Below are 132,080 nucleotides of genomic sequence, written 5' to 3'. Positions count from 1 at the left end.
CCCCCCCCCAAAGGAAAAAAAATAAGGAAAAGGGCACTGTTTTCTTTTCTTTTTCCCTTAAGCGCTAACATGAATAAGTGCAACTAATTTCTACATCTATGGAGTGGTACAGTATATTCTAAATTCAATGAGATTTCGGCATAAACATATATCAGAGATCAAGAGAATTCAGTGAAGGACATTTCACCATAATGACGATGAAATACATAAATTTACAAGGATGCTGTATCTAATGAAGTATACCATTGGGATGAAATACATGAATTACATCTTATATGTATGATAATAATGAAAAGAAAAGGAATTTTACTTGTAGTTCTCTTTTAGTTCTCAGAAGATTTTACTATAAAGTGTAATCAAAAGTTCCTGACTCTTTTGTATGTTTGTAGCAACTGTGATCAGAGAAGATAGTGGACTGACTTTAGAAAAGACCGGCAACGAGGTATTGGGCTCTGCTACTAAGGTTGTTATAACGAAGGATTCCACACTAATAGTTACAGATGGGACTACTCGGGAAGCAGTTCAAAAAAGGGTTTTACAAATTCAAAAGCTTTTGGAGGTGCTGGAATCATCCCTTATCTATGCTGAGATATCCTACATTTCGAGGTTTTCTGCATTGCAGGATCCATTTCTAAGTAATATAAAAGAACGCAAATTTTCATGCTGAAGTATATTGCTTTGACGTTTAGTTGAATTACACCAAGAGACATACTATCATCTATTCTGCAGAATACTGAGGAAAAATTTCCAAAGAAGATATTGAATGAGAGAATTGCTAGACTATCTGGGCGAATTGCTATACTTCAGGTATAATTTAAGAACTCAAAATATTGCCTATATCAACATAGGAAAATAGCAACTTACGCCACCTTGTTTTATTGTAGGTAGGAGCACAAACTCAAGTTGAATTGAAGGATAAACAGTTAAGGATTGAGGATGCCTTGAATGCGTCAAAGGTGCTTGGTTGGTTTGTTTTCCTTGTGATATGAGTTCCTATCATCAGTGATAACCTTATGTTTATTGTAGGCTGCAATTGAAGAGGGTGTTGTCGTTGGTGGTGGTTGTTGTCTTTTAAGGCTGTCAACCAAGGTGGATGCTATAAAGAATGTCCTGGAAAATGAAGAGCAGATGGTATCCCTCTTGGCTTACTTCAAAATTTTCTGCTCTAATATCTTAATATTATATAAAGTTGTTTGCTTGAATATGATGACTGCACAGTTAGACTTAGTTTTGATTAGCATTATCAACTAGAATATTACCTGAATTAATATGATGGGTTCTCTAAATTGTTCATATTGATTTCACTGGTCAATTTACAGATTGGTGCCGAAATTTTCAAAAGGGCTTTGAGTTATCCTACAAGACTAATTGCGAGAAACGCCGGTGTTAATGGAAGTGTGGTTATAGATAAGGTTGCTGTGAACAGAGGAATTTGCTTCTAATTTGCGTTGTATAATTTTCTCATCTTCACATATCGTGTCTAATCAATCATGGAAAAATAATTTCATATCTCGCAGGTTCTAATTAACAATGATATGAATTATGGATATAATGCCGCCACAGACCATTACGAGGATTTAATGAAAGCTGGAATCATGGATCCATCGAAGGTTATGAACTTTCTTCCGAGCTCTTGAACTTTTGAAGAATTTGATCGAAACATAGCAGAGTAACATCCATTTCTTTGATGAAATATGAAATTTAGTATTTAAAGGATCTTGAAAGAAATAGATTGGGAAAAGGTTGGTTGAAAATATAGTGAAGGAATGGTTTTTCATCAACCAACAACTTGTTGCACTAAATTTTAGTTATCTGGGGCAGGTCGTCAGATGTTGCTTGGAGCATGCCGCTTCTGTTGCGAAAACTTTCCTGACATCCGATGCTGTTGTAGTTGATATCAAGGAACCAGAACCCTTTCCAAGAAGAACGCCGTTGCCCATCTCAGGTATTGGACGAACAAACTATATGGCCCTTCATTTCTCTGACATCCATTCGTTTGGTTAACAATAATGCCTTTCATGTTGTAGGCATCAAACGAAATGGGTCTTTAGCTTGACGGCCAAGATCAGAGTATATGGGGGAATTCTACGATGGCTGTTTTCAGACACAGACAAATGGGTCTCAAGCCACCATTAAGAGTAAAGTTCTTGCCCAATTTGTAGCAATGATTTGATTGATACAAGGCAGGTTGAGCAGCAAGTGAAGGACAAGCAGGCCAAGAACTTGTCGAGGTAATGCTCTCTTCACTAACAATCTTACGATTACAGTAGAAAATCCTCAAGTCGATTAAACTTATTGGTAGCTCATAATGTCCTGTGATGTATTTTGATTGCAACTATGATGAAGGGCAGAATCTTAAAGACTCCTTTGTCTTTAAGAAGTGTCTGCGAGTTAAAGACTCTGTCAAACTGATGCTGTGATCTAACATGCAATTGGATGACGAATTTATAAATAGAACTTGAATTCAATGTTAGATGTGGTTTGGAAATGGCTGTCCTCAATGCATAGTAGGGAGAAAAGGCTGCAGTTTTGTTAAACGTACTCCGGCATCAGTTTACGGAGAAAACAAATAGTGTCTTAGGCCTGCTAGGCGTAAGCTCGAGTCTAGCTTTTTAGACTGGACTTGTTAAACATACTCTAACATCAATTAGAGGAAGAAAACAAGTGATAGGAGAAGAAAACAAGTGATAGGACTTGTTAAACGTATTACAGCATCAGTTAGAGGGAGAAAACAAATAGTGTCTTGGGTATGTTAGGCGTAAGTTTAGGTCCAGTTTTTTAAATCAAACTTGTTAAACGTCCTCCAACATCAGTAAGAGGAAGAAAACAAATAGTGTCTTAGGTCTGCTGGGCTTAAGTTTGAGTTGAGTTGTTTACGTCAGGTCAGACCGACTCTTACGAAGATTAAACATATCTGTAACGACCCAGATCCACCACTAGCAGATATTGTCCTCTTGGAGCTTTCCCTTTTGGGATTCCCCTCAAGGCTTTAAAATGCGTCTGCTAAGGGAAGGTTTCCACACCTTTATAAATGGTGGTTTGTTCTCCTCCCCAACCAATGTGGGACATCACAATCCACCCTCCTTCGGGGCACAGCGTCCTCGTTGGCACTCTTTCCTTCCTCCAATCGATGTGGGACCGCCCCCAAATTCACCCCCCTTTGGGGCCCAGCGTCCTTACTGGCACACTGCCTCGTGTCTACCCCCTTCGGGGAACTGCGAGAAGGCTGGCACCTCGTCCGGTGTCTGGCTCTGAAACCATTTGTAACGGCCTAGATCCACCACTAACAGATATTGTCCTCTTTGGGCTTTCCTTCCGGGCTTCCCCTCAAAGCTTTAAAACGCGTCTGCTAGGGGAAGGTTTCCACACCCTTATAAATAGTGGTTTGTTTTCCTCCCAACCAATATGGGACGTCACAATATCCATATTATCTTTTTCCCCCAAGAAAAACATGGAGGTTTAGATTTTAGGTCTTTAGGTGTAATGCTTTTACACCTCTACCTAAGTAAAAAACTCTATTTACCGAACTTGCTCTATTAAGATAATCATATAGATATATTTCGAACAAAATGTTTAAAATATACCAATATAGCATTTTTTTTTTCTTAGCTCTGTTCAAAGGATCTTCGTCAAAGGAGCAATGGTAACCACATTTTTCTTACTTCAATCGACACGACTTTATGTTCATATTATTAGCATAAAGTCGAGAAAATGTGTAAAAGCATATGCATTGATTTGGACAGATAACAAATGAATTGTGTAAAAGAGTTAAGAAAATGAGGAGAGTTTGGCAACCCTTTTTGGTGTTAATATACATATGGTTCATGGTCTACTCATTTTTGTAACATTTGTGGATAAGATTGTGACATTTGTGAGAGAAAAAGCTATATGACTCCAAATTCAATGAAAGAAAAACTAGCTTTGTAGAAAATGTTGGGTTATTTACATGATTGGATCACTCGAGTAACCGTGATTATTCAACTTAAACTGTAAGGATTGGTTTGGTTAGTTTTTTTTTTCCGGTTTAAGTTGGATTGATTTTTTTTTAAATCGAAACTTCAGTTCGGTTTTTGAGTTTTTTGGGTTGGTTCAACCCACCAACACGAAAATAGGGTGCACAATCCAATCCAACCTAACCCGACTCAACCTTATCCTAGTTTTAAGATTATTACAATAATTAAGAATGTTTAGCATTAGCGATGTATTTTGACTTGTGAATGCTTAATACTGAATTTTGATGTATTTTGACTTGTGAATGCTTAATACTGAATTTTATGAGATTTTAGTTATTAATATGACATGTATTATGGATAAGGAATTTTTTTTAAAAAATAATTAAGAAAAAAACTCGAAAATAAAGAGTGAGATTAGGTCAGGTTGAATTATGAACTATCACCAACTCAATCAATTCAAAATTATTCCATTTTGGAATGATCGAGAAAAGATTTCCAACTCAACTTGCCCGAGCCTAATTTTGTCGATTTGGTTGTTTCATGGTGACACTTGTACAATTTTATAATTGTACTTGTGTATAGAGTTTTTTTAATGTCTTTCCACATTGCGTGGTTGAGAATTGAAGTTTGCGTAAATTCTCAAACAAAGTATTAGTTGAAAAAGAGACTTTTTAATATTTTATCATAAATAAACGTGTAATAGATTTTCGGATAGTAATATTATTTAGTTTGGCTCAGAAATTTACTAATAATGATATCAACTTGAACATAGTTCAACTGACATAAAACATATAATATCGATTAAAAGATTAAAAGCTTAAATGTGAGATCTCACATCAGTTGGAGAGAAAATAAAGCATTTCTCATAAGGGTGTGGAAATCTCTTCCTAACAAACATGCTTTAAAATCGTGAGACTGAGGGTAATACGTAACGGGTCAAAGGGAACAATATTTGCTAGTAATAGGTTTGAGCCATTACGAATAGTATCAAAGTCAATCATCAGACAATGCGAGGCACTAGTCAGAGTAGAGCTAGATACTCTCCATAGCATACATATTTTAAAACCGTGAGGCTGACGGCGATACATAACAGACCGAAACGGAAAAAATTTGCTAACGGTAGACTTGGGCTATTACAAATGGTATCAAAGCCAAACACCAAGCGGTGTGAAGTGGGCAATATTTGTTAACAGTGGGTTTAAGCTGTTACAAATGGTATCAAAGCCAGACATTGAGTAGTGTACCAGTAAGGACGCTAGGCCCATAACGAGTGTAGATTGTGAGATCCCATATTGATTTGAGAGGGAAAACCCTAATTTTTATTAAACTTTTCTTATATAATACGATTAAAACAAGTCCTAATACGAATAAGTTTAAGCTATCATGTCACGAAAGAATTGAATATTAGTTAATTTGACGAGAAACCGAACCACAAAAACAATGAAAGTTTGTTTGGGGACATAGCTCATTAACTTCGAAAGCAACAAGTAAATGTGAACATCATGATGTGAATTGCATGAGAAAGAAATTGATTAAAGTTGAAGTACATAGAGAAAGATCCCACTTTTATGCTTAAAAAAAAGTGAAAAAAAAAAAATTGAGGGATTCTAAGTCTTTGAAAGCAACCCTTCAACAACCACTCTCATTATGTTCCACGATGTTTTCGACAAAAAAATGTCAAGCCAACCGTTAGCACATATTGTCCGTTTTGATCCGTTATGTATCGCCGTCAGCCTCACGGTTTCAAAACGCGCTTATTAGGGAGAGGTGTCCCTACTCTTATAAGGAATGCATGTTCTATTACGATATTTTCGACAAAAAAATGTAAGCAGCCCAAGTCAACCATTAGCACATATTGTCCATTTTGATCTGTTATGTATCGCTGTTAGCCTCACAGTTTCAAAACACTAAGGAGAGGTTTCCATACTCGAATGTTTCGTTCCCCTCCCCAACCAATGTGGGATCTCACAATCCAGTCCCCTTGGAGACCCAATGTTCTTTCTGGTACACCGCTTAGTGTCTGGCTCTGATATCATTTGTAACAGTTCAAGCTCACCGCTAGGAGATGTTGCTCGCTTTAGCCTATTATGTATCATCGTCAGCCTCACGATTTTAAAACGCGTCTACTAAGGAGAGATTTCCACATCCTTATAAAGAATGCTTCCCTCCCCTCTCCAACCGATGTGGGATCTCACAATCCAATCCCCTTGGAGTCTCAATGTCCTTACTGCTACACCGCCTAGTGTCTGGCTCTGATACCCTTTGTAACAGTTCAAGCTCACCACTAGCATACATTACTCGCTTTAGCCTGTTATATACCATCGTCAGCTTCACGATTTTAAAACACGTCTACTAAGAGATTTCCACATCCTTATAAAAAATGTTTCATTCCCCTCTCCAACCGTGAGATCTCACAAGATTCTCTTCTGGGTAAACTCTGAAAGGAAAGAAAGATCGGGATGCCAACAACAAGCATCCATTACTGAATTCACCCGATCAAATACTACCCCGTTTTCGAAACGCCCAGTGCCGTAGTCAAATTTAAGATAGATTTTAAAATTCATAATATTTTAAACAACCTTATTTAATTCAAATAACTTCAATAATATTACATGGAGTGAATTTATAAGTGCATTATTATTGGAGGAAAAAAAAAACAATATCGAACTATCCATAATAATTGAAATTATGAATGAATTAATTAATTAAAAGTAAACGTGAACAGTCAAAGTCAGATGAGCTGTCAGACGTTAAGCAATATTATTGTCCACTTAATAATTAATTAATTAATTATAAAATATGAATATTCGATTATATTTTGAACTATGTGAAAATAATTAGTACAATCCTAGATTCGTAATTATTTGCATATCTCAAACGTGCCTTCTTTAACCTATTTAATAATAATAATTACTATTATAATTATTATTATTATTTACGTATAAGTTATGTAATAATTATTACTATATATAATAATATATATATATATATATATATATATATATATATATATATATATATATATATATATATTAAATTTGTGTTTAGTAAGTTTATCATTTTAAAAAAAAAATTAATTTTTAATTTTAACAAATCTTTAAAATTGTTAATAAATTTTAAACTTTTTAATTTTGTGTCTAATAAATTTCTAAACTTTAAAAAATATTTAAGAGAGGTAACACTGGAAAAGCAATTTTAAGGATAAAATAATTAAAAATTAATTAAAAAAAGTTTAAAAATTTATTAGATAAATAGAAAAATGAATAAATTTATGATTTAATTAATTCCTTAATCATAATGTCTGTCGTTTACACAAATGACAACAATGAATAGAGCTCCAAAATTATTCAAAATCCCCCTTTTTTTTTTTTTTTTGTTCCTTCACTTTTCCCCATGATCATATTTATTTTCTCGACTTTATCTTATATAATCGATATGAAAATAATATTCTAGTTTTCGATATCTAGTTAGTTACGTTACACTTCGATGCGTTTCAAAAAGAGCCACCTATCGTTCTTAAAACTTAGCTGGTTTGAATTAATCAAGCTCGTGTCGATCTCTCAAATTTATATAACAATTATAGTTATTTTGTAAAGATTCGTTGAATCATTAATGATTACTGATGAAATGGTTTTTTTAATAATTTTTTTCCTCCATAATTTTGGCTAAACAACTCGAAATTCAAGAGACCCGCAATTTTTCTTTTTTCAAAATTGAGATCAAATTTTAAAAACACCATAAAAACTGTTGGATGAAAGTCCAATCGACTAATTTAGGGAATGATCATGAGTTTATAATAAAATAATACTATCTCCATTGGTGTGAGGCATTTGGAGAAGGTTAAAGCAAAGTCATGAGAGCTCCTATTCCAAGTGAATATAATATCATATCATTGTAAAGAGTCGTGTTCGTCTGACATGTTATACTCAAAGTGGACAATATCGTACCATTGTAATGGAGAGTCTGTTCGTTCGATTTTTTTTTTTTAAATCTTAAATTTTGTAAAAAAAAGAAATTGTATTATTGAAAGCATAGGACTTTTGTGAGTTTCAAGTCCCAATGCCAACCAAATGATACAGACAGCCAAAAAAGACAAAGAGGGGAAGGGTTGGAGACAGTCCATTAAAGGCATAAAGCTCTACAAGATTTTCCTGCAAAATTAATCAAATTAATATTAATAAATAAATAAATAACAAAAATTTCCACCTAATTTTTTGTTTCCATAATAAATTAAACATAAATTCAAACACGACCGACATCACACCAACTTGATAAAAACGCTCAACTTTCTAAACCCAACCAAGTCTCGTTCGGTTTGACCTCGAAAAGCTATTGATGAACCATAAGAGAAAAAAACTTGGATCGACTTGAATATGAGATACCTCGAACAAAGTATGTCTCCCCTTAATCGAGACTCGACTCCTTTGTTTGACATTCGAGGATTTGCCAATCTATTGGCACGATTAAGTTTAGGGCATGGCTCNTCGAACAAAGTATGTCTCCCCTTAATCGAGACTCGACTCCTTTGTTTGACATTCGAGGATTTGCCAATCTATTGGCACGATTAAGTTTAGGGCATGGCTCTGGCTCTGATACCATGTTAGACGAACACGACTCTCCACAATGGTATGTATGATATTGTCCACTTTGAGTATAAGTTCTCCTGGCTTTGCTTTGGGCTTCCCCAAAATGGCTCATAATGTATTTTTTGATTATAAACCATGATCATTCCCTAAATTAACCGATGTGGGACACTTTCATTCAACATCAAGCAATTCAGTACGTAGTCAGAAATAGATAATTATACAAAAAAAANCTTATAAAAAATAAAAAAAAAAAAAAAAAAAAAAAAGCTACTTGTTACTGTTCATGAGAAATGTCTCACGCCCCGAAGATGTCAAGTATGCCATCAGAGAGATTCACGTATGATTAATTTAAACCGTTGTTTAAAATTAGTATTAATTTTTTTTTAATGTACAAATATTATAATGAATTAAAATAATAATCAAATTAATAAAAAAAATAGAAAAGTATAAGAAAAATAATAATAAAGACCATTTATTATTATTATTATTATTATTATTATTATTATTATTATTATTATTATTATACAAATCTAGACACACCGCCGATTACTGCACTGCTGGCACTTTCTTCCACGCCAATTTACAATTCATGAGTCAACTCCTCTAACAATGCGTCGTATCTCTGATGCTTTCCTGACCGTCCGATTTGTTTACCTTTTTCCCTTCCATTCCACTCCTTTGACTCCCTTTTGAAAATTTTAAGGTTTTTTTTTTTTTACAATTTAAGAATATTATATATTATTATGTCTCATGGTTTAATTATTATTAATAATAATATAAACTAATTTATCACATTTTTATTTTAACCAATCAATCAATTTTCTTAATTACTTGAATATTAAAAATAATGAACGAAAAATGGAATTTTGGTTAATTAGAAAAAATATTACAACAATTTTATTATATGACAAAATATTTATTAATGGAATAATAACAATTAAGGAATAATTGTTGTGTATTAAACCTTAGCTTATAAATTATATAATATCATATTTATATAACATTTCAACCTATTACCTTTAAATAATATTTATGTCATAGATCAATAGTCAAATAATGCATAACTATAGAGGTACTATTTTCGAGGACGTACACATATATAAAAATCATATTATTTGTGTAACAAATTTATGATTAGGTCAAGTTCACGGTCAAACAGGAAAAAAATCATCTCAAAAGTCGAGAAAATGCTTTTTTTAGTCATTTGAGATAAGAGATTCAAATTTTTAACATCTTGGTCGATGGTACGTGTTAACTAGTATTTAGCTATACTCGTTTCGACGTTGTGGTCTTTTGTCTTTCGAGAAATAAGCTCCTTTTTGTTTAGTCCCGATTCTTGATTTTTGTAGTGTAACACCGCTAATTTTCTTAACCTAATTAGTGACGTCAGTCCATGCATGTGATTGTAAGATCCCGTATTGGAGAGAGGAACAAGGCGTGTTGCCCATGGCCGTATGCCCATGACAAGCCCAACCCTTTATGTCTTTTTCATATTCTAGTGTTTTACTCTTGTATTTCTAGGAAGTATGACGTTTCAAAAATATCATGTCTAGGTCTGTCATACATGAAATGCCTCAAAATGTACTATAGCGGGATACGACTAATTGTCAATTTCTCCCTATCCAAGGTTATATACAGTAAGCCGTTGTTATTTTCTCTATTGCTTGCTTATATAACGTCTCTTTCAAAAATCTCTCTTTCGAAAATCTCTCTCTGCCCTCACTTTCTAAAACCTTCTCTTAAAACCGAGGCCAGAGGCTCGAGCATACGTCGCTTGGCTATAGGCGACGAAATAACGAATTGGCTTAGCTCACATGTCGTTGGAAAGTGAGTGCCGCACAATCGCAAGTCCACTGCCATTAAAAGTGCGATTGTGACAAGTGGTATCAGAGCCAATTCGTTCGGATTGTGAGTGCCAGCAAAGACACTAGACCTTGAAGGGGGTGGATCCTAAAATATTAATTAACCATTAATTAACTTAAAATTAATAAATAAACATGACTATCATTTTTTTATTCACTTTAAAATTATGAAATGAAATCTATAATAATTTAAAATATAAATTTTTTTTTTTTTTTTTGGTATTTGTTGAGGATGCATGAGTATCAGGCAAAACTCGTGGCCACGTGGCGAAATTCAATTTTTTCGTGTCAACTGTTATTTTATGCTTCATTAAATCACCAAGAAAATCCAACAATATCGATATATCCTTAATGCAATTCCTTTATTTTTCAACAAATAAGTCGGTATAATTAAATTTTCAAATATTTTGGCCCAAAATTTTAATTAAATTTATGTAATTTTTATTTATTTATTAACATATTATTCTTATTTTAACAATTCAAAAATTATTCTATTTTTATTTATTAAAATGAATTAAATTTTTATACCTCATATAAATATATTTTCAAATTTTAGCGAGAAAAATTTGATTTTTTTTTTTAATAACTAATTTTAAGATTTATTGAAAGTATACGGAAAAATTAAAATAAAATAATTTAAAATTAAAGAAATGAAAATATGGATGTGCAAGGATTTGGGTTGGGGTAAGTTAATAAATGGCCACAATAATTTATATTATTGAAATGAATTATGAGTGGTACATTTCAATGATATTTACTGTCTGCTGCCTGCTACCTAGCCTGCTGCTACTGCTACTGCTTAGCTAGCCAGTCTCCTCGGCTACAGTTTCAACTAAACTCAAACAATCAATTTTCATTCGGGCCCCAGCGTCCTCCCTTATACACCACTTTGTGACCATCTTTCTTCGGAACTCAATCTCATCACTCGGTGTCTGATTCTGATATCATTTGTAACAGGCTAAGTCCACTACTAGTAGATATTGTCTTTTTTAGATTTTCTCTTTTGGGTTTTCCCTGAAGGCTTTTAAAATGCGTATACTCGTGTAAAGAATGCATTTTTGTGAGATCTCGTTTATGATTTGAACCGTGAGGAGATGTTTTTGATGACCCATTTGTGATTTTAGCTTTGGAATGCTTAAAGTTTCAAACTTTAATTATTGGATTCTCATTGAGCTTCACACATTTAGGTTATGTCAGTAAAGTGATAATATAGATAACAAAATATTTAACCCTTGGGTGTCTTTTTATGATAGGATAGCAAAAGGGTTTGTGATTCAATGAAAGTTGGAGGCTGAAAGTTAAGAGATTTATAACTTTTTTGATAAAGGGAGGTGAAAATTTGAGATGAATTCAGATTCAAAACATGAGAAAAACAATATTATTTTATTCATATAATGGTTTTGGTGCGCAGCTGCAGCAGCAGCAGCCGTGGTTTAATGATCAAGAGCGCTCATTTTCATGCAAGTCTTGTTATAAATGCACAAAGCTTTACCATTGTGGCTTCCCTTTCACCCATTTCTTTGAATATATTTACACACTCCCTCTCTCTCTGTTGCTATAAAATCTTCCTTTTTCTGTGTGAGCATCTCTGTGAGGCGCGACAGAAGCAGGGGCTGAGAGGCTCTGAGCTGAAAACTGAAAAGGGGGTTCGAACATAAAGGCGAAATTCAATGGAGTTTATTTGAAGAACAGTTTGAATGAGCTATGGAGTACTGAAAATGGTACATTATCTGAAATGGGTATCTTTCTTTTGCTCCTTTTGGTGCCGTTTTCCTTTGCTTCTTCTGCTCACTCACTGACTTAGGGCTTTGAACGTCTATTTATTGTGCTGAAATCAATGCCCTCTTCTTTGTTTTTATCAGTTGACTGCTCTTCTGCTTCTCTTTGAACTGTCGTTTTTAGCTTCTCTTGCCTTTTGGGGGCTTGGGAAATGGTAGCTTCATAAATAATGTCTTCGTTGCTTCATTTTTATGCTCCCTTCTGGGTTTGTTTTGTTCTTTCAGTCTCAAGCTTCACATTCTTCCACCACCGTCTCTGATTTCTTGAATTGGGTGCGTTTGTTTAAGGCTATTTCTTGTCAAAACCCCATAGATTCTGCTTGGTGTGAGTAGCAATTGTAAAGGTTTGGTGGCTTATACGTCTAATGGATATTGGCGGCGGAGATGAATTTAGAGTAGTAAGTAGCCCACAGGATTGTATGTCTTTGGATATGGCTGGTTGTTCTTCTTCCACTGCTCATGTGGTTGAGTCATTTAGCTCTACCATTTGGGAACAAGCAGCTAATTCTCAAAACTTGGGACTCCTCGAAGAACATAACATATGTAGAACTTCAAACGACATAGCAATTAACAAGACCATTGGCTGTCCTGTTCCTTTGAGCAGTGACAATGACAAAACACTTGATATCAGCTGGAGCTTGTCCAATAATATGTTGAAAGGGGGAGGTTACCTTAATGCAATCCCGCCGAGCTTATCTCAACTTCCAGCTGATTCTTCGTTTATTGAGCGTGCAGCCAGGTTCTCCTGGTTTAGTGGTGGAAATTTTGGTGATGTTATTGGCCATTTTGATATTCCTGAGCCTATGGACGTTTTTTCTAGAGGTATGGGAGTAGTAATGCCTGAGAGACAGGAGGATGTTCCTAGACGAAACGGGTTAGGTTCGGTATCTCGAGCTGGAGGACGATTCCAAGGAAATACGGTTAATAGTGAAGCTTCCAAGCCTGTTTCTTTGCATAATGCAGCACATGGAAGCCTTTTGAAATTGGACGATTGTTGTAAACATGCTGTTGATGGTTCTGCTAATGAATCTGATGAAGCTGAGGTTAGCGGTGGCGATGGTTCGGGTGAGCCATGCACGTTAGAGGTTGCAGGTAAGGAAGTTTCTGCTAAGGGCCTCGCTGCAAAGAAAAGGAAAAGGAGTGGACAGGTACTAATTAATGGTTCTTGTTCTTTTTCGCCCGTTCGTGTTGGTGAGGAGAGTTTATCGATAATTAGCTCGTTAGTTTTGAATCTTTGCTGTCCTTTATTTTGAGTAGAAGGCTGAACTTGATCAAGTCAATGGACCTCTGCAACAAACTAAGGATAATACTGAATCTCAGCTAAAGGGAGATCAAAACCCGAGCTCGACCGCAAACAAGGGTACAGTAAAGCACGGTAAACAGGCGTCTCAACCTTTAGATCCACCAAAGGAAGAGTATATTCATGTTCGAGCTCGAAGAGGCCAGGCGACAAACAGCCATAGTCTTGCAGAAAGGGTAATTTATATTGCATTTACTCTTCCAAAGCATATTAGAGTAACTTTTCTATGCTGACTTTGAGTTCTAATACAGGCAAGGAGGGAGAAAATCAGTGAGAGGATGAAATTTCTTCAAGAACTAGTGCCTGGTTGCAGCAAGGTTTGATGGTTAAATTTGTACGTTAGACAGTCGAATCACATCGATATCTATGTTCACACGATTAAAGTATTCTTTTTCAGGTGACTGGGAAGGCAGTGATGCTCGATGAGATCATTAACTATGTTCAGTCTCTGCAACGACAAGTTGAGGTACGAAAATCCGTTTATATGCTTCACAGCTTTAGTATATTCTCGAGATAGATATCTTTTCTGTTGGTCTTTATGAGATTTCTCTGAACCTTGAGGAAGTTGGTAACATATACTTCTTCTGAGATCCCACATCGGTTGGAGAGAGGAACGAAGCATACCTTATAAGGGTGTGGAAACCTCTCCCTAATAGACGCGTTTTAAAACCGTGAGGCTGACGGCGATATGTAGCGGGTCAAAATGGAAAATATCTGTTAGCGGTGGGCTTGGGCTGTTACAAATGGTATCAGAGCCAGTCATTGAGCGGTGTGCCAGCGAGAACGCTGGGCCCCAAGGAGGGTGGATTGTAAGATCCCACATCGGTTGGAGAGGGGAACAAAGAATACCTTATAAGGGTACGGAAACCTCTCCCTAACAGACACGTTTTAAAACTGTGAGACTGACGGTGATATGTAACATATACTTCTTCTAAGATCCCACATCGGTTGGAGAGAGGAACAAAGCATCCCAAGGTGTGGAAACCTCTCCCTAATAGACATGTTTTAAAATCGTGAGGCTGACGGCGATACGTAGCGGGTCAAAACGGACAATATCTGTTAGTGGTGGGCATGGGCTGTTACAAATGGTATCAGAGCCAGTCACCGAGCGGTGTGCCAGCGAGGACGCTGGGCCCTCAAAGAGGGTGGATTGTAAGATCCCACATCGGTTGGAGAGGGGAACGAAGCATACCTTATAAGGGTGTGGAAACCTCTCCCCAATATACGCATTTTAAAACCGTGAGGCTGACGGTGATACGTAGCGGGTCAAAACGGACAATATCTGTTAGCGGTGGACTTGGGCGGTTACAAATGGTATTAGAGCCAGTCACCGAGCGGTGTGCCAGTGAGGATGCTGGGCCCTCAAAGAGGGTGGATTGTGAGATCCCACATCGGATGGAGAAGGGAACGAGCATACCTTATAAGGGTGTGAAAACCTTTCTCTAATAGACGCGTTTTAAAACCATGAAGCTGACGGCGATACGTAATGAGTCAAAGCGGACAATATCTGTTAGCGGCAAGCTTGAGCTGTTACACTTCTGATCTCGAAATCTTTGTTTAAACATCCATGGCATTTGCAGTTTTTATCAATGAAACTCGCTACCGTCAATCCAAGGTTGGATATTAACATCGATGAACTTCTAGAGAAAGATGTAAGTGCGAGTTCGAGTTCGTAAGGAAATCAGATCACGAATGTTCTGGCTCTAACACATAATTTTCTCTTAGATTCTTCAATCTCGAGCTGGTCCCTCGTCGACATTGGGATTTTCTTCACATATGCCCGTTGCTTGTCCCCCGCCTCATGTCTCTCATCGTGGACTTATCCCAGTCAGTTTCCCTGCCATAGCGAGCTCGGAGACGTTAAGAAGAAGCACAATAAGTTCCCAGATGATGCCGAGGTCCGGGGTATTTAAGGAGCCGACTCAGGTAGCACCTTAATTACCTTAATGAATGAAAATTTTATGCATGTTTATCAATAAATGTATAAAAAGTTGTGTCTACAGATCAAGAACATGTGGGATGGTGAACTCCATAACATTGTGCAGATGAGCTTTGGGATGTCCACTGCCCCTAATGGTTTAGCAGCTGAAGGTACAACAATCGCTACTCCTTACGATATCGACATCGAAAACGCTATCATAAAGTCCTTGAACTGAGACATAAATTGGTCTGTTCTTGCAGGATCTGATTCACCAGGCAATACAAAAGTTGAACAACACTGAAATGTCTTTTTAAATGCCATGAACCATTTCTGCTTCATGTACAGGTGCATTACTATTAGTACTATACGAGATACTTCGCCACGAACTATTTCTACTTCGTGGTAGTGCGAAACATACCATTACCGTACTTGAAGCTGTGATACTCGAGCTGGTAACCGAGGCAGAACATCAGCTCCCGAGTCCCGACAATCGCCAAGAACTCAATGACCTGATAGAGAAGCAGTTTATGTTCTTGTTGGTTCGGATTCTAGGCGAGTGCTTGCCTTGGTCAATGTATAGAGGCCGATGTCTGGAAACCGAGGAACAGCTGATAAACACAGCTGATAGTGTCTGAGCTGAAGTGGGTTGGGTGTAATTTTTACAATTCTGTAGAGGGAACAACTTGTTTAGTGTTAAAGGATTTGAGTTTTGAAGTTGAGATCAACGAAATGTCTGTATCTTAGTAAAGAACTTGATGGGTTTGTTATTACTGCTTTTCTTCTGCATCAAGCATGAAAGAATCTTTGGCTTTCATGGTGGATAGTCGTTCGGTCCGTTGCTTGAATGAAGACACTCGATTGACCCGACTTTCTCAAATGCCCACCGTTGGCCTTGATCCTTTCTGGGTTTGGATTTTGTGCTTCGTTTCCGTGCTTCTTTCTGTGTCCTGATGTCATTTACTGTCATGTCTTCAATTTGTTCTGGTTCGATGTAACCTTCCAAAACCATGTCTTGTACGTGGTCGTAGATTCGAATCTTTCACTCGTGAGGATTGTTGTTATCATGCTTAAGTCGATAACGATATAAAAGATGTTGTGAATAGAGGAAGTCGATAATGATATAAAAGAATCTTTGGCTTTCATGGTGGATGGAGGAAGTCGTTCGGTCCGTTGCTTGAATGAAGACACCCGATTGGCCCAACTCTCCCAAATGCCCACCGTCTGCCATGATTCTTTCTGGGTTTGGATTTTGCGCATCATTTCTGTGATTCTTTTTGTGTCCTGATGTCATTTATTGTCATGTCTTAGATATGTTCTGGTTTGGTATAACCCTCCAAAACTATGACCTATATGTGGTCGTAGATTCAAGTCTTTCACTCGTAATGATTTTTGTTATCATGCTTAAGTCGATAACCATATAAAAGATGGTGTGAAGTGAGTTAGGACACGAAAATATTTTATAGATTAAAATATCATTTTGGTCTCTGTACTTTCAAATATCTAAATTTAGTTAATCTACTTGATGTAGATGTGGTCGGTTTTGAATTAATTTTTATCAAAATTGGTAAAATATTAATAATAAATTTTGTTTAAAAAAAAAAANTTTTTTTTAAAAAAAAAAAAAAAAAAAACTCAAAATGTTAATATATTTTTAGCGGGAAGGTTAACAAAGGTTGCATTATTTATTTGAAGAAATGATTAAATCTGGGTCCGAGACATGGGCGTTCGAAGTAGCGCGCATTGGATCAATGGACTTGGACTGGGCTTGGTGCCGGATCTTGCGAGCGGAAAAATGAGTTTGGAGCGCTAATGGTCGACAGTCCAAAGGAATTCGGGTAATTCTTCTTCGGATTAGTACCTTTTGCTTTTGATTGTTGGAGAACTGTTAATCTAATCGCAACGCTCTTTCCCGCCAAGTTCTTTTCTTTTTTGGGGGGTTTTTTTAGAAGGGAATATGTCCTGTTCATCAAATCACTACGCTGCTGTGCTTAAGTTTTGCTGCGAAGCTCGGAATCAGGCTCATGTTAAGAAGCTTCACTGCCGCATCATCAGGACTGTACCTAATCCAGAAACCTTTCTGTTTAATAATCTCGTCAATACCTACGGGAAACTTGGCAACTTGAAGAATGCACGGAATGTGTTCGATCAAATTCCTCACCCAAACCTTTTTTCATGGAACACGCTGCTTTCGGCGTACTCAAAATTGGGTCACCTCCACGAGATGCAAGAGGTCTTCAATCGCATGCCGACGCATGATGTGGTCTCTTGGAACTCGCTTCTCTCGGGGTATGCGGGTAGTAATTTTGTTTCCGAATCGGTTAGAGTTTATAACATGATGTTAGAGGAAGGGTCGGTGAACTTGAATAGGATTACATTCTCTACTATGCTAATACTCTCGTCTAATCGAGGATTTGTTGAATTGGGTCGGCAGATTCATGGGCAAATTTTTAAATTTGGTTATCAATCGTATCAGTTTGTTGGCAGTCCTTTGGTAGATATGTACTCGAAAACGGGATGCATCAATGATGCAAAACGGATTTTTGAAGAGATGCCTGAGAAGAATACAGTTGTGTACAATACTATGATCACTGGTCTTTTGCGGTGTGGATTTATCATCGAAGCTGATCAATTGTTTCACAAAATGCCAGAAAAAGATTCTATTTCATGGACAACAATCATAACTGGACTAACCCAAAATGGTTTGTTCAAAGAAGCAATCCACAAGTTTGGAGAAATGAGAACAGAAGGTTTGGGCATGGATCAGTTCACTTTTGGGAGTGTGTTGACTGCTTGTGGCGGTGTTCTGGCACTAGGTGAAGGTAAGCAAATTCACGCCTATATTATTAGGACTGATTATCAAGATAACATCTTCGTAGGAAGTGCTCTAGTTGATATGTATTGCAAGTGTCGGAATGTAAAATATGCGGAAGCAGTGTTTAGAAAAATGAGGCACAAGAATGTAATATCATGGACAGCAATGCTGGTTGGTTATGGCCAGAATGGTTACAGTGAAGAAGCTGTTAGGATTTTTCGTGATATGCAGAGAAATGATATTCATCCTGATGATTTTACACTAGGGAGTGTAATTAGCTCATGTGCAAACCTCGCAAGCCTAGAAGAGGGAGCCCAGTTTCATGCCCAAGCTTTAGCTACTGGTTTAATTGGTTTTCTTACGGTTTCAAATGCTTTTGTCACTCTATATGGTAAATGTGGAAGCATAAAATATGCCCACCAGTTGTTTCATGAAATGAAAATCAGGGATGAAGTTTCTTGGACAGCTTTAATCTCAGGTTATGCACAATTTGGAAAAGCCAATGAAACAATATCTTTGTTCGAAACAATGTTGGCCCATGGTTTGGTACCTGATGGAATTACTTTCATTGGAGTTCTATCAGCTTGTAGTAGAGCAGGTTTAGTGGAGAAAGGTTATCATTATTTTGAATGTATGGTAAAAGAACATGGAATTACGCCAATCCCTGATCACTATACATGCATGATTGATCTTCTTAGCCGAGCTGGGAGATTAGAAGAAGCAAAAAACTTTATTAATCAGATGCCTTTCAGTCCTGATGCTATCGGTTGGGCAACATTGCTGAGTTCTTGTAGACTTAATGGGAATTTGGAAATTGGAAAATGGGCTGCTGAGTCTCTTTATGAACTAGAGCCACAGAACCCTGCTAGCTATGTTTTATTATCAAGCATTTATGCTGCAAAAGGAAAATGGGATGATGTAGCAAAATTGAGGAAAGGAATGAGAGAAAAGGGCGTAAAAAAGGAACCAGGATACAGTTGGATCAAATATAAAAACAAAGTGCATATTTTCTCCGCAGATGACAGGTCGAGTCCATTTTCAGATCAGATATATGCCAAGTTGGAAAGTTTGTACCAAAAAATGATTGATGAAGGGTATGTGCCCAATATGAGTTTTGTTCTCCATGATGTTGAGAAGTCGGAGAAGATTAATATGCTTAATCATCATAGTGAAAAACTTGCTATTGCCTTTGGTTTGATATTTATACCTGATGGCCTTCAAATACGAGTTGTAAAAAATCTCAGGGTCTGTGGAGATTGCCACAATGCCACGAAGTACATTTCTAAGATCACCCAGAGAGAGATACTTGTAAGGGATGCAGTCCGTTTCCATTTGTTCAAGGATGGAGTGTGTTCATGTGGGGATTTCTGGTAGCTTTTTTTCTAATCTAAAACCTCACTCGAAGATGTTGAAACCTCAGAATTGTTATGCAAGTAACAAACTCAGTTTTATGCGAGTGTGAGACCTACCATCCATCTCGAATGTGTAGAATTGTTGTGCCATATTTTATGTTATGAGCCATGAGTTTCACGCCGTTCAGTAAATCTGGAAGTGGTATTGAAATGAATTCATCTGATAAATATTGGAAATACTTCTAGCTCGTGTAAAATCTGATGGTTGCTTTAAATGATGGAGGCCAAGTGCTCTATTTCGGCTGCAAGCCTGCATGTAGGATGGCGACACAACTATTTGATCTGTGTTTCTTAAGTGGTTTTGACACCTTTTCTGCCGATTGATTCCCATGAGGAAATGGGTTTGGAACAGGCCATTCTTTGCTGCATCTCCACAGAAGATTATTTACAATAATTCAGGAAACAACTTCCCTCACTTTTCACTCTTGTTCTCAAGGTAATATTTAATGAAGTTATATTTTTCTCAAACATCATTTTTCCTTCGTTAAAGGTCGAATATGATTGATGCACAATTGTTTGGAATTGTGATATTCTTCCCAATTGATATTTTGTTTCTTAGACACTTGTAGCTTCTTAGTGGGTTATTGTCTTGTTGTATTGTACCTTTCCTTTACTCATAAGTTTTTTTCTTCAATAAAGACGCTTTTATCCGTTCCTCCATTACTGAAGGTTTTAGAATAATGCATAGCAGTATGTTGCAAAGTATTCCTGGGTTCCCCTGTTAATTATCAGAGCAGAAATTGCTTTCAAACTAAACCCGGTAGGTACACATGAAGTTGTCAAATGATAAGAACAAGCATAGCAATCATTAAAGCTCTTCTGTACAACACAGCCAGGCCAGATAAATTAATTAAAGCACATCTGAGAAAAAGGAACGATGAAAGATGGCAACATTTCTTATATGTTGTTGAAAGTATCAACTGCGAACCATATAGAAACTCCAGATGAGAATTTGTAGTACACTAGGGATAAACTTCGGTTATCTTATTGGGATGTTTCGATGGATGACCCTGGAACTTGTGATTGGCTCTGTATCATGTGAAAGAATAGGTGATTACAATATGATCTTAATACTGGATAGAAGGTTAGAGACAGCAGCAAGAGTTACCTGTAATTTTGTACAGATGTTAATTACTTCAGAAAGAGGTGCCCAGTCCCCAAAGTTCCGCTCAATAAACTGGTAAGCAATACCACTCTTCGCTGTGCCAAGAATGAACAGACCACCCTTAATTTCTCCTTCTCCGTTGAAGTTTTGCTTCACTCCCATAGCTTTTGCACGCTTATAATTTGCTATGGCTCGAGGGTTGAAAAGAAATCCAGATAGGAATTTGTCCTTCATTAATTTGCCACCACCTAGGGCTTTGAAGAATCCTCTACCATGGTCAAAGATTACAGTGCCTCCCCAGTACCTGGGCCAGAAGTCCTTCACCTGCATCACCACAATTTCAGCCAAACAGATTTGATGGGTAGAAGGAGCTTGAAGTTTTATGAATACCTCCGATTCTATGTGTTCGTGAATTACAGCAAATAGTTGAAATCCCAGTGCATCAAATACCGGTTTTCTGGTATATAGCTGGTGAGCTTCTGCTCTGCACATGATGCACCTGTTTTCAAACTCAGAGATTTAAGTTATCACTTTCCCTCTAGATGGCTCAAACACCATTAACAATATAGAAAGGTGACACAAAACACATCTACAGGAGCTAGGGAGTCTCTTTTCGTTTGTGCCTTTTAAGTTTATGTGTCAAAAGCTAGTGGTCTGCAACTTAAAGTCAGGTCTAGAAGAAACATGTTTAAACTTACCCAGGACGTCTAATACAGAGGATTATGGCAGGCTTATTCTGCCATAGTGCTGAAGCTTTCATTGGGGGAGTCTTAGTTTTCACCAAACGCTCCATTCCAATCTTATACTCGGGAGTTAATTTCTGAATGGAGATGTTTTCAATGGCAGAATAAGGAGCAACTTTGTCAACAATAGGAGGAGGTTGCACACAAGCGCAGGCCCTATGGCCGGCTGGTTCTGCTGCAACAATCCCCTTGAATACATATCCTTCTTCAATCTTGAAATCGCTCAGAGCTTCCTCAACTTTTCTGTCCTGAAATGTTCGGCTTCTCATACTCTGCATCCGCTTTGAGCTGTTAGACTGATAAGTCCTTTTGATGCTGGTAGATGGAGAAGGTGCATCAGACTTTTTGGTCAAGGGATCCGCACATGAACTGTTTCTGTCCTTGAAACGTGCTATGTGGCCTCTCTTCATATGGAATTGAGCTGTTAAATCTTCAACGCTCAAGCTTAGAAGTTCGGGCAAACACTTCCCTGAGGACTCTAGCCTGTCCCCATACTGCATCAGAGATCTGTCATGCAGGTAAGTTCTGATCTCCACTGCTTCCTGTCATAACAAAATGAAGGGCCTATGAATTGTTCAAAAGGCTTTTGATAAGCTATGCAAATTCATTACTTATATGAAATATATGCATGTTTCTACTTACAGAAATCAAGACAGACATAGACATCTGAAATTGCTTATATTGTTGGAGTGTGTTTCTGTATTAGAACAAGAAAAAGTACTGATTACCAACCTTTTGTTGTTGTGTCATCTTTATGGCATCCATATCCTCAGAATTCATAACCTTCAAGGTTGGTACATCATCCCAGCCTTCTTCCAGCAAAGTTGGAAGCAGATCCTTGAGAACCCCATTCCCCACAAAATCCTCCACAGAGAAAGAAGCCATTTTCTTCAGAGGAAGATTAATGATTCCAGCTGCTAGACACTCCCAGGATATAAATATTGTTAGTCTTACAAACTTATCCTAGTAGACTGTTTTGCCTTTGTAAGCAACAAGATCGACATGGGAATTTGACTTTATATAGAGGAGAGTTCATAATGTGAACAAAGAACTCACCTGGATATCGAGAAAAGATCAATTTTGAGAGTTATTCAACTTTGAACAGTTCTACTTTAGGTGGGTTTTCTTTTTCACCACCCTGTCTTATCTAGAGACAAGGAACAAAATAGTGTGGTGCATTTGATTTCGTCAATATCAAAGGGTTTTTTTTAGAACTGTTCTTGATGCTGTCATATTCATTTCCTTAGAGAGGCTCTACAAATATTGCCCAAGTGAATGATGAAAAGGACTGTCAAATCTTGAATATCAAGAAAAGGGATATCCCAGCGAAATGAGAACGAGTCAGCAGGCACCTCTAAAAGACACGATGATGGGAAAATCATCAGAGATTGGATGGAAAGGATGGAAGCCTTTCCAACTGCTACGGCCAAACCGAAGCACTTTTACAAAGAACACGACAGAGATTACTAGAAATTAATACAAAGAAAGAGGTGGTGGTTGCAATGGGTCGCTATTGCCGGCCTTACGCCTGCTCTGTTATGTTATTATCTGGTACAGATGAAGTTGAAAATGCAGGTTTTCAGGCTTTGGTCAAGCAAGGTGACATCCAAATGTTTTGTTTGTTTAATATTCATTACAAGCCTAAGATAACTATTTTTAAATCTTAAGTATTTTTTTTTGGTGATTATTCTAGCCAGAACGGGTATGGATTCAAAACACAAATACGACAACAAACTTAGTAACACGTTATTTCTTAAAAAATTTAGAAGTGGGGTCATAAAAATGAAACATGTATTAAAATATATAAACACATATCTCTACATGAATGAAATTCAAGGCAAATAGTTGGGTAGAGGAAAGGTTCCTTTTTCTAGGGTGCCTCGGAAACAGATTCAGTGGAGACGGGGTGCGTGACTACGAATCATGGTGTCGGGGGTTCGAATCCATCCTCACTCACAACCGGCTAAAAATGGTAGGACTTTTCCTTCTACGATTATGCATTTATATGCTTCAAAAAAGTGTGTTTGATGTATTTTGCTTCAAGACATATTTGACAAATATTGAACTCATGGACTTAGGACTTAGTATAGCTCGAGTCTAACACATGTCTATCATACTAACAGGTGTGTATATGATCCGACCAGTATTGAAATGCTCAAGTGGTGTAAAACACAAACTAAAAGGTTCATGTTTCTTAGGGATTATCGTTAGATCTGATTTTAAAATAAACGAAGTTTTTCCTTTTAAAATTATGATCTTCGCCTTGATTAATATATCCAGACATGCTGCAAGCAAGATGACGTTGAAGAGAAAAGGTCAGCCTTCTCCCTTTTATTTGGGTTCTAGTTCGGCATGCATATGCCGATTGTTCGTACAAATTTACCTCAAATTATTATGAATTCATTTCCATCTTGTTCGAAGGACACCCTTTTGATCGCACGATGATATATTGTAGGTGATGTCTGAAGTTACCCAGCTTCGCAAACGCAGCCAGCAGCTTATTTCGAGGAGCTACGAACTGGGTAAACTTACTTTTTCCTTCTCATTTGTACAGTGTCAATATACACTAATCATAGAGTATAGTTAGGAGAAGAGAAATTTGGTACCATATTCAAATGGGTCAATATCTTCTCAGCTATCTGCCTTGTTTCGCTGCTCCCTTGATGTGAAGCAGCCGCCAATATTGCAGGCAATGATCTGTCCTGTGATATATTGGAAAGTGAGACTTCCCCACCTTTGAGCAAGAACTTCTCTATCAACCAGAAGGATTTATGCCATAGAGATTCTTGCTTGTGCATTCTCACCACATTCAGGACATGCTTTATTGTGTCAAATTCGTTTAGTAGGCTCACACTTCTGTCCACATCCACTTCGTCATCCACAAGCGTACAAATGGCTGACAGAGCTGCCTCAGCTACCTCTTCCTTCTCATTGTCTAAACACCTCAATAGCCTTTCAATTGCTTTTGCATTTACTAAACAGAATGTGTTTTGTGAAGAGCAAGCCCCTTTATGAACTGGGCATACTCGTAACTGACCCTTCTTTGATGAACCTAGCGATAGAAGCTTGGGTATGTGGAGAAATTTTATGACCCTTTTTCTTTTAGTGTCTAGGGGCTTTGATAGACTCATGGATGCTGATGAGAGTTTCTCCAACCCAATGGCGGATAGCTTTTGAACTTCATCACTTGATGTTTGCGCCAGCAGGTTAGTAAATACTGATGTAAAATTGTGAAATTTTGCTATAAACAACATTTGTGGATCATGAAGTGTTGATGTGAATCTGACAAGAATCCCCACCGAACCCTCTAGCAAAGTACTTGCATACCTGTTCATTCCCATTCCACCGCTCGGTATTTGATCGATTGTTTCCATGATCTTGGACACAATGTTCTTCTTCACAAGAACGGTGTTTAGAGCCAGGCTCTGGTGAGGTAGTTTTGCTAAGAATGTTGCTGAAAGTGCCTGCCTCTCTGTGACTTGGTCTGTCCAAGTAATGCTACTGATAAGATTCTCCACTTGATCACTGGTTTCACAGAGTCTTTCTGCCATTGTGAAGCCCATGTAAGGGCACAGTGATATAAGCAGTTTTATTGCCACAATTCCAAGTTCTTCATCTGGGCTATTGAGGAACTCTATGAGGGTATCACAAGCTTCAGTGCTTTTTACCCCTGAAACAATGGTGTCCATTGCTTTTGGAGATTTTGTCAAGCATAATAGTATTCTAATGAGGCTCTTGCTAAATTCATCTGGGGTCGAGATATCGAGCAAGTCGATGATGTTGTAGACTATATAATCTGAGCTCATAGTGGAGCCATGAGCATTAACTTGAAGTGTCTCAAGATCGAGACTGGACTCGCATATATTTGCCAGAATTTCAGCTGCTTCTGTTTTTGGATCATTAAGTTCATCACAGATGATACGAGTGAAAATCTCTTCAGCCATGACTTGTACAGTTCCAGCTTTTGCAAGTATTTCACCATTAGGTCTGTGAGATGAAATTTGCAATAAAGCTTTAAATGCCGCATTTCGGACAAGTGTATCTCCTTCGTGCACCATATCGACAAGAGCTGGAGAGGCCTTCTCAGCTACATATGCCATACAATCTTGTATAATAACAATCTCCCCAAGATAGCTTGCCATTTCTATTCTCATCCACTCATTACCTGTATTTAAATTACGTAATTGTTTTGAAATTGCCCCTATTTACTTGCTTCGAGTTTAAATGCAACAAAAACAATATTAAATTCTGAGGTGAAGTGTGTTGAGGATTATTGAAAGGAGTAGTCCCACATTGGCTAATTAAGAGGAAGATCATGAGTTTATAAGTAAGGAACACCATCTCCATTGGTACGAGGTCTTTCGGGGAAACCAAAAGTAAAGCCATGAGAGCTTATGCTCAAAATGGACAATATCATACCATAGTGGAGAGTCGTGGTTCCTAACATGGTATCAGAGCTATGCCCTTAACTTAGTCATGCTAATCGAATCCTCAAGTGTCGAACAAAGAAGTTGGTAGCCTTGAAAGTGTAGTCAAAAGTGATTCAAGTATCGAACAAGGGGTGTACTTTGTTCGAGGGCTCCAAAGAAGGATCCGAGCCTCGATTAAGCGGAGGCTATTCGAAGGCTCCATATGCCTCAAGGGAGGCTATATGGTGTACTTTGTTCGAGGGAAGGATTATTGAGGATTATTGAAATGAGTAGTCCCACGTTAGCTAATTAAGAGGAAGATCATGAGTTTATAAATAAGGAAACTATCACCATTGGTATGAGGCCTTTTGGGGAAACCAAAAGCAAGGCCATGAGAGCTTATGCTCAAAGTGGTTAATATCATTCCATTATGGAGGTCATGGTTTCTAACAAAGTGTGATCGTTGAATTAGCAACCAATTTCCATGCTACCTGTTATGTACATTTAATGATTTTTAAGTTGGGAGCGTGAGAATTTTACACTTACCTTCAGTAAGATGCCTTACTAGGGGCTCCATGAGTCCATATTCTGCCATGAGCTTGATATTAGTTGGAGATGTCTCTAAGTTTCTCAAGGTTTCATCTGCCTTTTCTGAAGCAAATTCATCAGACCTATCGTCCTTCATAACGATCAGCATCGAAATCCCCCCAGTTACTGAACCAATTTGATCAGTCAATGACTGTGTTCTTGAAAGCTCATGCAACAGAAGCAAAGATGTGTTCCGGATTGACCTGTGACCACTTGATAGTAGATTGACCATTCTTGACATGTCCAATTGGTTACAGATTATCTTCTGCATAATAAGAAATAGTAAAAGATGTGTCCAAACTTCTGCACTTTTGTTTGTTTTATATAATAATAAGACAGTTGTAGTGAATTTGAACCTTGTTGTCTTCATTGATTTCTGCCATTTGATGCAATAACTCAAGAAGTGCATATCTAACATCTTTGTTTCTGTACTCCAGACACTTGACGAGCAAAGGCAACATGTCAAAATTGAATATCCGTTCTATGTTGAACTGCTTTCCTTTGCTGATGCTCGACAGGTCTTTGATTGCCTCGAGCACCATTTCATCTGAACTGGCTAGGGACAGAGCAGCTCGTGCGACTTTGATTGTTGCTATCTCATTACGTTCCTTCCATTTGTCTATTGTAGACTTCAGAGCTCTGTTTGAATTAACAGCTTTGGACACAAGCTTTTGCCCTGTGACTGGGCAGAAAACTTCCTCAGATTCTTCAAACTCTTCAAACCACTCGACGATTGCTTTTCTTTCGTATGTCACTCCCGTTTCAAGGCTAACCGGATCATCCATGATGTCTTTCGTCAACGGACAGATGAAGGTCTCGAAAAGAGGCTCTATGTAGTTAGCTGTCGAGGGTCGTTTTGTCGAAACTTCTGTGACATTTCTATACTTAACAGCTTCACTCAACTCTGACTCAACTGGTGATTGTGTATTGTTTGTGTCCCAGTCCATGTCAATGGGGTATAGATCATTTTCAATAACTTCTGGTTGTTCATCCGACGAAGAAGCTCGCATCTCTTGCTCGTTAATTACGGCTTGAGCTGTGACAATTTTAGAGGATATATTCTGCATCTCATCTGAAAGTGATAGAATAGCCATTTTCACATAATTCTGATCCTCAAAACTATAGGTTGCTACCTTGTTCAAGCATTCACCCATTTGTTTTATCAGCTCTTTTAGTGGATCTATGATGCTAATGGGTTCAGAATCTGAGGCTTGTTGAATGCCTGTCAAGAACTTCTCCAGAAGATCCTTTGCAAGATTGATGCTTTTGTTTAGAGATTGGAGGATTTCATCAAATCTTATTGGGTCTATTGCTTGTAGCTCTATAATGGCCATAGATGCTCGATAAAAGTAGCTTCCAATCTCAATAAAATGTCCATGTTCTTCAGTGCACGTTGTGGAATCTATGATTTTTGAGATGGAAGCTAAGATAAGTTCAGCCATAGACATATTTGGGTTTGTTTTCATGGTGGCCATGTGATTTCCCTTTGAAGAATACACATTTGCTATCATATGCCACTGCTTGCTGGCTTTGATGCAGAATCAGTATCATTCAATAGATACAGAACTTTGGGGATCATACAATCATATGCCAAATCATGCGCAGTTCTTCCAAACTCTTCTGGTTTGAAGAAAGAAAAACTTCAGAGTATGTGTAGAAAAAGCAGATAAGATCAGATGTTTTGTTATGAACAGTGAATACAAAAGTCTGAGATACCTTGATTCAAGCTTGTTGATATCATCCCAAATCACTGTAGATCCTGTTAACTTGAAGCTGCTACTTGCTCAATGATTACCATTGCAGACCAGCTCGCAGGTACTTTTATTGAATCAAATTCCCAAATTGGCACTTATATTGCCTTCGATCGAGTAAACATACGGTTGGCTGTGGGCATATACCTGAAACACAAAGCTGATGGCTCTATCGAGAGGACTCGTCTTGTGGCAAAAGGTATCAGACAAACCTATAGCATGATTATCTCGAGATGTTTTCTCTAGTGGCCAAACTCAAAAAAAATTTATACGAGTCATTCTGTCAGTTGCAGCATAGATCTTGGAGACAACATTAGCTCGATGTCAAAAAGGCCTTTCTTCATGGAGACCTACACGAATTGGTTTCTGTCCGTCCTCCATCTGGGTTTCGAGCTCAAGGGGAGAAAGGGAAAGTTTGAAGGTGAAAAAAGACGATATCTTAACGTGAAGGTTAGTGGATTTAGTTCCTTTATGTAAATGATTTTATATTGTTGGTTGAAAAACTGATAGGGAAGACTAAAGTGTTAGAAAAGAAGACTGGGTCAGATCCAGCGGCAGATTGAATAGAGTAAATTGAGATTTATAATGTTTCTTTACTAGAAGATCACCCAATTAAGAAAATGACAGTTGAATTAATAATTGAGTCCCATGATTCTGTTTTCCTATTGGTAGATTGAATGTGGTTAGAGATCAGTGTAGTTTTCTGGAGATTTGTTCATGGTGTTCTCTCAGAACAAGGTTCGTTTCTTTAAAGTCATTGCAGATTCAGGGATTTCCATGCCATGGATTCTTATCATCTACAGAAAGTTCTTCAGCCTTCAACGTGCTTCAAGTTTCAAGTCAAGGCAGGTTATGGTAAGCAGCCAAATAATGGGAAACTCAACCATCTAGATGAGCAACTAATCTGGGTCAGCCTTGATGCACATGTCCAACAGGAAGTGTAGGCCCTCTTTTTTTATGGGATTCTGTCGCATGATCTGCTGCAAAACGAAAAACACCTTGAATTCTTGCACTCACCATTACTTCTTGAATTCTTGCACTCACCATTACTTTTATAATTCTCGACCTTTAAATGCCCTAATAAATAGGCACAAGTCATTGATTCTAATCCGAGAAAGGTGCTATATTTTCTACAAAACTCCTCCTGTCTTAGTCATTTCTCAAAAAACTCCAAATCATAGGACACGAGTGATAACAGATGAATTATGTTTACAAAACCAACCCTAAAATTTGAAAACCTGAAAAGTTACATGGTATGGAAGAAAATTTTATTCTTTTTAATCAGGTTCATATTATAATTTCAAGTCAAAGGGACAACTTATGCATTTGATTAGCTTTTAGGTAGGAGACACCATTGAAACTTCTTGGACCCAATCATCTTCTTGTAATACAATCTAGAAAGGACAAAAGTTAAAAGAGAAGGTATGGCACATGGCCTCTCCTCTGCCCCAAACTTGAGACCCCTAACAAAAGTGAATATTTTGTTTCTTCCTTGAAATAGTGAATAATCAACAAGTTTAAAGCGAAGAAACAAAACAGACCTCGCTACCAATACTTTCCTTCAACTTTACACATAATATGTAATAATCAAAAAAATTTGATTACAGTTATAACTACATGGCAAAACTCCAGCTGATCTTTGGGAGATTACTCCGAGATCTTACTTCATTGATCACACTTTGAAAGCCATGTCTCTCAGCATCGCTGAACCTCTAATTGGTTGCAGTGTCAGAACTTAAGTCTGGATCAGAGTACAATGAAGGTAGAAATTCCGTAGCTCCCAAATATAACCTATCTTTATTTTGTAAGGTAAAAGTTGAATACGTGAATGGCAGATTGAACTTCCAGGTTCTAAGATTTAGACTACCAATGGTTGGAGAATATGTTATGTACAAGTAGCTGGACAGCTCTGACCTCGAAGAAGCAAACTTGCCTCCAGAGTCTGATTTCAAGAGTCGTAGACAGGACTGTATGCCAGCCACAGACGTGTAGCACATATGAGAAAGAGCATCCGACTGAAGTATCTAGGCTGCACTAATTGAAGAAATAGGAAGATTGCAGGACATCCTTGAGATCAAAGTCTCCCCGATCGGGTAAGGGCGGAAACTTTAAAGTGGGGAAGGACTTTTGGAAATTTTCCAGTAACTGTGAAGGCAAAAACCGTTCAATTTGTAAGTAAAAGAAATTCCAGGACAGAAGAAGACAACTAGATCTTTGTAGCTACAGGATAGTACAGTCAATGTGTTCTATTTTGCCTCTAATAACCAGGATAAGTTAACCGATCAAGTACACATGGGGCGAGATACTTACATTCTCCAGAATAGGAGCCTCGTATAGCTCAACAAATTTCTCCCTTAGTAGCCTGTTCATTACGTCAACATCGCATGCATGGGTCCAATATGAATCATGGACACCTGTAATCAAACATGGTAAGAAGAGATATGGCCACGATTGAACACTTAAGAATTCACATAAGTTCACTGAGATAAAGGACCCAATCAATAGAGAAGTAAAAGAAAAATGAAGTGAACCTGCAAAGTTAAGGCCTGCCCTTCTGCAGGCGACAGCAGTCATCATCATATGAGAACCATCAAGGGAGTGTACAAAATTTGGAGGAAAAGCTGTTTTCTGACGCTTAGCCATGACCTACAGAAAATAATAGGAATTATCCGGCTAGTAAACATATGCAACCAATGAATTGCACTACTGCATAAGTGACCCTTCTCAAGAGAGTTAATAAACTTGAAGCGTCTCAATTTCAAAAGGTTTTTAAACACATCGAGTCTACTCAATAATTCCTGATTTGGTTGGCTTTACCTTGTCAGTTTCTCGTTGTAGAGTCAACATTTGCAAGGAAGTCTTGATCTGCAATAAGTCAATTACAGTTTCAGTTTGTTGGAGAAGTCCAAATCATTGTTAGCTTAAATTTCACAAATTTATTAGAACTTTACAAAATGTCTTCCTAGTTGCCGGTAAGGTTGTACCACTGGCAGACCAAGAGGAGTTGTCCATCGAACTGGCTGATTTTCTGAAGCTATTACCTGTTGAAAATTAAATGTGTGAAAAGCTACACCTTAGTCGAGTGACACAAAGGCAGAGGAACGCTTGCTGAAATGCACATAATATCAGATATCTATACTTAACTAAGATAAGAAACGTAACATTGCTAAAATAACCCACTCCTCAAGATGTTATAAAATCAAATTATTTGAATTACCTACGGTAAGAAGAGGGAAGATGAGTCTGAAAATTGAAGAAATATATGTACGAGATCACAACCCTTGTAGTTGTATTTCAAAATTAAGATCTTTGATCGAAGACAATATTAAGCTCAATAAGGGTTTGGGTAAAGGGTGAGATTCTAGGAAATATGGCTGGTCGCCCAACCATTGATGTTAAAATTTCTCAATCTCCACGTTGTGGCTCTATGTCGTGGTAGGGGGTACGTGAGAAATTGAAACGAAATAGAGGAAAATCTTGACTGGAAGAAATTTAGTAGGATAGGAAACTGAGGAGTTGGGAGATTTATCGAGTGAAGATGGAAGGTCGATGCATTAAGGCAGTTTTCTCCTAAACATCTATTTTTGAAGCTGGTAAGATCTGATGGGAAGACTATCCAGTTCACTTATGGCTGGAGAAAACCAAATGAGCCTAAGTAATGTAAATGATGTTGAAAAAAGTGGGTTAGTAAAGACTCTGTAAGTCCCATGTGGGTGCATGTTTATGACGGCTTCAGCGTGAAGGTTTCACCAATCAATGAAAAGTCCTTTCTTTTTAGGAAGGAACACAATTTACAAGAGGAGGGGAACTATCGAAGAATTCCCACTTCAAGCTAGTGATACTACGAACTTTATCAAAATAACCAAAATAATGACAATATCAACAATTAAGGACCGCACCTTTGCACATTCACCAAGCCAGCTCATGATACTTCTTGCTGCTTCAAACATTTCCCCCAAGGCAGTCAAGGTAGTCTGCACGATAAGTCTTCGAATCAGCAGAACGTTCATTTCAAAATAATAATAATTGTAGTAACACATTTTTCTTGTAAATATAAAAGAAAAAGTTGTGTAAAAAAAAGAAACAAAACTATAATATGCATGCAAATAGGCATAAATGTGCTACATTTTTCTCACAAGCAAATGGCAGTTTATTGACTCACTCTAGCTGCATAGCAAGAAGCTGCAAATAATTGTGAATCATCAGCAATGGATGCTCGTTCTTTCAACCTTTTCTTAATCTGATCCCGTGCACCCATATACGTGACACCATACACGGATGTCATGACTGTTTGTTTCACCAGTTTACGATCCACCTAATTGCAGTCACAAATATGAATCCATTAGAGGAAAAACATACAAGCAGCTATTAGAAACAGTTCTAAAAAAAATTATTCTCATAGAATTATTAGTAACCAGACCTGATTGATTAAAAGTCTAGCATGCAACGCATTTGGATTAGTTGCAGGATCTTTCTCTGCATCACTTCGTATTATGTCAAGAACTCTGCACCCAGAAAAATATACAAATAAAAAAAGAAACTAGATCCCCTCCGAACGCCAAAAATATGCTCTAAAACACAAGTCATTTGCAAACTTTTATACCGAAAGCATGGAGAATACTGTCTAAATAGGTATTTTTCCTTTCATACTAGTTGGTAAACGAAGCTTCCAAAGTTGAATGCAGAGAGCAGAGTCACTTAAATTTTATCTAAAAAATATCACTTGCATTGAGCATACTTTCGATTTCTATAGTTCATGGAAAGCATATATTAGCTCCCTTATCATAATGACCAGGCTTCAAAATACTTTTCAGCTTATTCAAACAAACATGGCATTGACGCCTGCCGGGTTATTAAGACTCAACTTTCATATGTAAAAAACACCAAAGAGCAATTTTAAAAAAACATTAAAAAAAAAATGAGGAACACTTAAATAATCCTCCCTACAATCAAACATGCAAACAAGAGATGCAGTAACCTGGCAGCAATTCCTGAGTACACATCTGCGGGCTTATCTCCTGCTACAAGGTTGACTGCCGCTGCTCCCAACTGAAGAAAAATGACACAATATTAAATGCTAATTAAGAAACAGACCGTGTCATCTCAAAGAAGACTTTTTTTGTAAAAATTAAGGAGTTCCTAAAAATAGAGATAGTTAAAAGAAATATTTTTAAAGTTCTTCGTATGTGTAGTACAAGAAGCATTATTTAAATTCAGGTGCTTTTAGCTTCGAATAAGCAAGCATTGAGGTATTTTCAATCCCCGAACACGCAGAATAAGAAATAGCCAAGTAAAAATGGAAGTAGCTTCACTTCTCAGCTGACTTTGTATCTTAATCTTATCTAACTAGAGAAATTAAAAGTACCTTGTCCCTCCCGAGAGCTGCATAGTGTTGCAAGCCATTGCAGGAACCATCCTGCCAAATCATGGGGAAATAAATAAGGATAAACAAAGATATATACTGCAGAATAGCAATATGATTATGGTTTCGAAAGGGATAAAGTTGCAGAGAACAAAAATGGCATCCATAATTTGGGGACGAATTGCAAGAATAATGTAAGTAGTACCTGGTGTACAGGCATATGGGAAAGAGTTGTTTCCGGCGATGGACTTCTTAAAGCCTCTGAGAGATTAATACACACTGCCAAGCACTGAAAAGGATCCTCTGCGCCCAACCACCAACGATTTCCTTCTAGAGGCCTGTCTGCCGAATCAAAAATCTCATCCAAATGATTCTCAGTAAATGATATTCGATCCTTGTAAGATAACTTGTCCACACCACCAGCGTATAGATTTGCCAAATGTATCTTCAACCAGCGTAACCCTGACTCGCCAAGTGGCCGTCCCTCCGCAAATTCTAGAATTCCTCGACACATATCAGAACCAAGATGATTCAAATGTGGATGCATTGGGTATGCACGACCTCGAAAATCTAAGTTGTGAGGATAGTAAAAGCCCTCCTCTTCTTTCATTTTCCTGGCCACCTGCTCACAATAAAAGTAAATTCAAATGTATTTGACAAGAGTATTCAAATTTAAATTCTATTCATTCAATAAGTTCTTACTGCAAGCTTAAGCTCAATGTCACACCGCTGTGAATGCCTCTCACTATTCTCTTTTTTTGCAGCCTTGAGTTTCCACTTCCATTTTCGAATTTCTGCTTCATCTTCCACAGTTGGCTCCTCTGGTAGAGGAACCTGTAAAAATTGAAGTTAAAGTTACAAAAAAAATAAATTTCATAAGATAGGAAAACATGCAAATAGGACCAACTAGCATTCTTCTTCTGTAACATACATCTTCACGGTCAACCAAATCAGCAAGACGACCACCACTGGTCCATATCCTGTCAATAATGCTAAGGACTCTTTTGTTCACCCTCCACTTGGTTCTTCCAAGAGTATCAAGTGCCTAAAAATGCAAAAATTATCATATATTACGAATTCTTTAGTAACTGAAGTTCAAAAAGAAACTGCAAGATGATTTTTTCTATGGGAAAATCTTAGGAGTTCCTTCTAAGATGGTATCGCAACTTCAAAGACAAAGCCCATGAAACATATAGTCAAATCAAAAACCTTCTTCGACAAAGAGGAAGTACCAGAGTCCTAATATCTTATGATCGTCTCTAGAGTCCAGTGATATTAATTTTTCAACATGGTATATGGGAATGGAGGAAGAGGTCAGGCAAAACCAAAGGTGTGTATGTAAATCATTAAACTAGGAAACAATCATCAGAACTCTCAAACCTCAAAAACAGGCTCTAGTTGTTTCTTTGGAACCCTTTTAACTGCTTCACGTTGCTGCTTTGCCCCATGTATTCGCATAACATATGATGGTAGGAATAAGTGTGCTCCTTTATCATACCTACACATGAATAGCAGACATCAAACACCAAACATAACAAGCATACAGCACAAATGAAACTTAAGCTTCAGAGAATACGCATCATTCAGATATATATTCTCTTCAACAAATGAACCAGTAAATATCGTTACATGAAACTAGGTTTTCAATCTCTGAATAGTATGGAAACTATTAGAATTTATTGAAATAGATTAAAATATAGAGTAACCTACCCTGTCCAATTAAGGGGAGGCACCAGCATAGGCATATATGGTATGACCATGTGTCTTGCCTGAGACAAAACTGAAGACAATCACTAATCCAAGACATAAACTGAGTAATTTTGAGAGAGAGAGAACCTTGCAGAACTACAGAGTTGCATAATCATACAGCAAAAATAATGTCTACAAACTATTTATAGAAAAGCAACCAAATTCACACCGAGTACGGAACAGCCCACAATGTATGATTTTACTTACAGTTTTCTCCAGGCCTCTGCGAACAAGTGGATCGCATTCAATAACACCATATCTTCTGCTAGTCTTTCTGCGGGAAGAAACAAAATGGTAATAATTAGTAGTAGTAGTAATACAGATCAGACATAGAAAGAATATGTAGAAAAATTGAAGTGAGATAAATATGAAAAATAAACAACGAGAGCAGAAGGCTCATTAACTGTGCTTCTTTTGTGATGGTTTTAAGAGTATGGACAAATGCGGGACGAATATCAGGAGGACCCCCTCCTAACTGATCCATTGGAGGTTGAATATACGCTGTTTCAATCAATAGCTGAATCAAACGACAACCAACCTGGAAGGCAATAGAAACCAGAATTAAACAATTTCTCGCTGTTAATATGTGTACATCAACATCTACAGTAGCTCACAGCAAGTACACCAGAATTTACGCATTACTTCACATTGAGACTATGGGCAAAAAATTAAAAACAGAAACCTTCACATGCGCATCCTGGCCCCAAGGCTTTAAATGGTCGTGTTCCTTGACTATCATCCTAACTTGCCGCAACTTCTGTTTTTTCATCAGGTTGGTGACTTTTTTCCTCAATTTGTCTTGTTCTTTGGCCACTTTCTCCTGGTCTTCGACCACAGGTTCAGTGTCTCCTTCAGTAGTTTTTTCATTACTGTTCCTCTTCTTCTTCTTCATATTCTCAAAGAACTTGTGTATTCTAACCTATTTCGTAGAAAAGAAAATTGTCCAAACAAATATTTCAATTACTTCAACACTTTTGTTAAAAATGTCAATCAGAGTTCAGATGTTCATTGCCAAACAAGAACAAATATATCACATATCTAAATAAGAGAAAGAAAAACTGACAGAATGAGGTAAGAAACCTTGCTATATGATCGATAGCTCTCAATATTGGAAAGAAAACCATGACTGGTTTTTTACTTTGATACCTAGCGAACTTCATATCAATGGGAAATCTAAAACAAATGCAAAATTTTAGACAATAAAGTAAAAGAATTTGAAACTAACCAACCTCGTGTTCAATGGCTTCTCCTATCTGACAAGCAGCTTGGACTACCCTGACACTACTGTTTCCTCCACTGTTAGTCATCAACAACCCCATTAACTTATGCATTGTAATCACAGCCATCATATCCGCCGGCAGAAGATCAAAATAAGGAGCATGAGACACTCTACTCTTCTTCTTGCAAAACTCCTGGTCTGCAGCAATTGCATCACGCAAGGGTTCAAACCAACCAAGGAATAAAGACTTTATGTAAGGTAAATTGGGCGCCAACTTCTGCTCACACATATCCGTTAATAGCTCTTGATACTCTCTGGCAGCCTCTTCCCAAGCCTCCGTCTCCATCTTTATCTGTCTCTTCCGTAGAATATTGTACTTACCTACCCTCATTCCATCCACCATTTTCTTAGGCTGCTTAAAGTGAGACTCCACCTTATCTTGTTTGCTTAGTTCCTCCATCAATTCCTGAATTTCTTCCGACCCTGATAAGTCCTCCTCGGAAATCGCAGCCTCCGCAGCAGTTGCGTAGCCTTTGGCATGGTTTAGAACCCCATAAAAAGCTACGGGCTCGCTTGAATGTGCGAAATTGGATTTCGCAAACCCAACTTCACGGGAATGGAAAAAGCTGATTCCACGAGAGCCCTCTAACAGGCAACATGATTTCAAGCTTCCAAGTGTCCTGGAGGATCTAATTTCCTCAACAGAGATAGAGTCTTCAATAACTTTTCTGGAGAAGAACGTATCCCTCCTTGAAGCAGCTCTTTTGACAATGTTTCTCCACATTCTCTGGTAGTAGGGATTCCGAATTCCCACAACAACAAGTTCAAGCAATTCAAAACGCAGCTGAAGGAGATGGAAAATGCGAAGAACTGATAGTCGGAATATGCAGTTTCTCCGAAATGGCAGTGAGAAACTAAGAACACAAACTTGAAAAAAAAAAGAATTCAAACGCGGGAAGGATGAGAGATGAAGGTAGAGATCTCAAAATGGTGGGAGAACGGAGAAGAGAACCACAGCGGCGGCCATTAAACCCTCCTAAAACCTACGTTTTCTCCAACATTTATTCCTTCACCCATTCTTCAACCAGGTCAAAACCCGACCCGTTGGGTCACCGCACAATGTTAGCCCGCTTGTTCTCTTATTGGGCCTAATGGGCTTACTCGGTTTTTTTTTACGCACCATTGATCGACGAATATTCGGCCCAAATTTCGGAATAAACATTAATGTATAATGTAATTACACAACTTGGACACACCCAATAATCCTCAACAATCCTCCCCTCGAACAAAGTACACNCCAGGTCAAAACCCGACCCGTTGGGTCACCGCACAATGTTAGCCCGCTTGTTCTCTTATTGGGCCTAATGGGCTTACTCGGTTTTTTTTTACGCACCATTGATCGACGAATATTCGGCCCAAATTTCGGAATAAACATTAATGTATAATGTAATTACACAACTTGGACACACCCAATAATCCTCAACAATCCTCCCCTCGAACAAAGTACACCATAAGCCTCCCATGAGGCTTATGTAGCTCTCGAATAGCCTCCCTTAATCGAGGCTCCTCCTCTCGAACAAAGTACACTATAAGCCTCCCCTGAGGCTTATGGAGCTCTTGAATAGACTCCCCTTAATCGAGGCTCGACTCCTTTCTCTGAAGCCCTTGAACAAAGTACACCCTTTATTTGACACTTTAGTCACTTTTGACTACACCTTCGAGTCTCTCAATTCTTTGTTCGATATTTGAGGATTCTATTGACATGGTTAAGTTTAGGGCATGGCTCTGATACCATGTTAGGAATCACGACTCTCCATAATGGTATGATATTGTCCACTTTGAGCATAAGCTCTCATGCCTTTGCTTTGGGCTTCCCCAAAATGTCTCATACCAATGGAGATAGAATTCCTCACTTATAAACCCATGATCTTCCACTAAATTAATGAATGTGGAACTCACTCCCAATAATCCTCAACCGAGAATGGGATCTTGATGAGGTATAAGTGGCATTGAAGGGGATGTTGGAGGGTCAACGTGCCCGTTGTAGCGGAGGTAGAGGAGAGGAGGAAGAGGGAAAAAACAAGTCATTAGATAAGGCATGCTTCTTAGCGTTCTTGCTGGCACAAACACTGCTCAAACTCACCACTAATAGATGTCATTTGTTTTGACCCATTATGTATCATGTCAGTCTCAAGATTTTAGAACGCATCTTTTGTGTCAAAGCGTTTTTGCTAGCACCAACGCTACCAAACCCACAGCTAATAAATATTGTCTGCTAAAGTCCGTTATGTATCGTCGTCAACCTCGCAATTTTAAAACACGTTAAACCCTTAAAAAAGAATTAAAAGGTCAATAGTGCCAATTTTACTTTTATAATTTAATAAATATATTTTTTAAATAAAATACTTTTCAACAATTTATTATTTTTTTATTTTTACAGAAAAAAAAAAGTATTTTGAGTGGAAGAAAAACCAGGTCCACTAAAATTGGAGGCACTTCTGAGAATTGGTCTTCGTCTTCCTCATTTCGCCGCCGTTGAAAAGATGTCGTCTTCACCGCCTCCGCCGCCGCCGTCGACCACCACTCCCCACCTTCTGGTTTTTCCATACCCAGCTCAAGGCCACATGATCTCACTCCTCGATCTCACTCATTATTTAGCCTCCCATGGCGGCTTCACCATCACCGTCTTGATTACCCCCAAAAACCTCCCCCTCCTTCAGCCCCTTCTTCAAGCCCACCCTTCAATTCACACTCTCGTCCTTCCCTTCCCGGCGCACCCCAATCTCCCCGCCGGTGCCGAACACGTCAGCCAAATCGGCAACCACGGCAACTTCCCCATCATGGTCGCCCTCCGCCAACTCCACGACCCGATCGTCCACTGGTTCAACTCCCACCCCGCCCCTCCCGCCGCCATCATTTCCGATTCCTTCCTCGGCTGGACCCAACACCTCGCCGACCACCTTCAAATCCCCAGGATCGTTTACTACTCCTGCGGCGCATTCCTCGTCAATGTTCTTCACTACTCTTGGCTCCACATTAAAACCGACCTTTTCCGTTCTTCCCCTGTCTTCCATTTCAACGAAATCCCCAATTCCCCCTCCTTCAAAAAGGACCATTTACCGTCGTTAATCAAGCGGTACCAGGATTCGAACCCGGATTGGGATTTATTAAGGGACGACGCGTTGGCTAATACATCATGCTGGGTTAGCGTCTTCAATTCCTTCGAGACATTGGAGGGTGAGTTCTTGGAGCACTTCAGGGATTTGAATGGCGAAGGGCGTGTGTTTGGAATCGGACCGCTAAATCTCATCGGCGCAGCCGATGGGCGTAGCTCAATTCGTGATTCGACCTCGGAGGTACTCACATGGCTCGATGGCTGCGCTGATAGTTCGGTGCTTTACGTTTGTTTCGGGAGTCAAAAGCAGCTGAATCAGCAGCAAATGGAGGCACTGGCTTCCGGGCTTGAGAGAAGCGGCGCTCGATTCGTGTGGGTGGTTAAGACATTTAATCAAACAGTTGGTGGGTGTAATGAAATACCAATTGGGTTCGAAGATCGGGTGTCGGATCGGGGAATTGTGGTGAAGGAATGGGTTCCACAAGTGGCGATATTGAACCACCGAGCGGTCGGGGGGTTTTTGAGTCACTGCGGGTGGAATTCGGTGCTTGAAAGCGTAACGGCGGGGGTGCTGATATTGGGTTGGCCGATGGAGGCGGACCAGTTCGTGAACGCTAAGCTATTGGTGGACGACATGGGGGTGGCGGTGCGCGTGTGTGAGGGGGCGAACTCGGTGCCTGATTCTGATGAGTTGGGGAAAGTGATCGCTATGTCTTTGAGCGGAGACTGTCCGGAGAAAATGAAGGCAGGAGCGCTCAAGAGAGCGGCGGTGGACTCTGTAAGGAGTAATGGAAGCTCCTGGAAGGACATGCGAGGCTTTGTCGACAAGCTGAAGCAGCTTCCTTGTCGGAATTTCTAGTTACTTTTGTGAGTAATATTTCGATCCTCCATAGAAACCAGAGCATTGTATCAGTGTATGTTGTTTGTATGCTTATAGTGTATGAACTGGAGGGATTCAGGCATCCTATTCTAAAGCAGAGTCCTTTGAATCAGTACTGTGTAAGTTGCATGAGTTGGTACAACAGCTTTCACTTCCATCTCATGAAAGAAGGGGGAAGATCAAACATTTCCCGTGTGAGATCTCGTATTGATGGAAGAGGAGAACGAAACATTCCTTGTAAAGATGTAGAAACTTCTCCCCCTAATAGACGCGTTTTAAAACTGTGAGGCTGACGACATCTACTATGTTGACCTTATCTCTTGTCACTAGTGAGTTATCTCCATATGCATTACAAGTGTATCATGAATCCTAGTGCACGCTAGGGTAATCTCAAGCGAGACGGGATGTAAGAAGGCAGGAAGTTTTGAGTATAAAGAAGCCAAGACACCATACGTAACGGGCCAAATCGGACAATATTTTACTAGTGGTGGGCTTGAGCTGTTACAAATGGTATCAGAGACAGGAATCGAATGGTGTGCCAGCTAGGACACTGGACTCCTAAGGGGGTGTATTGTGAAATCCTACATCGGTTGGAGAGGAGAACAAAACGGACAATATCTACTAATGGTGGGCTTGGATTGTTACAGAAACTTAAACATCAACCTCATAGTAAATATATAAACACTTCTCGTTGATCATAGGGAGGCTTTTGGTGGATATATATGGAGCTATATGAACTTTAAACCAATAATGAACCGATTTAGATATCCAAGAAATGTTCCCCTTAGAACTCCCAAGGCAGAAACTTTTAGCAAGGACATGGTGAAGCGCGATTTTCGGTTTGTCGGGCTAGTGATTCTCTATTCATTCATGCAAGTTGCAGGGTGGACGATTGATCATCTTGTCGATTGTTTTCGGCATGGTTGGCTGAGAATCAAGTTGGCCAAATGCCTTGAGAAATGTCGACAAATGCCTTTTGTCGATTGAGTTTCATGATCGGACTCTGAACTTGCTCTAAATTGGCTGAGAATCAAGTCCAATGACCCTATTTGATATGTGGAAATCACTCCATGGAGAGTAAGATTCGGATTACCTTGTTAATCGAATATCTCAAGGCAAGAACATTGTTTGAGATTCGAATCACTCCACAAGCAAAATCGATCATGTCTAGCTTGAATGATTCTTGTTGATTAAATACCTCAAGACAAGAATACTTGATTGAGATTCGAATCACTCTACAAGCAAGATTGATGTCGAGCTTGAATGATTCTACATGCAATCTAAACTACATAGAATTGCAAAGAAACTTAGTCATGGGCTAAAGAAAAGCACAAATGCTTCTTTTATTATATTTTCTAAGTCTACTTACAAATACAGCATACCTGGCTTGCCTCAAAATGAAACTATTCTAAGTCTACTTACAAATACAGCATACCTGGCTTGCCTCAAAATGAAACTATTATAGCCATTTCAAGAGTGGTAACATTCATACTGTCATAATTAACCATTGTAACCTAGAGTAAATAAAAAGTCTTAAAATACATTAATGAAATATAATAACTCTCCATTGTAATCCACCCAAAATTTATAACATGAAACTTCATTTTTCTTCCATGTGTCATGAATTGAAATATATTGTATGATTGATGTCTCTAGGTTCATATCACTATTTCTGTTGAGTTAGAAATAGATCTGTTTCAACTATAATATGTATTTCTACTGTTTCAAGAGGTCATATCAGTAGCCCTTTAATCAATTACATTTGGGCTATCGTTCGAGATGGTTCGAGTTCTTATCTTATTCAAAAGATTCTTATCTTACTCAAAAGAATATGATGAAGTGTAGATTAATAAATCGTGTTATCATATTATACTGGAAGATTTCCTACCAAGATTTGAGATTCCTTACACTTTGTTCCCACTTTATCTAAGTCACCGTGCTCGAATGATTCCTCTAAAAATCTTTCAAATTGTGTTGGGACCAATATATTCTCGTTTCTTTCTATACATGTGTAATAGTTGAGCCCACTACTAGTAGATATTGTTCACTCTAATTCGTTACGTATTGCCGTCAGCCTCACGATTTTTAGAACGCGTCTGCTAGAGAGGTTTTCACACCCTTATAAAAAAATAATTTGTTCCTCTCTCCAACCAATATGGATTTCACAATCCACCCCCTTCCGGGCTAGCGTCCTCGCTAGCACACTATCTGATGACTGACTTTGATACCATTTATAACAGTCCACCCCCTTTGGGGCTAGCATACTCGCTGGCACACTATCTAATAACTGACTTTAATACCATTTGTAACAGTCCACTTCCCCCTTCGGGGCCAGCGTCCACGCTGACACACTGTGTGATGATTGGCTCTAATACCATTTATAACAGTCCAAGTCCACCGCTAGCTGATATTGTCCACTTTGGCCCTTTACATATCGCTGTTAAACTCACGATTTTTAAACTGTATCTGTTAGGGAGAGATTTCCACACGCTAGTAAATAATATTTCATTCCCCTCTCTAACCAATAATCTCACCACATACCAATAATCTCACCACATAATTCCCCCGAATTGGAGCGAGGACTTCAAATTTTCTGTTGTATGAGACTGCTTAAGACTTGTGACCAAGGAAAACAGGTTCAAAGCCCAAATTCATTGCTAGCTAATATTGTCCGTTTTGGCCCTTTACGTATCGCCGCCAACCTCACAATTTTTAAACTGCATCTAAGGGAGAGATTTACACACGTTGACAAATAATATTTCATTCCACTCTCCGATCTCACCACATAATTCCCCTGCGTAAAACTTGTGACCGAGGAAAACAGGTTCCGAGCCCCACAGTTGTCTCTATCCTTTTCCTTCCCTATTTTATGAATCATTTTAGCTTGGATTACAAACCATTCAAAGAACAAAACAGGACCCCCACCAAATAGACAGCCTACCAAGAAAAACAAAACAGGTCAAATCACAAAATCTGGCTCCACCTCATCCCTTCTTTCACCTGTTACAATCTCTATGCGCACTTTTTCTTTCCCTTCCACCATTTTTCAACCTAACTTCTTGATTAGTTTCATGCTAATCCAAGCTATGGTGACTCCTGAATTGTGTATGCGCACCAAACTTCAACCTGATCAAAAAAGGGAAATTCCAACAACAACAGAGCAAGCTTTTCACCACACACAAATCAACTAACAGCATTCAACTTCAAGTCATTATCTCAGTCTTCCAAAAATCGAAAAAGAGACTATGATCCGATAGGATCGATGATGAGATAAAGTCTTAAAGAACGGAAGAACAGTTCAAAAGCTTAGATATATTTCATGGAATCTAATAATTCATCCATGGGGTCCAAACGATCGATGATATTTCTTTACTAATTATCGCGATCCTTCTTTGTTTGTTCTTTTTATGTAGTAAAGAATGGCTTCAATCATTTCCCCAATAGCTAATACAAAAGAAAACATTACTGCTGTCCTTTGTCAAATTATACAAGTTCAATGACTAGTGAAGCATTATTAAAAAGAAAAGAGAGACACAGACATGACGGCACGAAAGAGAGCAAAAAATAATCAATCTATGGACGGCAGCCACCTGTATTGAAAGGAAAACAGAGGCAATACAACCAAAAAAGTCCTAAGGTGGTCATCAACTATGAAGAACAGCATTTGAACTTACAGAAAGTTTCACCTTAAGATAACCAAATTATTCTCCAAATAGATAGAATCATGAAATCAGCAAGAACATGGAGTCAACAACAAAAGAAGAATGATATCATACTGGCACATCGCGTATGGCTGAAGAAGGAAAAAGAATAAAAGAATCAAGTTAAGGCAGGTATAGAACATAGAGTACCTATTTACATTGCACCTTTTTGAGGGTTTCAAGTTGCATACAAATTATTTATCAAACAAGTTCACAAGTCAAAGGGGAAGAAAGGGTAGGAGAGAAATACCAAGGAATACAAACAATTCTACCAGCAAGACTATCACTTAGCTGATGAGAAGAATATATACAGCAAGCTCCTCTTACTGAGCTCCAACTATGAGTAGCTCGATGTCGAGGATGAAAACCCACAATGCAAGCCAATCCTAATAGTGAGTCGTCGCGATCACTTCGATAATTCTAATGCGCTATTATTTAATAAACTATAAAGCTCTCTATCACAGCAACATACTGAATCTCATCATCTCAAAACTGGCAAGAAGTACCAAGCCTCTGCCTCTGCCTCTGCCCGAGCGCTGCAGATTGGCGTTTGGCAAATGCTGGACGGAGCACCTCTGGAAATTTATCCAGAAACAGTGTCCATTCTTCGTCGTTCATATCACCGAGCTTCACAAAGCTGACACTTGGAGGAAACTGCTCATTTGCACTCCTGTGCCCTGCAGAAGTGTTGGTAATATATCCATATTCAGGTTTTGAGACCTGGTACTTCTGGTGTTTCTGGTTCTTATCGCCCAGTATGGTGTTCTTGAGGGACATGGAAAGCTTTGTCACAGCAGAAATGGGTTCAGAAGGTGGAAAGGTTGCTGTTTCTCCTTGCTCCTCCCCAGCACTATCTTCTCCCTCTTCTTCAATGCTTTCCTCTAACTTAGAGAGTGGATTGCGGCCATGCATGCCTCCAAGTCCACCAAACTGGTAATGAGACCAGCCCAAACACTGATCCGCTGCCACACTTGAGTTGTAATCTAATTCTCGCTCCTCGCAGTCTAAGTCGAATTGGAATTCATCGTTGCCCCAGTCATCAACGGGAGAACAGAGCTCCCTTTCTGCTATGATCTGCCTAGCCTCAAGACAGACTAGCTCAAGTTCACTGGGTTCCTCCTCTCCACTACGAAATTCCCTGCTCATCATCTCACCAATCTCAGCAAGACAGAGACCACAAGCAGCAGCTTCCTTCAGAAAAATTGTACAGAGTACCAAAACCCGAAGGCAAGCATCACGAATCATGGGGAGCTCCATCCGAAGCATCTCACAGTCTTTGATCGGATTAAGATTTTCAATATACTTGAGCTCATCCTCTGAAAATGGGATTGACGCTTGAGGCCAATGGATCCACTCAAAGTACGGATCTTCTAAAGTCTCCGGCAAACAAAGACCGTGATCTATAGGAATAAGCTCCACTTGACCAAACCTTCCTATTCCATCAAGTTTACGAACTAAGAGATTCCCAGCATGCCTATCAGTATTAAAAATCCTGATATCTAGGATACCTATACGATGAACAGCAGCAACTGGGAAGCTAGAAGTCCCATGATCACTAGCATCGAAATCATGTGGAATGAATTGTTGGAAAGAAGCAATTTTACTGACTGACTTCTTCTTGTGAGGCTTGTTACCATTCACCCAATCATTCACATTAAAGATTGAATGAGTGATCTTCACCAAGGCTGTCGGAGGCACGTTTGCAAAATGCTCATAGTCAAGAAGATATGCTGCAACTTCTCTGAATCCGGTCTCCCCAACACGCACAGAACGTTTAAATCCTGGCTGTCCAAGAGCTTTACCAACAAAACCTTTTGGATTATTTGGTGCAAAAGGTTCCTCATCAGTTGGCTTCACAATTGCAACACTTTCACCTTTCCCATTCCTAAAGTAGTAAGCACCACCAAGCCCACTATGAACAGGAATTGGATCAATACCCAACTTAATAGCTTTCACAATCTCTTTGACCAACCGTCTCGTGCCAGAAAAACGCTCGGAATGCCCCAATATCTCAATAGGTCCACTCTGGTCTCGAAGTCGGAGATCCTTCCCAGTGGGCGAGAGACATGGAGTAGACGAGCTTCTATGCATCAGATTTCTCGTGAGAAGAAGAGGAGAATCACTTCGAATGGCAGTAAGATCATTCTTTAGAATCACATCCCCAAATGTCAGCGAGCTCTCCTCGGTCGGAATATTGAGGGCAATCTGCAATCTCCTTTTCACCGTATGAGCATTGTCGTTGCGATCTAATTCCATTCCCAGTACACATCCTGTGTCAGTTTGGACAAAAACTTGTCTCCTTCCAACGGGTAGCTTTTCTTCCATTCCATTTCTTGCACGGTAATCCCGGCTGAGTGGGCTCTTGAGTGCTGCAACTGCCATTTGAGTCTGAACTGGACTGTCCAACTTCCGTGACATTAAACAATGAACAAAAAAAGGAGGACGTGCTTGCAGCCAACGACTGAAATGGCCAAGGAAGAGAAACGAATTCCCTCCCAAGAAAATTGCAAACTCAAAACAGAATGCTGGTTCAAGGAAACCAGAGTCTAGGACCCCGAATAATCATTAATTGATAGAAGAAGCATCAATTCCGGCCATCTTTCTCAAAGAAACAAAGCTCTGAGATCCAAAAACACCACAGACAAAAAGATGCAGCCGAAAGCTACAACTACAGATCCATTTCTCCAGACTCACAGCACCTGATTATCTGCGGGAGTAAAACAAAGAAATCAAAATTAACAATTGACCTGAAGAAACAATAAAATCGATACAAAATTAACAACCAATGAAGACTTTCAAATAAGAGTCCCCATATCTAGAGCTGGGCTAGAGATTCGACAAAAGAATGCATACACCAAGAACACTCAATTATGCATTATTTATGGCCCTTTTCTACAGGGAAACCCAAATTCATTGTAAGATAAAAAAAATCAATAGTTACAAAAGGCCGATAGGATGAAATACACATTCATCGATTAGCTTACACGTTGTTCTGAGTTTATAAAAGGAAGGGAAAACGGTGTTTTCCCTATATAGAAATTTAACATCTCGATAAAATTTCAAGGCCCAGAGCCAAAGACTCCAAAAACAGATTCTCCCAGTGATAGAGAAAGAAGAAGAAGAAGAAGAAGAAGAAGAAGAAAAAGGATCTCTTCTCTAACCACTTCATCGTGTAAGCAAACAAATGATCGGAACGAGATCCTCATTCGCCCTCAAGAACAAATTCCAACAGTTAAAGGAAATCTGTGAAAGGTGCACCTCCTCCCCCCTCCCCCTCCCCTCGGGGCAGGAGAGAAGATCCACAAGAGACCAAGCTCAATACGACGTTCTGGAGATCAGAGAAATGAAATTCAACAATGAGAAACAAGTAAACAGAAAGAAAGAACAAATAGAACACCATCATTCATTCAACACATACTCACAAACAAAACAAGCATTACAAAGTAACAACTTCGAAATCGGAGAAAGAACTCACCTGAATTCTATAGATCCTTCAAGATCCAACAAATTAAGTAATCAGATTCCCCACCCAAATCGACGCTATCCGTGAGCCGGCGCCGTCAGAGCTTCGCAAACACAAGAATGAGAGGCCTTCGATGAATCAATATCAAATCCAAGAAACAGGCAGATCAAAGAATCATCCGAGCTAGGTGAAGAGAGAAATCAAAACCCACATACAAATTCTCTCACAGTTTCCTCTATCTCTATCTCTCTTCTTTTTATTCTCCGTTTTGCCTCTCAGAAATCCGTCCTCTGTGAACGCTCTTTAACTCGAGTGAGAGAAGCCAGGTTAAAACAACTAACCCTGGTTACATGCCGACCCACTCTCTTGCTCTGGCCTTTTAGATTCGAACACTCTGGAAGCGATGGGGAGAGCCGTTGATGATGAGAGATGCTGGAATTAATGACCGTACGATGAAAGGGGATGGTGACGTGGAGATAAGAGATTCGTTAGTGACGTGGCAGGTCACCTCGAATTGTGGGACACCTGGTTTCATCAGCGACCGGACCGGGCGGGTTTTCTTATTTTGGGTTTGCCCTTTCGAATCTGTAGTTCTCTGTACTACCCAGTTTCCTGCCCCAATCTGACCGTCAATTTTAACACCATTGAATTTACCAAATTGCCCCCATGTACTTTTTTCCTTTTTTCCTTTTCTTTTTCTTACCTTAATTAAATAAATATACCCTTCTTGTCATTTCCAAAATATTTGATCTCCTTAATTTTTATTTTGTTTTTATTATTTTATTTTTTTGTTTGACATTTACATTTAAAATAATATCTTAAAATCATATTATCCACTTTACAAACAAAAAAACAATGAGTATTATAAGGAAGATATAATAAAAATCAGTAGCTCCACCATAGTATGATATTGTTCATTTTGAGCTCGAACTCTCGTACCTTTGATTATGGTTTTTAAAAAAAAAACCTCGTACCAACAAAGATAATGTTTCTTACGTATAAACTCCAAGATACCACGAGTAATGGGCATGCATTATGTTTTCACGGCTCGAACGTTTTGTGTTGATATGAATTTTGTCGTGCATTGGTATTTTTGTGTTACTTTAACTATTTTATATTACTATTATTGTTGTTTTATTGGCCTTTTCATAATTGAGAAAGAGTCGTTTTATTTAAGCCATGCCAGCTGGTTATGAAAATGACGTGTCAATTCTATCATCATCTTCCAATTTGACCGTAAAATGATTTATTTTTTTATTTATTTGCTTTTTCCCCCTTAATTCCGAACCGGAATGGGACGGTTCAGCTGAGTCAGAGTCCACGCATGAACGAGAATCCCACGTGGCGTTTCCGCGTAGGATGCTGCCAATTCAAGACACGATAATTTCATTAATAATTCCAAAATTTTATTTCCTACGTGTAGGCATTATCCTCTCACGTGTCTTTTGATTCTTCCAAACCGCGGCATACACGCTCACAGTTTTCTTCATTAGTTAACACAGACACACAGACACAAAGCTGACTGGATAAATACCTTTTTTTTTTTAATTTAAAAAGTACTATTTATTATTATTTTATTAAATAATTGTAATAAATTTAATAGAGTACACTCTCGAGTCTGCCCATGGTTTTAGTGTCTATTTTATAAATGTAGACTAGATATATTAAATTCCTATTTATTAGTTTTTTAAATACTAAAAATGATTAATATTTTAAATTTAAATTTATTTAAGTTAGGTTGAGTTTAAATAAATAAATAATTATTATGTTTTATTTTTTTTATTTTTTATATTTAGTTTAGTAATTATTTGTTTATAATTTATTATTTAATAATTTTTTAAATAACAGTAAATCTTACCCATTTAGGTAAGAAATCTCAATGAATCCGAGTAATATTGTTTTTTTAGGACAAAAACTAAATTATTACCATTTTTTAAATATATGGATAAAAATTAAAGTTTTAGAATAAAAATAGTTTTTAATATAATTAAAAATATTAATATTCTATTTTATTATTTCAATTTTATCCTCGCAAATTTACCTCAACTACAACTAAATACAATGGGTATATAGGTAATTTTAAGAAATCTATTGAACTTGAAATTGGGCTTTATCGCTACAGGCCGAAAAGTGGAAGGCCCAAGGCCCAAGGCCCATTATTGCAAGCAAAACAATATATATATATTAAATATTATAAATTTATTTTTTAATAATTAAAATTGAAATTGACAAACCAGTATAAAAGATATTAAAAAACATGCCATTATTTTTTTTTTTTTTTTTTTACCAACAATAAACTCAAGAAAACCAATGAAATATTGTCTCGTTTATTTCAATAAAAAAAAAAACTCAAAATATTTATTATTTTTTTATAATATTAAAAATTAAATTCTTATTATATAATTTAATTCATTAAAATATATATTTGACTAACATAAAGAAATTTGAATTTGTGTTTGCATTTTTCGATTCTAACTATAGGATAACGTACTAAGATACTCAAACCACTTGCTATTCTTGTTTTTCAAACATAAGTAAGCCACCGATGACAGCACAATGACAACCATGGAACCAAACCAGAATTAGGGTAGTCGTGTTCATGTTTGTTCGTTAGCCTTTAAGTTAGATTGTTTAAGTTCATTTATATTCCACCTTCTTTTCTCGTGATATTGTCGTTTCAAAAAAAATATTATAAAAAATTGTGTATGTTGTGATAACATTGGTCAAAATTAAGATTATTAGGCTTAGAAAAGTCAAATATAGAAGAGTTGAATATATAGTGATGGAAAAGAGTGTTCATGCTTGAGCAAGAAGCAAAGAAAAAATATTAAAAATTCCTTTTTAATTTAATTTTTTTATATTAAAAAAGGGTAAAAAATGGCATATTTTTCTTGATTATCAAGAACCCTAATTTCCTGTGCCTATAAAATGGGGGGAAACAACGCTCAAATTCTCAACAATTTCACAAAAAAAAAACCTTTTCTTTTTCCTTCTCTGAGAAAATGAATTTGATTTGGTCAACTCTTAAGTCTTTCATTTATTGCTTGCTTGGCTGCTTTAATGGCGGAAGCCCAGAGGCAGCCATGGCTGCACCTCCTCCTCCTCCAATTGGACCAGAGGCCGCCATGGTTGCTGCAGCCAAGCATTTCTCTTCTGCTCACAAGGTCAAGTTCAATTAAGCCTCTACTCGGTTACATCCCACGTGTTGAACGTTACGTGTATTTTATGTAGCTCTGGAACGTGCAAGACACGTTCGGGTGTCGTGTTCTTCTTGGTTTGGACTGCTTGAAATTGTGACTGACTTAGTTTCCAAACATGGAAGACCTTAGTTTCATCGGGTTTTGTTATGTCGAATATATGTAAAAGTGAAGATTTGATTCTTTAATATTTTCGTCAAATATATAATGTTATTTAATTTGAGAACAAGAAATACAACATGTGACTTTACTTAGCTTCCAAGAATGGAAGACCCACGTTTCATCAAAATATTGATATATCCATTACACGAATAGGTCAAGACGACATCCAAATAAGAGTAGACCTTCAAATGTAACACATGGTCGGGACAAGTTTATTATTTATATCAATAAAATACATTTTTCTTTTTGTATAATTTAATTATAGAAATATTAAAACAGAGCGTGTTTGACTTGAAACAATTCTATGTTATGTGACCTATCGAGAATATTATTGATAATCATGCTGGTTTATCGGAATAGTTTTCATTCTCGAAAATCGTTCAAGAAAAATAAGTAGCATGACCTAAGTAGCAACAGAACACGTCAGAATTTGACTTAATTTATAAATTTTTCCTGACGGGGAGGATTTTCATTTTTACACAAAGAAGACGTCTTGCGTGGCCAATAAGAAAGCAATTCAGCCAAATAAACAAGCATCGACACGTCACACTAATAGAAAACACGTCACACTAATAGAACACGTCATTTTTTTAAAAAGAAAGAAAAAAACTTAAGATTATTTCTAACAAACTACAATTTTAAGGGCTTATTCTACCAACAATTTTAAGAGCTATTATTGGAAAGATTATTAGAAAATTAAATAAAAAATCGACTTATCATAATATTATTATTTTAAACTTAATTCAAACAAGCATTTAGCCACTTCCATGTCTCTTTCTTTTGTCCAATGAATTTTTGCTCCTGTATAAACGGTAAAAAAAAGACACGTCAAGATAGATTGTCTCACAGTATACCTGTTAGTTTTGACTACCTAATACTTAATTTGGTCTCGAGGTAAGGAATAACCAGTTACACAACAGGAAGGGGTCGTTACAACCAAAACCACACTTGTAACCCAAGTCAATTACTGAGGTTTTCAAATTCGCCAATAAAAGACAAAATACGTGCATATTCATCGTTAAGACACCATCATACTTGTCGACCATCTATCAAACGAAACAAAAAGAACTAAGCTGAGAGAGAACTCCTAACCAAGTCACTGCTTATGAGTACTCGTCCTAGTTGCCCCCACTACTTGGAAGCTTACGGTTTTACATTCTATTTTCAACCGAACATAAACAATCAGTCCTGAAGTATAAGAGATGAGCATACCAGGGAAGTATAATAGTAGCAGCTGAATCAGACAGTCGGCCATGAAAGCTTCAGAATACAAAGGAAATTTTTAGTAGCAGGTGGGGATTCAGAAGGCACTTCGTTTCTGCATCGCCTTCTGTTTCTAACTAAGAAAAAGAGCTCCAAAAGGAAGTTAAGTTCATCCGCAAGTAGAATAATTCCAAACAACCATAATCGATTTAACAAATTCATCTGTAAATTCTGTACACCTGCGAGCAAGGGAATGCCAGCCATCCCCAGTACTATATAGAGTCGTCATCCAATGTCAGCCTTGTTTAAAAAATTGAATACAATCGGCATAGACTAAAATTTACTGGTATTTCTAGAACAACAATCTTCTTCATTTTTCCTTATTTTTGGGAATGAAACAACCTGCAATACCTCGCTATGGTATGAGTATGCACCACGACTTTCTTCTCAGCAGCCCATTCTTCCTTTTGTCATGAAGTTAAGCCATGATCCTATGAAAACTAAATGGCAACACTCCAACTGATCTTTGGGAGATTACACCGAGATCTTACTTCATTGATCACACTTTGAAAGCCATGTCTCTCAGCATCGCTGAACCTCTAATTGATTGCAGTGTCAGAACTTAAGTCCGGATCAGAGTACAATGAAGGTAGAAATTCCGTAGCTTCCAAATATAACCTATCTTTATTTTGTAAGGTAAAAGTTGAATACGTGAATGGCAGATTGAACTCCCAAGTTCCAAGATTTAGACTACCAATGGTTGGAGAATGTGTTATGTACAAGTAGCTGGACAGCACTGACCTCGAAGTAGCAAACTCGCCTCCAGAGTCTGATTTCAAGAGTCGTAGACAGGACTGTATGTCAGCCACAGACGTGTAGCACATATGAGAAAGAGCATCCGACTGAAGTATCTAGGCTGCACTAATTGAAGAAATAGGAAGATTGCAGGACGTCCTTGAGATCGAAGTCTCCCCGATCGGGTAAGGGCGGAAACTTTAAAGTGGGGAAGGACTTTTGGAAATTTTTCAGTAACTGTAAAGGCAAAAACCGTTCAATTTATAAGTTAAAAGAAATTCCAGGACAGAAGAAGACAAATAGATCTTTGTTCTAATTGATCCAAAGATTGTATCTATAGGATAATACTGTCAATGTGCTCTATTTTGTCTCAAGAGGAATATATTTTGCCAATAATAACCAGGATAAGTTAGCCGATCAAGTACACATGGGGCGAGATACTTACATTCTCCAGAATAGGAGCNCAAGGGAATGCCAGCCATCCCCAGTACTATATAGAGTCGTCATCCAATGTCAGCCTTGTTTAAAAAATTGAATACAATCGGCATAGACTAAAATTTACTGGTATTTCTAGAACAACAATCTTCTTCATTTTTCCTTATTTTTGGGAATGAAACAACCTGCAATACCTCGCTATGGTATGAGTATGCACCACGACTTTCTTCTCAGCAGCCCATTCTTCCTTTTGTCATGAAGTTAAGCCATGATCCTATGAAAACTAAATGGCAACACTCCAACTGATCTTTGGGAGATTACACCGAGATCTTACTTCATTGATCACACTTTGAAAGCCATGTCTCTCAGCATCGCTGAACCTCTAATTGATTGCAGTGTCAGAACTTAAGTCCGGATCAGAGTACAATGAAGGTAGAAATTCCGTAGCTTCCAAATATAACCTATCTTTATTTTGTAAGGTAAAAGTTGAATACGTGAATGGCAGATTGAACTCCCAAGTTCCAAGATTTAGACTACCAATGGTTGGAGAATGTGTTATGTACAAGTAGCTGGACAGCACTGACCTCGAAGTAGCAAACTCGCCTCCAGAGTCTGATTTCAAGAGTCGTAGACAGGACTGTATGTCAGCCACAGACGTGTAGCACATATGAGAAAGAGCATCCGACTGAAGTATCTAGGCTGCACTAATTGAAGAAATAGGAAGATTGCAGGACGTCCTTGAGATCGAAGTCTCCCCGATCGGGTAAGGGCGGAAACTTTAAAGTGGGGAAGGACTTTTGGAAATTTTTCAGTAACTGTAAAGGCAAAAACCGTTCAATTTATAAGTTAAAAGAAATTCCAGGACAGAAGAAGACAAATAGATCTTTGTTCTAATTGATCCAAAGATTGTATCTATAGGATAATACTGTCAATGTGCTCTATTTTGTCTCAAGAGGAATATATTTTGCCAATAATAACCAGGATAAGTTAGCCGATCAAGTACACATGGGGCGAGATACTTACATTCTCCAGAATAGGAGCCTCGTATAGCTCAACAAATTTCTCCCTTAGTAGCCTGTTCATTACGTCAACATCGCATGCATGGGTCCAATAGGAATCATGGACACCTGTAATCAAACATGGTAAGAAGAGATATGGCCACGATTGAACACTCGAGAATTCACATAAGTTCACTGAGATAAAGGAACCAATCAATAGAGAAGTAAAAGAAAAATGAAGTGAACCTGCAAAGTTAAGGCCTGCCCTTCGGCAGGCGACAGCAGTCATCATCATATGAGAACCATCAAGGGAGTGTACAAAATTTGGAGGAAAAGCTGTTTTCTGACGCGTAGCCATGACCTACAGAAAATAATAGGAATTATCCGGCTAGTAAACATATCATGCAACCAATGAATTGCACTACTGCATACAGTGACCCATCTCAAGAGAGTTAATAAACTTGAAGCGTCTCAATTTCAAAAGGTTTTAAACACATCGAGTCTACCCAATAATTCCTGATTTGGTTGGCCTTACCTTGTCAGTTTCTCGTTGTAGAGCCAACACTTGCAAGGAAGTCTTGATCTGCAATAAGTCAATTACAGTTTCAGTTTGTTGGAGAAGTCCAAATCATTGTTAGCTTAAAGTTCACAAATTTATTAGAACTTTACAAGATGTCTTCCTAGTTGCCGGTAAGGTTGTACCACTGGCAGTCCAAGAGGAGTTGTCCATCGAACTGGCTGATTTTCTGAAGCTATTACCTGTTGAAAATTAAATGTGTGAAAAGCTACACCTTAGTCGAGTGACAAAAAGGCAGAGGAACGCTTGCTGAAATGCACATAAAATCAGATTTCTATACTTAACTAAGATAAGAAACGTAACATTGCTAAAATAACCCACTCCTCAAGATGTTATAAAATCAAATTATTTGAAGTACCTACGGCTAAGACGAGGGAACATGAGTCTGAAAATTGTAGAAATATGGAGGAGATCACAACCCTTGTAGTTGTATTTCAAAATTAAGATCTTTGTTCGAAGACGAAATTAAGCTCGATGTGGGTTTGGGTAAAGGGTGAGGTTCTAGGAAATATGGCTGGTCACCCAACCATTGATGTTAAATTTCTCAATCTCTACGTGAGAAATTGAAACGAAATAGAGGAAAATCTTGACTGGAAGAAATTTAGTAGGATAGGAAACTGAGGAGTTGGGAGATTTATCGAGTGAAGATGGAAGGTCGATGCATTAAGGCAGTTTTCTCCTAAACATCTATTTTTGAAGCTGGTAAGATCTGATGGGAAGACTATCCAGTTCACTTATGGCTGGAGAAAACCAAATGAGCCTAAGTAATGTAAATGATGTTGAAAAAAGTGGGTTAGTAAAGACTCTGTAAGTCCCATGTGGGTGCATGTTTATGACGGCTTCAGCGTGAAGGTTTCACCAATCAATGAAAAGTCCTTTCTTTTTAGGAAGGAACACAATTTACAAGAGGAGGGGAACTATCGAAGAATTCCCACTTCAAGCTAGTGATACTACGAACTTTATCAAAATAACCAAAATAATGACAATATCACTAATTAAGGACCGCACCTTTGCACATTCACCAAGCCAGCTCATGATACTTCTTGCTGCTTCAAACATTTCCCCCAAGGCAGTCAAGGTAGTCTGCACGATAAGTCTTCGAATCAGCAGAACGTTCATTTCAAAATAATAATAATTGTAGTAACACATTTTTCTTGTAAATATAAAAGAAAAAGTTGTGTAAAAAAAAGAAACAAAACTATAATATGCATGCAAATAGGCATAAATGTGCTACATTTTTCTCACAAGCAAATGGCAGTTTATTGACTCACTCTAGCTGCATAGCAAGAAGCTGCAAATAATTGTGAATCATCAGCAATGGATGCTCGTTCTTTCAACCTTTTCTTAATCTGATCCCGTGCACCCATATACGTGACACCATACACGGATGTCATGACTGTTTGTTTCACCAGTTTACGATCCACCTAATTGCAGTCACAAATATAAATCCATTAGAGGAAAAACATACAAGCAGCTATTAGAAACAGTTCTAAAAAACATTATTCTCATAGAATTATTAGTAACCAGACCTGATTGATTAAAAGTCTAGCATGCAACGCATTTGGATTAGTTGCAGGATCTTTCTCTGCATCACTTCGTATTATGTCAAGAACTCTGCACCCAGAAAAATATACAAATAAACAAAGAAACTAGATCCCCTCCGAACGCCAAAAATATGCTCTAAAACACAAGTCATTTGCAAACTTTTATACCGAAAGCATGGAGAATACTGTCTAAATAGGTATTTTTCCTTTCATACTAGTTGGTAAACGAAGCTTCCAAAGTTGAATGCAGAGAGCAGAGTCACTTCAATTTGATCTAAAAAATATCACTTGCATTGAGCATACTTTCATTTTCTATAGTTCGCGGAACGCATATATTAGCTCCCTTATCATAATGACCAGGCTTCAAAATACTTTTCAGCTTATTCAAACAAACATGGCATTGACGCCTGCCGGGTTATTAAGACTCAACTTTCATATGTAAAAAACACCAAAGAGCAATTTTAAAAAAACATTAAAAAAAAAATGAGGAACACTTAAATAATCCTCCCTACAATCAAACATGCAAACAAGAGATGCAGTAACCTGGCAGCAATTCCTGAGTACACATCTGCGGGCTTATCTCCTGCTACAAGGTTAACTGCCGCTGCTCCCAACTGAAGAAAAATGACACAATATTAAATGCTAATTAAGAAACAGACCGTGTCATCTCAAAGAAGACTTTTTTTGTAAAAATTAAGGAGTTCCTAAAAATAGAGATAGTTAAAAGAAATATTTTTAAAGTTCTTCGTATGTGTAGTACAAGAAGCATTATTTAAATTCAGGTGCTTTTAGCTTCGAATAAGCAAGCATTGAGGTATTTTCAATCCCCGAACACGCAGAATAAGAAATAGCCAAGTAAAAATGGAAGTAGCTCAGCTGACTTTGTATCTTAATCTTATCTAACTAGAGAAATTAAAAGTACCTTGTCCCTCCCGAGAGCTGCATAGTGTTGCAAGCCATTGCAGGAACCATCCTGCCAAATCATGGGGAAATAAATAAGGATAAACAAAGATATATACTGCAGAATAGCTATATGATTATGGTTTCGAAAGGGATAAAGTTGCAGAGAACAAAAATTGCATTCATAATTTGGGGACGAATTGCAAGAATAATGTAAGTAGTACCTGGTGTACAGGCATATGGGAAAGAGTTGTTTCCGGCGATGGACTTCTTAAAGCCTCTGAGAGATTAATACACACTGCCAAGCACTGAAAAGGATCCTCTGCGCCCAACCACCAACGATTTCCTTCTAGAGGCCTGTCTGCCGAATCAAAAATCTCATCCAAATGATTCTCAGTAAATGATATTCGATCCTTGTAAGATAACTTGTCCACACCACCAGCGTATAGATTTGCCAAATGTATCTTCAACCAGCGTAACCCTGACTCGCCAAGTGGCCGTCCCTCCGCAAATTCTAGAATTCCTCGACACATATCAGAACCAAGATGATTCAAATGTGGATGCATTGGGTATGCACGACCTCGAAAATCTAAGTTGTGAGGATAGTAAAAGCCCTCCTCTTCTTTCATTTTCCTGGCCACCTGCTCACAATAAAAGTAAATTCAAATGTATTTGACAAGAGTATTCAAATTTAAATTCTATTCATTCAATAAGTTCTTACTGCAAGCTTAAGCTCAATGTCACACCGCTGTGAATGCCTCTCACTATTCTCTTTTTTTGCAGCCTTGAGTTTCCACTTCCATTTTCGAATTTCTGCTTCATCTTCCACAGTTGGCTCCTCTGGTAGAGGAACCTGTAAAAATTGAAGTTAAAGTTACAAAAAAAATAAATTTCATAAGATAGGAAAACATGCAAATAGGACCAACTAGCATTCTTCTTCTGTAACATACATCTTCACGGTCAANTAGTACAAGAAGCATTATTTAAATTCAGGTGCTTTTAGCTTCGAATAAGCAAGCATTGAGGTATTTTCAATCCCCGAACACGCAGAATAAGAAATAGCCAAGTAAAAATGGAAGTAGCTNAGCAAGACGACCACCACTGGTCCATATCCTGTCAATAATGCTAAGGACTCTTTTGTTCACCCTCCACTTGGTTCTTCCAAGAGTATCAAGTGCCTAAAAATGCAAAAATTATCATATATTACGAATTCTTTAGTAACTGAAGTTCAAAAAGAAACTGCAAGATGATTTTTTCTATGGGAAAATCTTAGGAGTTCCTTCTAAGATGGTATCGCAACTTCAAAGACAAAGCCCATGAAACATATAGTCAAATCAAAAACCTTCTTCGACAAAGAGGAAGTACCAGAGTCCTAATATCTTATGATCGTCTCTAGAGTCCAGTGATATTAATTTTTCAACATGGTATAGGGGAATGGAGGAAGAGGTCAGGCAAAACCAAAGGTGTGTATGTAAATCATTAAACTAGGAAACAATCATCAGAACTCTCAAACCTCAAAAACAGGCTCTAGTTGTTTCTTTGGAACCCTTTTAACTGCTTCACGTTGCTGCTTTGCCCCATGTATTCGCATAACATATGATGGTAGGAATAAGTGTGCTCCTTTATCATACCTACACATGAATAGCAGACATCAAACACCAAACATAACAAGCATACAGCACAAATGAAACTTAAGCTTCAGAGAATACGCATCATTCAGATATATATTCTCTTCAACAAATGAACCAGTAAATATCGTTACATGAAACTAGGTTTTCAATCTCTGAATAGTATGGAAACTATTAGAATTTATTGAAATAGATTAAAATATAGAGTAACCTACCCTGTCCAATTAAGGGGAGGCACCAGCATAGGCATATATGGTATGACCATGTGTCTTGCCTGAGACAAAACTGAAGACAATCACTAATCCAAGACATAAACTGAGTAATTTTGAGAGAGAGAGAACCTTGCAGAACTACAGAGTTGCATAATCATACAGCAAAAATAATGTCTACAAACTATTTATAGAAAAGCAACCAAATTCACACCGAGTACGGAACAGCCCACAATGTATGATTTTACTTACAGTTTTCTCCAGGCCTCTGCGAACAAGTGGATCGCATTCAATAACACCATATCTTCTGCTAGTCTTTCTGCGGGAAGAAACAAAATGGTAATAATTAGTAGTAGTAGTAATACAGATCAGACATAGAAAGAATATGTAGAAAAATCGAAGTGAGATAAATATGAAAAATAAACCAAGAGAGCAGAAGGCTCATTAACTGTGCTTCTTTTGTGATGGTTTTAAGAGTATGGACAAATGCGGGACGAATATCAGGAGGACCCCCTCCTAACTGATCCATTGGAGGTTGAATATACGCTGTTTCAATCAATAGCTGAATCAAACGACAACCAACCTGGAAGGCAATAGAAACCAGAATTAAACAATTTTTCGCTGTTAATATGTGTACATCAACATCTACAGTAGCTCACAGCAAGTACACCAGAATTTACGCATTACTTCACATTGAGACTATGGGCAAAAAATTAAAAACAGAAACCTTCACATGCGCATCCTGGCCCCAAGGCTTTAAATGGTCGTGTTCCTTGACTATCATCCTAACTTGCCGCAACTTCTGTTTTTTCATCAGGTTGGTGACTTTTTTCCTCAATTTGTCTTGTTCTTTGGCCACTTTCTCCTGGTCTTCAACCACAGGTTCAGTGTCTCCTTCAGTANAGCCTGTACAAATTGAAGTTAAAGTTAAAGTTACAAAAAAAGATATAAATTTCATAAGATAGGAAAACATGCAAATAGGAACAACTAGCATTCTTCTTCTGTAACATACATCTTCACGGTCAACCAAATCAGCAAGACGACCGCCACTGGCCCATATCCTGTCAATAATGCTAAGAACTCTTTTGTTCACCCTCCACTTGGTTCTTCCAAGCGTATCAAGTGCCTAAAAATGCAAAAATTATCATATATTAAGAATTCTTACGTAACTGAAGTTCAAAAAGAAACTGCAAGATGATTTTTTCTATGGGAAAATCTTAGGAGTTCCTTCTAAAGATGGTATCGCGACTTCAAAGACAAAGCCCATGAAACATATAGTCAAATCAAAAACCTTCTTCGACAAAGAGGAAGTACCAGAGTCCTAATATCTTATGATCGTCTCTAGAGTCCAGTGATATTAATTTTTCAACATGGTATATGGGAATGGAGGAAGAGGTCAGGCAAAACCAAAGGTGTGTATGTAAATCATTAAACTAGGAAACAATCATCAGAACTCTCAAACCTCAAAAACAGGCTCTAGTTGTTTCTTTGGAACCCTTTTAACTGCTTCACGTTGCTGCTTTGCCCCATGTATTCGCATAACATATGATGGTAGGAATAAGTGTGCTCCTTTATCATACCTACACATGAATAGCAGACATCAAACACCAAACATAACAAGCATACAGCACAAATGAAACTTAAGCTTCAGAGAATACGCATCATTCAGATATATATTCTCTTCAACAAATGAACCAGTAAATATCGTTACATGAAACTANAAGATGGTATCGCGACTTCAAAGACAAAGCCCATGAAACATATAGTCAAAGCAAAAATCTTCTTCGACAAAGAGGAAGTACCAGAGTCCTAATATCTTATGATCGTCTCTAGAGTCCAGTGATATTAATTTTTCAACATGGTATATNCTCTTCTTCTTGCAAAACTCCTGGTCTGCAGCAATTGCATCACGCAAGGGTTCAAACCAACCAAGGAATAAAGACTTTATGTAAGGTAAATTGGGCGCCAACTTCTGCTCACACATATCCGTTAATAGCTCTTGATACTCTCTGGCAGCCTCTTCCCAAGCCTCCGTCTCCATCTTTATCTGTCTCTTCCGTAGAATATTGTACTTACCTACCCTCATTCCATCCACCATTTTCTTAGGCTGCTTAAAGTGAGACTCCACCTTATCTTGTTTGCTTAGTTCCTCCATCAATTCCTGAATTTCTTCCGACCCTGATAAGTCCTCCTCGGAAATCGCAGCCTCCGCAGCAGTTGCGTAGCCTTTGGCATGGTTTAGAACCCCATAAAAAGCTACGGGCTCGCTTGAATGTGCGAAATTGGATTTCGCAAACCCAACTTCACGGGAATGGAAAAAGCTGATTCCACGAGAGCCCTCTAACAGGCAACATGATTTCAAGCTTCCAAGTGTCCTGGAGGATCTAATTTCCTCAACAGAGATAGAGTCTTCAATAACTTTTCTGGAGAAGAACGTATCCCTCCTTGAAGCAGCTCTTTTGACAATGTTTCTCCACATTCTCTGGTAGTAGGGATTCCGAATTCCCACAACAACAAGTTCAAGCAANACGAATAGCAGACATCAACCACCAAACATAACAAGCATACAGCACAAATGATACTTAAGCTTCAGAAAATACATATCATTCAGATATATATACTCTTCAACAAATGAACCAGTAAATATCGTTACATGAAACTAGGTTTTCATTCTCTGAATATTATGGAAACTATTAGAATTTATTGAAATAGATTAAAATATAGAGTAACCTACCCTGTCCAATTAAGGGGAGGCACCAGCATAGGCATATATGGTATGACCATGTGTCTTGCCTGAGACAAAACTGAAGACAATCACTAATCCAAGACATAAACTGAGTAATTTTGAGAGAGAGAGAACCTTGCAGAACTACAGAGTTGCATAATCATACAGCAAAAATAATGTCTACAAACTATTTATAGAAAAGCAACCAAATTCACACCGAGTACGGAACAGCCCACAATGTATGATTTTACTTACAGTTTTCTCCAGGCCTCTGCGAACAAGTGGATCGCATTCAATAACACCATATCTTCTGCTAGTCTTTCTGCGGGAAGAAACAAAATGGTAATAATTAGTAGTAGTAGTAATACAGATCAGACATAGAAAGAATATGTAGAAAAATTGAAGTGAGATAAATATGAAAAATAAACAACGAGAGCAGAAGGCTCATTAACTGTGCTTCTTTTGTGATGGTTTTAAGAGTATGGACAAATGCGGGACGAATATCAGGAGGACCCCCTCCTAACTGATCCATTGGAGGTTGAATATACGCTGTTTCAATCAATAGCTGAATCAAACGACAACCAACCTGGAAGGCAATAGAAACCAGAATTAAACAATTTTTCGCTGTTAATATGTGTACATCAACATCTACAGTAGCTCACAGCAAGTACACCAGAATTTACGCATTACTTCACATTGAGACTATGGGCAAAAAATTAAAAACAGAAACCTTCACATGCGCATCCTGGCCCCAAGGCTTTAAATGGTCGTGTTCCTTGACTATCATCCTAACTTGCCGCAACTTCTGTTTTTTCATCAGGTTGGTGACTTTTTTCCTCAATTTGTCTTGTTCTTTGGCCACTTTCTCCTGGTCTTCAACCACAGGTTCAGTGTCTCCTTCAGTAGTTTTTTCATTACTCTTCTTCTTCTTCATATTCTCAAAGAACTTGTGTATTCTAACCTATTTCGTAGAAAAGAAAATTGTCCAAACAAATATTTCAATTACTTCAACACTTTTGTTAAAAATGTCAATCAGAGTTCAGATGTTCATTGCCAAACAAGAACAAATATATCACATATCTAAATAAGAGAAAGAAAAACTGACAGAATGAGGTAAGAAACCTTGCTATATGATCGATAGCTCTCAATATTGGAAAGAAAACCATGACTGGTTTTTTTACTTTGATACCTAGCGAACTTCATATCAATGGGAAATCTAAAACAAATGCAAAATTTTAGACAATAAAGTAAAAGAATTTGAAACTAACCAACCTCGTGTTCAATGGCTTCTCCTATCTGACAAGCAGCTTGGACTACCCTGACACTACTGTTTCCTCCACTGTTAGTCATCAACAACCCCATTAACTTATGCATTGTAATCACAGCCATCATATCCGCCGGCAGAAGATCAAAATAAGCAAAATGAGACACTCTACTCTTCTTCTTGCAAAACTCCTGGTCTGCAGCAATTGCATCACGCAAGGGTTCAAACCAACCAAGGAATAAAGACTTCATGTAAGGTAAATTGGGCGCCAACTTCTGCTCACACATATCCGTTAATAGCTCTTGATACTCTCTGGCAGCCTCTTCCCAAGCCTCCGTCTCCATCTTTATCTGTCTCTTCCGTAGAATATTGTACTTACCTACCCTCATTCCATCCACCATTTTCTTAGGCTGCTTAAAGTGAGACTCCACCTTATCTTGTTTGCTTAGTTCCTCCATCAATTCCTGAATTTCTTCCGACCCTGATAAGTCCTCATCGGAAATGGCAGCCTCCGCAGCAGTTGCGTAGCCATTGGCATGGTTTAGAACCCCATAAAAAGCTACGGGATCGCTTGAATGTGCGAAATTGGATTTCGCAAACCCAACTTCACGGGAATGGAAAAAGCTGATTCCACGAGAGCCCTCTAACAGGCAACATGATTTCAAGCTTCCGAGTGTCCTGGAGGATCTAATTTCCTCAACAAAGATAGAGTCTTCAATAACTTTTCTGGAGAAGAACGTATCCCTCCTTGAAGCAGCTCTTTTGACAATGTTTCTCCACATTCTCGGGTAGTAGGGATTCCGAATTCCCACAACAACAAGTTCAAGCAATTCAAAACGCAGGTGAAGGAGATGGAAAATGCGAAGAACTGATAGTCGGAATATGCAGTTTCTCCGAAATGTTCTCAGGCAGTGAGAAACTAAGAACACAAAGTTGAATACAAAGAATTCAAACGCGGGAAGGATGAGAGATGAAGGTAGAGATGAAGGTAGAGATGAAGGTAGAGATCTCAAAATGGTGGGAGAACGGAGAAGAGAACCACAGCGGCGGCCATTAAACCCTCCTAAAACCTACGTTTTCTCCAACATTTATTCCTTCACCCATTCTTCAACCAGGTCAAAACCCGACCCGTTGGGTCACCGCACAATGTTAGCCCGCTTGTTCTCTTATTGGGCCTAATGGGCTTACTCGGTTTTTTTTAACGCGCCGTTGATCCAGGAACTTTCGGCCCAAATTTCGGAATAAACATTCAATGTGGTAAATCGTAATGGAATTACACAATGCCGTAAATTTGGCACATATGTCGTTCCAAGAAATTTTGGGGGTGGTGTTGTAGTATTACCCGACCCGTTGGCACATATGTCATTCTACTAAATTAACCAATGGCACATATGTCGTTCTACTAAATTAACCAACGTGGGACTCACTCACAATAATCCTCAACAGAGAATGGTGGCATTGAAAGGGATGTTGGAGGCATCACGATAAGTGGTTGATGCTGGAATCGCTATTTCGCAGTGTCAATGTGCTTGTTGTAGTGGAGGTAGAGGAGACGAGGAAGAGGAAAAAACAAGTTATTAGATATGGAGAGGTTTCCATACAAGACATGCTTCTTAGCGTTATTGCTGACATAAACATTTCTCAAACCCACTACTAATAGATGTTGTTTGCTTTGGCCCATTATGTATCAGGTCAGTCTCAAGATTTTAGAACGCATCTTTTGTGTCAAAGCGTTTTTGCTAGCACCAACGCTACCCAAACCCACAGCTAATAAATATTGTCTGCTAAAGTCCGTTATGTATTGTCGTCAACCTCGCAATTTTTGAGTCACTGCGGGTGGAATTCGGTGCTAGAAAGCGTAATGGTGCGGACCAGTTCAAACGAGCTATTATTGGAAAGATTATTAGAATATTAAATAAAAAATCTAAGTGTCTATTATTTTAAACTTAATTTAAACTTTAATTCAAACGAGCATTTTGCCACTTCCATGTCTCTTTTTTTTGCGTCCAATGAATTTGTAAACTATAAAAACAATCCATAACTCTACCAAAAGAAACCATATTTTTACTGAAATAGCTTCCAGTATACTGGTTACAATTTTGACGGCCTAATAATCAATTTGGTCTCAAGGTAAGGAATAACCAGTTACACAAAAGGAGGCGGTCGTTACGACCAAAACCACACTTGTAACCCAAGTCAATTCATGAGGTTTTCAAATTCGCCAATAAAAGACACACAAAATACGTGCATATTCATCAATAAGACCATCATACTTGCCGACCATCTATCAAACGAAACAAAGAGAACTAAGCTAAGAGATAACTCCTAACCAAGTCACTGCTTATGAATACTCAACTCATTTTTCGACAGGCACGTGGTGAGAGTCCTAGTTGCCCCCACTACTTGGAAGCTTACGGTTTCATGTTCTATTTTCAACCGAAGAGAAACAATCAGTCCAGAAGTATAAGAAATGAGCATACCAGGGAATTTGTCTTGTCATCTTGGAGAAGAGAAGTAGCAGCAGAATCAGACTGTCGGCCATGAAAGCTTCAGAATACTAATTTTCTCGACGAGGTAGTCGACGAGATCAACGTCGACATCCAGTGGAATGCGATGAACTGATTGAGTGAAAGGAAATTTTTTAGTAGCAGGTGGGGGATTCAGAAGGCGCTTGGTTTCTGCATCGCCTTCTTTTTCTAAGTAAGAAAAAGAGCTCCAAAAGAAAGTTAAGTTCATCCGCAAGTAGAATAATTCCAAACAACCATAATCGATTTAACAAATTCATCTGTAAATTCTGTACACCTGCGAGCGAGGGAATACCAGCCATCCCCAGTACTATATAGAGTCGTCACTCAATGTCAGCCTTGTTTATACAATTGAATACAATCGGCATAGACTAAAATTTACTGGTATTTCTAGAACAACAATATTCTTCATTTTCTTCTTATTTTTGGGAATGAAACAACCTGCAATACCTCGCTATGGTATGAGTATGCACCACGACTTTCTTCTCAGCAGCCCATTCTTCCTTTTGTTATGGAAGCTAAGCCACGATCCTATTAAAAAACCCCATCTCACCTGTTGCATCTGCTTCTTATTGTATTACTTCGCCTTGGGGTTTTCTTCTTCGACGTCCTGCGGCATCCATGAAGTTTGCGGATCGGTTTAAGATTGGAAGCTGGAATACAATGTGAGAAGAGCAAAAGGAAAGCACAAACATACCGAGTTTTCAATCTTGTCAAAGTCGTCGTCAAAGCTTTCGTCACCCTCATCTGGAAAAAAAATGACAAACAACATAACTATAAGTAATGGAAGGAGTTTGCGTGGTTTCATCAAAGAATTTGTTTTTGCCCCACTCTGCATTTAATATGTGCTCAAGATGATAAGTGCAAGGGCCCCAGAGAATATTGAAATTTGTTAAATCGGGGTATGAATCAGAATCGAGGAGAGGATTTACCTGCACCTCCCCCATCACTGTCTTCAAGATCTCCCAAAAGAAAAGTATCCAAGTCTTGATCAGTAGACAGCGATGGGGAAGTTTTACCCTTCAGGTTCTTTTCCGCCACTTCAACTTTTTCAGAGGAATCAACCAACGGAGTTTGCTTGGTTTCATCAGCTGTTCTTTGTTCTTCAGACTTCAGCTTAATCTCTTCCATGTATTTCTTCTCGTATCTGTGTTTTTCAAAAATTAGGAGTGTATGCTACTAAGACAGGATCCTTTGATGATAAGATATATATATATATAGATAGATAGATAGGTGCAACGACTTGACAGCCATTTATTCTCCAGTGAGATATTTATTCTAAATGGTATATTACGTCAGGCTATATCACAATAATATAACTTTCATAATTCCTAAAATTTCTTATACCTGCAAATGTACTAATCTAATATGCTTTTCTGAAATAAGAAAAACCAAAACAAAAACCCTGTATTATATGTAAAGCCAAATTGGTGTATACAATCAACAGAAAATCAGATGCTTCAATAATTCAGTGAGGAGGTTAAATAAAAAGTGATGAAAAAGAAGCACGTCGAACCCTTGAAACTATTTTCCAGTATGGTGAAGTCTACAAGTAAATTTCTCGAGATGGTTGAAACACCTCAATATTAGATGCTTGGCAAGTGGTGGCATATTTCTTCCAACTTACAATAAGAAACAACGAAGCAAGTAAGACTGAACTGAAGATTAGACAGAAAGAGCTTCAATTAAAAGAAATGCAACTTACGGAGCAACATGACTGCTGACAAGTGTAAAATATATCCTCCAGAATATCCTTTCTTTCATAATTCTTGGACATAGTTCATATCTTAATCTGGAAATTTCCTGCAACAGAGTTGAGATATAGGGGCATTTTAAATTTGTATTTTGGATGAAAAGAAGATTCACTTATGGCTATCATGACAGGAGCAAATGAAAAGGCGACGACGATCTACTCTTGCTGATGAAGACAATCAAAGGTTAACAACTCTGAACTAACAGATTAATCAAGTGCAACTAAAATTCATGTGTACCATCTGGGTGCAATCTTTCGTGATTAATGCATCATCTAGGGTCAACAGTTGGCGTGTTTTTATTGATTGGTGTTAAAGGAACAAGCATTAAGCAATTGTAGCTGTCCTATTCAGCAAACTTCTGAAAGCTATAAAAGTTATATATGGATGAGATGTGGTGTTTTAATCATTTGACATGAGAGAAATGAAGATCACCAAAGTGTAAAGGCAACGAGTACTGAGTAGGCATGTTTTTGAAGTTTTACTATACGAACGGGGTTTTTTTTTTCCATATGCTTCTTTTCAATACTTCCTTGTCGCATAAGTTCTTGATAAAGAGAATGAGATCCAACTCTGATTAGCATGTGGGAGACCACATCACAAATTAAACATACAGAAGAAGCTGGACGTCAGACTTCTGATTTTTAAAGTCATATCCAACAATAGCTTTTGAAAGTAGCAAGAGTTCCTTCTTTTCCTTTTTCGGGTAAAGCACCAGACATGCATTGATTCACATGAAGTTTAGAACCAGAAAGATCAAATAGAAATTTAGAGAAGCAATGGGCAGAAAAATCAAAACCAAGTTTCAGCCTGACCGTGATTTAGTTGAATTGGACTGCTTGGTTCACACCGTATCAACTGTACTTTTTTCGATTCTCGATGAAAATTTGTTTCATTTAAAAAAAAAATAGCGCAATATCCCAGAATGATAAACAATTCAAAATCAAAGAACCTAAATCAGTAGGGGACAATAGATTCCTAGCAAAACAGTGCATGATTTAATCAAATTCAATCAAGATTACAATGAATTAAAACATTTCGTCTCACCTTGACATTGGTGAGAACCAGCGTGGCGTGCTGTTCTTGCCATTCCGTCAGATCCTTACGCACATTAGAAGCCGTAACCGCAACGTCAGACGCCTCCGGTTCGTCTACATTAATCATCAAAACAATCCGCGTCAATTACGCATGTTAAAACCATAGAACAATTTCCAATCCGAAAATTAACATCACATTCCCCGAATTTACTTCTACCTTGGATCGGAAAGTTCTTGAAAGTAGTTGAAGTAAAGCCCCTAACAAACTCTCTCAGATCGTCATTGAGGCCAAACTTCTCGAGCTCAGACTGAGAATGCGGCGAGGGAGCGGAGAAATTGGGGATGGAAATGGAAGGTAGTTGAGGAGGTATAATGTCGGAAACGTTGAGTGATTTGAGATGATCGGCCTGCTTGATGGCTGCTGTTTTGATGAGATCAGCAGTCTTGGAGGCCTCAGCAGCAAGCTCCTTGGACTTTTTCGCAGTTTCAGAGACCAATTCAGTGAGTGTGGAGGTCGACGTTAAGGTCTGTGACTTCTTCGCCGCTTCTTCTGCGAAGGATTTCGCTCTCTTCCATAAATCCTCCATTAACTCTTCTTCTTCTTCTTCGTTTCTTCTGCTCCGTTCTGTTCTGTTCTTGTCCACTCTCGTTCCCGGTAACGCGCTTTTGTATTCAGCGGCGTTTCCTTTACAAAGCCTTTATTTGTATTTTCCATTTTTTTTGGGCTTCGGCCCAATTATTTGATTAAATAGTAAATTACAAATTTATCCTCCATTTACAACTATCCATATAATTTAATTTTTAGAATTTTATTATTTATGCGATCCTACCACACCAAAAGGACATCATTTTAAATTTACCTGTCCACTGCTAACATATATTATCAGTTTTTGACCCATTATGTATCGATGTTAGCCTCACAATTTTAAACGCGTCCATTAGGTAGAAGTTTCTGTACTCTTATAATAGTATCAAGGTCAGATACTAGATAGTGTATTAGTGAGAACATTTGGCTCCCGAGAGGAACATTACTTATAAGGGTATGAAAATCTCTCTCTAGTAGACGCGTTTTAAAAATTGTGAGCCTGATGATGATTCGTAACGAACCGAAGCGAACAATATCTACTAGCAGTGAGCTTAGCTTTTTAAGAGTCAGACCATTGTGAGATTCTACATTGATTGGAGAGGGAAACGAAACATTTCTTATAAGGGTGTGGAAATCTCTCGGTAATAAACGCGTTTTATTTAAAAATCATGAGGGAGACAGAAACTATGGTAAATTAGGTAATTTTTTTCCTTCAATAATAAAATTTAAATTATTAATATAAATATAAACTACAAAATATTTTAGCCGACACATGGTTGATGGAAACGACAACGATCCTTGATTTTCTGCCAAGAAATATTTAAATAATTAAAAAAAGATACTAATAAAGAAATAATAATAAAAAATAAATAAAATGAAATATAGAGAAACGAAGTGGGGCCCTCTAATTTGATTATTATTAATTATATCAAATCCCTAAAATAGTTTGTCGGCCACAACAGATGGTTAAGGATGCAAATCCCTCATTTTATTGGGCTAAAATTGTAAAAATGAAAAAATTAGGGGGTTAGATTAGAAATATGAGACAACTTCAAGGACGCCGGAGTGACACGTTATGTTTAGGACGACGTCGTTTTGCTTCCCTTGGCAGGCCTGCAAATGTTGCAATGATATTAATTATTGCCTTTCCTAGAACTCATAACTCATAAAGCATTTATTAAAAACAATTATGTTACAACAAACGTTATTCATTCATGCTGTTATTGTAACACGAACTGTCCTTTTGAGCATAGCTTAATAGATAAGACATATGTGGTTCGATCTTACATTTTATAATTGTTGAGCTAAAAAAAGTATAACACGTGACTTCGACTCATACTAACACGTCATTTTTTCAATTCAACAACATATGTGATGGTCACGAGGATTTGAATTTTTGATCTCTCGATTAAAGGTACGTACGACCAGAAAAGTATTGAAATGAAGAGTAAAGTGAAGAAGTACTAATAAAACGCTTTAACTTAAGTGATTGTCAAGGAATCTGTAAAAAATAAGAATAAAAATGACAATTCACTCGCACTTGTGGTATTTTGAACTTCCTCGTCGAGCAAACTAGCCCACCGCTAGCAGATATTATCTTCTTGAGACTTTCCCTTTCGACCTTCCCTTTAAGGTTTTTAAAACGCGTTTGCTATGAAGAAGTTTCCACTCTTATAAGATAAATGTTTTGTTACCCTCTCCAACCGATGTGGGATCTCACAATCTACCCACTTCAAGGCTCAACGTTCTCGTTGGCACACCGACTAGTGTCCACCCCTTTTTGCGGCTCAGCGTCCTTGCTGATGTACCGCTTAGTGTATGGCTATGATACCATTTGTAATAGCTCATATCCATTGGTGGCAGATATTATTCTATTTAGACTTCCACACGAGTTCTCCTCTTCAACCAATGTGAGATATGAGATTTGACAACAAAAGAATAGAGTGAAAAACAAGCCGAGTAAGGCCATGGCTATCAACCCCATGTTCGCAAAAGAATGTTGTATATCTATATATTTATAGCAACGTTCACCAGTACAAGCTTTTCCCATTCCACAAACCAAATGACTTTGTCAAACACTCTGGTTTAGCTCATAAGAACACTTGAGCAAGCCAATATGGCAGGCAGCAGCCAAACTCAATCACTGACTCCTTTTACAGTCAAAACAATGTTAATCTGCATCGAGCGTTCGAATCAACAAATACGTATTTCGACTAATCTCGTAAAATGACCCGACAGTGTGTGTGTGAAGTAAACGTTTATATTTTCGACACTAAACCTACGAATAAATTAGTAAAAGGTTTCAGAATCTACAGCACAGAATGCTCTTTTTCCAACACCTATGCTTTCGTAGATGCTTTCGATCAGCTTTAGCCATTCTAACAGGGCTACTATTCCACTCGGGTTGTAATCTGCATGAAGATAAAGATATTGGTCTCATTAGTTCCAATTTACTATAAATTATGCAGACATTATAAGAGAAATAGAGCTTTACACAGGAAACGCAAAGGAACGGGTGCTCGTCGTGCTGCTATCCGACCGAATAGAAATGCTGCCGGAGTACCCTATACGATCTGAATTACTCCTGAACGGTACCATTGAAGAGAAACTTGCTTCACCTACGCCACCACGTTGAACTTGGCTCGAAACTTGATGACCAACTCCTGCCTTCAGTACATCTTCATATTCCACACGTTTGAGGCTAATACTAGTATCGTGACACTGCACTTGACATTTGGAGCTGCTCGAGCTACTGCTCGTGTCTCGGCAGTCCATCAAGGCACTGGTCGAAGGAGTTGAAGAGTTTAAGTCGCCATTATCACCACGCTCGAGTCCATCACTAGCTGTGGATGATAAAGAATTAAAATCAAAAGTGATGTTTCCATTGTCCAATTTACTATTATATGATATATCATTCCCAGAAGCGCTATTTTCGGGATCTTCCGGTACGGGAGATGATGTAGTGAATGCTGACATTGCTTCTTTCGGGTTACTACCAGATTCTTCAGCTACACATGCCGAAACAGCGAGTTTCAAACTCGTAGCTTCAATCAAAACCTGCATCGGAACAAACGAAATCACCTTCTAACACGCACCATTACAACATGACCATGGTTGAGCTATAAAGAGCCAACAAGAACAGTAATGAAAGTCCCATTATGCCCAAAAAAAAACATGCCTGTTCAGCCTGAGAGTGAGGCTCATTCTTATTGTTGATCAATGGCTTTAAGCTCCCTGCAACCAAGTCTGTCATTGGAAGATTTAGTATATCATTGTCAGTAAAATATGCCACATCATATTCGGCGTCGGGTGTTCTAGCCGAATCCTTGGAATCGCGTAGTTTGGGTGAATCCTTGTCGCCAAAAGATTCCGAATGCTCTGAATCATCTGAAGCAAACATATCTCCTTTTGCCAGGTCTCGTGCCGACTCGTCCTTCCAATCTTTCTCAGGAGGGACAATGGCACGGACAGCCTTCTCAAGGTTATCCCGAGAAGGTACTCCCTCGTCGATACAAATATCCTTAACGATATTGCAAATATTTTCTTTGTAACAAACTATCAGTTCAGGAAGTTGACATTCAACGATACTCTTTTCCATGAACAACTCCGAGTCTTCCTCGAACAAGTCTACTTCCGAAGAATTCGTGCGTGGTGACACAATGGGTTTATTAGCCTTGTCATAGTCATTAAAATCATCAAGACTTAAACAATCAAGCTTAGGTACAACCCAACCATCTGCAGCAATATTATTGCGATCGGCATCCTCATAACCTTTCGGACGGCTTGCAAGTTCTTTCTGATCTGCTAGCTTCAACCCACCAGAATCAATAGCATCATTATCACATTCAAATGACTTAGGAACAAACTTGGGGCCAGCATTTGAATGGCAAACTACGGCTTCACCCTCTGTAAAATCATCAGGAAACATGAATAATTGCTACAAATTCACATGGTTACCAGAAAAAAGGGGGAAAGAAAAGAAGAAGAACATGAGATTTACCAATTTTCATGATTCAAATGAACTGTTTCCAATGGATTTTCTCAAGACATGCACCAAAGAGTCTGTCATTCATAGGCCAGAACAGAAAAGTCACAATAAAATAAGAATATACATAGCAGAAGGTCAGCTCAAGAAGTTTCAAGAGGCCAAATTTTAAGTTTAAAGTCACAATAAGAATGTTTTCATGGTTCCCATAAGTCAAAAAACAAGATTATGAATCCATTGACTGACTATAAACAGGAAAATATAAGCCACTTGATCATTTTCAGTACTTAGAATCATAAGCAGTAAACAACAATCAGTTCATATGCAATGCTCTGTAAGGGAAATTTTGAAGCAAATCCACAGTCCTGTTCATGTAAAAAGACAGGAAAGGTTTAACTTAACAAGAACTTCTTAAATCTAAACGGAAATTTTAAACCCCAAATTCAAATATTCAATCAAAGGGTACCCAAGATCGGCCCCTCTCAAGATTCCCACCCCCTTTTTGTCTGGTAGTTCATACTAGATCCGACCACCTGTTATTTAATCTTATAATTTAAGAACAGAAATGGAGAAAAGTGGAAGAAAGTTCCAAGGAACTGAGAGAAAACCCAGATAGGAATTCTTCAATTCTGTGTACTAATGGATGGAATCAGATATCTGACTAACAAAACAGATCCAATTCCAAACAAAATATAAAGAAAAACAAGGAAATCCCAACTTTCCTTGCTCCATGTTCATGGAAAAGAGGCTATCCAGTTTATGATCCAAGCAAGAGAACATAAAGAAAATGATTGAGAAGCATGATCCCTCGCACAGTCAGTTCATACAGAAATAACAAAAGTTGAAGGGAAGATGAAAGAAAGAGAGAAAACCTTGAAGGTTGTAGGAACAACAGAAGAAAATGCACTAAAAAATGTGTTAAAGCGACTGTACAGAAGAACCCACCAAGCAGCAGCCTGAAACCAAGAGGTGCGCCTGCATAGATATCAAAGATTATTACGACAAGCAGACGAGGGAATAAATGGGGTCGGGGGAAATGAGTTGTGATTATCTGTTACACTAATTAAAGGTCAACTATCAAACCCACCGCCCCCCTCTCTCTCTCTCTCTCTCTCTCTCTGCAATTAATAATGGCTTGGTTTTTAGCACAAAATTCATATTCAAAAACTCCCCATCGCCCCAAACAGTGGAACGATTTCCCCATAAGAACAATGAAATTCGTTTTACCTTGACGATTCTGGAATCCAATCCCGAAGAAGCAGCTTCAAATGTAGGTATTTAAACCGATCGAGCAGCAATCCCTAGTACCCTTTTGCAGTCAGCGCCTGTAAAATTGAAGGGAGCTTGATTTGATTTGACCATACCTTTCTAAAATTAACGGAGAGAGAATAAACTCTGTTGAGAGATACCTTTTCTTGGGGTGACAATCATGTCAGGAAGTATACCCCAGATAGCATTTTCTGCTGTTACGAACTCAAAATCGGACAGGTTTTCATTTCCACCTCCTCAAAAGCAACCGCCGCAGGATTTTAATTTGTTTTTGTTGATCGGTTCAGCTTTTTTGCCGGAAAAAGTGAGAACAGAGCAAATTAGCTGGACGGAGCTGTTTCCTTGAGAGTGCGATAACATAAGATTAGTCCACCAGGTTGTATGGAAAACGCTGATTCTGATAGCGGATTTCGGCTGCTTGATCGAAACTCTAGCACTGTTCTACCCTGGTTTTCGGATCAGAACCTGTCTCCCTTTTTTTTTTTCTCTAATATATTTTGTGGGTCCGTTTCTCTGATTTGGGAATTGGGATTCTGAATATCTTCGCCATTTTTATGCGATCATTTCCTTGTAAAGCCTCTGTTCTTCCTTTTTTTTTATTGCACAATTACAGTTAATTTTTTGTTTCTAAATTATTAAACTCCAAATTAATTTTTTTTTAAAATACCTTCCTTAAAAAAATTAATAATATTTTTAAATTATAAAAAAAAAACAAAAAAAATACATTTTAAATTTTTAAAAATATAATTATTTTTTAAATATACGATGGCAGACAATATCTACTAGTAGCTTGGGCTTTTATAAACGGTATCATATCTAGGATAGATGTGTTAGCATCCTACAAATAGTATTGAGTCGGATACCGAGCAGTGTGTCAGTGAGACATTGAACCCTCAAGGGAGTGGATTATGAGATCTCACATCAGTTGGAGAGGGGAACAAAACATTAATTTTAAGGGTGTAGAAACTTTCCGTAACATACGTATCATGAAGCTAACGGCGTAACAGGCTAAAATAGACAATATGTGCGCTCTTACTTTTACAGTAACTTTCAAATTTTCATTAATACGTTCAAACTTTTTTAAAAATTAAAAAATAATAATAATTATAAATCTTATATTATATACAAAATTAAAATTAGGTTTGTTAACTAATTTAAAATTTTTTAAAAATTAAATAAATACAAATATCACTAACTTGTAATATAAGTTATGAAATAAATAAAATTATTGGTGAAGCAAGGAGTTAATATTATTTAATTTGTTAAATATGGGTGTTATGAACCTACCATAGGTAGAGGAAGTTGTTAGAAGGAAATTAATTTATATACATTAATTGATATATTATTTTTATATAATTCCTAAATAATATTAAATGCACAACAAAATAAAAACTCTCATATTTTAAAATCATTAAAATACCAATATTTAAAAATCTCGATAACTCGAAAAAAGCTGAATCACTGTAATCGAAATAAAATTGGTTGAATTAATAACTTATTTTAATTGGATTTAGTTTAAATAAACGAAAATTTATAAGTTCGTATAATTAAAATAAAATACTAACCTACATTTATTATTATTATTATTTTTAATAATTTAGCTTAAGGATAATATATTTATTTTAATTTTATAATTATTTTGGATTATTTATTCTTCAAGCTTTTATTTAGTTTAAATTTGTTAGTTATTATTATTTAAATTTATTAATTGATATTCTCCATTTGATTTATTTTAATGAACATGTTGCGCATTAAGTGTTTGATTTATTGTTATTTTAAAAAATAAGATAATTAATTAATATATTCAATACCAAATATGTTGCTAGGAGTGGTTGAATAATTATATTATAGATTAAATTACATAAATAGCTTTTTTTTTTCCTTTTAATTATATTTTAAATAAAGTACATTTTTAATTTCCACCCTCCATTAAAAGTAAGTGATTTGGTTGGATTTTGATTCCATAATAATATTTATACCGACACCCGAGTAAAACAAGAGTATTTGAATGAAATTGAAAGTCACTACTTAGACCAACAGAGTGCACCTTCCTTTTCAGTGACCCAAACATAAGAATTTAATGGTTAAACGTGCTTTACTTGAAACAATGCTATATTGGGTGACCTCTAAATTTTTTCTGGGATGCATGTGAGTAGGAACGACTCGTGTTTGTTTATAGAGACAGTCTTCACTCTTAGAAGTGAGGAGTAAGAAACGTGACAACGTTGCATGGGGTACAGGGAAACGTTGATAAGGTCCACCTTCCTAGACATGGGTTGAGTCGAGCTATTATAAACCTAAACTGGTATAAGGCATTGAACTGATACGTAAGGTGCTTAATCGAGCTATATTAGAAATACAACGAGGTCAATATCCACGTCGAGCAATTACTACCGACATTTTTTCGTGCCACGACATCCCGTAAAGTTAATATTCTATTACATTAGGTCTTGGCTAGCTACAAGTTTCATATCATTTTCTAGTTGTTTTCTTTCTCCCAAATAATTTCCAATTATCCAACGTAGGTAATGAAATAGGGTTTAAAGGCAAACTAAAATGACACGTATGCATGTGTCAGCATCTCCATGTATGAATGTGAGAATTGACACATCATGTGGCATGTCCACCCATCATGTCAAAAGTCAACATTCTCACGTGGCTACTTTTGAGTTGCTTCATCTCATGCTTGTCTCCTCCTTTCATTTTCAATCAATTTTTTTTTTAAATTACCAAATTAATGCCTTAATCAATATTCTTCCACTAATTAATTTTATTTAGACTTTAAAAAAATTATTTAATTTAAACATAATTATATTAAGATATATATCGATAAAAAAAAAATACATATTATTAAATTTTAAAAATGTTATTTAGAAAATAAAAATAACTATATAAAATATGAAAATAAAACAATTACGTCTAGAAACACGTATGATATGAATTTTCACTCCATAAATTTTTAATATTATATATATATATATATATATATATATATATATTTATTATTATTATTATTTTAAATTAACCGTTTGAAGTTAATTTTTTTTAATTAAAAATGGTTAAATAATAATATTAATACTTTTTATACAATAAATTACATGAATATATTTTAAAATTTTATTATTTCAACCAATAACATTATTTACTTTATTTAATACCTAATTCAATTAGTCTACATAGTTTCATAACGGCATCTTTCTAATACATTTGAAGTTACGACGTTTAATAATAGTAACGATCAAAATATTTATTTTCTAAGCTTAAATAGCAATACACATAATTTAAAGCTTCAGAAAAATAATTTTAGAAAGTAAAATTACATATTTACCCCTTGCCACCTAATCTTTTATATTTTATATATTTAAAGACTTTTAATGTCATCAAATACTCGAACGCGCTTAATATTGACCTATCTAAATGAATAAATATATTAGTCATTGTCATCTTGTCGTCGTTGATTGCAAAGATCACTTCTCAAAATAACAAAGGTTAAGATTGCCTAAGGAAAAGCTTACGAGTGGCCCGAGCTTATAATTGAACCTAAGAGGGAGGGAAATTACAAAAGTACCCATGACATGAAGGGCAAAAAGGGGAGTAATAAAAGAAAGTAGGACCCACTTACAGAATCCATTGGAAACAAGACATTTATAAACAACCGATTGTCTCTCTGTCTCTAACCAACGGAACGGTGAGAGAGAGAGATTATGTTATGTTTGGAGTTTATAGTCGAAACGCAACCTCAATGCTACAAAACGACAATAGCAGAGAATGAAAGAAGGGATGGGTTCAACCGAGTGACGACAAAAAAAAAAAAAAAAAAAACCCGGTTCGGTGAGAAAAGGAAAAATTTATAGAATATTATTTTTAATAATAGATAAATAATTAGTCAGCCACCCAATTTTCCATCCTTTTTTCCCTTATTTATTTATTTATTTATTTGAAAATTGAATTTTCAATTATCCCTCCCACCGAATATTTCTGATTTTATGGGCTTTTTCTTGTCGGCCCAACTTCACTTTCCAATGGGCTTTAGCCCAAAATATCGTGTTAAATTAAAGATTTTTTAGAGACTAAATTAAAATAATAATAATAATAATAATAATAATTAAGTATTAAAGACCAAAACATATATTTAATCCATTATAAATAAATAAAATTAAAACCAAGTCCATTGTTGGGCAATATAATTTTTTAACCCAAGTCCCTCTCATCACTTGACTTTTAAATTATAATGCTACTTTAATTATATTATTTTAATACTCTCCTTGTATTTAAATCAACGAGTTATTTATTTATTTATTTATTTTTGCTTACAATTCTCTAATTAATCCATTAAATAAAAAAGTCAACACAAAGGGTAGGAATGTCATTTGGCATGGTAGCCACGTGTAATTAATTATTAACACAAGCTAAATTGCGCGTATCTTGATTAATTATTATAATTATTTAAATTATACATTAATATTTTGTCGACTTTTTATTAATAATTTATATATCATATTTTACAATATAATAAAGAAAGTTGAAAACTTGGGAAAAACGTGGCGTACAATCAAACAGTTTCATAATAAACAAATTTTACTTTGACTATTGAATCACCGGTCAATGCCGCCGGAAACAACCAGGCTACTTCCGCCACCGCTTAGTCAACCACTAATAGTCAACGCGACAAACAATTCCTAGCTCTTCACTCTATATAACCAAATCAGATCCAAAACAAAGCATCAAAATTAAGGCTTGTTTCAATGTATGTGACGAGGCCTCTTTCAGCGTACAGGAACTCTCCGGCGGCGGCGGCCTGTGAGGTCGAGCCGGAGGGTCCAAATACAGGCGTTTTGGTGATCGAAGACGAAGCTTCTGAGTCGAAATGGCTGTTTGGGTTGCTCAAGAGACGGTCCGTGAAGGCGCTGCCATTCCCTCAGAACATGATAATGGAGCTTCGCTATACTCGAAATGAAGGAGAGCATCAACGCATTGATCGATTAAATGCTTTGCTTATACCCGTTTTGAATCAACCATCGTCGTCTAATCAATATTATGTTATCAGATCGCGTGGCCGATCAAAAGGGTATGCACCTCTCGATCTCCCGTTCTTGATTATAGTATTTAAACTTTCAATTTTGTGTCTCTGAAATATTATTAGATTTATTAGAATGTTTTATATTTTTTAATAGAAATTATCTATTAAAAATTTAGATGGAAATTGAAATAGAAGGTAGGATATTTGATGGCTCTGACATTGGACATGGTCCAATTATTTACTTCTCCCTTTTGAAGAGTGAAAAATGGTTAATTCAAGATGTTTTTGTTGATACTCGCTCAGGAAATTTTCAAAAGGTTATTTAATATAAATATATTCCAAATAAAGTAGTTTAGTTGTAGAGTTACTGTGAGATCTTACGTCCGTTGGAGAGGGAAACAAAACATTCCGTATAAAGGTGTGAAAACCTTTTGCTAGTAGACGCGTTTTAAAGTTGTGAGGCTGACGGCGATACATAACTAGCCAAATCGGACAATATATACTAGCGGTGGGGTTGAATTGTTACAGTTACTTTGATTGAGTAGTTGGGAAAGATACACTAGTAGACACGTTTTAAAATTGTAAGGCTGATGACGATATGTAACTAGCCAAAGCGGACAATATCTACTAGCGGTGGGGTTGAGCTGTTATAGTTACTATGATTGAGTAGTTGAGAAAGATACACTAGTAGACACGTTTTAAAATCGTGAGGCTGATGTCGATACATAATAGACCAAAACGGACAATATCTGCTAGTAGTGGGATTGAGCTGCTAAAGTTACTATGATTGAGTAGTTGAGAAAGATACACTAGTAGACACGTTTTAAAACCGTGAGGTTGATGACAATACGTAACAGGCCAAAACGGACAATATCTACCAACAGTGGGGTTGGGTTGCTAAAGTTACTGTGATTGAATAGTTGAGAAAGATACACTAGTAGATATGTTTTAAAACCGCGAGGCGATGACGTAACATGCCAAAGCGAACAATATCTAGTAGCGGTGGGGTTGGGCTATTATAGTTACTATGATTGAGTAGTCGAGAAAGATACACTCAATTGGTATAGGTTGTAACTTTCCATTTGATGATCGTTTTCAATCATACGTGATCTGATTAACTATGTAACTCTTTCCGTCTCTAAACTTTCAATTTTGAGAGTCAGGCTAGCATGCACGAGTTCGAAGGAAGAAGACATGACGAGCTGCGGTTGCTTCACGTTTACTCACGACACGACACCGCAACTCTTCGACCCAACAAATGCATACCAACAATTCCAACTGGACAAGAACATGAGTTGTCTAGGTCCATGTGGTTTCATGTCCCACTCCATGGCACCAGACGGGGTTCCCCCACGTTTCTTAAGACACAAAGGCTGGAGAGCATATACCAAACCTCTCAAGAATTTCAAGCCAACACAGGCGCTCGGCCTCGACGTCGCATTACGAGGCCGCCTCCCGGGGCTGAACTTGAAGCCGGTGGTGGTCGGGAAATGGTATTGCCCATTCATCTTCGTTCGAGAAGGAGAGGTTGGTGATCAGATGAGAAGCTGGCCGTATTATGAAATGACGCTGGAACAGCATTGGGAAGAGGTGTTTGGATGCTACAACGAAGGAGGGTTGGTTGGGAATGGGGTGGAGGTGGATGTTTGTGTGAGGAGGCAGGGGGTTTTTGTTGGTGGGGTGGCGGCGGAGAGAGTGGTGGTTGACGGCGGGGTTATGTGGTTTGGTGAGAGGGAGGTGGGGGTGAGCACGGCGGTGGTGGAGAGGGTGAAGTGGGAGGAGGAGAGAGGTGGGTTTAAATGGGGAGCACATGAGGAGGTGGAGAGAGTTGTGAGAAGAGAGGCGTTTGAAGGGTTGGGAGTGTGGAGGAGATTTGGGTGTTATGCTTTGGTTGAAAGGTTTGTGCTTAAAAGAATGGATGGAAGTGTTGTTCTTACTTGGGATTTTACTCACACTCATCAAATTAGAATCAAATGGGAATAAAAATAAAATAAGATTTAGCAAAAAAATCTCGAATATCTTTACATCGATCCGAGTTAGAACGGTCGTAGAACGTTATTATAATGTTAAACTATAGTGGGTATATTCAAATATGTTTGATACTCGTTGTGGAACGTAAATTTATATTTTGATGTAATTAATTATAAATTTATTAGTGTTTGTTTATTTAAATATTAAATAATTTTTCGTATTTGAATTATGGATGTATAGTTGTAAATTTTAATTAAATATTTAAAAAGATGTTTTAGAAACTAATATTTTAGTTTGATTAAAAATAAAAATTTGAATAAATGTTTTACCCAACTCAAAAAATTTATAGTCGGATTGAGTTGGACATTTGTAACGGCCCAGATCCACAGTTAGCAGATATTTTCGTCTTTGGGCTTTCCTTTCGAGCTTCCCTTTAAGGCTTTAAAACGCACTGCTAAGGGAAGGTTTCCACACTCGTTTTGTTCTCCTCCCTAACTAATGTGGGACATCATAATCCACCCCCCTTTGGGATCAGCGTCCTTCGTGGAACTCTTTCCTTCTTCCAATTGATGTGGGACCGCCACCAAATCCATCCTTTGGGGCCTAACGTCCTTATTGGCACACCACCTTATGTCTACTCCCCTTTGTGGAACAACGAGAAGGCTGACACATCGTCTAGTGTCTGACTCTGATACTATTTGTAACGGCCCAGATTCACCGCTAGGAGATATTGTCCTCTTTGGGCTTTCCCTTTCGAGCTTTCTCTTCATTATTTAAGAAGAGTAGTTTCGGTTGAAAAATTGACAACTGGGTTTAAAAATGTCTTAACCCGATCCAACACAATATACAAAAGTAGGATAGAAGCTCGAAAGGGAAAGTCCAAAGAGTAGTTTCGGTTGAAAAATTGACAACTGGATTTAAAAATGTCTTAACCCGATCCAACCCAATATAACAAAAGTAGGATAAAAGCTCGAAAGGAAAAGTCCAAAGAGGACAATGTCAACCAGTGGTGAGTTTGAGCTCTATTACAAATGGTATTAGAGCTAGACACTAGGCCATGTGCCAACGAGAACGTTGGGCCTCAAAGTGGTGGATTGTGAGATCTCATATTGGTTCGAGAGGGGAACGAAACATTCCGTGTCAAAACCTCTCCCCAACAGAAGCACAAAGAACATAATATCTGTTAGCAGTGAGCTTACACCGACGGGTGAATGGGCCCATGAAGACTGGGCCTTCCTTTGTCGAGGCCCAATAACCTTTATTTTAGAAAACTACAAATGTTTATATAAATTAATATCAAAATATAAAGTAAAGTATTTCAAGTGTTTTTTTTAATAACAATATTGAAGTATTATAATATAATTCCTTAATATATAAGTTTTAGAAACATAGGTTATAATGATTTGTAATGATTATAAAAAGAAATCAATTACATTCCAAAACTGAAGGAAAATCAATAAAAATAATTTTTAAATAATCCCACTAAACATGAAATTATTATACTAATTAATATTATAAATAATAATTTCATAATCATTTTTGAAGAAATCTAGGCATGCGTAGATGTGAAGAAAATAAAATAAAAATAAAATAAAAATAAATAGGAATTGTAACACACGTGATGGAATTATGATCCCTTTTTAAAAAATAATTTTATTTAATTAATAAAATAAAAAATCTCTGCCTTTTTCCATCACCATTATTATAATTAATTAAACCTCCATTATGGATAATGTTCAATATTTATGAAAATGTGTTTTTTTAAGGAAAATAATTAGAATTTTGATTTTTTTTCCGAAAATGACGTTGAAAATTCTCGAGATATTTTAACTATAGTTTTATTAAGTTCGAGGTTTTGTGATGAAAAAATCGAAACATTTGTAACTCGTGTTTAATTTTTTTTTACCTGCAACAGGTACCCTTTTGTTGAAGGTCGTTCGAGCTTTTCCTAGAAGTATGACATGAGTTACTTTAGCGTTGTAGCGCCTGGTACTCGAATGAGAAGCTGAACCTCTATTCCCTTCGCTACTTCATAAAACCCTTCCTGGAACGAATCTTCTTTCAAACTTCTTAGCCGCTTTGAAAGCCCGGTAAGAAGAGAAAATCTCAAATTTCAGATTTTTGCGTGACAACCCCATTCGAACATCCAGCGAATGAAGATAAACGTCATGAGACTGAACTACTGAAAAGAATGTCTGGTGTTGAGTAAAAAGTAGCAAAATTTACGGTATAAAGTAGTAAAACGATATCCTCATAAATGAAAGAGGGTATTGGTTTGTAGTACAAATGTAAGAATAACATGTTCACGAATATGATTTTTTTTGGCAAAAAAGAAAGAAAAAAAAGGGTCAAGCCTCGTAACCATATTATACTATTGTAAGAGCACGAAGAAAAAGTTCAACACGACACTGTCGAACAGTATACCATGAATCTCGAGTTACTTTTTCCGCCATTTTGGGTGTGTGTCTTTTTGTGAGATCTCGGTTGGAGAGGAGAACAAAATATTTTTTATAAGAGTGTGAAAACCTCTCTCTAACAGACGGGTTTTAGATGATACATAACGGGCTAAAGCAGACAATATCTTCTAGCAATGGGCTTAGGCTGTTACAATTTTATATCGTTGTCTCACGTGAGTGGCCGATGTTGTATTTTTGGACGGTAGCAAGCTAGTTCAGAGAGAGATTGTGAGTTAATGTCAATTAGGTCTTAATGTACGTTCATCATCTATCCTTGTACTATCCACATCAGTTAATTGGTATTCGATGATCTAAGTATCTCGAGCACGTCAGAATCATCGTCAGTCTATCTAACACAACTTACTATTTCAATAGTTAGCAAATTTAAATACAATTTAATCACGTCGTTATCGATTTTCTAGATTTGGGTCGGGATATTAAAATAATTGAAGGGAGAGGAACATTTGAAGAGGTACTAGCTAGTACAATGGTGATAGGGAAATGAAAGGATAAGAACAGATTATGATTGGGATTGGGACCAATACTCACTTTTTTTTTTCTTGCTTTTTTTTAATTTTTTGGATTTATTTTAAAATAATAATAAATATTTTAATAGTAATTTAAAAGTTAGGATATCTTTTATATTACTTTGATAATTTATCATGTAAAATACCAATCATATTTGTAGATAAATGTTAGGACTTTATTCTATCCTTATCATGATTTTATACTATACCTTATAAATTTAATATTTGAAAAAATATTTAATAAATATTTAAATTTTTAGTTTTATATCAAATAATTTCATAAGCCGTGTTTAATAAATTTTTAGTCTAACTAAGAGTTTATACAGTTGGGTTGCTACTCCCGAACAACTTGAATAAAGTTCACAACCCAACCCAGTCCAATCTTCAATTGGGTTCGGCTGGGTTGGTGGGGTTTTTTAAATTATTTTAAAAAACATAACATAATTAAAATTTCATAAAATTCAAATATCAAATATTCATAAGTCATGATGCATCACTACCATCGATTATAAACGTGAAATGTTCTTGATTTTCAAGACAATCTTAAAAGTAGGGTAAAGTTGAGTTGTAATTTTATTTTCAGATTCGTCGAGTTGGCCCGACCAAAAATATATGAGCCAACGAACTCACCTAAACACTCCTATGGGTAGTCTAGGTTGGTCGGATTCTTGAGTCATATGAACACTCTTATGTCTAACTGATCTTTAATGTAACGACCCATATCCACCGTTAGCAGATATTGTACTCTTTGAGCTTTCCCTCAAGGCTTTAAAACAATGTGCTAGGGGAAAGTTTCCACACCCTTATAAATAGTGGTTTGTTCTCCTCCCCCAACTAATACGGGACATCACACTTAATCTATTCAAAATATTTAAAAAAATTGTAACGCTATTAAGCACGCCATAAATTAATTAAACAAAATTAAAATTAAAATTGAATATATTAAACACTTTTTAAAATTAAAAAAAAAAAAAAATTGGACGAAAAATTAGAAAAAAGAAAAAAAAAAAATGATACGAACCTTAACATAAACTTAAAACCGTCCGAGGAATCTGAGTACGCATGTCGGACTAATTTCAGGAAAATGCATAATGTACGGACACCCTTACGGAGCTTACAGTGAACCCGCAGTTAAAAAAATTATTTTCCTCTTATTGTGGGGCCTGGGTAGAGGACTGCCAGCTCAGCTGTGGAGGTGCAAGTTGCAAGAAGAAAGGGGAGGGCGTGGGGCCCACTCGAGGGACCACTACCTCGTGCTAGAGGGTCGAAGCGAACGTGGCCTAATTGTACCTCATTTAATCGCGTGGACCCCACTCTCCCTCTTACACTGACTGTGTACGAAATTTTTTCCAGCTATTTATTACCGTCCTTTTTTTTTTCTTCATAAAATAATAAAACTTTTTTTTTTTTACTAATACATATAATTTAATTGATTAAGTATAATTATTTTTAAAAATTAAAATGAAATAAAATCACTTTAAATATTTAAAAAAATAAATTTAATAATGAAATTGTGAGCGTGCACCATGCAATAATCAATGCCACTTACTTCCAAATATTATTAAAAGATAAAAAGGCAAATAGAGGAATAAATATTAAATAATATTAAATAATTTATGAATATTCTTTTTTTTTTAATTTATAAAAAAGGTGAAAAAAAAAATCCATTTATTTAATAAAGTAAAAATGATGAGATAAAATTGCACTTGTGGGAGGGACACAGAGCCCACTTTCAAAACCCCTCCTTCCCTCATCCATAAATCTCCCAATTTTCCTCACAAAGTTCAAGCCGCCTTCAAAAACGCTCTCGAGCTTCAAAACATGAAGGGAAGTTCATCTCGGGTTCCATACGAGCAAACCCCGGACCTCCTTTTCGTGCTAGAGCTTCTGTAAAATCAATCTCTTCAGTGAAAGGTAAGACCCTAACAACTATACGCAAAACTACTTCAGTCAAACAGTTTCTCTTCTTTGTGTTTTTCGATATGATCGGGTAAGAATTTAGATTTAAACCTCTGATTATTTCGTTGAGGTAATATATTTTAATCCCGACCAAATGGGCAAATGGGTAATTATGTTTTGATTATATTTTGGATCGAAAATATAATGGACAACGTCAGAAGTTGATTTCGTGTTGACCAATAGATGAGTGACTTTCCAATATTTTAATTTCATAATATTATTTATTTAATTATGATTAGTAAACATTTAATAATTATTTGTGTAATTATTATTGAGAAAATAGATAGTAGGAATTTAATATTAATATTTCGGGGGTAAAATAGGAAAAGGAATATTAAGGCGGGAGAGAGTGGAAGACACGCGCTTGTGGGGGTCAGTGGGAGTTGATCTGACTGTAATCCAATCCGCTCCAGCTAGACTACACGCTGTAAATTTCTCATTTGTCCCTACTTTTATTATATTATTATATTATTATTGTATTATATGGAACACTTCTTATTTGTATTTTCTTAATTCAAATTAAAATTAAAATTAATTTCATTTTGGTTTTAAAATTTTAAACTAAATATTTAAACCCTTTTAATTCTAAAAAAAATAATTAATTTTCTTTTATTTCAATAAGTAATTATATATTTAATAAAATTATAATTCACTAATTGAATACACTTTAAATCTAAACAATAATAATTAAGTTAATCCAACAGTTGGCTCCATAAACCACGGAGAAAAACGGTTAAAAGACCCAAACGCTGACACGTGTGCTTCTCTCCACGTCATTATTTCTGCCGCGCCTCGCCGGAGCGCCGCCCCTCCCCTCCGGCGCACAATAGAAAAAACCCTCCGCCTCCCGCTCTCCCAATACGTTTGTTGATTCTGAAATTGGAAACACTCCACGCCCCAAAAATGGCGGCGATTGAACAAGAATTCACTCATCTCTGCCAAATGGGTCCTCTCTGCTTCCAAGATTTCACTTACTCTTCCATGAAAAAAGCTTAATCCATTTCAATATCCCAGAAATGTGCTCTGTTTCTGCGCTCTCTCTGGTTTTTCTCTTCGCTTTTTCTTTGTTCTTTCTTCGTTTTTGGAAATTTTGCTTTTCTGGGTCGCTGATTCTGTTCCTTTTTTTGTTTATTTTAGTAATTACGTGAATTTTCCGTTTCTGGGTTTTGATCCTTGATTTGCAGCTTTTCTGGGTTTCTTAAAGTTCATTTTGCATCTTTGAAATTGAAATATGGCTTAGTTTTCTTCTGGGTCTTCTTTGTTTCCCATGGCAGAGATGAACATGAGCTTTTCAAACGATATGGGCGATGAATATCAGAAGTTCATCAAGCGAATGAACCCACCCAGGTATTCAAATCTTCAGCCCTTTCATTGCTGTTCATCTTAATCTCTAGCTTTTTATGCTCTGTTCTAACTTTGAACAATTGTTTAGAGTCGTAATCGATAACAAATCCTGCAAGAACGCCACGGTTGTTCGGGTACAACTTTTTTTGCTCTGTTTTTAAGAAATTTGTGGCTCTGTTTCCTTATGCATTTCCTGTTTATGAAGGTGGATAGTGCTAATAAACATGGCATTCTTCTTGAAGTTGTTCAAGTCTTGACTGATCTTAATCTTATCATAACTAAAGCTTACATTTCTTCTGATGGGAACTGGTTCATGGATGGTATGATTCTCTAATCAAATCCAAAAACACCTTATGTGGAAGTGTTCTAATATGATCCTTTATGTGAATTCTGCAACAGTTTTTAATGTCACGGATCAAAATGGAAACAAGGTTATGGATGAAGGGATTTTAGATTACATACAATCAGTGAGTGGTTACTTTGATTTGCTTTGATTTGATTTGTTTATGAACTGGTTTAATTCGATTACTTTCGTTTGCTTCGATCGACAGTCGCTCGGTCCCGATTCGTGTTGTTCATCTTCCATGAGATCTGTAGGTGTCGAATCTTCTACAGATCATACTGTAATTGAGCTCGTTGGCTGCGATCGACCTGGACTTCTTTCTGAAGTAACTGCTGTTCTTACTCATCTTAAATGTAGTGTAGAAAGGGCTGAGGTGTGGACACATAACACTCGAGTTGCTGCGGTGATGCACGTGAGCGACGAGGAAGCGTCGGTCACTGGTTCGGCAGTGACAGACTTGGAGAGATTGTCCACAATCAAGAAATTGCTTTGCAATGTTCTTAAAGGCAGCAACAAGTGCAGGGGAGCTAAGACTGTGTTCTCTCATGAGGCTATCCATACTGAGAGAAGACTTCACCAGATGATGTTTGCAGATCGAGATTACGAGCGAGCGGACGACGAAACGTTCAATGGAAAACAGAAGCCAAATGTGAATGTTGTCAATTTGTTTGACAAAGATTATTCAGTGGTCACCATTCAATGCAAGGATAGACCAAAACTTCTGTTTGATACGGTTTGTACATTGACTGATATGCAATATGTTGTTTTTCATGCCAATGTTGATGCTGAAGGGCCAGAGGCTTATCAGGTAATCGACTTCGACGCTCTCTAAACGCCTTTGTTCGTGTTCTTTATGAATCTCAAATCGAAGTTTCTTGTTCTTTACGAGTCTCGAATCGAAGTTTCTTGACGGTGCTAGAATGGATCTGCAGGAATATTATATTAGGCACATAGATGGATCTCCTGTGAATTCAGAAGCTGAGAGACAAAGGTTGATACAATGTCTTGGAGCTGCCATTGAAAGACGAGTATCCGAGGTTAGTAGCTCTTTTCGCCATCCGATTTTAGGATTGCTATGCTTGTTGCTTGCTCCGAAACAGCCCTGAAACCCGATAACCGTGTTCGAATACTTCTCTAATGATGTTTAGCTATGGAACCTAATAACCGTGTTCAAATACTTCTCTAATGATGTTTAGCCCCGAAACCCAATAACCGTGTTCGAATACTTGTCTAATGATGTTCAGCCCTGAAACCCAATAACCATGTTCAAATACTTCTCTAATGATGTTCAGCCCTGAAACCCAATAACCGTGTTCGAATACTTGTCTAATGATGTTCAGCCCCGAAACCGAATACTTGTCTAATGATGTTCAGCCCCGAAACCGAATACTTGTCTAATGATGTTCAGCCCCGAAACCCAATAACCCGTGTTCGAATACTTCTCTAATGATGGTCTGCCCCAAATCCGAATACTTGTCTAATGATGTTCAGCCCCGAAACCCAATGACTGTGTTCAAATACTTGTCCAATGATGTTCAACCCCGAAACCCACTAACCGTGTTCGAATACTTGTCTAATGATGTTCAGCCTTGAAACCCAATAATCGTGTTCGAATACTTCTCTAATGATGTTCAGCCCTGAAACCCAATAACCATGTTCGAGTACTTCTCTAATGATGTTCAGTCCCGTGTTCGAATACTTCTCTAATGATGTTCAGCCCCGAAATCCAATAACCGTGTTCGAATACTTGTCTAATGATGTTCTGCCCCGAAACCCAATAACCGAGTTCGAATACTTCTCTACTGATGTTCAGCCCCGAAACCCAATATATGTGTTCGAATACTTCTCTAATGATTGATCAGTCCTGTGTTCGAATACTTGTCTAATGATGTTCAGCCCCGAAATCCAATAACCGTGTTCGAATACTTCTCTAATGATGTTCAGCCCCGAAACCTAACATCCGTGTTCAAATACTTCTCTAATGATGTTCTGCCCCAAAACCCAATAACTGTGTTCGAATACTTCTCTAATGATGTTCAGCTCCGAAACCCAATAACCGTGTTCGAACACTAATAACTGTGTTCGAATACTTCTCTAATGATGCTCAGCCCCGAAACCCGATAACCGTGTTCAAATACTTCTCTAATGATGTTGATCCACATTCAGGGATTGAAGCTTGAGCTATGCACTACTGATAGAGTTGGGCTACTCTCTGATGTCACACGCATATTCAGAGAGAATAGCTTGAGTGTGAGTCGAGCCGAAGTTAGAACGGAAGGAGGCAATGCAATGAATACATTTTACGTGCGCGATGCGTCGGGTTATCCTATCGATTCAAAGACGATAGATTCGATAAGGCAAGTGATTGGTCAGTCCATATTGAAGGTGAAAGGCAGCCCTGATGAAGGGAAATCTGATTCACAAGACTCTCCAAGTAGGTTCCTGTTTGGTGGTCTGTTTAAGTCAAGATCTTTAGTGAATTTTGGATTGGTTAGATCATATTCTTGAGCCCACTTACAACTTCTCTACCTCATACCCATTGAACATTCAGATCACTTAGCCTCTAAGTTTACTTGAAATCTGCTAAGTAGATGTGAACATTTAACCCCAAAAAAAGGAGTTAACTCCAACTTCGTAGACAATTTTGGGTAGTTTTTGTAAGCTCTGATACCGAATGATAAGGAATTACTGCAAGGGAAGTAAGATTCAGATTATCTTGTTGATCGAATATCTCGAGACAAGAGCACTTGTTTGAGATTTGAATCACTCACAAGTAAGATTAATCATGTCTAAGATAAGAACACTGATTGAGATTTGAATGACTCCACAAACAAGGTTGATCATGTCCAGCTTGAATGATTCTAAACGTTATATCTAAACGACATGGAATTACAAGAAACTTGGCCATTTGCTAAAGAAATACAAAATTTCTCCTTTCCGTGCATTTTTCAAGTCTACCTTACAAAGATAACATACATAGCTTTATACAGTCTCGAAATAAAAACCATTAACCTTCCATGAGTGTAACTTTCATACTTTATGAACATAATTAGCCATGGTGTATTCTTTAGGACTATAATTAACCACTCATGTGAATATAACTTTTAAGTAAATAAAAGTCTTAAAATACTCATAGTATATTGAAGCGTTTGTTGTATAAACAAAGCCTGATTCTTCCTAACGTAAACGTAGCATTAATATTGTAAGATTGAGATGTCTTAGTTCATATCAACTTGATGGAGAATGAGCTGAACTCCATGCTGGGGATTAATAATAAGAAACTGAATAGGGGAGTGAGCGTAGGAAGGTGAAAGGGTGAAGGAAAATCGTTGTAGAATCATGGACATTGCTATTTTGGCTTCGTTCAATGCAAAGTTCATCCCGACGCAGCTTCTAGGCCCCAACCCGAACGGGAGATATGCACCTGAGTTTGTTTCGGTGGCTTTCCCGACCCCTTCTGCAAATCTTTCTGGTTTGAAAACATCTGCATCTTCTCCCCATAACTCGGTGTTGTGTTGGACTGCAAGCGTCGGTATCGTCACCATAATTCGACTCGGAAGCACCAAGCTCCCCAATCTGGTTTCCTTCTGCACTTGGCGTGATATGGTCATTGCCGGAGGATACAGCCTCAGGCATTCGTTGATGATCATACTCATCTGCATACGAAAACAAAATAAAACAAAACAAGAAAAAAGTACCTACTTTAGTCCAGAATTGTAACAGCGAAAGTTCACTCTTAGAAGATATTGTCTGCTTTAGCCCGTTATCTATCATTGTTAACCTTACGGTTTTAAAATGCGTCTTTTAGGAAGAGGTTTTCACACCCTTACAAGGAATGTTTCGTTCTCCTCTCCAACCAATGTGAAATCTCACAATCCACATCCCCTAGGGGCTAGCATCCTCGCTGGCACACCGCTCAGTGTCTGGCTCTGATACTTTTATAAAATCCAATCCCACCACTAGTAGATATTGTCCGCCTTGGCCCGTTACATATCACCGTCAGTCTCACTCTTTTAAAACATGTCTTCTAGGGAGAGGTTTCCACACCCTTATAAGGAATGTTTCGTTCTCCTCTCCAACCGACGTGGGATCTTGAAAGAGGGAGAGCACACTGATGTTAATGTTCTTACCGTTCTTAATTTGGGGAGGCTTTCCATTGTTGGATTCTTGTCACCAAGAACCTTGAAGACTTCCTTTCTTGCTTCCTCTTGCCATTCCTTATGCAACGCCAACAGAAACGTAGTCCAAGCCAGCAACGCATTGGTGGACTCATGCCCAGCAAAGTAAAACGTCTTACACTCATCCACAATATCATCCACAGACAACCTCTGTGCCTTCTCAGGCTCGTTCTTGGCCCTCACCAGCAATCCCAAGAAGTCATTCCCATACCCTTCTGCTTCCCCATTCATCAACTTCTCTTCTCTTGTCCTTATGATCTCTATGAAGCATTCTCTCATTCTCTTTTCGAGTCGCTCTCCTTCAACGTCGTCTTTCGATTTGAATATCTTACTGCATCCCGACAAGCAAATATATCGTTAGCAGTTGGAAAGTCGATGTGGTGTTGACCTGAAACGACGTGACGGTGATTAAGTACCTGATTATCGGGAGACGAACTTTATATCCATTACTAACTGATAGATCGCAGACTCTCTGCAGCATTTGGAAGAAACTCCTTCCTTGTTCATAACTGCTTCCAAAAGCTGTATGAGAAATGACATCCAATGTGTAAACCTTAAAATGTTCGACAGCATCGAGCTCTTTGTCTACATGATGCTTCCACTCTTCAACCATTGTCTCTGCACACTCTATCATTGATGGGATCATATTCTGCAAATTAACACACAGCCCAATTATAGCTTANCCTGAAGGGGGGCAGACACGAGGCGGTGTGCCAGCGAGAAGGTTGAGCCCTGAATGGGGGTGGACATGAGGCGTGTGCCAACGAGGAGGCTGAGCCCCGGAGAGTGTGGACACGAGGCAGTGTGCCAGCAAGGACGTTGGACCCCAAAGGGGGTGGATATAAGGCGGTGTGCCAGCAAGGACGTTGGGCCTCGAAGGGGGGTGGACACGAGGCAGTGTACCAGCGAGGAGGTTGAGCCCCGAAAGAGAGTGGACACGAGGTGGTGTGCTAACAAGGAGGCTGAGCACNGAGAAATGACATCCAATGTGTAAACCTTAAAATGTTCGACAGCATCGAGCTCTTTGTCTACATGATGCTTCCACTCTTCAACCATTGTCTCTGCACACTCTATCATTGATGGGATCATATTCTGCAAATTAACACACAGCCCAATTATAGCTTATAATCTCTGAACTTCTGGATCAAACTGATGAAAATCTAGCTAAAATTATGAACTCTAATGGTGGGAGAGAGCCTACATCGGTTGGGAGGGGAACAAAACATTCTTTATAAAAACTTCTTCCTAGCCGTTTTAAAACCTTGAGGGGAAGCCTGGAAGGGAAAGACAAAAAAAANTATTGGCTAGTGGTGGCCTTGGGCTGTTATAAATGATATCAGAGCCAGACACCTAATGTGCTAGCGAGAAGGCTGAGACCCGAAGGGGGTGGACACGAGACGGTGTGCTAATGAGGAGGTTGAGCCCTGAAGGGGGTGGACAGGAGGTGGTGTGTCAGCAAGGATGCTGGACTCTGAAGGGGGGCGAACACGCGGCGATGTGCCAGTGGGAGGTTGAGCCCTAAAGGGGAGTGGACATGAGGCGTGTGCCAACGAGGAGGCTGAACACCGAAGGAGGTAGACACGAGGCAGTGTGCCAGCAAAGACGCTGAGCCTCGTAGGGGGGTGGACACGAGGCGGTGTGCCAACAAGGAGGCTGAGCACTGAAGGGGGTGGACACGAGGCGGTGTGTCAGCAAGGACGCTGGGTCCTGAAGGGGGGCAGACACGAGGCGGTGTGCCAGCGAGAAGGTTGAGCCCTGAATGGGGGTGGACATGAGGCGTGTGCCAACGAGGAGGCTGAGCCCCGGAGAGTGTGGACACGAGGCAGTGTGCCAGCAAGGACGTTGGACCCCAAAGGGGGTGGATATAAGGCGGTGTGCCAGCAAGGACGTTGGGCCTCGAAGGGGGGTGGACACGAGGCAGTGTACCAGCGAGGAGGTTGAGCCCCGAAAGAGAGTGGACACGAGGTGGTGTGCTAACAAGGAGGCTGAGCACCGAAGAGAGTGGACACGAGACGGTGTGCCTTGAAAGGGATGTACTAACAAGGACGCTGGGTCCCAAAGGGGGTGAATTGAGGGGTCCAACATCAATTGGAGAAGGGAACGAGTGCTAGCGAGAATGAAACATTCTTTAAAGAAACATTCATTGTAATGGTGTGAAAGTCTCTCCGTAAAAAACACACCTTTTGAGGGAAAATCTGGAAGGAAATAACCCAAAAAAAAATAAAATAATTACTAGCGATTGACTTGGACAAAAAAAAAACAACTTACTTACCTTGAGATTGTCACCATGAAAAGCAAAATGAGCAAGTTTTCGAGACTTGACCCATCGTTCACCCTGGGCAGTGACAAGTCCATTTCCAAAAATTCTATGAACATGGCCTTGGAGTTTGGCCTTGGGGAAGTTCTTCTGTCGATCATTGAGCACCTCCTTGATCATCTCAGGCTCTGTAATGACCAGATGAGCATCTGTTCCAAACCACTGAACAAAGTTCCTCCCTGTTTCCTCAACTTTATCAGTACTCAAAATCACTCTCAAACATGTTTAAAATCGAAGAAAACCAAGGTTCGATACCGTAATCGTTGAGCCACGAGTGCGTATGAGGAAGAACCCGAGGGAGAATCCGATGCGAAAGGTCGATGGGGGAGGCCATGGCAATCATTCTTTTGGAGTACATCTCTCTGGTGTTGCCTTGGATGAAGTGGTAAGAAGGCCCCTGAATCCCTTGCGACCTCATGAACCGTTGGATCTTGATCGGAGTCCACCATAGCTTGTCAAGAAGCTTGAAGATCCCAAGAACAACACTTGCAATTAAGAACACAGAGATGGTATTGCTCATAACATCCTCCATTGTTGTGTTTCTTTGAGTTGCTGCTCTGTTTTGTGCTCCTTAAAACAGCATAGCCTTTAGGTGCAGCATTAGTTTACTAATAATTGCAAACAATTTTTTTTGAATATTTAGTAATTATTGATCATAAAACCAAAATCATAACTTGGGAATCAAGCTATCGATTGTAGACTTATTTATGAATAGGACAAATCATTGAAACCTCATTGCCCACTCTTTTTTATAATTACCTAAATATTTATTTTATTTTTAATTTTAAAATATCGAAGTATTTTAGGACTATCGGCAATCCTATCTAGAAGGATTTAGTGGGGGAAGATAGTTTTAAAGGAGAAACGACATGAGAAAGATGTGGTGGATTCCGAATAGAGTAGACGTAAAAAGCTTGCATATGTGTTAGTACTCTATTGGAATTGACTCTATATCGATGAAATCTCATCATTCATACGAGCGAGTAGTTAGTGTCCTACAACGTCCTAATTGATGGCATGCCAATCTACAGTTGGCACTCGAGGAACCACGAAGCACTCTATATAGAACAAGCAAGTCTTGGAGAAGAGATACAAAGTCGACTTTTTTTTTTTGATGGCTTGAAATAGGACATGAGACCTCCCTAGAACGAATATACAGATTGAAATAAGACATGAGACCTCCCTAGAACAAATATATGGATTGAAATAGGACATGGGGCCTCTCTAGAATGAATATGTGGATTGAAATAGGACACGGGATCTCCCTAGAACGAATATATAGAAGCAAGAGGTTGTAAAATCAAGAGGAAGCTCAGGTTTTTTTAATCTTTTTCACACTTATCGAGTAGGAGTAACACAAAAAAAAAAAGGCATTTGGATTAAATTTGATCTCCATTGATCATAGTGTTCTAGAACATTTAGCCCTACTGATAAGGAATCACTCAAGATATAGTAAAATTTGAATTACTTTGTTGATCATGTTAGGTTATGTAGCCTGCTTGAATTACTTTGGGAGGTTCTAGTCACGTGTAAAACTATATTTGGTAAATGACATATAAAGTAAAATGTCATAAATAGTAAATTGCTATGTATAGTAAAAAACTATATCGGTAAAACTATATATATGGTAGATAGTTATATATAGTAAAAAGCTATATCTGGTAAAGTTATATATGGTAGATAATTATATATAGTATATGGTTATATTGGGTAAATCTATATATAATAAGCTAAACCATATATATATCCATCTAGACAGAGATTTGAAAATGTATTCTCTGTATTCTTACCCTACGTACTTGGAGTCATCAATATAAATCCTTTAGCCAGAGTTCTCCTTGCATTTTCTTTATCCTGTTCTTTGTATTCATCTAGATTGAGTGTGTGCATTGTTGTGCGATCGTAACAACTAGTATCAGAGCTAGGCGGAAGTCACCACGATCTGTGAAGATAAAAAGTTCAAAGATTGGAATTGAGAAGTTCGATGGATCCGATTTCGATTTCTGAAAAATACAGATTGAAGATTATCTGTATCAGAAAGGTCTTCACAAACCCCTGTTGGGGGTGATGCCGGATACCATGACCACGCTATCCAGAAACGTGGCGTTTAACATCATCAAGAAGAAGACAACGTCAGATTTGATGAAGGTGTTGTCGAATATGTACGAAAACCGTTGGCTATGAACAAGGTGTATTTGATGCGAAGATTGTTCAATCTACAGATGTCTGAAGGTGGATCTGTTGTTGATCATATAAACGGATTCAATATGATCATAAGTCAACTGAGTTCGGTGGAAATTAATTTTGAGGATGAAATTAAAACGTTGATTTTGATGTCATCTTTACCCAAGTCGTGGGATACTATTGTTGCCGCAATCAGTAGTTTTCGAGGATATGATAAACTCAAGTTTGATGAAATTTGAGATGTAGTTCTCAGCGAAAGTATTCACAAACGAGAAATTGAAAATTCATCTGGTAGTGCTCTTAGTGTTGACCAATGAGGAAGAAGTAAACCGAAGGACCCAAACAAAGGGCGATCAAAATCAAGGAATCGAGAAAAATCTTCAAATAGACCAAACGTAATGTGTTGGAATTTTGGAGGAAAAGGTCACTTTCGAACAGATTGTACAAGATCAAAGAGAAAGCAGAATCACAAATCTGGAGATGATGATTCTATAAATTCAGCAGAAGACATTGGGAATGCTCTAATCCTTAGCGTGGACAGTTCGATTGAATCCTGGATTTTGCATTCAGGTGCATCTTTTCATTTGTCTCCAAATAAAGAGTTGTTTTGAAATTTCAAGTCTGAAAATTTCGAGAAGGTGTCTTGCCGACAACAAAGATTTGGAGATTAAATGAAAAGGAGATGTCTACATAAAAACTTCGGTAGGAAATCAGTGGACATTAAAGAATGTCAGATATATTCCTGGCCTCAAGAAGAACTTGATCTTTATTGGTCCGTTTGACAGCACAGGTTATGCAACAAAGTTAGGGAAGAGTTCGGGGAAGATTATGAAGGGTGCTACGGTGGTAGCACGTGGCTCAAAGTCTGGAACCTTATACACCACTGCAGGGTGTATGAACATAGCTGCTGTTGCTGAGAGTGCTTCAAATTCAAGTCTATGGCACAATAGACTTGAACATATGAGCGTGAAAGGAATGAAGAGGCTAGCTGCGAAAGGAGTTTTAGAAGGTATGAAATTTGTTGATGTGGGTCGTTGTGAGAACTACGTTATGAGCAAGCAGAAACGAGTTAGCTTCACAAGGACTGCCAGAGAATTGAAAAAAGTGCGGTTGGAAATGGAACCAGATGTGGAGCAAGGTTCGAAGACAACGAAGCAAGTGGGAGTTGAGCTTGAATTGTAGGAAAACTCACATGGTGATGTTGTAGCAGATACTCATGAAACTCTTGAGACTATTGCTGAGGAATCAGAGGTGGAGCAAGGTTCCAAGACCACGAAGCAAGTGGGAGTTGAGCTTGAGTTGCAGGGAAACTCATCTAGTGATGTTGTTTCAGATACTCATGAAACTCCTGAAACTACTGCTGAGGAACTAGATGTGGAGCAAGGTTCCAAGACAACGAAGCAAGTGGGAGTTGAGGTTGAGTTGCGGAGAAAATCACCTAGTGATCTTATAGCAGATACTCAACAAACTCCTGAGGTTGTTGCAGAGGAACCAGCAGTAAAACAAGTAACACCTGAACCAGTGTTGAGAAGATCATCCAGTAATATCAGAGTACCAGATATGTATGTACCTGCATTACACTATCTGTTGCTGATGAAAGGGAGAACCAGAGCCCTTTAATGAGGCCCTACAGTTGGAGGATACAACTAAGTGGGAGCAAGCCATGGATGATGGAACGTCTATGCTTCAAAAATGCGTTGTACTGAGGCTGAGTACGTGGCAATAGCTGAAGCTGGAAAGAAAACGATATGAATGACTGACTATCTGGAAGAATTGGGCAAGAAGCAGCACGAAGAGATTCTTTATAGAGATAGTCAGTGTGTCATATAGTTAGTGAGGAACTCGGTCTATCATTTAAAGACAAAACACAGAAGACGATACCATTTCACTTGCAGGTTAGTGAAAGATGGTGATGTGTTTGGAGAAGATAGAGGGTGCAAAAAATCTAGCAAACATGTTGACAAAATGTGTTGATATTGGAATATTGAGGTTGTGCAAAGCCTCAATTGGTATGGTGCCATGAAGATGCTCATGGTCGTTTGAGAATGAAATTCTTGGTTGACTAGATCAGTCTACAAGTGGGAGAATTGTTAGGTTATGAAGCCTGCTGCTGCTTATTTATAGCTTAGTCAACGGTAGTAAAACTATATTTGGTAAAGGAGTAAAATGTCATATGTATAGTAAAAAGCTCTAGTAAAGTCAGATAGTTATATATAGTAGATGGTTATATCGGGTAAATCTATATATAGTAAGCTAAACCATATATATATCCCGTGAGGCAGAGCTTTGAAAATATACTTTCTGTATTCTCTATATTCTCTTCTACTATACGTACTTGGAATCATCAATATAAATCCTTTAGCTAGAGTTCTCCTTGCATTTTCTCTATTCGGTTCCTTGTGTTCATCTATATCGAGTGTGTGTGTTGTTGTGCGATCCTAACAGATCAAATATCTCAAGTCAAGAATACTTGATTGAGATTTGAATCTCTCCACAAGCAAGGTTAATAATGTCAAGCTTGAATGATTCTAAACATTCAATTTAAACGACATGGAATTACAAGAAACTTAGCCGTTGGCTAAACAAAAACTTAGTAATTGTGTATTCTTTAGAATTATAATTAACCATCAATGTAAATATAATTTTAAAGTAAATAAAAGTCTTAAAATACATTAATAAAATATTATAACTCTAAATTATCATCCCTATCTAATTTGTAATCATCCGAGAATAAATGAAATTCTACCCATAGTAGACTTTGTTGTATAAACAAAGCTTGATTCTTCTTAACGTGACATTAATATTATATGATTGAGATGTCTTGGTTCATATCACGTTCAGAAACTGGATGGAGAATGAGCTGAACTCCGTGTTGGGGATTAATGGTAAGAAATTGAATAGGGGAGTGAGCGTAGGAAGGTGAAAGGGTGAAGGAAAATCGTTGTAGAATCATGGATAATGCTATTTTGGCTTCGTTCAATGCAAAGTTCATCCCGACGCAGCTTCTAGGCCCCAACCCGAACGGTAGATACGCACCCGAGTTCGTTTCGGTGGCTTTCCCGACCCCTTCTGCAAATCTTTCTGGTTTGAAAACGTCTGCATCTTCTCCCCATAACTCGGTGTTGTGTTGGACTGCAACCGTCGGTATCGTCACCCGAATTCGACTCGGAAGCACCAAGTTCCCCAATCTGGTTTCCTTCTGCACTTGGCGTGATATTGTCATTGCTGGAGGATACAGCCTCAGGCATTCGTTGATGATCATACTCATCTGCATAGGAAAACAAAATAAAACAAAAAACCAGAAAAAGTACCTACTTTAGTCGAGAATTGTAACAGCCAAAGCCCACCGCTAGCAGATATTATCTGCTTTAGCTCGTTATCTATCATTGTCAGCCTTATGGCTTTAAAACGCGTCTTTTAGGGAGAGGTTTTCACACCCTTACAAGGAATGTTTCGTTCTCCTCTCCAACCAATGTGAGATCTCACAATCTACATCCCATAGGGGCCAGCATCCTCGCTGGCACACCGCTCGGTGTCTGGCTCTGATACAATTTGTAACAACCCAATCCCACCACTAGCAGATATTGTCCGCCTTGGCCCGTTACGTATCCCCGTCAGTCTCACTGTTTTAAAACATGTCTTCTAGGGAGAGGTTTCTACACCCTTATAAGGAATGTTTTGTTCTTTTCTCTAACCGATGTGAGATCTCACAATCCACCTCTCTTGGGGGCCCAACGTTTTCACTACGCTCGGTGTCTAGTTCTGATACCATTTGTAACAAGCTAAACCTACCACTAGTTGATATCATAATGGCCCGTTACGTATCACTGTTAGCCTTATGGTTTTAAAACACGTCTTTTAGGGAGAGGTTTCCACACCCTTACAAGGAATGTTTCGTTCTCCTCTCCAACCGACATGGGATCTCTCGAGAGCACACTTTTGTGGAGTGATGTTAATGTTCTTACCGTTCTTAATTTGGGGAGGCTTTCCATGGTTGGATTCTTATCACCAAGAACATTGAAGACTTCCTTTCTTGCTTCCTCTTGCCATTCCTTATGCAACGCCAACAGAAACATAGTCCAAGCCAGCAACGCATTGGTGGTCTCATGCCCAGCAAAGTAAAACGTCTTACACTCATCCACAATATCATCCACAGACAACCTCTGTGCCTTCTCAGGCTCGTTCTTGGCCTTCACCAGCAATCCCAAGAAGTCATTCCCATACCCTTCTGCTTCCCCATTCATCAACTTCTCTTCTCTTGTCCTTATGATCTCTATGAAGCATTCTCTCATTCTCTTTTCGAGTCGCTCTCCTTCAACGTCGTCTTTCGATTTGAATATCTTACTGCATCCCGACAATCAAATATATCGTTAGCAGTTGGAAAGTCGATGTCGTGTTGACCTGAAACAACGTGACGGTGATTAAGTACCTGATTATCGGGAGACGAACTTTATATCCATTCCTAACTGATAGCTCGCAGACTCTCTGCAGCATTTGGAAGAAACTCCTTCCTTGTTCATAACTGCTTCCAAAAGCTGTATGGGAAATGACATCCAGTGTGTAAACCTTAAAATGCTCGAAAACGTCGAGCTCTTTGTCTACATGATGCTTCCATTCTTCAACCATTGCCTCTGCACACTCGATCATCGATGGGATCATGTTCTGCAAGTTAACACATAAACCAATTGTGGCTTTCTATCTCAGAACTTCTGGATCAAGTGGATGAAAATCTAGCCAAAATTTTGAACTGTAACGGTGAGAGCCTACATTGGGGAGGAGAACGAAACATTCTTTATAAGGGTGTGGAAACTTCTTACTAGCAGATGCATTTTCTGGAAAGGAAAGCCTATAGAGGACAATATTTGCTAGCGGTGGCCTTGGGCCATTACAAATGATATCAGACACCAAGTGATGTATTAGCGAGGAGGCTGAGCTCCGAAGGGGGTGGACACGAGGTGGTGAGCTAATGAGGAGGCGGACATGAAGCGGTGTGCTAGTGAGGAGGCTGAGCCCTGAAGGGGGTGGACACGAAGCGGTGTGTCAATGAGGAGGCTGAGCCTCGAAGGGGGTAAACATGAGGCGGTGTGTTAGCAAGGACGTTGGGCCCTTGAAGGGAGTGGACACGAGCCAGTGTGCTAACGAGGAGGCTAAGCCCTGAATGGGGGTGGACACGAGGAGGTGTGCTAATGAGGAGGCTGAGCTCCGAAGGGGAGGGAACATGAGGCAGTGTGTCAACGAGGAGGTTGAGCCCCAAAGGATGTGAACACGAGGAGGTGTGCCAGCAAAGACGCTAGGTCCTAAAGGGGGGTGGACACGAGGTGGTGTGCCAGCGAGGAGGTCGAGCCCCGAAGGAGGGTGGACACGAGACGGTATGCTAACGAGGAGGCTGAGCACCGAAGGGGTGGACACAAGGCGGTGTGCTAGCAAGGACGCTAGGTCCCAAAGGGAGTGGATTGAGAGTCCCACATCGATTGTTTTAGGGAATGCGAAAACAACAAGTTTGGACTATAATAATTCATGGGTGAGTATCAAATTCAAGACTTGAAGCTTACTTACCTTGAGATTGTCACCATGGAAAGCAAAATGAGCAAGTTTTCGTGACTTGACCCATCGTTCACCCTGGGCAGTGACAAGTCCATTTCCAAAAATTCTATGAACATGGCCTTGGAGTTTGGCCTTGGGGAAGTTCTTCTGTCGATCATTGAGCACCTCCTTGATCATCTCAGGCTCTGTAATGACCAGATGAGCATCTGTTCCAAACCACTGAACAAAGTTCCTCCCTGTTTCCTCAACTTTATCAGTACTCAAAATCACTCTCAAACATGTTTAAAACCGAAGAAAACCAAGGTTCAATACCATAATCGTTGAGCCACGAGTGCGTATGAGGATGAACCCGAGGGAGAATCCGATGCGAAAGGTCGATGGGGGAGGCCATGGCAATCATTCTTTTGGAGTACATCTCTCTGGTGTTGCCTTGGATGAAGTGGTAAGAAGGCCCCTGAATCCCTTGCGACCTCATGAACCGTTGGATCTTGATCGGAGTCCACCATAGCTTGTCAAGAAGCTTGAAGATCCCAAGAACAACACTTGCAATTAAGAACACAGAGATGGTATTGCTCATAACATCCTCCATTGTTGCGTTTCTTTGAGTTGCTAGCTCTGTTTTGTGCTCCTTAAAACAGCGTAGCCTTTCCGTGCAGCAATTGTTTACTAATAATTACAAATATATAGTTTCATATTAATTATTGATGATAAAAGAAAAATCATAACTTGGGAATCAAGCGGTTGATTGTTGACTTATTTATGAATAGGACAAATAATTGAAACGTCATTGCCCAAATCACTCCAATTTTAAAAACAATAATGTTTGAAAAACGAGGTGGGTATGCTTTATTTTTAAAGATTTAGTTTCGGGATACAGAATCCTCGTCGTAGAACAGAACATAGTCCATTTAATCCATTTAGAACGAAGATAATTTTTTTTTTTTTTTTTTTTTTTTTTTNAGCTAAACAGAGCCAGAGACAAACCATAAAGAAAAGATTACACGGTGAAAACTTTGGAGACTAGAAAATTAAGAAAACACAAAATATAAAAAATAAGTAAATATCTAAACTTTTATTTTTAAAATATTGTGATATTTTTATTTCTAAAATATCAAAATATCCTTATTATAAAATATCTAAATATTTAAATTTGTATTCCGAGTTTATTTAGAAATATATAGATATTTTTAGTAAATTTATAAAAAAAAATAGAAATTTAAAAATGATAGGCTCGTACAACATATATTTACGTTAAATATTATTGAATTTATTAATATATTTCTCTTTTTTAAATAAAAGTTATATTAAAAAATAAAACTATGCATTAAAAATTTATTTGAAATTAATTTTTTTAAAAAAATTTATTTAACCAGATGTCCACTAAAATAAACAAGAAGTTTCACGAGCCAATATATGATTGAAATAGGCACGAAACCTCCCTAGAATGAATATATGGATTGAAATAGGACATGAGACCTCCCTAGAACGAATATACAGATTGAAATAAGACACGAGACCTCTCTAGAACAAATATATGGATTAAAATAGGACATGGGACCTCTCTAGAACAAATATATGGATTGAAATAAGACACGGGTTCTAGTTTTAGAACGAATATATGGATTGAAATAGGACACAGGATCTCCCTAGAACGAATATATGGAAGCAAGAGGTTGTAAAATCAAGAGAAAGCTCGGGTTTCTTAATCTTTTCCACACTTGTCAAGTAGGAGTAACACAAAAAAAAGTGGGATTTGGATTAAATTTGATTTCCATTATGTTAGAATGGATATTGTTCACTCTGAGCATGAGGTCTCATGGCTTTGTTTTAGGCTTCCCCAAAAGGCCTCACCCCAACCAATGGGGTTAGTATTCGTCACACTTATAAACCCACGACCATTCCCTAAATTAGCCGATGTAGGACTTCCATCATCCAACACCTCCCCTCGAACAAAGTGCGCCTCCCCTTAATCGAGGCTCGACTCCTTTGGAGTCTTAGTCATTTTGACTGCCTTCAAGGAGGCTTGGCTCATTTTCTTTTGGAGTTCTTTGTTCGATATTTGAGGATTTACCAATCTATTGACACGACTAAGTTTAGGGCATGGCTCTGATGATACCATGTTAGACGAACACGACTCTCCACAATGGTATGATATTATCCACTTTGAGTATAAGCTCTCATGTCTTTGCTTTGGGCTTCCGAAAAGGCCTCACCCCAATGGAGTTAGTATTCATCACTTATAAACTCATGATCATTTCTTAAATTAGTGGACGTGGGACTTCCATCATCCAACACATTCATCATAGTTTCAGCAATAGATTCGTATTCTCACAAACCGTGTTATTCAATCTTTAATTTCCAGTGATTTTTATGTTGTTCTACGTCAGGCTTTGTGATCTGATACCGAATGGAGAATGAGGTGCAGCCCTTGCTGGGGGCAAATGGTGAGGAACTGAGCAGGCATGTGAGCGTAGGCCGGCGAGAGCGCCAAGGAGTACTTCTGTAGAATCATGGACATAGCGATCTTAGCTTCGTTCATTGCAAAGCTCATTCCTACGCAGCTTCGAGGGCCCAATCCAAATGGCAGATACCCAGCTGAGTTCCTCTCTATGGCTTTCCCCACCCCTTCACCAAATCTTTCTGGCTTGAATTCATGTGCATCTTCTCCCCAAAACGCTTTGTCGTGATGAACCGCAATGGTTGGGACGGTGACCTGAAGCGTGGCTGGAAGACGGAGCCTCCCCAGCCTTACCTCTTTCTCCACCTGCCGTGACACCGTCATTGCCGGTGGATATAGCCTCAGGCATTCGTTGATGATCATCGTCATCTGTAAAAATCAACACCCAATATATTGTTGAGGATTGTTGGAAATGAGTTCTAGATCATGGGTTTATAAGTAAGGAATACATCTACATTGGACACTGTGATGATATGCCCAAAGTGGACACTGTCGTACCGTTGTGAAAGTTCTTAATTCCTAATATGGTACCAGAGCCATGTCCTTAACTTAGTCATGTCAATAGAATCCTGAAGTATAGTCAAAAGTGACTCAAGTGTCGAACAAATGGTATACTTTGTTCGAGAGCTCCAGAGAAATGAGTCAAGTCTTGATTAAGGGAAGGCTGTTCGAGGCTACACAGACCTCAGGGGAGGCTCTATGGTGTACTTTGTTCGAGGGGAGGATGGTTGGGAGTGAGTCTCGTATCAGCTAATTATAGGGTTGTCATGGATTTATAAATATGAAATTTATCTTTATTGGTATGAGACCTTTCGGAGAAACAAAAAACAAAGTCACTGGAGCTTATGCTCAAAATAGACAATATCATGTTATTGTGAAGGTTCGTGATTCCTATCATAAATTGTTAGAAACTTGAGAACGATTCTTACCGTTCTTAGTTTTGGAAGGCCTTCTGCTGACGGGTTCTTGGCTCCGAAGATCTCGAGCACTTCGTTTCTAGCTTCGTCTTGCCATTCTTGGTGCATGGCTAGCAGAAACATAGTCCAAGCTATCAAAACGTTGGTGGTTTCATGGCCAGCAAAGTAGAAGGTCTTGCATTCGGCCACAATAACATCAGCAGAAATCCTCAGGGAGTTTTCAGGGTCGTTTTTAGCCTTCACCAACAATCCCAGAAAGTCATTCCCATACCCTTCTGCTTCACCATTCATGAACTTCTCTTCTCTACTCTTTATGATTTCCATGAACCATTCTTCCATTCTCTTTTCAAGCCTCTCCCCTTCAACGTCGTCTTTCGATTTAAAAATTTTGCTGCACGTAATTCAAAACTCATGTTGAGATCGAAAGTATCATACTGTAAGATATGTTAGAAGAGGAGTTCTACATCGACTAATTCAGGGTGTATCATTGGTTTATAAGTAAGGAATACATCTCCAGTGATACAAGGTCTTTTGGAGAAATCAAAAGAAAAACCATGAGAACTTACGCTCAAAGTAGACAATATCATACCATTGTGGAGGGTCGTGATTTTTGACATGATATCAGAGTCATGCCCTTAACTTAGTCATGTCAATAGAATGCTCAAATGTCGAACAAAGAAGTTGTGAGCCTTCGAGTCAAAAGTGACTCAAGTGTCGAACAAAGGGTGTACTTTGTTCGAGGGCTCTAGAGAAAGAGTCAAGCCTCGACTAAGGGGAGGCTATTCGAGGGCTCCATAGGTCTCAGGAGAGGAGTTCTACATCGGCTAAACCAAAAGCAAAGCCACGAGAGCTTATGCTCAAAGTGGACAATATCATACCACTGTGGAAGGTCGTGATTTTTAACAAGATACCTGATTACGGGTACCCTAATTTTGTACTCGTTTCGGATTGATAGGTCGGAGAGCTCTTGCAACATCTGAAAAACATTCTTTCCTTGTTCATAAGAACTCCCAAAAGCCGTATGAGAAATGACATCCAAAGTGTAGACTTTCAATTCCTTCAACACATCGAGTTCTCTGCCTTCAAAAAGCTTCCACCTTTCAATCATGGTCGCAGCACACTCGATCATAGCTGGGATCATGTTCTACACCAACCCCAATTCATGAGCATATATTTACAAAGTTTTGGAATTCAACAAAGCAGGAACTCACCTTGAGGCTGTCTCCATGAAACGCATAGTTGGCTATCTTCCTTGATTTGGCCCATCGTTCTCCCTCGGACGTGACAAGCCCATTGCCAAAGATTCTGAGCAAGTGATCATCCAGCTTGGCTTTTGGGTAATTCTTTTGACGATCATGGAATACCTCCTTGATCATCTCTGGGTCTGTAATGATCAGCTGAGCTTCCATGCCATACCACTGAAGGAATGTCTTGCCTGTTTCATAACCACAAATTTATTAAAATATCATCACTAGCCCAATAAGATCTAGGGAGAAGAACGAAACACCCTTAAAAACCTTGAGGGTAAGTTCGAAAGGGAAAGCTCAAAGATGATAATATCGGTTAGTAGTGGGTCCGGGCTGTTATAAAGGATATCAAAGTTAGACACCGAGCGATGTGCCAGCGAAGAGGCCCTTCCCTGAAGGGGGGTAGACACGAGCCAGTGTACCAATAAAGACGCTGGGCCTTGGAGTGGATTTGGTAGGGGTCTCACATCGATTGGAGAAAGGAACAAATGCCAGCAAGGACGCTGGGCCCCGAAGGGGGTGGATTATGAGATCCTGGATTTGGTAGGGGCCCTACATCGATTGGAGAAAGAAACGAGTGTCAGTGAAGACGCTGGGCTCTGAAGGGGTGGATTGTGAGATCCCACAACGGTTGGGGAGGAGAACGAAACACCTTTGTAAGAGTGTGGAAATCTTTACCTAACATTTTAAAACTTTGAGAGGAAGCTCAAAGAGGACAATATTTACTAACGGTCGACCTGGGCCGTAGAGTTTCTACAAAGTGTCTTGTAATCTCTTTTGATTGCGAGTGTTTGCTACAGAAAGTTATGTTCAACAAAATTGAGAAACGACATAGTATGAGTTTGGTACCGTAACGATTGAGCCAGGAGTATACGTAGGGTAGAACTCTAGGGAGAATATTATGGGAGAGGTCCATGGGCGTGGCCATGGCGTGCATCCTTTTGGCGTACATTTCTGCCATGTTGCCCTGGATGAAGTTGTAAGAAGGGCCTTCAATCCCTTGCGCTCTCATCATCCTTTGGATCCTCATGGGTTTCCACCATAATTTCGCCACCACCTTGATGATGCCGCCACAAACAACGCACCCAAGTACAAAGCTTGGAATAATGTATCCGCTCACACTCTCCATTGATCTCTCTCTCCTTTTTTTAGTTCATTGCTTGTGTCAATCCATAGCCTTTGCCATCACTATTTATACTTCTTTTTCGGAAATATTTAAGCCGGTGTATTGTCTTTTGCTTATAGTTATATAACGTTACTTTCAATCATTCTTTCAACCAAGCTTTAAAATTCTCTTTCGAAAAATTTCTTTGCCCCCGTTTTCTAAATCCTTCTCAAAACAGGGCTAGAGATTTGAGCATATGTTGTTCGGCCGTAGGCAGTCCAAATCCAAGTTGGCTTGACTCAGTGTTTGGAGTGATTGTTGCACAATCACAAAAGCTTAGGTTGGATTACGAGCTTATTTACATTGGGTTGAGTTCAAATAAATGAAAATTTCATGGATTAGATTGAGCCGTGAGTTCTCATATACCCTAAATAACCTGAGCAACCCACCTATAAAATTTTTATAGTTGAGTTAGGTGGGATTCATTATTTAGTAACTGTTGTTTGAGTTGAAAATATTACGACCGGAACAAGTCAATTGAGTCTAAAAAAATATTTAAACCCGACCCAACTCAATCCACGAACACCTTATCGATCTGGTTCACATACTTCATTGAAATCATCACTTTTTTTTTATAATTAATCTTTTGTTTTATTAATCTTTATTAGAAATTTGGAAGGCTGAGATTTCAATGTGATGATCCCATAATTTCCTTTTATTTTTTTTCTTTTGGGGTTTTTATTATTATATTTATGAAATTTATACGTTTAATATTGAAAAAAGAAATTGGAGTGATACAATTTTGGACATATGTATTTATTTTATTCTACCGTGGGTGAATTGTGAGATTCCACCGTGGTTGGAGATGGACATAGGCTCCCAAGGGGACTGAATTGTGAGGACGCTGGGGCCCGATGAGAGTGAATTGTGAGATCCCACATCTATTAGAGAGTGACGTTGGACCTATATACAGTGCGAGGATATTGGACCCTAACGTGGGTGAATTGTGAGATTTCACAGTGGGTGCATTGTGAGATTTCACGGTGGTTGGAGATGGACATAAGCTCCCAAGGGGACTGGATTGTAAGGACGCTGGGCCCGATGGGAGTAAATTGTGAGATCCCACATCTGTTAGAGAGTGACGTTGGACCTATATATAATCTTCTTTTGCAAATCATGCTTAAAAAATTTCAATTTGTACGGTGAGTTGGGTCGGGAATGTGTACGGTGGATAAATATTTAATTGGAAAATATAGTGTGGAAAAATAAATTAAAATAGTATATAATATTGGAAATGACAAAACCACCCCCATTTCATTTTCCACTTCACCAAATATATTTAATTAAAAAATATGGTGTGGAAAAATGAAACAAAATAGTATATAATATTGGAAATGACAAACCATTTTCTAATATTTAATAATTAAAAATATAAAAAGAATAAACGAATAATAAAAGAAAAAAAAAAGCTCCTACTGCTTTTCCACATAATTGGTCGAATTCAGAACCTATTTTTTCTCCATCACCTTTTCAACTTCTCACGAAGCGTCACCATTGATTCCGTCACACTGCTTCATCACTCCCCATGTAAACGTCCAATAACATCTCGCCACGTCCCCAATATCCACAGCTTCAACGACACCGACCGGTCTATTTAAACCCCATCTCTACTAATTAAGTTGTAATAGAAACCGAAATGAGCGGCGAACCGGAGAACGGAGGATCAAAGGCAGCGAAGATAGTCGGGGCGGTGGTGGGGTTCGCCACTTTCATTGGGTGCGTGGCGAGCGTGTTGTCCGCCGGAGCTGAACCCATGGGCGACCCAAAGATGATGAAGGCTCCGGGAAGACGGGGGCAGATGATCGAGAGGGGTAAGTTTGAGGAGAACCCCTCTGGGTACTTCAGAGACCTGCGCAATAAATAAATATATGAACCAACTTTCTAGAATTCTCCAAATACTTAAATAATTATGAATGGCCGTGTTAATTTCTGTTGTTTGTTTTGACGGCCCACTGTTAGTAGATGTTGTTTGTCCTGTTTTGATTTATTATGGGTCATGCCCACCGTTAGTAAATGTTGTTTGTCCTGTTTTGACCTGTTATGGGTTATGCCTACGGTTAGTAGATGTTGTTTGTCCTGTTTTTACTTGTTATGGGTCATGCCCATTGTTAGTAGATGTTGTTTGTCCATTGTTACCAAATATTGTTTGTTTTGACTTGTTGTGTATCTCATCTTAAAACTTAAGACTATGTTGTCTGCTTTTGTATGTTACATATCATTGTCAGCCTCATGATTTTTAAATGCATCTATCATGATATTGCTTTGCTATTAGACGAACATGAGTCTTCACAATAATATGATATTGATACTCTGAGTATAAGCTCCCATGGTTTTGCTTTCCCAAAAGGTCTCATACAAATTGAGTAACCATGGAGAGAATATTGTTTGTTTATAAATCTATGATGATTCCGGCTAACGTTGGACTTTTATCATTTAACCGCCCCAAATAAAACAAGAAAATTAAATTTCATCCACTAAAATTTTAAAACTTAATAAAATTTACTCAAATTTCTAAAAAATATATTTAAGGGAAAATAGAAAAATCAAAATAGTCAAAGTTTGGTCAAGCCATTCATAAACAATTCCCCAACCAATCCACGAGAGACACGTGTCGTTACATTATTTACATTACATTTCACAAGAGATTTTCAAGCCAAAAGCCAGAAATCCTTTTGGCGTTTTGTTGTGATCAAATAACCGCCCAATTTCTTGCTCTTCCTTCTCACTGCAATCGCCATGCAGCTCGCATTCTGAATACAATACTCCACCGTGCCGCCGCCGCCGTCTCCACCGCCACCCCATCGGTGGCCGGCCCAGACCATCAGGAGCCGCCATGTCGTCGGCCGTTTCTTCTTCTGCCCCAAAACCAGCAACGATGCCCCTTGCTTTCTTGCTTCTTCCACAATCACTGGCCCTTTCTCCTTCCCTTCCACCACTGCTACTTCAATTTCCACCTAAAAATACAAAGTTTTTCAAAACCCATCTCTTAAATCCTGTTTAATTCCACCCCATTTGCTCAAATTTTGTTCTTTTTTTACCTCCGGTCGCTTCAATTGACATAGATTTCTCATCGAATGAACTAGTTCATACGTTCTTGGTGCTGTCTCCTTAGATCCTTCTCCTGCAACAAAGAATCTATTAAGAACCACGAATCTCTACAATTGTATGATATTGTCTACTTTGAGCATAAAGTCTCAGTTTTGCTTCCTGCCCAATAGAGGTGTGTTCCTTACTTATAAACTCATTTCCTTAAATTAATTAGCCAACGTGGGATTCCTTCCTAATAATCCTCAACAATCCTCCCCTCGAACAAAGTACACTATCGAACCTCCCCTGAAGCCTATGGAGTCCTCAAACAACCTCTTCTCTATAGAACCTCCCCTACGGCCTATGAGACCCTCGAACAGCCTCCCCTCCATAGAACCTCCCCTAAGGTTTATGAGGCCCTCGAACAGACTCCCCTCTATAGAACCTCCCCCTGAAGCTTATGGAGCCCTCGAGCAGCCTCCCCTTTATAGAACCTCTCCTGAGGCCTATGGAGCCCTCAAACAGCCTCCCCCTCCATAGAACCTCCCCTGAGGTCTATGGAGCCCTCGAACAACCTCCCCTTAATCATAGCTTGAGGGCATGACTCTGATATCATGTTAGGAACCACGAATCCCCACAATGATGTGATATTGTCCACTTTGAGCATAAGCTCTCATGACTTGATTTTTCAAAAAGTCTCGTACCAATAGAGATGTATTTCTTACGACCATTCCTTTAATTAGCCAACGTGGGACTTCCTCCCAAGAATCCACAACAGAATCGTTACCGAAAACTGAAAAAATCAAATGATTATCGGACGAAATAACCAAAGTTTTAAGGGTTTGGTGGAAAATTTGGACCTTTTTTTGAAGGTTTGGTGAGATGGAGAAGAACAATCATATCTTGATTCTGAACCGTATTTGAGAGCGCCCATTGAAGAGCTCCTTCAGCTTCAATGGTGGAATCAACCACAATCATTATCTTCCTTCCAATTCCCAACGCCGGCTTACCTCCGCCATTACTCTCATCAAACTCCCCGCCCTTCCTCTCCCCTGTTTTCACAGAAACAGAGTCCGGTTTGGACTGAATTGGCACACGAACATGAGACCGGATCCGGTTCAGGCAAAAACTCGGCAGCTTTCCGCCGGTTTTCCCCATTTCAGAAGATGGGTCAGCTTCAAAAACACCTGTAAGAAGGAAGAACAGAAGAAGAATGTGGGGACTTGTTTGCTGTTTGGTTTGGTTCGGTTTGGTTTTTATTTTGAAGCTCTTTTGTTCTTGCTTTTGGGAATGTGGGGAGTTATTAACGAACGTGCTGGTCATGAAACAGTAGGCCACCACCACCATCTTCAATTTGATACTCTTCTGCCATAGCCAGCTGTGTTCTTCAGCCTCTCATAATTTGACATTTTAATTACAATTAATTCTTTAATTTTCAGGGAAAATAAAATTAAAATTATTGGAGATTTTAGAAAAGAGAGAGCAAGCTGTCATTTGGATTAAATTATTAGAACTTTTCTTAGTGTAATTAAGAAGCAAGTGATGAGTTATGATTGTGATATTACTTAATTTGGAGTTGATTAAAAGCTTAATTGAATTATGATTAAGTTGCACAAATATTCATTTAACCGAACGATCTTGAAATGGTCCGGGAATTTACATTAAAAATCGAGAGTTGGGTTAGTGACCTAAACGACCCGAATAAAGTTCGTCACCCAATCGGATTGTCGGGTTATTTTATTGAAGGGATTGTGGTGATCCAAATGGTTACGCGATGGGCCAAACCCTACCACGAGTTTACAAGTTCTCGAATGACACATACTAAAGGTGTAACAACACTTGACCTACTCGGCTATAGAACTCGAGCTTGGTTCGACTTCCCTCGTACAAAAATAGCAATCGCATTGAGCCCTCAACTCTTGGCTGGGCTCAATCCATCCCCTTCTTCTAGTTTTTTGTTTGCGTTGCTTGAGTTCCTTTCTCGTATCCATTTATTTGTTACACGTAGCGTCAGATACTTGTCGTTTCATGTGAGATCCCATGTTGGTTGGAGAGGAGAACGAAACAATATTTATAATGAGAAATTTTTCCTTGGCAAACGCGTTTTAAAATCTTGAGAGAAAGCCAAGGGAAAACCCAAAAATGACAATATCTACTACTGGTGAGCTTACATTTCAATCACGTCGTTGATCATCACCAAAGTTTCATTTATTTTACTAATCCTATAATCTTCTCAAATTCATTATTAATAAATTTAGTTTGAATGTGCATGAACAAACATAAAAACAAGAAAAAAAAACATGTTCTTTTTTTTTTATTAAAAAAAGAAAAAGAAAATATGATTAATGAGTTGACGTAATTTGGATGAAAGCAAGGTGTGGGTGAGAATTATTAATTCAAATGTGTTATTGATTTTACGATGAACCAAAAATAGATAGAAAAAAAATAACATTTTTGGGTAAGAATCAACGGCTCTTACATTACCCATCAATAAAGTTGTCCTTTTTTTAAAAAAAAAAAAATTAAAATTTTTTAAAGTGGAATTTGTGGGTATTTTAGCACTGGCTACTAGAATGAACGGAATATAGTTCACAATCTAACTCAACACAAATCTTTATTTTTCGAGCTGAGTTAGATCATCGAGTTGTTCAATTTTTTATTCTTAATTATTTTTAAAACACGCACTTCATAATTAAAATCTTGTGAAACTTAAATATCAAACATCCAAAGTCACAATAGATCTATTACAAACGTCAAATGGTTTTAATCATCGAAACAACCCTAGAAGCAGGGATGCAAACAGGTCGAGTCGAGTTGGATTGAAGGAAAATTTTGGACGAACCCAGAATTTCTGGTCTATTGGGTTGACCCGACCAACAACTTAACGGAATTTTTGATTCTTCAAAACTCAACCCAATCCTAACCGTACCCAACTTTTTATCGTTTGAGTTGGATAGTCCAGATTGTTTAGATTAGATTATCTAATTCAACAGCTCATAAACCCTAATTGGAGAAGAGTTTTTGGGTTGATGGGATGTTGCTTATCTGTGGATGTCAAGAGCTTGGGTGACAAGTTTTGGTTGATGTCCTACACACTGTCGCCCCACAAGACACAAAGAACTGTGCCCATTGGACCTTCCTTATAGGTGCAATGAAGAAAGAAAGGCTTGATGTACCATCAAATCTAGCTTAAATTTGAAGGGTTATTAGATGGGGAAGAAGAAAAGGATTGGGTGATGGGGAATTCATGGCCATGGAAGGTGGTCTTATAAATGCATGGTGGAGAATGAAAGAAAGCAACAAAACGTGGTTAGAACAGGACATCAATCTGTCCAACATTGTTCGAGGAGTTTGGGTTTGGGAGGAAACTGTTGGATGTGGTGGGACTATGAACACTTTTGAATCATACCTTTTTTTCACCATGTTATGGGTTTGAGAAAGCTTTGAATTTGGGTTTGGTTTATGTTGTTTGTTGAATCAACATGGATTTAGAAATGGGTAAGTAGCGTTCGATTTGATTCGTTCAATTCGAACGAAGTTGAACTATTCTGGACTTAGAAGTAGAGTGTGCATCGAACTCGAAAACTCATTAGTGGAAAAAAGTTAGGTCTTACCCCTTGCATTCGCCCTCACCCTTGCCCAAATTCCTTGCCCTCGCTATGCAGACACAATGCGAGATCCCACATCGATTGGAGAGAAAAACAAAACATTCTTTCCTCATAAGGGTGTGAAAATCTCTCCCTAGTAGACATGTTTTAAAACCACGAGGCTGATAGTGATACGTAATAGGCCAAAGCGGATAATATCTGCTAGTAATGGACTTGGGCTGTTACAAGTAGTATCAGAGCTAGAAAGTATGCCAACGAGGACACTGGGCTCTCATGGGAGATGGATTGTGACCAGCGAGGACGCTGGGCTCTCATGGGAGGTGGATTGTGAGATCCCACAACGGTTGGACAGGAGAACGAAACATTACTCATAAGGGTGTGGAAATCTCTCCCTAGTAGATGTGCTTTAAAACCGTGAGGCTGATGATGATACGTAACAGGAAAAAATAGACAACATCTACTAGCAGTAGGTTTGAACTGTTACACGCAGCTCCTCACCCTTACGAACAACTCGACAACCCAACTCGAAAATAGAGAGTTAGGTTGGATTGAGTTGTTAAACAATTTCGGGTTATTTGGATTACCAACCCAACCAATCGAAATTTTGAGTTGTGAAATCGAAATGTTTCAAAAATACCGTTCATGCCCTTTGCCGCTCCCATCCAAACTTCATTTCATTTCGATAGAACATATCTTTATATAAACATAAGTCTTTTTTTTTTTATTTCATTTAGGTGATTGTTTGGGAGTTTGCTTCATGATGAGTAGTTTTCATTTGATGGGGAACCTTCAAAAACTCCCCTTTCATGATACTTCATCACAAGATGAAAACTACTACCACCTTTCCTTTCATAGTATGGACCAATGTTTCTTAATGATTTATCAATTTTTGTTCAAACTTTGATGGGTGACTCAAGTTTCTACATTTTTCTAATACGTCGTTGCTAACGATCGAATGATTGTTATTGTCAACTCTCTTTCTTCAAAGTTTCTTTTCCGCCTTCGAGTTTTGAGGTGCAGATCGAATCTTATTGTCTTTTTGATCAAGTTATATAGAAAAATTACGATCAAGGGTAAGAGGTTGATGGTTTACTATGACCCGTGTTCAATCTCAATCATATGGTTTGAGTCAACTTTAAATAAATAAAAACTTTATGGGTTCGGTTGGTTCATGAGTTATTCTGTCGATGTCAGCTCACGGTTTTAAAACGCGTCGTTAGGGAGAGGTTTCCATACCCTTATAAGAAATGATTTCTTTCCATTTTCAACCGACGTGAGATCTCACAATCCACATCCCCTTGGAGGTCCAGCGTCCTCCCCTCTTCAACCGATATGGGATCTCACAATCAACCTCCCTTAGGGGTCGAGCGTCCACGATGGCATACCGCCCCGTATCTGACTCTGATACCCTTTGTAATAGCCAAAACTTACCACTAGTAAATATTGTCTGCTTTGGCCCATTACATATCATCGTCAGTCTCACGATTTTAAAACGCGTCTATTAGGGAGAGGTTTCCACACTCTTATAAGGAATGATTTCTTTCCATTTCCAACCGACATAGGATCTCACAATCCACCCCCCTTGGAGGTCTAGCGTCCTCCCCTCTCCAACCGATATGGGATCTCACAATCCACCCCCCTTTGAGGCCTAGCGTCCCGTATGTGACTCTGATACCATTTGTAATAGCCCAAGCCCACCACTAGCAAATATTGTCCGCCTGGACCCATTATATATCGTCGTCAGTCAAAACGCATTTGTTAGGTAGAGGTTTCCACACTTTTATAAGGAATGTTTCCTTCCCCTTTCCAACCGACGTGGGAAGTTTCCACACTTTTATAATGAATGTTTCCTTCCCCTTTCCAACCGACGTGGGATCTCACAATCCACCATTCTTGGAGGTCCAACGTTCTCCCATGTCCAACCGATATGGGATCTCACAATCCACCCCCCTTGGAGGCCGAGCGTCCTCGCTAACACAATCCACCCCCCTTTGTAATAGCTCAAGCTCACCACTAGCAAATATTACCCGTTTTGGCTCGTTACATATAGACATCAGCCTCATGATTCTAAAACGCGTCCGTTAAGAAGAGATTTCTACATCCTTACAAGCAATGTGTCATTCTCCTCTCCCATTAACGTGGGCTCTTGTAATATATTTATTCTCGATGTGTTTTAAAAATAAATCTTGTGTTTTCAAAATGCAATTATTTATTATGTAATTCTAAGTTTTTTTTCTCTATGGATATAAAATTATTGCTGATTGGTTTATAAAGATTAGATATCTATTGAAGTTCCATCCCCACATCACAATTATTCCATCCTCAAATAATTTGCATTTTCCCTAATTCAAACACAGTAATTCCCTCTATCCATATATAATTCCCTCTCCCCTCATCACCATATTCAACAAATTTCTCTCCCACTCTCTCCCAAAACCTCTCCGCCCAAATTCCCCCTCAAACCATGTCCGCCGCCACCCACCTCTCCGGCAACCCAGCTAAGATCTTCCACAAACCACCACACCGGCGGAACGATTCCACCGAGCTCGACGTCTTCGAAGCCGCCCGCTACTTCTCCGGTAGCAACGAACTCATTTACACCAACACTTCATCATTCACTCACAAGATCATCAGAGAGGATCACAGCAGCCGGAGAGGCGGACGAATGAGCCTCGACTTGCCGTTAAGAACCAATGCAGCTCCACCGCCGCCGTACACGGCGGAGAAGCCACCAATCAAAGAGAAAAAACACCGGCAACAACCCAGCTCCCCGGCTGGTCGGCTCGCCAATTTCCTCAATTCCCTCTTCAACCAATCAGCTTCTCAAAAGAAAAAGAAACCCAAAAATGGCATGAAAAACGATGAATTTCATCACGAAATTGGAGCAAGAAAGAGAAGAAGCAGTTTAAGTTCGCTAATTGATTCAAAATCATCTTCGAACATCTCAGCTCCCAACAAAAATTACAAGGAAATCAGAAACCTTTTGGATCAGACACGACCACCTTCCAAGAATCTCGGAAATGTTAAGCAAAATTCTGATCTCCCGACCAGAAAAATCAAAGATGTCGACGATGATGCTCAAAGTGATTCAAGTTCCGATCTTTTTGAGCTAAGAATCTACGACTTCGATTGATGAATATGCCATATGAATCTCTACAATAATATGATATTGTCCATTTTGTGCATAAATTCTCATTGTTTTGCTTTTAATTTATCCAAATCGCTTCGTATCAAAAATTTATTTGTAACATATTCAATCAAACGGGTGATTTTCTCGCCTACTACAAATCCCATACTACCCCCATAAACTTAAAATTCATAATCCCGCTACGGGAATACCGTTTAATTTACCTGTACCTGTTTCAATAGCTTCAGTTAATCCTATCTCTATTCGATAAGAATCAATACGATCTTTATAAGGTTCCTCCTCCGAATGAAATTCAATGGGATCCAAAGAGACCATGTCTTCATCCACAGGGTCCCAAATACCTGGATCAATTTGAACGACACGGTTCACAAATATTCATAATTTTCGCATTAAACTCACAAATGTCTGTATTTTTACTTATAAAGAGGTAAAATAATTTCATCTCGTCTAAATCTTTTAAAAAACTCTTTTTTCTAATTATTGGGATGAAATTTCTCCAAAATATTTGATTTTTGGGGAACACATTAATGAAATGATTAATCTCTAGAAACCTTAAATTGGATTATGTTATTGAAACTAAAAGGCACTTTTTGTTTAGTTAATGAAAATCAGTGTTCATTAATCATGATTATTGTGATCTTAATCCAATAAATTGTTTTTATTTGACTATATAATAATGTTTTTTTTTAATACAGATTATTTAATTATTGGGAAAAAAAAACAAAGTGGGGAACTGATAAGGTTGGGGGGCAAACGTTGTCGTTTTATGAAGAAGAGAGATCCAAAGAGATAAACTGTCTGGTTGACAAATGGAATTTAAGGGTTCTTTCAAAGGTTAAATGATGATGTTGGAGCAAAGTTGTATCCTATTGATCATACCACTTTATCTTTAAATATTGTTTATATTAATTAATTTTAATATTTCATTTCATTATTATTTTTTTTGTTGAATCGTATTTAATTTTTGAGTTTTATAAAATAAATGGCTAATAAAGTCATTTATTTATTTAATATTTTTTAAAATTTACAAATTTTAATATCTTATAAAAAAAATTCAATTAAATATCTGAATTTTAAAAAAAAAATTAATATATTATGAAACTATCATATAACAAATATAAAATTAAAAATTTAAGGAGTTTTGGCGTTGAATTAGTAAAACCTACTAACATGAACAATTAAACGGCGCCGTTTGGTGAACCTGAAAAGTCCAAAAGTCCGCCGACATCAATTTCATTGTCGTTATGGGTTGGGAGTCGCAGCCACGTGGATTGGGAGTGTCGTTTCATTGCCAACCCCTTCGAATTGGGATCGTTTTTTATATTTTTGTTTATTATATGAATATCCAACGGCTCATATTATTGGGCTTCAGGTAAAGCCCAATTTTATAAGCAGCTCAACTTTATGTTTAGTTCCATGTAGCAGCGTGCCCGTGCATGGCTCTAACACCATTTGTAACTATTCAACCTCACTACTAGCAAATATTGTCCGTTTTAGCCTGTTGCTTATCGTTGTCAGTCTCAAAGTTATAAAACATGTCTATTATAGAGAGATTTCCACACTTGTATAAGGAATGTTTCGTTCTCTTCTCCCATCGATGTGGGATCCACATTCCATGTCTCTTTCAATGATTGGCCAAGCATGATTGTTTCAATTGTGATCTGGTTCGAGATATCGCTCTCTATCTAAATAGTCCTACTCGAGTTCTTACATTGATGTAGTGTTCTGTCCAACACTCTTCGATACTTATAATAAGCATACAGTGGTGTCAAACGAGTTCGAGGGTTAGGGTTGCACATGAGATCTTTCCTCTCTCAATAATCAAATGCCCTCCTCAACTCAACATTCGAGCTTCAAGAGGTATTTCTTACCTCTTCGAGAAATATGGACACAAACGATCGTGGATGGTCGTGAACCTATGGACATGCCTTACCTCGACAAATGCAATATATGTTTTATACTATCAATTCATACATGTCTCATTGTCAATAACACGAGCATAACTCAATTGATTTAGGCATACACCTTCAACTAAAAAGCTAGATATTTGAATCGTCACTCTCCACATATTCAACACGAAAAAAAATTCTCGAAGTCCGATCGAAAATATTAGCATTGATCATGATATCAGAAATTACAACTCTTATAGCTGTTAATCCACAGCCAACAAAGTACATTAATGAAAAAAAAAAAACACAACACTAATCAAGACATGAAATTGGAGAAGACATCGAGACACAAACATGGCCAATCTTAAACTTTATGAAACCCTAGACATCCACTTGATTTGCCCTAAACCCTTTTCATTCCTGCAAAATCGACAACCCTAAGAACCATAAGTCTCAGACACAGCTAAAACAGTTAAATTAACAACGTTTTCTTACATTGTCGTGAGTCCCAGAAGCCGACCCATCAGCTGAATTTGGAATGTATCGAGCCCACTGTCGTGACAACATTAATTCAAGCAGTTAATATGATTCAAATGTAAGAAAAATGCAACAAAAAAAGGGTTTGATTACGTTCTTGGCTGCTGCACTGAATGCTTCTCGATGTGGGATTTCTGGGTTGGCAGCTTTGATTCGTTGAATCTCCTCTCTAACAAACCCATATGGTAAAGTTTCAAGTTTTTTTTAAAAAAAGTGGTAAAATTTCTGACTTTTTTGATTAATTAAATAACTTTTCTTACTTCATGAAACGATTGTATGCAGATGGCAGCCTGTGTTTCTTCTCAGGTGCTGCAAAAACATGCAAATCAGAGGTACGGTAAATTTAATTTGAACAGTCTAAACTCATCGCTAGTAGATATTGTCGTTTTTGTGCTTCCCCTCCAAGTTTTAAAACACGTCTATTAGGGATTAGGGAGAGGTTTCCACACCCGTGTAAGGAATGATTCGTTCCTCTCTCCAACCGATGTAGCATCTCATAATTCACCCCCCTTGGAGGCCCAACGTTCTTGCTAGCACACCACCCAGTGTTTAGCTATGATATCGTTTGTAATAACTTAAGCCCACCGCTAGCAAATATTGTCATATTTGTACTTTTCCCGGAGGCTGTGAAAGGCATCTATTAGAGAGAGGTTTCCACACCCATACAAGGAATGCTTCGTCCCCCTCTCCAACTGATATGGGACCTCACAATCCATCCCTTTATGGCCCAGTGTTCTCGCTGGCACACCGCCCAGTGTTTGGCTCTAATACCCATTTGTAACAGCCCAAGCTCACTGCTAGCAGACATTGTCCTCTTTAGGTTTTCCCTTCCAAACTTCCTCTCAAGATTTCAAAAAGCGTCTACTACTATGGAGAGATTTCCACATTCTTAATATAATAAATGCTTCGTTCCTCTCTCCAATAAATGTGGGATCTCACATTAATTCTCTATCGTAATAGAACAGTACAAACATACGTTTCACAACAAAATTTGCAGAAGGGGACTCATTAGCCATTGAAGACGACGATGACGATGACGATGTCGATGCCCCCTTTCGGATATCAGTGGAGAAGCCAACCTGAGACTGCTAGTTTCAAAAAATAATCTTTTAGCCATTGAAAAAAAAACCTTATAAATTCACTGTCACTGTAATTATTACAAAATTCACCTGAAAACTGAGAGGATGATCAATACATTGGCCTTGTAAAGGAGGTCTTGTGCTCAAAAAGGAGAGATTACTACAATGACCACATTTCACTGTCACTGTATCCAACAAACGTCTGCATGGAATTCCAACCTACCAAATCCAACAAAAAACAAACAAAAAAAAAAACGTCAAAGAATCCGAACAAATTTACCCAAATTCAACGTTAAATTCCCAACACAAAACAATCTAAACGTGAATTTTAGCTGTCAATTCGGAGAAGTTAAGGACAGAAAGAAATTTACTATTCTTAGTCCACAAATCAACCTTGTTTTTACCATTACAATCAATTATGATCAAAAGGGTATGAAAGGAATCATATGAACTGTCGTTTCATGAACAAAAAAATAGGAGAGTAATAATTTTGGACGTAGAATTCAGTAAAATCAAGAGGGTTTTACCGCAAGAACAGTGTTGCAAAAGTTGCATTTGACATAGCAGAGATGGTCAGAAGGTTGGACCAAATCCATGGAAGATTTGTCTTCGGAGCTCATTAAGTGTTGTTGTCTGAAAGGGAAGGGAAGAAGAAGAAGGTGAAGAGGAAAATTGGGGGAGGAAGGGTTTGAGAGAGTGGGGCAGAGTGTTGTTAGGGTTAGGGTTTTTGAAATGATTAAGAAGAAGGTGAATAAAGGAGAAATGTTGGAATGGAGTCAAAAAGCAAATCTAGTGTTACCATACTCAGCATCGTACCTGCACTGCACTTTTGCAGACCCATCACCTCCACCAGACAAACCCTAAACAAAAATTCACAACCAACAAGAAAAAAACAAAACCCCTTTTTCATAAAATCATTCAATTTACCCAACCCTTTTTAAGTTTTTAGGTTTAGTGATCACTTAGTGTCCCGTGTTTGAGCTCGTGTAAAGTACGAGCGGGTTCTCGTGTTTGAAAGAGATGGTGTTCTATATGGAAGCTTAATCTCATGACTTACGTTGAGGCTTTCGACTCCTAGAACCGTCCCTGAGAGGAGAACGAGTATTCATATTTCATTAGATGGTCATAAGCAAATTGAAAGTTAAACAGTGACAATTTTAAGAATTTCCGAGGGAAAAAGTAGATATGTGGAAGCAACATAATTTCAAGTAATATCGTTATAGTTCATATACTAAACTTAAGTTTTAGGTTTAGTGATGACTTATAGTCCTGTGCTTAAACTCGTGTAAAGTATGAGCGGATTCTGGTGCTTGAAATGGACGGTGGTTCGTACGGAAACCTAATCCGATGACTCAAGAAGACTTCCTCCTCACTCTCATGGACGTTGAGGCTTTTGAGTACTCCAACCGTCTCTTGTTTCAAGGAGAGGAGAACGAGTATTCACGTTTCATTGGATGGTCATAGGCAAATTGAAAGCTGAACAGTGATAATTCTAAGGATTTCCAAAGGGGGGAAAATAGATACGTGGAAGCTTCAACATAATTTCAAGTAATATCGGTATAATTCATATACCTAACTTAAGTTTTTAGGTTTAGTGATGACTTAGTCCCGTGCTTAAGTTTTCAGTTTTGGTGCTTGAAAGGGAAAGTGTTCTGTACGAAAGCCTAATCTGATGACTTAAGAAGACTTCCTCCCCTCTCTCGTGGACGTCGAGGCTTTTGACTCCTCGAACCGTCCCTTGTTTCAAAGAGAGGAGAACGGGTATTCACCGATAATAACGGTAGAATTCATGAACCGGGTCTCGTGCTAATTTACAATTAAGATTGAGTAAGCTATATCTACACAATTATATTTGAAGAAATGAAAAGTTAAAAAAGGACGGTTTTGATCGACATATCATGTTTTAAAAGATAGAGCAATAGATGTGAAAATAGAAGAGATATATGAAAAGAAATGGAGTGGGACCAAAGGATGAAGAAGAAGTTGAATGAAGTGAAAAGATGGTGAAGAGAATAAGTGGGTCTGTGGTGCAATGGCTCCTTTTGTGGGTGCAATGCTAAAGAAGGAAACTTGAAAAAGAAAAGGGCTAAAAGCACTTGTCAACATCGTCTCAAGCCACTTCTAGGCAGCCGGGAGAGCGAGAGGCATTGCATTTAATGAAACGTCCATTCCTGCTTGCCTAACTTGGCACCCATCCCATTCCTCTGCTTCATATCACCACCTTTCTATGCTTGTATAAATGTACTTGGCCTTGGCATAGGCATTGGCATTGGCCTTGGCGCTGCCCTTGGCATTGGCATTGGCCTTGGCGCTGCCCTTGGCCTTGGCTGTTGCCTGCTGCCTGATGCGGCCTGATGCGGCCTGATGGCTGTGTGTTTGGTTTGCCCCACGAGATTCCGTTTATCATCCCACTTCGTGAAGGCTCTTCTTGGTTGTGTTTTTTAACGTTTTTGGACAAAACCCACACTAAATCTATTGTCACCTCAACTTTTGTACCCATATTGGGAATCTTTTGATTTGACATTGGTTGCTATGGGATGTTGGGACGACTTTTGGGTTCGACGTGTAATATCGTTTCTAATCGTTTTTAGGGTAAAAATTGATATCGAGCCTTTTGGAGTTTGTATTGGTTAAACCCTAATTTTATGTTCGTTACAACTTGTTTGAGAATGGTTTAGTATACATGAGAGAAACGTAATTGCAACCGTTAAATCTTTGTACTAATCTTAAACTAGTGTATTTTGTTTGTTATAGTCTATTTGAAATCTCTATTCTCTGTCTTTTTCATCCCGTACTTGTACTATACGTCAGGAAATCTTGATCTCTCTTCGTGACGTAATATAGAAATCTAACTGTTTCTCTCGACATTTGTCTTTGAAGTCGTTGATTTCATATCGAGAAGTGGTTTGCGTTCCTCCCTCTCCCCCCACAAGGTACATTTTGTGCTTGTGGGTCGTTATAACTATCTAAAAGGACACTCGAAACTGGCAAGGAGCACGGCCTAAAGTAAAGTGTTCTTTCTCCATGTCTTCCAGCATTCTTCCCGATGGATTTTTTTTAGGAGGGCCCATTCTTTTCTAATGAGAAGATTTTCGTTCTGTATTGATGACATATCATCTAAAAAAAAAACCAAAACTTTGGTCGAGTTGTAATAAATTTTCTTAAGTTTATCAATTTAGACTATACATTTGACAATCGTCCATGCATGTATCAATTATGATATGTGACTTTTATCTTTTATTTAGTGAGACAGCTTATCAGCTCTTTCGGCTCATAGCAACAATATGAAAAACAGAATTCTCATCCTCAGTCAAGTCTACATAGCCACACGGATCGACATGGGCCAAACCAAGAGCTCCTATATTTTCTTTAACGAAAGCAGATTTAAGAGTTTCGACAAAACCAACCATGAACATACGCAGTTCCCTCACGATAGGTCCTCACAGCTCCCGAACGTCTTTCTATGAATCAAAGTCATCATACCAATTAATAAAGATGGAGGGAGACATACGAGTATGAGAAGGAAAGAGAGTTGAGACGGGGACGAATCCAAACCATCGAAATCAAATTCAGGTCGCAACAAAGAGACATAGCAGCACAAGTATTTTCGCCTGTCACGTGGGTGACTAGGTTTTTTTTATTTAATTATTTTATCAATTAAGTTTTATTTTACCTTCCCTTTTCCAAAAACGCGCTCAATGTGGAGAAACGAGGGGGGAAATATGAATCCATATATAAAGGATCTACAATTAAAATTCTCACCCTTCATGATCGATCCGTCTATGTCTTTGCTAAAGATTCTAATGAGCCAAAGCCCTATTCGAACCGCTGATTTCAATCGCAGCATCGCGTTCTTGTCTCTCCTCTCCATGTCGATCGATGAGAAAGCAGCGGAGACGCTTTAGAGTTTGATTTTCTTTTACCCTGCATCTTTCGATTTAGTTACGATGATAGATTTAATGTATTACGGTGGTATTGTTCTTGTGTTTCTCTTCCCTATGAGAGATCTAATCGCTGCATGTTTTTAATTTGTTGTTCTATCTTCAATTATACTGTATGTGATGCATATTGGTTGCGTGAATTTGTTCTGTTTGGAACTCTGTTTTTACTCTCTGACACGGTCGCCTGGCCATTTTGAATGGCAATTTCTTTTCCCGATGTGATCGATATAACCATAGAAATCTGCTTGAGAACACGCAATAATTGAGATTCAAGTTAGAGTCGGAAGGGATGTCCTGATGCCATTTAAAGTTACAACTATCACAGTAACACTTTTTGAACAATTTTATTCCTTCACTTCTCTATTTAACATATTATAAGTATGCAGAAGTAACTATCTGGTTAGATTTTGTTAACATCAAGGCAGTAGTTTGCTAAGGTTGTGATTAGTTTATGAGCTAATCTTGAAAGTACGAAGGTATTGGCCTATATTATTGAAGTGTGTTGTGAGGTGAAGTTGGTCTTCGTCACGACAAATGTAATTTTGGTTGGATAATCATGAAATGTTGGTGTCAACTTATGTGCACTGCAACAAATATCAAAGGACAATCGCCGTAGTGTACAAACATTTGGATACTTCATATCCTAGGTAGATGACAATCATACAACTTTTTTGACCTGTTATGGTATCTAGCTTTACAGTTTGCCTCTTCAGCCACCAAGCTAATTCATTATGATTCATGTCAAATGTACTGAAGCGCATATGATCAATTGGATTAAGAACTAGCTTTATGAGAAACATTTAATGATTCCATGAAATGAACATTGAGATCTTTGTGAACGAGCAATATATTTTATGGTGAAATTAATGCCTCAGATGGCATAAGAATCATCATACGTCTTGGAAGATAGATTATTACTAGCCATATTTGGAATTCAAAGGATCCAGTTCATAAGAAACCAGGCAAAAAAAAAAAAAAAAAAAAAAAAAAAAAAAAAAAAAAAAAAAAAAAAAAAANAAAAAAAAAAAAAAAAAACACCTCGAGTTATTGGATGCAAGATGGATCCTATTCTTTGGAGGAGACGACACAGGATATGTAATTCAAAGGTGAGCCAATATGATGCTTAATCCAAGATTGTATGTTCATTGTTGTGAAAGTGGAGAATCAAGGTCAATTGTGCATGCCCTTTTAATCTTTTCTGTCTGAACACCCTCTCTGGAAAGAGTTGTATGAACTGGGTTTGCTAATGCTACTGAGGATAATATCAAGCACTTATCTATGGGCACGGGGTTAGAAAACATGGCGGAAATTTCTTGTTCAATGGAGTTAAGGATTTGCTAGGGAGCTTTGGTTAGATCCCCAATACAAGATAGAGGAAAGGAAAAAGGTGGAATTGTGGGCCTTGCCAACATTTGTAGCTTAGTTTTGGTCACTATTCTGTAATTAATTTTTCTTGGTGCAATTTCTTATGAGCTCCGTTGGCTGGGGACTTTCTCTTCTCTTTTTTTTTTTTGTTTTTTTTACTCATCCAAATCAGATTCTGATGTTTCAGATAACTGGTGACTAATTGATGACTATCAGAGAAATTGATTGGGAACGTTGAAGCTAACTCTAATTGTCAATTACCATCCAAAATTTGGGAAGGTAAATCAAGCATGTGATATAAGCTTCCGCCATGCCGAATTTTGCGAAGCTAAAGGTCTTTCTAGGATCCTTACAAAATTTCACAAATAAAGCTAGCTTAACGAATTGATTCCAACCAAAAGCTAGTTAGAAGGATGAATAACTCTTAGATTGATCTTGGAATCTATGATGGTCACTCTTAGATCCCAAGATGACTCACTCCAAAATTAGCTTGATCAAGACTAATCCAATAAATCGGTTTTACTTCAAACCTAAAGCAAGGTTTGAAAAAACATAACACCCATAAGGTTTCAAGAAAACACAACATTTTTGTATTTCACCATGATTTTTAAACTTGAATATTCATGCTTTTAAATAGGCCAAAAAGATAATCCAAACATAACAATAATTCAAGTACCAATAAAACCTATTAAATGAAAATCGAAGAAAATAAGACATGACATAAATAGTTTAAATGGTAATTCAATTACCAAATACAATTAGATCTATAGCTAATTGAACACCTGTTCACTGAGAGATTTTGTTTCAGCCATATATCCCTTAGGCGATCGAGCCCTGTCATGTTGTCACATATTAGATTTATTTAGATTGGAATAAGGAGGGAACAGAATTTAAACCAAGGGCAAAAATGGAGGAATCTTCTCTTTCACAAGGAAAATATAATCCAAAACTGGATTTGGCTTTCCGTTTCGTAGGCCAAGTAAATGCCTCAAACTATTCTTTACAAAAAAAAACAGCTTTGCCCCCTCCAACATGTAACATTGAGTAAAAGAACGAACAATGGAGAAGCTAGAAAAGCCATCACATGTTTCAAAAAATACAAGGTACACTAATTTACAAGCCTCGAACAGAAGTGTATGCCTGGCAAAGCTTATAATTGCTGCCAGTTCAGCTTTTTGCCTCAGTCATCCTCTTCGCGTACCACTTGCTCTTGTCCACGATCAGAACCAACTCATTGAATAATAAAAATTTCATATTTAAATGTTTTAAAGCCTTAAATTACAATTTTGAGCTAAGATAACGTAGACAACTTTGAACTAACTCAAATATAGTGTCTAACTCAAATATAGTTTGATTGATTAACACATATACCTTCAGGTCAAAAGTTCAAAATAACTTTGTCAGTTTAGACAAGTTTGAACAGTTCTCTAATTCTTATGCTTTTTGAAGGTAGACATCAGCTCTATTTATCTGTAAGATCCAAGAAATCAGCCACAACATCAAATAACTAACTACCAGAGGTCTTATCACCATGGGCCAATGCGTCACCTAAGCTTATCCACTTGACTTCAAAAAGAAACAAACACGTCTGACATTTTTCTATTGAGAGAACGAAGAACATTGGATTGAAATTTTTAAAATCATTATTCCAGTATTGTCATCCTTTAATCTGTAGCATATCAAATCCACTATTCAAAACAATCACCACCTGGAAAGCGATGGAAGACGTTGATTACATTTTGAGATGCCCAATTTTCTGAGGATAGAAATCTGTGAAGGCTGCTTTTTAGAAATTTGGAATGATGCATTTTTGCTTCTGGCAGCTTCAACATGTACATAGCAGTAACATTCTTACAAAACCATCTGCTTTTCATAGAGAGCTTAGCTTATTTAGCTCAGCTTACAAAATGAAAGGAGAATTACGCTTCCCTCATCACCCCGGCAAAGAAATGAAGAAAAGTCAAAATGGAGAATGTGACCCAAAACAAAAGGGAAGAAGGTGAAATAAGATGTGGGATCGAAATAAAGAAACAAGATCCACAACTGCTGAATCCATCAACTACATACAGAGATACACTTCGACCCGAACAGCTTAGGCCTGTTCATGCAATTGGTAATTGTCAAGTTTCCAAGCGGCATATTTATCCAAAAACCATGCCAACTTACCTTTCTTTGGCTGTACCAGCCTCGCAGGTAGGAGTGGGCAGTCGGGTCCTACGTCGTCAATGGCCAAATGTACGGTCTCTGCTTTGTTTTCACCTGTCACAACAATGGCTACATTGGATGCAGAGTTGATCACAGGCAATGTGAAGGTGATCCTCTCTGGAGGAGGTTTTGGAGAATTGGTAATGAAGGTAACCCATTCATCTTTCTCTTCGAGCACTGAGTGACCAGGGAATAATGAGGCAACATGGCCATCAGAACCCATTCCAAGAAGAATGAGGTCAAACTTAGGACTGTCACTCACATCAGACACGCTTACGATGCGGGATTTAACTAACTGTCGAATGACGAACTTGTACTCATCAGCAGCTTCCTCCGCCGACACAGAATCATTGATCGAGTGTACATGGCTGGGAATAATTGGCACCTGGTGATGCAAATAGAACAGATCACTAAGCTATATAGGTAGATTGATTCAAATGGTGAGGATCAAAGTTCAATATAACCATGTTGTAGAATTGTTGACTGCAATTGCTGACTAAAAGAAAGATATTAGACTGGTTGAAATAAACACAAAGCTTAGCCACTTTGGAATAGAATTGTATTCATCTGTGCCGACTAGTAGAGTGTTGATTGGAAGACGGCCATAGGGTAAGGTTACAAAGTTCTACCATAAAACTAACAAATCCTCACAAGCATATGACAATAACAATAGCAGTCTATATGACATGAGAAAATGAAGTATGAAGAATGAAATCATGCAAAAGCTTTTACGCCGAGTTGCTTTGCATTTCTGTCCTATAGAAACATCCTAACCGAATATGATCAAGATCTTGTGTAAAAAAAACAAAAACAAAATGCTTGGCTTGGTGCTTTTTCTTTATGAGACTAGAGTTCAAGACATCATTATGCTTTCAAGTATTTTTGCAAGAGGTTTCAGCACAAATTCACTCAAAAGTTAAGATATTTAGTAACAGGACATGGTACAAGGATGGATTTTCAAGGTCATTTCTTCCCTATTTTGGTTCAATAATATATGGCCAATATCAAACCTTTTGGTGGAAATTAGATAGTGTAGTGTATATTAGGCTTTGTTAATCAGTGAGCTATGTTAGGTGGACCATTTCCTCCTCTTATTATACAGCAGATATTAGTCTTTGTTAACTACAATTTGAGATGGCATGTATAAGAGAGTTAAAAATTAACACTGTAAACCTCAAAAATTCAGTGGTAGTTTATCAAAAGTGCAATTTTGAGCCGAATACCAAGAAATCCTGTCATAATGAACAAGTTAGGTGATATATAGTGAAAACTACACCGAATCCTTGTCCATCAGGTCAAAGGTTTGAATTCCTACCTCCAAGTATAGTTGAACTCAAAGAAAAAGAAAAAAAGTAAGACCATTTTGTTACTAGAAAGTAACCAAATGACAACAAAGAAGTTGAGATAGGAAGGTACTCTACATTGAGCTGAATGAAAGTATTTTATAACTTCAAGGAAAAAGCAATGATTCCAGAACGATATAGAACAGATCTATCTATATATATATATATATAAGAGCAGCTTAGTTCCTTGTTGGTCTTTAAGTGGAAACTTCAAAATAGGCCAGGCATTGGAAGATATGATTACTTCCTCTGTTAAACCCATTAAGAGCTTCCAGAATTTAGCAGACATAACATTCAGGGGAAAAAAGCTAAGGAATGATTGCTTAGTAGTTTCAGTTCCTCTAAGCTCCCAAATCACCAAGTGCATTTGCAAATTTCAGCATGCCACATTGAAGTATTAATGAAATAGAGCTTCCTTGATCCCATTGAGGAGACTAAAACATTAAATTCCCCTATTTTCCCATATGATTAGTTATCTAATTGATAAGACCAATTAGATAACAATTTGGTTTTTAAAAATTAGCTTACAAACACAACCTCCACCAACTAGTTTTTAGTTTTGGACTAGAAGAAAGTAGCTTTTAGAAACTTTTTTTTTTTTTTTTTTTTTTTTTTTTTTTTTTTNAATCAAATTCTTCCTAGAGGATGAAAACAAAAAACCAAATAGCCATCAAATGGCCAAACAATTCGATTCCTGAGTGTAGCATCTGCCCTGAAATTGAAATAGATTGAAATAAACCTCAACCTGAACACAATTCATTTGTGAGTCGGGCTTTCAGAAGAGAGAAAAATGTTCACCCCCACCCTCCCTAAGGAGAAAAATGACAACATTAGAAACAAATGCCATAAGATAAGGCACCCATGTGATTTGTACAAACCTTGGAAAGAAGGTTGTCCTTTGCAAGCTTATAATTGCTGTCGGCATGGCTTTTTGCAACAACACGTTCATCAGCCCAAAATATATACCACTTGGCCCAGTCGACAGTCTTATTGTAAGGAGCTTCACAGAGCTTTCTGTTTATCCATGGACCAAAAATTATAGGAAGAAACCAAAATTACAAACTAGAGAAGGAAACAAAATCATCCATACCCCATCAAGTTAATGACAGAACCACCAGATAACGCAATAGAAAACACCCCACGTTCTTTCACCGATGCCTCTGATAATTCAGCAATATAATCAGCTAAATCAGTACTAAGTTCCTCCAAACTTTCATGGATCCTCAGCACTCTATCTTTATCATCCCCACATACAGCCATAATTCAGAAAGTAACAAGCCTGGTCAAGAAAGTAACAAGTTCTGGTCAGAAAGAAACAAGCCCTGAACACTAAATTTTACACCATCCTTTGAAAATTCCGCAGCGAAGATCAATGAAGAGCTTCCCCCCACTTACAGCTAATAGGCATTGAACTAAAATATGGGACATTGCAAAAACTGGATCGCATGCAGTAGAAGAATCTACAGCTCGCAATGACTGTATTAAATATGGAAATTTAAGACATACGGATCAAGAAACATTCACAAACCAAGTGACACTATAACATGAACAGCAACATGCACGAAGCTTTAATTGACAACTAAACTGTAATTTCATTTCTTGGGCATCGGCCAAGGATCGATAACAGAAACCCTCGATTCGGGTCGATGCTTATGAAGCAGATGGAATATTTGAAAACAAACCCATACCCAGATCCTAAAACACCAAAACAAACAACCCCATTACAGAAAAAAAACATGAAGAAACCCAGATTGTTGGAAAAAAAAAAGAAATTCGGTAAGAAAATTTAAGGGAAGATGTGGGAGCAAG

At 38.1% G+C, this 132,080-nt stretch overlaps 20 protein-coding genes and 3 long non-coding RNA genes across 37 annotated transcripts in view; 9 read left to right on the top strand and 14 right to left on the bottom strand.

Moving 5' to 3' along the window:
- LOC111801417 (chaperonin 60 subunit beta 4, chloroplastic-like) overlaps positions 1 to 3,847 on the top strand; it is a 6,432-nt gene extending 2,585 nt beyond the window's left edge. The window contains exons 7-15 of one of the 2 annotated variants that reach the window (XR_002816134.1): positions 390 to 559; positions 730 to 807; positions 885 to 956; positions 1,027 to 1,131; positions 1,320 to 1,412; positions 1,518 to 1,610; positions 1,822 to 1,945; positions 2,028 to 2,231; positions 3,610 to 3,847. Coding sequence is in view for 1 of the 2 variants with exons in the window: in XM_023685412.1 (XP_023541180.1) it covers positions 390 to 559; positions 730 to 807; positions 885 to 956; positions 1,027 to 1,131; positions 1,320 to 1,412; positions 1,518 to 1,610; positions 1,822 to 1,945; positions 2,028 to 2,056 (764 nt within the window). In the remaining variant the exon portion in view is untranslated. Of the gene's footprint in view, positions 1 to 389; positions 560 to 729; positions 808 to 884; positions 957 to 1,026; positions 1,132 to 1,319; positions 1,413 to 1,517; positions 1,611 to 1,821; positions 1,946 to 2,027; positions 2,474 to 3,609 lie in introns of those variants that run through there. The other variant, XM_023685412.1, reaches the window with a different exon arrangement.
- Positions 3,848 to 11,876: 8,029 nt separating this feature from the next.
- LOC111802645 (transcription factor bHLH49-like) lies at positions 11,877 to 16,267 on the top strand. Of its 2 annotated transcripts, none has more exons than XM_023687080.1 (9): positions 11,877 to 12,122; positions 12,405 to 13,327; positions 13,437 to 13,655; positions 13,731 to 13,796; positions 13,877 to 13,945; positions 15,060 to 15,131; positions 15,205 to 15,405; positions 15,483 to 15,570; positions 15,661 to 16,267. In XM_023687080.1, the coding sequence occupies exons 2-9, from the start codon at positions 12,545 to 12,547 to the stop codon at positions 15,699 to 15,701; spliced, it is 1,539 nt and encodes a 512-aa protein (XP_023542848.1). In that variant the 5' UTR covers positions 11,877 to 12,122; positions 12,405 to 12,544; the 3' UTR covers positions 15,702 to 16,267. The 2 variants fall into 2 exon arrangements, with proteins under 2 accessions (XP_023542848.1, XP_023542849.1); XM_023687081.1 differs by having other exon boundaries at positions 11,877 to 12,140.
- An 851-nt stretch (positions 16,268 to 17,118) lies between these two features.
- Positions 17,119 to 21,645, top strand: LOC111802644 (putative pentatricopeptide repeat-containing protein At1g68930). Of its 3 annotated transcripts, XR_002816277.1 has the most exons (3): positions 17,119 to 17,235; positions 17,318 to 20,060; positions 21,576 to 21,645. XR_002816277.1 is itself a non-coding variant. In XM_023687079.1 (2 exons), the coding sequence occupies exon 2, from the start codon at positions 17,355 to 17,357 to the stop codon at positions 19,584 to 19,586; it is 2,232 nt and encodes a 743-aa protein (XP_023542847.1). In that variant the 5' UTR covers positions 17,119 to 17,235; positions 17,347 to 17,354; the 3' UTR covers positions 19,587 to 20,287. The 3 variants fall into 3 exon arrangements, 2 of the variants coding, with proteins under 2 accessions (XP_023542847.1, XP_023542846.1); XM_023687079.1 differs by lacking the exon at positions 21,576 to 21,645 and having other exon boundaries at positions 17,347 to 20,287; XM_023687078.1 differs by lacking the exon at positions 21,576 to 21,645 and having other exon boundaries at positions 17,318 to 20,287.
- Positions 20,401 to 22,653, bottom strand: LOC111802646. Its single transcript, XM_023687082.1, has 6 exons — positions 22,529 to 22,653; positions 22,205 to 22,386; positions 21,428 to 22,014; positions 21,120 to 21,228; positions 20,733 to 21,053; positions 20,401 to 20,653 (listed from the first exon to the last, which is right to left on the bottom strand). Exons 2-6 carry the CDS (start codon positions 22,355 to 22,357, stop codon positions 20,609 to 20,611), a joined length of 1,215 nt encoding a protein of 404 aa, XP_023542850.1. The 5' UTR covers positions 22,358 to 22,386; positions 22,529 to 22,653; the 3' UTR covers positions 20,401 to 20,608.
- Positions 22,654 to 23,079: 426 nt separating this feature from the next.
- Positions 23,080 to 27,293, top strand: LOC111802647. The gene is made up of 5 exons (XR_002816278.1): positions 23,080 to 23,444; positions 23,596 to 23,787; positions 23,928 to 23,994; positions 24,579 to 24,678; positions 26,907 to 27,293. It is a non-coding gene; the product is annotated as an uncharacterized LOC111802647 (long non-coding RNA).
- Positions 24,014 to 28,011, bottom strand: LOC111802643 (putative U-box domain-containing protein 42). The gene is made up of 3 exons (XM_023687076.1): positions 26,826 to 28,011; positions 26,428 to 26,734; positions 24,014 to 25,637 (listed from the first exon to the last, which is right to left on the bottom strand). Exons 1-3 carry the CDS (start codon positions 27,978 to 27,980, stop codon positions 24,043 to 24,045), a joined length of 3,057 nt encoding a protein of 1,018 aa, XP_023542844.1. The 5' UTR covers positions 27,981 to 28,011; the 3' UTR covers positions 24,014 to 24,042.
- Positions 28,012 to 28,327: 316 nt separating this feature from the next.
- On the top strand, positions 28,328 to 29,354 carry LOC111802648. 2 transcript variants are annotated; one of them, XR_002816280.1, is made up of 3 exons: positions 28,328 to 28,419; positions 28,508 to 28,670; positions 28,984 to 29,354. It is a non-coding gene; the product is annotated as an uncharacterized LOC111802648 (long non-coding RNA). The 2 variants fall into 2 exon arrangements; XR_002816279.1 differs by having other exon boundaries at positions 28,975 to 29,354.
- A 324-nt stretch (positions 29,355 to 29,678) lies between these two features.
- Positions 29,679 to 37,371, bottom strand: LOC111802637 (DNA-directed RNA polymerase 1B, mitochondrial-like). Of its 2 annotated transcripts, XM_023687069.1 has the most exons (20): positions 36,561 to 37,334; positions 36,014 to 36,250; positions 35,736 to 35,869; positions 35,539 to 35,605; positions 35,293 to 35,351; positions 34,963 to 35,080; positions 34,514 to 34,627; positions 34,285 to 34,416; positions 33,788 to 34,204; positions 33,586 to 33,636; positions 33,199 to 33,269; positions 32,641 to 32,725; positions 32,383 to 32,535; positions 32,120 to 32,194; positions 31,172 to 31,261; positions 31,038 to 31,085; positions 30,752 to 30,866; positions 30,531 to 30,634; positions 30,135 to 30,365; positions 29,679 to 29,932 (listed from the first exon to the last, which is right to left on the bottom strand). In XM_023687069.1, exons 1-19 carry the CDS (start codon positions 37,332 to 37,334, stop codon positions 30,255 to 30,257), a joined length of 2,955 nt encoding a protein of 984 aa, XP_023542837.1. In that variant the 3' UTR covers positions 29,679 to 29,932; positions 30,135 to 30,254. The 2 variants fall into 2 exon arrangements, with proteins under 2 accessions (XP_023542837.1, XP_023542836.1); XM_023687068.1 differs by having other exon boundaries at positions 29,679 to 30,365; positions 36,561 to 37,371.
- Positions 37,372 to 38,994: 1,623 nt separating this feature from the next.
- LOC111802640 (UDP-glycosyltransferase 89A2-like) lies at positions 38,995 to 40,660 on the top strand. The gene has a single exon (XM_023687074.1). It carries the CDS (start codon positions 39,094 to 39,096, stop codon positions 40,522 to 40,524), a length of 1,431 nt encoding a protein of 476 aa, XP_023542842.1. The 5' UTR covers positions 38,995 to 39,093; the 3' UTR covers positions 40,525 to 40,660.
- A 3,709-nt stretch (positions 40,661 to 44,369) lies between these two features.
- Positions 44,370 to 48,030, bottom strand: LOC111802639 (phosphatidylinositol 4-kinase gamma 5-like). Of its 2 annotated transcripts, XM_023687073.1 has the most exons (3): positions 47,722 to 48,017; positions 47,408 to 47,574; positions 44,370 to 46,953 (listed from the first exon to the last, which is right to left on the bottom strand). In XM_023687073.1, exon 3 carries the CDS (start codon positions 46,662 to 46,664, stop codon positions 44,733 to 44,735), a length of 1,932 nt encoding a protein of 643 aa, XP_023542841.1. In that variant the 5' UTR covers positions 46,665 to 46,953; positions 47,408 to 47,574; positions 47,722 to 48,017; the 3' UTR covers positions 44,370 to 44,732. The 2 variants fall into 2 exon arrangements, with proteins under 2 accessions (XP_023542841.1, XP_023542840.1); XM_023687072.1 differs by lacking the exon at positions 47,408 to 47,574 and having other exon boundaries at positions 47,722 to 48,030.
- A 3,824-nt stretch (positions 48,031 to 51,854) lies between these two features.
- LOC111802642 lies at positions 51,855 to 53,529 on the bottom strand. The gene is made up of 3 exons (XR_002816276.1): positions 53,512 to 53,529; positions 52,281 to 53,303; positions 51,855 to 51,869 (listed from the first exon to the last, which is right to left on the bottom strand). It is a non-coding gene; the product is annotated as an uncharacterized LOC111802642 (long non-coding RNA).
- A 1-nt stretch (position 53,530) lies between these two features.
- Positions 53,531 to 64,353, bottom strand: LOC111802638 (DNA-directed RNA polymerase 1B, mitochondrial-like). 3 transcript variants are annotated; one of them, XR_002816274.1, is made up of 20 exons: positions 63,355 to 64,353; positions 62,813 to 63,043; positions 62,535 to 62,668; positions 62,338 to 62,404; positions 62,092 to 62,150; positions 60,820 to 60,937; positions 60,370 to 60,483; positions 58,242 to 58,373; positions 57,745 to 58,161; positions 57,543 to 57,593; positions 57,164 to 57,234; positions 56,606 to 56,690; positions 56,348 to 56,500; positions 56,085 to 56,159; positions 55,169 to 55,258; positions 55,035 to 55,082; positions 54,746 to 54,860; positions 54,525 to 54,628; positions 54,086 to 54,316; positions 53,531 to 53,883 (listed from the first exon to the last, which is right to left on the bottom strand). XR_002816274.1 is itself a non-coding variant. In XM_023687071.1 (19 exons), the coding sequence occupies exons 1-19, from the start codon at positions 64,126 to 64,128 to the stop codon at positions 54,206 to 54,208; spliced, it is 2,949 nt and encodes a 982-aa protein (XP_023542839.1). In that variant the 5' UTR covers positions 64,129 to 64,353; the 3' UTR covers positions 53,531 to 54,205. The 3 variants fall into 3 exon arrangements, 1 of the variants encoding a protein (XP_023542839.1); XR_002816275.1 differs by having other exon boundaries at positions 53,531 to 53,875; XM_023687071.1 differs by having other exon boundaries at positions 53,531 to 54,316.
- A 1,741-nt stretch (positions 64,354 to 66,094) lies between these two features.
- Positions 66,095 to 69,322, bottom strand: LOC111802641. The gene is made up of 6 exons (XM_023687075.1): positions 68,877 to 69,322; positions 68,670 to 68,773; positions 67,577 to 67,674; positions 66,804 to 67,018; positions 66,569 to 66,618; positions 66,095 to 66,481 (listed from the first exon to the last, which is right to left on the bottom strand). The coding sequence occupies exons 1-6, from the start codon at positions 69,244 to 69,246 to the stop codon at positions 66,449 to 66,451; spliced, it is 870 nt and encodes a 289-aa protein (XP_023542843.1). The 5' UTR covers positions 69,247 to 69,322; the 3' UTR covers positions 66,095 to 66,448.
- Positions 69,323 to 71,228: 1,906 nt separating this feature from the next.
- On the bottom strand, positions 71,229 to 75,025 carry LOC111801342. The gene is made up of 7 exons (XM_023685302.1): positions 74,640 to 75,025; positions 74,458 to 74,555; positions 74,103 to 74,205; positions 73,246 to 73,307; positions 72,424 to 73,151; positions 71,740 to 72,302; positions 71,229 to 71,656 (listed from the first exon to the last, which is right to left on the bottom strand). Exons 4-7 carry the CDS (start codon positions 73,253 to 73,255, stop codon positions 71,548 to 71,550), a joined length of 1,410 nt encoding a protein of 469 aa, XP_023541070.1. The 5' UTR covers positions 73,256 to 73,307; positions 74,103 to 74,205; positions 74,458 to 74,555; positions 74,640 to 75,025; the 3' UTR covers positions 71,229 to 71,547.
- A 4,219-nt stretch (positions 75,026 to 79,244) lies between these two features.
- On the top strand, positions 79,245 to 81,502 carry LOC111802013. The gene is made up of 2 exons (XM_023686271.1): positions 79,245 to 79,567; positions 80,683 to 81,502. Exons 1-2 carry the CDS (start codon positions 79,245 to 79,247, stop codon positions 81,500 to 81,502), a joined length of 1,143 nt encoding a protein of 380 aa, XP_023542039.1.
- Positions 81,503 to 86,207: 4,705 nt separating this feature from the next.
- LOC111801701 (ACT domain-containing protein ACR4-like) lies at positions 86,208 to 90,847 on the top strand. Of its 4 annotated transcripts, XM_023685807.1 has the most exons (10): positions 86,208 to 86,387; positions 86,756 to 86,859; positions 87,137 to 87,475; positions 87,707 to 87,779; positions 87,865 to 87,910; positions 87,982 to 88,096; positions 88,176 to 88,243; positions 88,328 to 88,927; positions 89,052 to 89,156; positions 90,286 to 90,627. In XM_023685807.1, the coding sequence occupies exons 4-10, from the start codon at positions 87,709 to 87,711 to the stop codon at positions 90,625 to 90,627; spliced, it is 1,347 nt and encodes a 448-aa protein (XP_023541575.1). In that variant the 5' UTR covers positions 86,208 to 86,387; positions 86,756 to 86,859; positions 87,137 to 87,475; positions 87,707 to 87,708. The 4 variants fall into 4 exon arrangements, with proteins under 4 accessions (XP_023541575.1, XP_023541576.1, XP_023541574.1 ...); XM_023685808.1 differs by lacking the exon at positions 87,137 to 87,475; XM_023685806.1 differs by lacking the exons at positions 86,756 to 86,859; positions 87,137 to 87,475.
- Positions 90,848 to 91,117: 270 nt separating this feature from the next.
- Positions 91,118 to 95,205, bottom strand: LOC111801702 (cytochrome P450 CYP749A22-like). The gene is made up of 5 exons (XM_023685810.1): positions 94,870 to 95,205; positions 94,570 to 94,793; positions 92,714 to 92,946; positions 92,250 to 92,628; positions 91,118 to 91,775 (listed from the first exon to the last, which is right to left on the bottom strand). The coding sequence occupies exons 1-5, from the start codon at positions 95,144 to 95,146 to the stop codon at positions 91,338 to 91,340; spliced, it is 1,551 nt and encodes a 516-aa protein (XP_023541578.1). The 5' UTR covers positions 95,147 to 95,205; the 3' UTR covers positions 91,118 to 91,337.
- A 4,320-nt stretch (positions 95,206 to 99,525) lies between these two features.
- LOC111801700 (cytochrome P450 CYP749A22-like) lies at positions 99,526 to 102,980 on the bottom strand. Its single transcript, XM_023685805.1, has 5 exons — positions 102,655 to 102,980; positions 102,355 to 102,578; positions 101,228 to 101,460; positions 100,764 to 101,142; positions 99,526 to 100,066 (listed from the first exon to the last, which is right to left on the bottom strand). The coding sequence occupies exons 1-5, from the start codon at positions 102,929 to 102,931 to the stop codon at positions 99,602 to 99,604; spliced, it is 1,578 nt and encodes a 525-aa protein (XP_023541573.1). The 5' UTR covers positions 102,932 to 102,980; the 3' UTR covers positions 99,526 to 99,601.
- A 1,745-nt stretch (positions 102,981 to 104,725) lies between these two features.
- Positions 104,726 to 108,093, bottom strand: LOC111802752 (cytochrome P450 CYP749A22-like). Its single transcript, XM_023687239.1, has 5 exons — positions 107,814 to 108,093; positions 106,929 to 107,152; positions 106,629 to 106,861; positions 105,730 to 106,108; positions 104,726 to 105,169 (listed from the first exon to the last, which is right to left on the bottom strand). The coding sequence occupies exons 1-5, from the start codon at positions 108,091 to 108,093 to the stop codon at positions 104,726 to 104,728; spliced, it is 1,560 nt and encodes a 519-aa protein (XP_023543007.1).
- A 2,585-nt stretch (positions 108,094 to 110,678) lies between these two features.
- On the bottom strand, positions 110,679 to 112,534 carry LOC111802335. Its single transcript, XM_023686661.1, has 3 exons — positions 112,017 to 112,534; positions 111,168 to 111,250; positions 110,679 to 111,083 (listed from the first exon to the last, which is right to left on the bottom strand). Exons 1-3 carry the CDS (start codon positions 112,501 to 112,503, stop codon positions 110,778 to 110,780), a joined length of 876 nt encoding a protein of 291 aa, XP_023542429.1. The 5' UTR covers positions 112,504 to 112,534; the 3' UTR covers positions 110,679 to 110,777.
- Positions 112,535 to 117,152: 4,618 nt separating this feature from the next.
- Positions 117,153 to 118,014, top strand: LOC111801989 (protein BIG GRAIN 1-like E). The gene has a single exon (XM_023686245.1). It carries the CDS (start codon positions 117,229 to 117,231, stop codon positions 117,895 to 117,897), a length of 669 nt encoding a protein of 222 aa, XP_023542013.1. The 5' UTR covers positions 117,153 to 117,228; the 3' UTR covers positions 117,898 to 118,014.
- A 1,976-nt stretch (positions 118,015 to 119,990) lies between these two features.
- LOC111802629 (protein CRABS CLAW) lies at positions 119,991 to 122,128 on the bottom strand. The gene is made up of 7 exons (XM_023687062.1): positions 121,945 to 122,128; positions 121,508 to 121,636; positions 121,315 to 121,423; positions 120,599 to 120,647; positions 120,432 to 120,507; positions 120,297 to 120,353; positions 119,991 to 120,221 (listed from the first exon to the last, which is right to left on the bottom strand). The coding sequence occupies exons 1-7, from the start codon at positions 122,035 to 122,037 to the stop codon at positions 120,216 to 120,218; spliced, it is 519 nt and encodes a 172-aa protein (XP_023542830.1). The 5' UTR covers positions 122,038 to 122,128; the 3' UTR covers positions 119,991 to 120,215.
- A 6,171-nt stretch (positions 122,129 to 128,299) lies between these two features.
- Positions 128,300 to 132,080, bottom strand: part of LOC111802333 (probable 6-phosphogluconolactonase 1) — a 4,463-nt gene continuing 682 nt past the window's right edge. For all 3 annotated transcript variants that reach the window (XM_023686658.1, XM_023686657.1, XM_023686659.1), the window contains exons 2-4: positions 131,362 to 131,550; positions 131,150 to 131,285; positions 128,300 to 129,313 (exon numbers count right to left, since the gene is read on the bottom strand). In XM_023686658.1, coding sequence (XP_023542426.1) covers positions 128,816 to 129,313; positions 131,150 to 131,285; positions 131,362 to 131,531 — 804 coding nt within the window. In that variant the 5' untranslated portion in view covers positions 131,532 to 131,550 and the 3' untranslated portion in view covers positions 128,300 to 128,815. The remainder of the gene's footprint in view (positions 129,314 to 131,149; positions 131,286 to 131,361; positions 131,551 to 132,080) is intronic.

Source organism: Cucurbita pepo, chromosome LG09, assembly GCF_002806865.2.
Source record: "Cucurbita pepo subsp. pepo cultivar mu-cu-16 chromosome LG09, ASM280686v2, whole genome shotgun sequence".
NCBI classification, from domain to species: Eukaryota; Viridiplantae; Streptophyta; class Magnoliopsida; order Cucurbitales; family Cucurbitaceae; genus Cucurbita; species Cucurbita pepo.
The sequence above is the reverse complement of the archived record's forward strand: the minus strand, read 5'-3'. Positions and strand labels throughout refer to the sequence as shown.

Excerpts from the sequence above, each read along its gene's own strand:
- LOC111802640 (XM_023687074.1), top strand. The coding sequence starts at position 39,094 with ATGTCGTCTTCACCGCCTCCGCCGCCGCCGTCGACCACCACTCCCCAC.
- LOC111802637 (XM_023687068.1), bottom strand. The coding sequence starts at position 37,334 with ATGTGGAGAAACATTGTCAAAAGAGCTGCTTCAAGGAGGGATACGTTC. Across the intron at positions 35,352-35,538 it reads GCAGAGGCCTGGAGAAAACT|GCAAGACACATGGTCATACC; the intron begins GTAAGTAAAATC and ends GTTTTGTCTCAG. Across the intron at positions 34,417-34,513 it reads ATTTGGTTGACCGTGAAGAT|GTTCCTCTACCAGAGGAGCC; the intron begins GTATGTTACAGA and ends CAATTTTTACAG.
- LOC111802644 (XM_023687078.1), top strand. The coding sequence starts at position 17,210 with ATGGTCGACAGTCCAAAGGAATTCGG. Across the intron at positions 17,236-17,317 it reads GACAGTCCAAAGGAATTCGG|TTCTTTTCTTTTTTGGGGGG; the intron begins GTAATTCTTCTT and ends TTTCCCGCCAAG.
- LOC111802646 (XM_023687082.1), bottom strand. The coding sequence starts at position 22,357 with ATGGCTTCTTTCTCTGTGGAGGATTTTGTGGGGAATGGGGTTCTCAAG. Across the intron at positions 21,229-21,427 it reads CTCTGTATTAGACGTCCTGG|GTGCATCATGTGCAGAGCAG; the intron begins GTAAGTTTAAAC and ends GTTTGAAAACAG. Across the intron at positions 20,654-20,732 it reads ACATCTGTACAAAATTACAG|AGCCAATCACAAGTTCCAGG; the intron begins GTAACTCTTGCT and ends CACATGATACAG.
- LOC111801702 (XM_023685810.1), bottom strand. The coding sequence starts at position 95,146 with ATGGAGGATGTTATGAGCAATACCATCTCTGTGTTCTTAATTGCAAGT. Across the intron at positions 92,629-92,713 it reads GTTCGTCTCCCGATAATCAG|TAAGATATTCAAATCGAAAG; the intron begins GTACTTAATCAC and ends GTCGGGATGCAG. Across the intron at positions 91,776-92,249 it reads GCCTCCCCAAATTAAGAACG|ATGAGTATGATCATCAACGA; the intron begins GTAAGAACATTA and ends TTTCGTATGCAG.
- LOC111802013 (XM_023686271.1), top strand. The coding sequence starts at position 79,245 with ATGTATGTGACGAGGCCTCTTTCAGCGTACAGGAACTCTCCGGCGGCG. Across the intron at positions 79,568-80,682 it reads TCGCGTGGCCGATCAAAAGG|GCTAGCATGCACGAGTTCGA; the intron begins GTATGCACCTCT and ends TTTGAGAGTCAG.
- LOC111802645 (XM_023687080.1), top strand. The coding sequence starts at position 12,545 with ATGGATATTGGCGGCGGAGATGAATTTAGAGTAGTAAGTAGCCCACAG. Across the intron at positions 13,328-13,436 it reads AAAGGAAAAGGAGTGGACAG|AAGGCTGAACTTGATCAAGT; the intron begins GTACTAATTAAT and ends TATTTTGAGTAG. Across the intron at positions 15,406-15,482 it reads TATTTAAGGAGCCGACTCAG|ATCAAGAACATGTGGGATGG; the intron begins GTAGCACCTTAA and ends TTGTGTCTACAG.
- LOC111801700 (XM_023685805.1), bottom strand. The coding sequence starts at position 102,931 with ATGGAGGATGTTATGAGCAATACCATCTCTGTGTTCTTAATTGCAAGT. Across the intron at positions 102,579-102,654 it reads CTCGTGGCTCAACGATTATG|GGAGGAACTTTGTTCAGTGG; the intron begins GTATTGAACCTT and ends TTGAGGAAACAG. Across the intron at positions 100,067-100,763 it reads GCCTCCCCAAATTAAGAACG|ATGAGTATGATCATCAACGA; the intron begins GTAAGAACATTA and ends TTTCCTATGCAG.
- LOC111802629 (XM_023687062.1), bottom strand. The coding sequence starts at position 122,037 with ATGAGCTCCGAAGACAAATCTTCCATGGATTTGGTCCAACCTTCTGAC. Across the intron at positions 120,648-121,314 it reads TGCAAATTTTGTTGTGAAAC|CACCTGAGAAGAAACACAGG; the intron begins GTATGTTTGTAC and ends ATGTTTTTGCAG. Across the intron at positions 120,508-120,598 it reads GCATACAATCGTTTCATGAA|AGAGGAGATTCAACGAATCA; the intron begins GTAAGAAAAGTT and ends TGGGTTTGTTAG.
- LOC111802638 (XM_023687071.1), bottom strand. The coding sequence starts at position 64,128 with ATGTGGAGAAACATTGTCAAAAGAGCTGCTTCAAGGAGGGATACGTTC. Across the intron at positions 63,044-63,354 it reads GAGAAGCCATTGAACACGAG|GTTAGAATACACAAGTTCTT; the intron begins GTTGGTTAGTTT and ends TCTACGAAATAG. Across the intron at positions 56,691-57,163 it reads TACTCAGGAATTGCTGCCAG|AGTTCTTGACATAATACGAA; the intron begins GTTACTGCATCT and ends TTCTGGGTGCAG.
- LOC111802641 (XM_023687075.1), bottom strand. The coding sequence starts at position 69,246 with ATGGAGGATTTATGGAAGAGAGCGAAATCCTTCGCAGAAGAAGCGGCG. Across the intron at positions 68,774-68,876 it reads CAAGAACTTTCCGATCCAAG|ACGAACCGGAGGCGTCTGAC; the intron begins GTAGAAGTAAAT and ends TGATTAATGTAG. Across the intron at positions 67,019-67,576 it reads GTCAGCAGTCATGTTGCTCC|ATACGAGAAGAAATACATGG; the intron begins GTAAGTTGCATT and ends TGAAAAACACAG.
- LOC111802639 (XM_023687072.1), bottom strand. The coding sequence starts at position 46,664 with ATGTCACGGAAGTTGGACAGTCCAGTTCAGACTCAAATGGCAGTTGCA.
- LOC111802643 (XM_023687076.1), bottom strand. The coding sequence starts at position 27,980 with ATGATAGCAAATGTGTATTCTTCAAAGGGAAATCACATGGCCACCATG. Across the intron at positions 26,735-26,825 it reads AAATCAATGAAGACAACAAG|AAGATAATCTGTAACCAATT; the intron begins GTTCAAATTCAC and ends CTTATTATGCAG. Across the intron at positions 25,638-26,427 it reads AGTAAGGCATCTTACTGAAG|GTAATGAGTGGATGAGAATA; the intron begins GTAAGTGTAAAA and ends ATTTAAATACAG.
- LOC111801342 (XM_023685302.1), bottom strand. Across the intron at positions 72,303-72,423 it reads CTCACTCTCAGGCTGAACAG|GTTTTGATTGAAGCTACGAG; the intron begins GCATGTTTTTTT and ends GTTCCGATGCAG. Across the intron at positions 71,657-71,739 it reads CGTTCCTTTGCGTTTCCTGT|ATTACAACCCGAGTGGAATA; the intron begins GTAAAGCTCTAT and ends ATCTTCATGCAG.
- LOC111802752 (XM_023687239.1), bottom strand. The coding sequence starts at position 108,093 with ATGGAGAGTGTGAGCGGATACATTATTCCAAGCTTTGTACTTGGGTGC. Across the intron at positions 107,153-107,813 it reads CTCCTGGCTCAATCGTTACG|GCAAGACATTCCTTCAGTGG; the intron begins GTACCAAACTCA and ends GTTATGAAACAG. Across the intron at positions 106,109-106,628 it reads ATTAGGGTACCCGTAATCAG|CAAAATTTTTAAATCGAAAG; the intron begins GTATCTTGTTAA and ends AATTACGTGCAG.
- LOC111801989 (XM_023686245.1), top strand. The coding sequence starts at position 117,229 with ATGTCCGCCGCCACCCACCTCTCCGGCAACCCAGCTAAGATCTTCCAC.
- LOC111802335 (XM_023686661.1), bottom strand. The coding sequence starts at position 112,503 with ATGGTGGTGGTGGCCTACTGTTTCATGACCAGCACGTTCGTTAATAAC. Across the intron at positions 111,251-112,016 it reads CACCAAACCTTCAAAAAAAG|GAGAAGGATCTAAGGAGACA; the intron begins GTCCAAATTTTC and ends TCTTTGTTGCAG. Across the intron at positions 111,084-111,167 it reads GTCAATTGAAGCGACCGGAG|GTGGAAATTGAAGTAGCAGT; the intron begins GTAAAAAAAGAA and ends TTGTATTTTTAG.
- LOC111801701 (XM_023685809.1), top strand. The coding sequence starts at position 87,709 with ATGAACATGAGCTTTTCAAACGATATGGGCGATGAATATCAGAAGTTC. Across the intron at positions 88,097-88,175 it reads TGGGAACTGGTTCATGGATG|TTTTTAATGTCACGGATCAA; the intron begins GTATGATTCTCT and ends ATTCTGCAACAG. Across the intron at positions 88,244-88,327 it reads TTTTAGATTACATACAATCA|TCGCTCGGTCCCGATTCGTG; the intron begins GTGAGTGGTTAC and ends TTCGATCGACAG.